The 105,103-nt window shown below is 18.2% G+C and overlaps 3 protein-coding genes across 9 annotated transcripts; 2 read left to right on the top strand and 1 right to left on the bottom strand.

The window, feature by feature from the left end:
• Window positions 1-4,230: 4,230 nt before the first annotated feature.
• Window positions 4,231-43,117, bottom strand: LOC727378 (peptidyl-prolyl cis-trans isomerase-like 1). 3 transcript variants are annotated; one of them, XM_026444926.1, is made up of 6 exons: window positions 42,807-42,999; window positions 39,085-39,195; window positions 34,354-34,487; window positions 32,846-32,935; window positions 4,688-4,795; window positions 4,231-4,375 (listed from the first exon to the last, which is right to left on the bottom strand). In XM_026444926.1, the coding sequence occupies exons 2-6, from the start codon at window positions 39,153-39,155 to the stop codon at window positions 4,260-4,262; spliced, it is 519 nt and encodes a 172-aa protein (XP_026300711.1). In that variant the 5' UTR covers window positions 39,156-39,195; window positions 42,807-42,999; the 3' UTR covers window positions 4,231-4,259. The 3 variants fall into 3 exon arrangements, with proteins under 3 accessions (XP_026300711.1, XP_026300710.1, XP_026300712.1); XM_026444925.1 differs by having other exon boundaries at window positions 4,241-4,375; window positions 42,932-43,117; XM_026444927.1 differs by lacking the exon at window positions 39,085-39,195 and having other exon boundaries at window positions 4,241-4,375; window positions 42,807-42,854.
• Window positions 43,118-43,170: 53 nt separating this feature from the next.
• LOC102654783 lies at window positions 43,171-87,892 on the top strand. 2 transcript variants are annotated; one of them, XM_026444923.1, is made up of 2 exons: window positions 43,171-43,429; window positions 87,255-87,892. In XM_026444923.1, exons 1-2 carry the CDS (start codon window positions 43,383-43,385, stop codon window positions 87,829-87,831), a joined length of 624 nt encoding a protein of 207 aa, XP_026300708.1. In that variant the 5' UTR covers window positions 43,171-43,382; the 3' UTR covers window positions 87,832-87,892. The 2 variants fall into 2 exon arrangements, with proteins under 2 accessions (XP_026300708.1, XP_026300709.1); XM_026444924.1 differs by lacking the exon at window positions 43,171-43,429 and adding an exon at window positions 85,267-85,438.
• A 5,294-nt stretch (window positions 87,893-93,186) lies between these two features.
• LOC725711 (activin receptor type-1) lies at window positions 93,187-99,738 on the top strand. 4 transcript variants are annotated; one of them, XM_026445093.1, is made up of 8 exons: window positions 93,187-93,249; window positions 93,354-93,441; window positions 93,743-93,921; window positions 94,005-94,245; window positions 94,344-94,615; window positions 96,559-97,199; window positions 98,657-98,888; window positions 99,479-99,738. In XM_026445093.1, exons 2-8 carry the CDS (start codon window positions 93,375-93,377, stop codon window positions 99,614-99,616), a joined length of 1,770 nt encoding a protein of 589 aa, XP_026300878.1. In that variant the 5' UTR covers window positions 93,187-93,249; window positions 93,354-93,374; the 3' UTR covers window positions 99,617-99,738. The 4 variants fall into 4 exon arrangements, with proteins under 4 accessions (XP_026300878.1, XP_026300880.1, XP_026300881.1 ...); XM_026445095.1 differs by lacking the exon at window positions 93,354-93,441 and having other exon boundaries at window positions 93,231-93,249; window positions 93,730-93,921; XM_026445096.1 differs by lacking the exon at window positions 93,354-93,441 and having other exon boundaries at window positions 93,232-93,249.
• The last annotated feature ends 5,365 nt before the right edge of the window (window positions 99,739-105,103 follow it).

Here is a 105,103-nt window from a genome sequence, read left to right as displayed (position 1 = left end):
GCAATTTTTTTCCTTTGTAAAAATTTTCATTTTAGTTTTGTAATTTTGTAATTTTATTAATATTGTCTAATTATAAAATATAGTAACTTATTAATATTAATGTAATTATTAATGCAATAGTACCTTTGGAGTACTACCCACGTAGTGTTAGTTAGTGTTAGTGTTAAACAAATCTAAGTAATATGTATTAAAGCAAATTATTGGACAAAATTATATTGAATTGTACCTATTTACAAACAATGTATAATTAATTATTATTTACATACAATAAATAAATAAATTTTTTATTTGATTCAAAATGAATAATGCAAAATTGTACAAAATAATAAGTCTCTATATTGAAAAAATTAAAAAAAGTTAATCAATTAGATTAAATTCACTTATTTATCTAGAAATTCAATTTGAGTTTTAAAATATCATTCATCAATAAATTAATGAACTAATTTATGATAAATTATATAATATTTTATATATAATTATATAATATATATTTATATATAATTATATAATATATATTTATATATAATTATATAATACAAAATATACAAATCTGATTAGAGATAATCACCAAACGACAATCAATTATATTGTTCACTTCATACAGTCATCTGATTAGCTAATGATTTATAATCCAATTAAATAAAAAAATTGATCATTTGTAATCTTCCAAATACAAATTTATGTAAAATAAGACAAGATTATTTTCCATATGCACGTTTCTGCTAAAGAAACATCTTATCATTTCCCTCTATTCATGCGGTGATATTTATTATTACATGAATTTTGATAATTTCCTCTATTAATATCAATGGATAACGATATTTCTTATTCTGAAATAAAAAAAGAATTATTTCTAAAAATAAAAATAAAAAATATTTAAAATAAATAATGTGAAAAACAGTATTAATAATAAAATTACCTTTAAGTAATTTTAGAAAAAAAAATCCAATAAATTTATATCCAATGTTCACAGAGCATAAAATCATCGTGTTATTTGTATTCAAAAGATTTAAATAAGTTTGGATTTAAAATAATAGGAATTATAACGTTATCATGCTCTTAAGGATCTCCAATGGAATTTCTTTCAGGAGCTTCAGAACATTTTCTAAAAATGTTTTATATGGAATACTTTATAAAGTGATGAAACATTGGACATTAGGGATTATTGGCCCATAAAGTGATTGACCTGCGGACTTGAGCATGGAGACGAAATCCAAAAGTATTTTTTTTTTTGTTTCATAATATTATTTTTATATTCTTCTCTTGTAAAAAAGGCTTCATCTGTTCACAATACGAATTAAATTTCATTCCATTTTCTTTAATAACTATCTTGAATTAAATGTTGCAGACAATTATATGTACTTGGAGTACAATCTATTTCATCAGAATGCAAATATGATCCAATTGACATTAAAAGGAAAATATCCAATATTAAAAAAATATTTCAAATATTAAACAAATATTTTTCATTATTTATTTTTTCAATAATAATTAATCAATTATTTTACTCGTACTCAACATATCGAAATTCATTTTAGATGACAACTTATGTTGATGTCGTCTTCTTGCACTGTCGATAATATATCGTCGACATAACATACAAATGATTCATTTCTATATCTGTGGAAATTAATCTATCATTTATTATCACCTGAATTGTATCATATGCACAAATAGCTAATAATTAGAAGTCATTACGACTTTGATTATTAGGATAAAATTCTAACAACAATGAACAATCTTAATCAATATTCACAACTTCTTATAACTCGTGTTATAATAATTTTTATATAATAATTTAATATTATATATAACTTATTTATAGTGTTCTTTAATCGCTAGCGACAAAAAAATTATTGTAACGCTAATTATGTAGCAAATTTTAACATAATAACGTTATGCGTCAGTAAACTTTTCATATTTAAAAATATTAAAAATTAAAAGTCAAAGAAAACAGAAAAGAAAAAGGAAAAAAATATTGAAGAAAAAATAAAAAGAAAAAATAATCAGTAGCAGAAGAAAATTATAAAAAGAAGTTATTTGGATTTGATTAATAATTAATATCAGCTTCAAGTGAAACATTGCAAACAACTGAAATAGAAATAGAAATAAAATAATAAAATAGAAATAGAAATAAAAAATAGTAACAACGTACGCTAGTTGATCATCAAATAATTAAAATGATTTATTCTAATATTTATTGAACAAATTTGTTTATTATTTTTTTTATTGCAACTATTATTTGTTGATAATCGATTACAATTAATTACATTTGCGGCGGCAAAAATTTTTTTCTATAACTTTTACAATAATAGCTAGTAACAGCTAATTATTTTTAATAAATAAAAGATAAAACTTCATTTAAGATACGATCAAAACGAAGAGTATATTATATTCAAGTGAAAAAATAAAATGAAAATTAAAATTTAATTAGATATAATTCAAAAATTTAAAAATATAAAAATATAATTCTATTGCTCATCATTTAATTTTAAAAAGAAATAAATTTTTATTTTAGAGAATGATGAGGGTGATTTTAAAATTATAGTTAAAAATATATTTCTCTATTAATTGATAAATAAATTTTTTATTAAAGGAATTTTTAAAAAATGTTTATTTATGATTTAACGCGTTGTGTAATGGACAGAAATGAATGATAAATTGCATTAGAATTTTTTATTTAATACAAAAAATTAATTCAAATTAAAACATTTTTTATATTTTAGTTCCAAAAAGATGTTATACAATCTTTATAAAAATCTTTTTTCTTTAAAAACATTTATATCAGATTATATTAATTCATAATTTATAATTCAATAACCATAAGGATTCAAATAATATTTTTCAAAAATAATTTTTTAAAATAAAAAGTTTTATATGTTCAAATATGTAACAAAAACATTTTTAATGCCAATTCATATTGGAAATACATTTGATGATTTAATAACGATTTATTTTAAAGAAATTGAAAACAATTATTTTAATGAAGTACAACACTATTTATGAAATAAAAGATAATTTAGAATTAAAAAACACATAAATAATTTTAAATCCAATAAAATTACAATAAAATACAAAATTTAATTATAAGAATAAAAAATAAAAAAATTAGGATATATATCTACAATTAGAAATTTTTTGATCAAAAAACGAAACATGCATATCTCTAAAATCACTACTTCACAATTTTGAAAAGGATGCAATTATCATTCAAATATAGAATTAATCAATTCAAATCAATTCAAATATCATTCAAATATAGAATAATCAATGTCAATTAATTGACCAAGATTGTATTTTTAAATACGTAATAAATAATACATATAAGAAGACAAAAATAACTTCCAGATATTTAATGAATGTAAATTTTGAATAATAATAAATAAAGTAATATTTATATTATTATTTATTATTTATATTTTTAAAAATATATTTAAAAATATTTAAAATAATATGTATTTAAAATAATTTTTAAAAGTAATCATATTATAGATTAATGAATTCGTTTTGAAATAAGTTATATGCCTAAATCTAAATAAAAATGTAATTCCGTTCAAAATTAAAGTTAAAATGAAATCTTGATATCCTTCTTGATAAAATTTATAATCATTCGTGTTCATATAATTATAAGATCGTCCTTAAAATAATATTTCAAACATTTTTTACGATACTTTAGGAGATAATTAAAAAATTGTATATATAAAAAACAAAGTATATTAATATTTTTAATAAATTTCCTTTGAAAAATCAATTCTAGAAATTATTGATATATAAAAATATCGATTTCTTGTTTTATTTAACACGAAATTCATTATAACGTAATAAATAATTAATAATAAATAAATAATCTTAATTGATATTTTTATATATGAATTTATGTCATCTCTAAAATTGATTAATGAAATTTTATGAATATATTAATAGCCTATATATGAATTATAAATAAAATTCATATGAAAGTAAACATAATTTTTAAAAAGATAAATTTTTATCTTTATTTTAATATTTAATATCGATTCTAAAAATGTTTTAATATATATATATATATATATACATATTATATATTTTTAATGATATTTATTTTTTTTTAAAGTAAATGTATTATTATTAATACGAAAAATGAATTTTTAAATTTTTATCAAAAAAAATTATATTTTAATTTATATTTTATACTTTTTTTGCATATGTTATGTTTTAATTTTTTTTATATAAAATTTAAAGGATAGTAAATATAAATTACCAAGAAGATATTTATTTCGTTATGCATTCCTTATGGAACCTTTAACAATTTTTATATCATCAACAGGTCTGTCATTTTTGTCAGTTTCTACCAATCCAATTCTTTTTACTATTGCCATACCAGAATGAACTCTACCTGTATAAAAAAGAAGATGCAAGTTTATAAAAAAAAATTTTTGATAAATTTATTTATTATCATTATCATTGTTTAAATTAAGTTTTAATTTATATTAGGAATCAGAAATAATTATTCTAAAAATTTATATAAAAAAATATGTAAAAAATTATTTGTTATTTAAATTGAAGATGATTTGAACAAGATTGTGTATTTTCAATTACTAAAATGTAATAAATATATTAAATTGAAATTAGTGATTTTTATTAATTAATATTGTAATATACATGTAAAATATATAATGTACTTCTGAATAAGTAAAATTTAACTTACCAAAAATTGTATGTTTTCCATCAAGCCATTGTGTAGGTGCTAATGTAATGAAAAATTGTGATCCATTACTATTTGGTCCTGAATTGGCCATAGAAATAACACCAGCACCTAAATCCATATTTCTTTTAAGAATTTAAGAAATTTAATAATAAATTATATTTACAAAAATTCAGAAATCTTATACTTCAGCGTACACATACATACATATACATATATATATATATAAATTGTAATAATTGTAAAGATACTATAGTAAAATAAAAAAATACTAATTGTAAAGATCTATTTAAAATATCTATCTTTGTACATTCGCGTGTTGTAATTTTACCGAAACCATTGCAAATAAAGTATTTGAAAAATTATCATTCGATCTTGGCAATATCGAAATTCATGTTTATCTACTGACTATATTTGTTATTACATTAGATATAATATTATATATTAATATTCAATTATTAAATTTGCTGGATAGATACATCGGACATGCTAGTCTCTTATTAATTAAAAATGATAGCATTAATTCTTCTTCAATGAATTTCCGCATGAAAAGAATCTTGACATTATAACTATCATTGCTAAATTTAAATAGAAGTATGTCACGAGACACGATTGATAGTTTTAGCTAGTCTGATGCATCATTTTTGTCAAGATTTTTATATAAAGTTTATATCGAATGTTTTTTCAATTTTACTTTTTATTTTATCTATGAATTTGTAATTTTAAATAAAAATAAAACAAAAAAATAGGAATTCAAATAAAACAAATTTACTTTTATTATATTTATTTTTGCATTAATATAATTTAAAAAATTATTTAAAATTTATGTATATATAAATTTTTATATATTATAATAATGGAATTTTATATGTAAATAATAGCAAAAGCTATATGTTTTCTTCTTTTTTTCGAGAAAACAATAATTTCGCAATGCATAGTTTGAGAATTTAAAAGAATTTGGCTTAAACAATGCAATGATGATTCGTAAATTTTGCAATGAAATTTTATATTAAAAATGATAGAAAAAAATTTTAAAAGAATATAATATAAGAATATAAAATTAATTATAATATAAATATAAAAAATACAGAAAAACAATCAATTTTTAATAAAAAAAATTAATATTAACGAAAAGTATGAAAAAAATTGAATTAAGGATTTGTCCGAATATTATTAAATATTATTGAAAAGCTTTCACTCATTTTAATTTTATTGAAATGTAAAAAATAGTATAGTCTGATTCAAATATAGTTGACATGATATGTAATAGTGCACATATATTGAGAAAATAGAATTCATTGATTTCTCGTTTAATACAAGCTAATTATTATTTTTACATGAATTTATATTTTTTTTATATCTAATTACACATTATAAAGTGTAATCATCACGACATTAAAAAGTTATTACATATATAATTTATAGACATTTCTCACGAAATCCAAAAAGATAAAGAATTTAAAATATTCAAAAATCTATGCAAAAAGAACAAAACAAAAAAAAATGCTATCCATAATTAGTGTCTAAAAAATGATACAATAATGGATAGTTTTCTATAATATTTAGTTTATAATCTTATATATATTATATAATATATATAATATTTAGCTTATTAAAGCAAGCATTGACGATAAATCTAAGATGCATACATAATATCTGTTTCAGTTGTCAAAAATACATTTAGAATTTTTAAAATTACAAATATTTAATATTATTTCAAAGTAATAAAATTTTTATACATTCTATGTCTAATTTAGATTTTTAAGATTAGAGAACAAATTTATAAAGAAATTCTGCATAAACAGATGATTTATAACTAATGTCAATAATGAAAATTTAATTCCTTTAAAAAGTCCATTATTATTAATAACAAAACTTTAAAAATAATAAAAGAAATTAAAAATTTTAATTCAATTAAAAATAATGAAAAAATAATAGAATTTGTATTAATATTCAAATATTTTTTTAAACTGCTTTTAAAAAAGTATTAAAAAATAAGAGGTTTTTATATTTATAGTTTTTATTTATAATCAAATATAAATAAATATTACAAATTTTAATAGAGAAATATTTTTAAATATAAATAAATGAGAGATTTATAAGAATAAATAATAATTTGAAGAATATTATTTATTAACAGCATGAAGATAATTGATATTGTATGTCTATTTCATTCATAAATATTTTATAAAATATTTACATATAAATCAGATATTATTAAGAAAATTTCTATAAAAATTATATTTTATAAAATTATATAATAATAATTTTTATAAAAAAATTTTCTAAAAAAGCTCAAAAGATTAAATATGATTATTGATAATCATATAATATATGATTATTAATATTAAATGAAGATATCAGATTTTTTAAAGAATATATGTAAGATACCGGATCAAAAATACAAATTTATTTAATTAATTTTAAGATCTATATTTAAGTTCATTTAATTATAAATAAAAAAAGAAAGAAATGAATGTATGTTAAATTTAATCGATCACTAAAAAAAAATCTGAATTGAGATATAATCAATCATTGAAATATAAAAAAATAGCATAGTGACTTTTATTTAATTCTGATAATAATTTTTATTTAAAATCTCTTATTTAAAGGATAAAATTTAAGTTTTTTTGCAATTTTAAAGAAGCTTTATTCATTTAAAATTCATTTAATATCAAAATCTAACAAAAATTTTAACTTTTTATTAATTACAATTCTTTAAGTATCAAATTCCAAAGGCATATCTATATGACATTATTTGTTTAAAATCAAAGTTTTATTTTCATGATCTGAAAAATTTCCTATAAGAATAGTTTTTTGAAATATAAAAACTAGAATCGTATTTTATGATTTCAAAAACTTAGTCCAGATTTTGGATAATTATGCGATTATATGTAAAACATTCGATATCTAGATGGACATGGAATAAAAAGTAGGCAAGTCTCAATAGATTCTATTCAAATTTATGAATGTTTTGAATCTATTCGAATCATAAACCTGTTTGAATCTTTTCTTCAAACTGCAACGAGAAGATAAAGATAAATCGGTCCCCTACATTTTACTTGTTATTACTTGTTAATTAAAGAAGAGATGATTGTTTTTGATTCCCTTTCCGTTTTGAAATAGCGATTAGCACATATGTGTAAATAAAAGGTGTCCTAAAATTAACGCAAGATTTGAATTGAATATAAAAGAGAGTTTTTAGTTTTTAGATATTTATTTTTTAAGTGAATCATAAAGTGCATAGGATAAGGTTATTTATGGAATAACACATCCGGCAAATGGCCTCCACGGCTTTGCTGGTACATACGCCCTTTCGTCAAAATTTTTCATCTTTCTGCATAATTGTAGCTGAATTTCGTTGATGCAGCGTTTAATTTCCTCTTGTAATGCACGTGTGGTTGTGGGATTGTTAACCTTTGACTTCAAATAACCCCATAAAGAAATCTAATGGTGTTAAATCACATGATCTAGGGGTCCAATTCTGATCATCGAAACGAGAGAGTACACGATCAGGAAATGTCTCGTGCAATAATTGAATTTCATTGACTGTATGGCATGTGGCATCGTCTTATTGAAACCACATATTAGCCATATCAATATCATCCAATTTCGGCAGAAAGAACTGTATTATCATGTCGCGATATCGAGCACAGCATTAACAGTTACTGCTTGACAGTCTCATTCTCAAAAAAGTATGATCCGATGATGCCTCCTGCTCAAAATCCACACTAAACAATGACACGTTGTCGGTACATTTGTTTTTCGCTAATCACACGTGGGTTCTCCGAACCCCAAACACGGCAATTTTGACGATTAACAAAGCCATCGAGGTGAAAATGTGCTTCATCGCTTAGGATTATTTTGCTCGAAAAACCAGCATTTATTTTTTGATGATTAATAATCCATTCCACGTTGTTGTATCGTATAACGCTCCATTTTTACTAACACTAAACTCTCAGCTGTCAAACTGTTCTTTTTTCAGGGCCAACAACTTAATGCAAAAATGACAGCAAATTCAAATCTTGCGTTAATTTTGGCACACTCTTTATATTGTAACTTTAGACATGATCCTGGTCATCAATGAAACAAAATATTATATATAAAATATATATAAAAGTAACAGCAAAATAAAAAAAAAAGAATAAGATTAATAATTACATCAGATCAGATCAGTGAAATTTCATTCTTACATCAAATATCAATTGAAGAGAATTAAAATATGTAAATAAATTAAAATAAAATGTAAAATCCTTGATGACCCAAAATCCACACTAAACAGTGACACGTTGTGGGTGCATTTGTTTTTCATTAATCACACGTGGGTTCTTCGAACCTCAAACATGGCAATTTTGGCGATTAACAAAGCCATCGAGACTTCGAAATGAAAATGTGCTTCATCGCTTAGGATTATTTTCGAAAAGCTCGAAAAATCAGCATCCACTTTTTCATTATTAATAATCTATTCCACGAACTCTCTTCGTTGTTCATGGTCATTAGGCTTCAGTTGTTGTGTTAATTGAATTTTGTAAACATGAAGACACAGATCTTTTGTGAGTATACGCTGTAGAGAAAATTTCTTCTTGAAATTTGCAATTCTTATCCACGATGCTGAATTAATGTTTCTGGGTTTTTACTAACACTCTCACACACTGCTTCAATATTGACATTTGACATTGCCTTGTTTTTAAACGACCGGTGTGTTTAGCGTCTCCAACTGATCCAGTCTCCATGAATTTTTCAATTAATCTTTTCACAGTTGATGAGTAAAACACTATTTTTACCACATTTTGTATAAAATTTTCGAATTGCGGCCGCTAAACTTTCATTATATTTAAAATATTATTCAATAATGAATACGTTGTATCGTATAACGCTCCATTTTTACTAACCCTAAACTCTCAACTGTCAAATTGTTCTTTTTTCAGTTGCCAACAACTTAATGCAAAATGGCGACAAATTCAAATCTTGCGTTAATTTTGGGACATCCTTTATATCATACATGTAATTCCACAGATCATAATTCATAGTTAGTAAGCGTTGTTATCAAAGCATTGTTATCACAGCGTTATCAAATCATTCTCATCATGATATATTTCCTACAATATTATATAACTTTCATTTGAATTGTATTTTTTGCATTTTTTGTTACTTAAAAAATAATTATATGAATATATTTAAAAGGGACATACTGTATAAAAATTACATATAAAAACATAAAGAAGTAAAGTTAGTTTTTTGATGAAAATAAAGTTATTATTAGATTATGATTGTGAATTAAAATTATAATTCCTGTTTTTGTTCCTATAATCCTTCGAATCCTGCTAAGCCAATCTCTTAGTAAACAAATGCAAGTCTCCAATAAATTGTATCACAATTTATTATATTATATAAAATATAAAATAATAATTTAATAAAGAAATATGGAACAGATAAAGAATTTAATTTATTAATTAGACAAATTCTTAGTTTTTTATCTATTCTGAAATTGCAAATTTAATAATTAAAAATTAAAAATTGAAACATTAGTCAATTCTGAAAAATATTATATAGTATCATTTAGCATAAATTAAATAGCTTGTTTTTCGCGGTTTTCGATAGATATATCCTTTGTAACCACAAAAGCCAAATATAAATCGAATCATTCATTAATATAAAAAATGAAAAAAACGTCTATTGTTTGCTAAAGCACACAATATATAAAAAATTTTAATTTTTTTTTAGAAAAGATTATATAGTTCGATAATTAAAATAATAAACAGGAAAACGAAAAAAAAGTATAATATAATAATGTAAGATCAGAATGTAAACAAAAAAAAAAACATGCAAGTTAAATCGTTAAAAATGATGGCGATATAATAATGCTTTAAGGTAATTTTTTCAAAAATAATAAAAAATGACAATAAAGTAATATCAATTATATTAATATTTTACATAATAATTTATTAATCAATAGAAAATTTGGTATTTTATTTGGTATAGTATTTTATTTTTTCTATATTTTGAAAGTAGCAACCAAATTTTTTAATGAAAATAACGCAGAAAAACTCGATTTTAATCCAATATTCAATCCAATTAAGAATGTATAGACAATTTGAATATATAATGATTAGATTCCTTTTGTTCATACAAAAAATTTTTTTGAAATATTGCAAAAAAAAAAAATATTTTTTTCACAAATATATAAATTCAATCAATACGAATTTATATCACACCCACGTTTGAAGTTTGGACAACAATTATGACAATGTTTTTAATTCTGAATAATATAAGTAATGACTTTGTGCTATTTGTATACTGTTATATTTAAGCTTACATGCTTGAAATTAAATTTTTTAATTGTATATTTGTACATTGGATAGAATTTGATGTATTAATAAAAAAGACTTAATATAAATAGAAGAAAAGAAAATATAATATAAGTGAAATTACAAAAAATAATGGGCATTTTGATTGACATTTTAAAATCTGGATATGAAATAATAATAAAAAGTTTTCTTTCGCCTGAATATTATCAAAAATTGCGTAACAATAAAATTTATAGTTTTTCTATTATTTTGAACGCAACATCAAATAATTATATATAATGAATAGAGCAATTATTAATATAATTAAAATTATATAGAATATAAGATATTATATTTCATGTCATAAACAATATATAAAATATTAATTTATTGAAATAAAATAAAATAAAATAAATTAAAATACAATTGAAATTGAAATAAAATTTTTAATTTTTATTGAATAATTTATTGGAAAAACTTTGGAACAAAGTAACAAAATAAATATTAAAATATTTTAGAAAACAATCTCAGAACATTTTTATTTTTGGAATGCCAATATAGAAAACTTATTTCAAATATTATATATTATGTCAGATATTGTAATAATAATTTTGTAACGAAAATAAAATTCAAAAAATCAAGATACAATTAAAATGCAATGATGATATACAAATATGTATTCTTGGCTTTTTTATTTACTTATCTTATTTTCTTATTTTATTTTTACTTATTTATTTAATCTTATTTGTTAATCATCTTATCTATCGGATTCATATTATTTATCAGTAATTTATAAGTTTTGCATATTACTTTCGCATATTATTATTACTGGTTTCATGGAATGTTTTTTTTTTTATTAAAAAAAGATATTATGTTTAATAATGATGTTAAATCATTATGTAATAAGAATTATATATTAACTATACTTATTTATGAAGATAAAAGATACATTTAATTTTATTATTTATTAAGAAAGTAAATTTTCAAATAATACTGAATTTTGATTCACTTTTTAGAATAATCGACCACTGTGCGACCATTCTCTTACTACGAATTATTGTATATATATATGAGTTATATATATATGACATGAATTATATACAATCAATGAGTTCATTATCATTAGTATGTTTATACAAAATGTTCTCTATAGAGAATATAAGATCATTAAAGTTACATATAAAGTGTCCACAATCAAACTATTCAAAAAAAAAAAAACGAAAAACAATCTAATTACTTTATAAAAAAATAATAACAATAAAAAAAATTAAAAATAAAATTAAAGTTAAATTATACAACATAATAATGAAATTAATAATAAAATTATAAATGGGAATAATTCTAAAACATTTAATATATTTAATATAATATATTTAATATAAAAATTTAATATATAAACATTTAATATATTTTAATATATATTGTGATAATTTTTATTAGAAATAATAAAAAAATGTTTAAATTAGTTTTAAATTTAACATTCTTGATCATATTTTTGTATTTTTAAGCTTAAATTGATATTAGAGATTAAAATTTTATCATATTATTATATTGTTTCAGCGAAATTAATATTTCACTGGAAAAAAAATCAAAATTATAAACTTGAATGATTTCTATTATGTTTTATATATGTCACTACAATGTTTCTTCTTTCATTTTTATAAAATCGAATCCAGATTAATTACGAATTAATTATTGATTTTGACAGTGATTTTTCGTCCTTTGGAATGAGGATATCTTCAAACTATTTAATAAATTATTTTTTATTATTTCTTATTTTAAATTATTTTTCAGATGAAAAATTAAATCATTTTAAATAGATGTCTTTCTGTAATTTTTTCTTTTAAATTATTAGAAAAATTTCCATTATATTCTTGTAGATAGATGAAAGTGAATAAAATACAGTTCCATCATATGAATCATTGATTGCGCTTGCTCTCTTATATTGAACAAATAATATAAATTTTTAAATTTCTTTCTATTATAATTTTGGACACTTCAATTGATTTATTAACGATTATTAACTCTGAGTTGAAATATTGGAAATTTTAAAGTTATCAGGTTTAAAAATTTCATTTTATAAATTCAATTATGTACAATTTGTAATTATTTTTGGCTTCTTAAAATTTTCACAATGTAATTATGAATTATTTTATTATTTTCCAAATGAAATCTTCATGTATATATTTTTGAAAATGTTTAGTTTATTTAAAACATTTCTTTTTATCAAACAGTCTTTGAAGATAATTCAAAATCTTAATTCAACAATCTTCCAAAGTTTGTCAATATCTTTATAATAGTCAATGACTATTTATATTACTTTTAATATTTTTGATTTTTATCTCAAAATATCTTTTTGTTTGCTACATATTCTGATTTTTGTTAAAAGAAATATAATTTTTATTATTAGATTTTATTAAATTATGAAATTTTTTTATGAAATAATAAATAATTTCATCTTCATAAATCGAAATCTTCCTCTGATTCTTCGCAAGAATAATGTATATTGTAAATAATTCCTCGAGATGGTTGAAGAATTCTTGTTAAATATTATTCTTCTATTTTTGTTCAATAACATTGCTATTTCGAAAACGTCAAAAATAATAATTTAAAACATCCTTGGAATTCATAATGAAATATTCAAAGGAAATAAAAAGTGATTAATAATTAACAATTAAAATTTCTTTTATAATCAAATTTGTAATACATAATCGAGAAAATATATTTCAAAATCAGCTTCTTGCAAAATATCAATTGTTTATAATATTCAAAATTGTGCTTTGATATGCGTTATCTATGTTGATTATTCTTTACAATGATATTTTGGAGATCGATTTGTGTATTATCTTTATAACTTAAATATTTATTGTTTTAGAAAGTTTGCAAGGAATAAATGATAATTCGAAGATGTCAAGTCAATCAAGGAAATATGCTGAGATATATTTTTTGAATTATATCAATTTTTATCTAATGATCAAAAATATGATCTTGCATTATCTTGATAGAAAATCTGATTAATCAATTTCAAACGCTTTTCTTTTCAATCTTAATTGCAAATAATTATATATTCAAATTTATTTGATTTCTTAAAAGGAATTTATATTGCAGGATTTCCTTATAATCTTACTATAACATTATGTACAACATAATGTTTGGAGATCCGTGATGTTTTAAAGATGTTAATGGTTTCTTAGCTTTATTTATTCTATAACTTTCATTATTAAATCCAATATTCGTTCAATAATAATCCATCTCAAAATGAATCATTTTTATTTTATTTAATTAAAAAATTGCTCATGGAAATTTCATTATATATATATTCATTATGTATTTTTTTTTTTCAATAGATACAAGACAGTTTATATATTCAAATTGATATAAATGATCTATGATAGATCTTTGTGATATTGATTTATAATGTTTGCTCATGTTATCCAGTATGCGTTTTGTTTAATTAAAGCTTCAATATTATAATTAATGTTATTATTTTTTATTATTTAATTATTTGAATGTGAATTGTCAAAATTGAAATTTTCTGTAATTTTAATTTTTTCTGTAATTTTCTGGAATTTGATAAATCATTTATGCAGTTTTTATATTATATCTTTTCCTACATAGCAAACATTTTTATTCTAGAGATATTTTAATAGAGATTATTCTAGAGATTGAATTTCAGCTCTTTTCAATTTTTTAATAAAAAGCGGAACGAATAATATGAAATCTATTCAACAATATGAAATTAAAAAAGATGATATTATTTTCAAAACAGTTATATTTTGAAAATATTGTTTCTAGATACTATCAAATTATGAATATTTATTCTTATATCAAATATAAAAGAAATAGATTCGCTTATAGAGTTATTGAAAAAATTATTATTTTAATCATTTTTTTATATTTTTTATATTCTAATCATCAAATTATTTAATTTCTTTTTAATTGTAATAGTTAACTATTTTCATTTACAATTTTATTATTATTATTTAATTTTTTTTAAATATTAATTTTTTAATTTTAAAGTTGAGGTTTTTTAATTATATTTTCAATTATATTTAAATTATATTTTTGTAACTTTTGTATATATATTTATATAATTTAAATAAAAAAATAGATTAAAAAAGAAGATCAAATTGAAATTTATTATAATCTTATAAGTTTGAAGTTTATAATTTTAAATTTATATTAAAATAAAAATCAGAATATTATTCAATTGATGTCAATAAAATAAGAAAGATACGTAAATCTTCATCAATCAAAATCGCACAGTAGTCAATTTTTTCAAATTTTGAACCATCTTTTGATTTATACGAAATCAAAATATTATATTATACATATATACCAAAATATTAAAATATCTTTTAATTTATACGAAAATTTTTGGAATTTTTGAAATAATTGATTATGAATTTAAAATCAAAATTACAAAATAGAATGATAAATGAATGTTATTTTTGTCTTAGATTAAAAAATTTTAAAAATAGGGAAACAATTATTATATTAATTAAAATGCATATAGAAGATAAAGCTTCTTCAATATTTTCAAAAGTCATCATTGTTATTGTAACTTCAAATTTCATTAAAAATAAATTAGAAAAAAAAAAAAAGCCAAATAAAAATTTTCGATATAATCGCATTCATCTGATTAATCAAATAGATTTGAATAACTTGGTATATTGGTATTTAATTATTAATTGATTAATTTACCAAAAACTAAATTACAACAATGAAATTTTCTCACATCAAGAATTATTATTTCTGAAAAGAATGTATTTATAGGAATTTATATAAAAGGAATATTTTCATGTAAATATATATTACTATCATGACATTAAAATTCTATTTATCAAATTAACTAATGAATCTCATTTATCATCCAAATATATAAATGTTTACAGATATAAATTCTTCGAAAATAAATTTAAAAGCAATATTAGTACATAACAAGAATTTATATTTCTCAATGCTAAATTACATATGATGATATATAAACAAAAGTTAGAAAAAAATATATTATAAAAATAATTTTATATAAAATTAATCATAAAAAACATAAAAAATGAAATTCCTTATAAATTTTTACTTGTACTATCATTAAAAATCATTAAATATCGTTATTTCTGCCATCCAAATTCCATAAAATTTTTTTAAATAGATGATTTCCATAATTTTTATGAATTTTATTTATTATATTTAAGTTCTATTTTATAGATAATATAATAGTTCATTGTTTTCTAAATTATAATGTAATAGGATTTTTATATTGAATATAAAAAACAAAATCTATGTATATGAATAACTATAAATGACATATACATATATTATTCTTTAGTCTGTATAATCTTCAAATTTTCTTTGATTTGGTTCATGATTATTCTTATATCAATAATTCCTTTTTAGAATATATTTTGCTTTAATTTATATAATTGAATTGATTTAAATAAAATAAGCAATACTTATAACCATACTTATATTATATTATTGATATTAACTTAATATTAATTATTATATTACTTATATTAACTAATACTTATATTATAACAGCCGTAATGCCAAACTTATTTAAATGAAATCTTCTGCAAAAAAAGGAATTGTTTCTATAGCGTAGCTCTCATAAATATGAATATATATTAGATTTTGATTTTTGATATGGATATGAATGGATTGAATTTTGTTCTTTTGAGGAATGAAATGTATCCGTTAATATTATTGAAGACATGTGAATGAAAATATATGACAAATATCACAATGCTCAATGTGATATGTGTCCATAATATATACAACATTTATATCAGATACTGAAAGAATTGTAAAAGAATATTGAATGTCATTTATAAATAAAGACAGTATTTTTCAAGTACTTATAAATTTACATTAATTTAGTTTTCTTCTGGATTTATAAATTATAATTAATGGTATATTTCAAAGTTCGAGTTGAATTTTTAATGAATAATTGACTTTACTGATCTAAGTTTATTTATTTATTTGATAAATAATAAATAAAAAATTTGATAAAAATTATTTATTTATTATAAATTTTCTAATTTAATATACATTGTAATTTATCATTATTTTTTTTTAATTTTTCTTTTTTATTTTAAATACATAATATATATCATTCATTTATTAATAAAGTTTTATATTTGGCTTATGTTATAATTTTATATTATTCAGTTTGAATGATGAATTAATTTGATTTATTCATCCTATATATATATATATATATATATATATATATATATATATATATATATATATATTTGCTAATAGCAAATAATTAACTTATTCATTATTCGTCAATGAAATATAATTTGATATAATTATTTTTTTTTTATGAAAAAATATTTATTATATTCAATATATACATATAATATAATTTTCTTTGATACGCTCTTGGATTTATTTGTTTGAATTCAGCAATTATATCCATGTTAGCGATGCACAATGATTAAAAATTATGAAATGTAGAAAAAGTTTATGGATTATTTATTATGAAAGAAACTATTTTATAGATTATTTAAGTAGATTTCTAATAATTATTTTTTATATAGAACAATATAATAATTAATTGATTTATTATAAAACAAATTATCTAATTAATTGAAATTATTATATTTATTTTTATTATTATAATTATTTGATTGATTATAATTATAATTAATATATATTTAATATATTAATATATATATAATATATATTTAATTATGATTAAAAATATTATAATTAATTATATTAATAACTGTTAATTATATATAATAATTGTTAATATATAATAACTGTTAATTATTAACTGTCAAACGATATATATAAAAAAAGGAAAAATTGTTTAGAATAATTTGACAATATATTTCAAGAAGATTTTTAAATAATTATCAATTTTTTATAATTTTATTTTTCAATTTTCTCAATTCTTGTAAAAAAAGCAGATTTATTTTATTTTTTCTTTTTTTCTTTAACTTTTAAATAAATTTTTTTCAAAGAATTTATTTGTTCACTAATTAAAAATTATCCATTTAATTCTTATTTCTAATTCTTAGAAATTATAATTACAATTACAATTACAATAATAATGAACACTCAAAATATATTTTTAAAAAATAAAGGGTTAAATAAAAATATGTTAAATAAAATCATCTTAATACATAAATAAAGATAAAAAACATAAAAACTAAAAAAAATATAAAAAAAGGAAATTTTACTTTAATTTTAAATTATTTTCATTTTAATTTATAAAACATATATGTATAAAAATAAGAATAGCCAATTTTACAGATGATAAAAATCATGTTATATCAAATCAGCATTAATTAGAATTAGAATTAATAAGAAATGAGATCTTATTATATTGATTTTTTATATATTCATAATGAATACATATAAAATTTCACGTACTTTTGAAAATAATTTATGGTCTATTATATTTTTTATCGAAATTAAAGGATAATCATATATGTTTTTTTTATTTTAGTTATTATTATGTGTCACTATTTTGTACATTATATAATACATTTAATTAAAATTTTACATAATTATAAATTATATAAATTTTAATTTTTCCTATATGATTTCATATTGAGTTTCACGCAAACTTAAGAGATTGAAAAAATATGGAAGATTTTATAAAATCTTATCTTTAACCATGAATAGATAATTATTGATTGTTTTATTTGCTATTTTCTATTATTATCTTTTTTATTCATTTTTTCTTTAGTAGAAAGTTTATAATACAGAAAATTTTTATTAAAATGGATTTTTTTGATATATCAATATAGATATTATTAAAATATATATATAGAATATATTTTTTAACATTCAAGAAATCGAGGCCTTATTTATTTTATTATTGATTAAATATATTAAAAGAACAATTTCTTAAATTCTTCTTGAGCTTGAGAATTTTTTAATCACATTTAATTGAATTTATACACGTACCAACAATTTATATCATAAAATTATATTAATTATATGGAAAAAGTAAGTCTTCATTATTTAGATTATCACGTCGAACATTAAAGAAACATGTCAAAAGCACAAAAATATCTCTTAAAGGCACTATTAAAAGAGTGCATTTCACTAAATTTGAATTTGTAATAGTTGATAAAAAATGAAATTATAGAAAAAATTTTTTTAATTCCAAACAAACATTTTAAAATTTTACAACAAAATTCAGTTGTGACGGAACTTATAACAGAAATATAAAGTAGATTAAAAAGCGAATTCAGAGACAAAACGAAACAATATTCACGATATTTTTATGTTGAGGACGTTTTTATTTTACACAATGGTTTTAAAGATATTTTTCTTTTAGAAGAACAATAATTAATATTGAATTAATATAATTATTTGTATCAGTAAGAGAAGAAAAAATGTTATCATATTATCATATAATTATCAATATTAATGTCAATGAGTCATTAAATATGTTAACAGTTCAATCAAGTACTATTAGAAATGTTAAACTAATGCTTTGCGAAATAGTTCTTTCGCTTGTAGCTCTTTCTCCTTTTTATAGAATCCTAGGAGAAATTCCTCGATATCTTTAAGAAATTCCTTCTTTGAATGTCGTATAAATTATCATCAAAGATTATACAGACATCAATCGACGAGGTTTAACTAATGATTTTTGAAATAATTTGACAATAGTATTGGATATAACAAACTTCATTTATTTGTTTAAATAAATAATTAAAGTAAATAAGAAAACTGCGATAATTCACTAATACAAATCTATTGTGACAACAGTTTTGTAATTGATCAATGAATCGTATTATATTATTTTTTCAAGAAATGTGAAAAATGAAAAAATATGTAAATAAATTATAATTTATGTATAATAAAATAATTAAAAATAAAATAGATATTTTTAAAAATCTGCATAATATATAAAAATCTTTATTATATATCAATGACATTAATCATAAATTTATTATGATAATTATGATTATATCAATAGAAAGATGTATAAACTATTTGATTTTGATGCATTATACATATTATAATTATTAATATTTTGTAGTTTCATATCTGCTTTTAACCATTGAAATAAACTTGTTACTTAAAACAAATACAAAATCGTAAAAGATTTATTTTAATTTAATATTAATTTATTCTCATATCTCAATTTATTTTAATGTATTGATAATACTATTGATAATATAAAGTCCAATTGTATTTATTGCGAAAAATAAACTGAATTTTTCCATCTTTTTACAACTTTATGTATGGCTATTGTGCATAATTTGGAAAATGGAAATTAATTCTAAATATATTTAATCTTCCAATTTTATGTTTATATTTACAATCTCTAACTAAAAAAATAAAATTCAAAATTTTTAATATTTTTCGTATTTTTAATAAAATATTGGCTTTTAATTATGATTCAATAATTAAAATTTCTGGTTATGCATAAAAACTCGTGAAAGTCATTTTGATAGACTAAATCTTTATTCGCATATGATTTACAAATATTACACATTTGCATACATTTTCGCAAAAAAAAAAGGGGGGGGGGGTTCTATTAAATAATATCTTCGACGATGATTTAGTAAATTGATTAGAGTAGAATTTTAGAATTCCAGCAATGATTAAATGCAAATTTTAACTTTGGAAATCAAGTTTCAATTCAAAAAGCAAGTTTTTATCATATTTTTTGTTTTTTGTTTTTCTATTATTTCATATTTTTTTTTATAATTATTTTATAATTTTATAATTTTTTTTAGAATTTGTAATTCATTTGCATTTGTATTTCCCGAGTATAGTTACTTTTTTTATTTTTATTTTACTTTTTTTAATTTATTTTTTTTGGGGAGAAATATTTTGTTTTTTTTTTTTTATATTTTACTTTATTTGAAACAATAGAACTTGAAATGGAATTTGTGCAATTTATCTATTCAAAAAAAGCGATAATTATTGAAATATGAACAAATTTTTACATACAAATCAAATCTAATTTGTTTATATTAAATCGATAAAATTACAAGAAAAAACGGAATATATAGTTGATTTCGATATTGAGTTTGTGTTAATCTGTATAATATTACTAGACTAATATTATTAGACTAAATTTATGACACTATTTTTAAGAAAACACGTTTTTTAGAGTTTTCACTCATCTAAATTTTAGATGATAAATTTTAATTAGCTGATCGAACATGCAGTTTTTAGTTTTTACAAATAACGAAGAATTGTGTAAATTTTATCTCAGTAAAAAATGTTCTGATGATTTATTAAATTGGATCTAATAGTGAATGCTTGTCAAAAACTTTCATTCTCTAAAAAATAGATAAAGTTAATACTCTCGCACATTGGATTTCTATTCTTTTTATTCTATTTTTTTTAAATATAGTATACAAAAGTTGGTAAGCAGAAATTAGAATATTATTAATATTAATATTTTCTTTTTTGATTTTTTGGTATAACAATCGCGAAACATTATCTAGTATTCATATCATATATTAGAATGTTAATGAAATATTAGAATGTCCCATAAGTTTCTTTTTTTTTGATACGAAATGAATACATGATATTTGTTGTTTAAGGATAATTTATTGCATTATATATGAACCGTTCTGCTCTATCATCTTTTTCCATCTCTCAGAAAATCTCATTATTCTTTTTTTTCAAAATTGTTGGAATTTATTTGCAAAAGAATTGCTCGAGATACCTTTTATTTCGCTTACGGATTAGAATCATTTATATCATATGGAGAGAATTTTTTTAATAAGAGGAATAAGTAATAATCGGATAGAGCAAGATCTGAAGATGCGATAGGAAATATCCCAATAAAACTGTAACAGCTTTTCTTTTACAGCCAATGCAACATGTGGTTTTGTATTATATAATATTTTGTGATGATCTTATCGGTTCATATTTTGATACAAAATCCAAGTTTCAAGTCCAGTGACAAGTTTCTTTAAAAAAGGATCTCTTTCACGTCGCTGGAAAAGAAAATCGCACGTAGAGACGCGGTTCATAAAATCGATTTGTCAATAGTGGAATCAACTATGGAATCCAAACTTCACATCGATTGATATATCCTATCTTGATCGCCACTGCGACCTTCATCTTTCAAGTCAAAATTGCCAGTTTTAAATCTCTTAAATCAATTGCGAATGATTGTAATATTGATTGTAGCACCACTCCCGTAAAAATCCTTCTTTTAGTTATTCATATTAAACAGTATACAAAAAAACAGTATACAAAAAAACAATATTCAAAAAATGTTTTAAAAAAGAATGTATCATTAACGAAACGTACTTTAAAAAAATTCCGGGATGACTGAAACCGATAACGGCTAATAGATAAATCTGCATATTTATATAAAAATAATCAGTTAAAGTCATTCCTAGTATGCGAAAGAAATTTATGGGACACCTTAATATACCAATTGTTTAAAGAAATAAATAATTACCAGAAAATACTATTTTAAGTTATTAGCATAGTTATATGACAACTTTCAATCAATATATAAAAATATCAATCAACTGATTCGAAATGATTGTCGTCCTATAATAATATGTTCATATCACAATAAATGTAAGCAATTTACATTCGGTATAGATTCATTTTTTGAAGAAATATATTTTCTCTTACATAAAACCATCAAATTTTAAAATGATTTGCATAATTCATTGACATATACCTTAAATTACTCAAAAAATTATTCAATTTAAAATTGATTTATGATTTTTTATTTTCATATAAGAATAACTCATACAAATTGTACAATTTTATATTGGAGAGCGATTCTATGATAAATCGTTTTTCATAATTGCGACAAAATTTTATTATTATCAAAAGATAATGGATCATTTTTTAAAGTAACAAATCAAAAATATTTAAAATTTCGAAATTTAGTTTGTTGAAATTTTCCGCTTTTCCAATATCTTAGCAATTATTTTAACAATTTAATTTTTTTCTATTCTTGTATTATTTTTTATTTTTGTTTCAATTCAATTATTTCAATATTATTTAAAATTGAGAAAATTAATCACAGCAAAATAATTAAACGATATTGAATTCTAGATATTCGATATAAATAATGATTTAATAGAGCATTATGAAATTATAATATGAGGAAAAAAAATTGGCAAATATATTCGTTGTAGTTGAAAAATATTATTCTACATATATTTAACATAAAAATTAATGCTAGATATGATGGTATAAAATCGTAACATAATTTCTTTTATTATATATTTTTAATAAATGTTGTTGCTAATATATATGCCGATAGTTTTAGAAGATAGATTTGTCATAGAACAGTAAAATTCACGAAATTATAATTTCATAATAGAAATCTAAATGAAATCTAGAGTAAGTAAATTTAAGTTTTGTTTGAATTAGGTTTGTATTTTTGTTGAATTTGAGTTAAATTTAACTTAGATTAGTTTTGTGAAAAAAAGGGAAAGCTCATGCACTTATTTTTCAATTTTATAAATAATTCAATTATAGATAAGATTTATATTTAAAAAATACAATTCAATTGATAAAAAAATCGAATGAGAGATTCCATCATAATTTGCTGACTATCTATATGAAGTTTTATAACGTCAATTTTATGCTACCACAAAATTGATTTATTGATTTATTAATGATTTATTAATGATACAAGCGATTCAAAATCAAAATAATATATGGATCAATTAAATTACAGATAAAAATAATATAGCATCATATTAATTAAAATACAATATGCATAATTTTTTAACATTTTTAATTTTATAACATTTGCACTTTTAAATTCATACATTGAAAAATATTAAATAGAAAAAAAAGATCAATAATTTTATTTCTTAAGTAATATTTAAATGAATAGCATATGAATTTACAAAATGTGTATGATATAAACGAAACTTGTTTGGAAATCCCTGCACAATTCAAACAAAAATATTTATAGAAGAAAAAGAAAAAAATATATTTGGATATAAAATCTGCAAAAATAGAATCATTGTTAAATTTTATGCCAATATAACAGGAACAAACAACATAAAATTTTTAATTATATAATTAGGATAATAAAAACAAAATAAGTACGATATTTATATTAAAGTTAATATATTCTAAAAAACTTACAACACTTATCGAGAAAAATAAAAAAATTTATTACAATATAAAAGCAACTCTAGTTCTATAAAATTAACTTTTGTTTCATATTAATTATATAAACAATTTCAGCAATGATTCATATTATAATCGATTCTTTTCATAATATATTGAATTGAATTTACATATTTATTCATCATTTCCACAATAGAATAATGAATGAAAATTGTTAATAATATAAAGATAATATTTTTTGAAATCAATAAATATTGAACATATTTATTAAATTTGCGATGAAGTAATTTTTGTAGATATTAATACATAATAATTTTATCAACTAATATTTTTTTGTATAATATGGAATAATATGGAAATATATTTTGGAAAATATATAATTATAATTTGGAATTAAATAATAGATTGATTTTAACAGGAAAAAATTATTTTTGATCTATGATTAAACATTATTGTTTTTTTGTAAATATTTAAAGAAATGTTATATATAATATTTAAATATTTTTTGTAAATATTTAAACAATCAATTTTTTTTGTCATTTTGTATAGATATAATTTTAAAACATTGAAAATTTTTCAAATTATTAAAATCATAAAGAAATATCTGAATAATTAAGAAAATGTTCGAATATTATAAATATTTTTTTTTAAAAATCAGTACAAAATTTTATAATTCGTAATAATTTATATAAAATTTGTAATTTATATAATATTTTTAAATTTATTGATCAATAAGTGATTCTTTTACACAATTACATTACAAATACAATAATTAATAAAATATATAATTTTTATCAATATGGATATATATTATAAATCTTTATTAGAAAATTTGAAACTCACAAGCAACATAAATTTATTTAATATTTTTTATTATATAATTTAAAAATATATCATAAGAATAGAATAAAGAAAATTCAATATTTAATTAGTCTTCCTTTTTTTAATTATCTCAAATTAATTATCTCTTTTATAATATTAAATCTATTAATTATACAATAATTTATAATAATTGTAATAATTTGATTCGAAATTATATCTTTCTGATATCATTTTTTTATTGATTAACATTAAAATATTATTTGATATACATTTACTATATGCTTTTTATATTAAAATGATTAAGATTTTCAATATAATTTTTTATAAAAAAAATTTTGACGTTTACTAATTAAAATCATGTCTTAATTATTTTTGAGATTGTTTTGATTATTATGCAGAAAGATCAATATATAGTTTATTAATTTTGTCATTATATTTAAATAATTTTTTATATTTTTCAGCATTACATTAACTAATTGTAAAAAATAGCAATATATAAAATATGATCTTAAGGAAAATTGTAAAATGATTTAATTATAACAAAGAATACGCAATAAGAAAGAATATATTTAATAAAAAGAAAAAATAATAAAAATAAACTGCCTTATACATATATATATGGATAATGCTAATTTATATTATCTTAAGCTTGTTACGGCAATTTAAAAAACGAAGATAATAAAATAAAAACGAAACAGCAATGTTCAATAACATTCAATCTATAAAAAAAATTTTTATACATATAAATTTAACAGATGAATTTTTCCTGTAATTTTTCTGTTTAAAATATATCTTTAAAAATAACGATTAATCTCTTTTCATAATAATGATTTTTCATATCTCATTATATTTAAAAGCATTAAATAGATATAATTTATTTTGAAATATTTAAATATAAAAGAAATTATAAAGTATTTATTTTACAAAGTTTCTTCTATGAACTTAAAATTATTTCGCTTTCAATATGATTTTTCAATAAATTTCTTAATAAATTATATTTGAATACTGATGCTGTTAAGTAACTTCTGATAATTATATTTATTCAAAATAATAATAAATACTACTAGATATTTTAAATATGCAGACATAAACCATGAAAAACAAGTAAGTTCGATAAGTATCATTATTTCGATCATGTAAATTTTAAATTAGATAATTTATAAATAATTATAATATTTTAAGATAGAAAAAACCTAAGAAGTTATTAATGGCATTGATAAAAATTATCTCCTATATATTTGACGATCTCGAATGCAACTTGTATGAATAAATTAAAAATAAATATTATTGTTATTGTTTTCATCTATTTTTGTTATATTTTTGTTATATTTTTGTTATAACTTTTTAATAAAACTTGAACACTATATTTAATAACACTATATTTATAGAACATTTTTTTCTTATTTATATCTATAGAATTGATAACATGGCTATAAAAATCTGAGATTGTATAATATAACATATTTTCTATATAACGAAAAATCCAAGAAAAGTTTCGGACAGAAATTAAATTAATGTTTTACAAATTAGCATATTAATAAATATTATATAGCAGGTTAATTCCATACGTAAATGTGTAAGAACTATTGTTTTTTATGTTTCAATTCTATAATAGATACATATAATTGTATCATATTATAGACATATTACAATATGTTGTACACTTTATACTTTAGAAAATCTTCAATTCTATCGAATCAACGAGTTCATTTTGAAATAATGTGTTATCACATTGAAATTGATATACTTGATTATTATCAGCATTCATCAGCATTCTTTATAGATTTTAACGTTAAAAAAATAACATTAAATATGATTTTTTTATTTTTGTATTATGTTTTATTAACATCTGATTGATCGTACTTACTATTAATAAATAATAAAATAATAATTACTAATTACTAAATTTAATTCAAATATAAATATTTAAAAAATAAACTTAATAATAGAATTTTTTTATAATATTTTAAGAAATAAATATAGAAAGATATTAGATATATTATTATATAAGATATAAAAATATATTAATAAAAATGTATATAGAATAGATTAGAGCGAGCGTTAAATACAAAAATCATAAAACCAACAGCGTATTATATATATTATATATATTATATATCGTATTATATATAAATCAATATAACTAAATCAATTCTAACTTACAAACAATGAACCTATAAATAAAAAAATATTTTATCGCAAGAAACCATGGATTTTTTTCTTAATCTTTTCTTTTTTTTTTTTTTAGCAAAAACTTTAAACAAGTAGCAATATTTTCAAGATCTTGCATACAGAAATATTCTCACTTTCAATTTGTATAATATGATTGATTTATATTCAATTTTATATTCTATGTATTATAATATATTATTATATATATAATATATATATAATATATTATTATATATTTATAATAAATTCTATAAGAATTTGCAAACATATTTTATTTTGAAAAAACATTTTAAAATTCTAAAAAAGTATTTCATTTGCTTATGCAAAAAAAAAAAATCATCTTAAATTTACCAATTTTCCACGTTTAAATTTTAAATTTATAAGTAGTGAATTACAAACTTATTTTGTTGTAATATTGGTGTCCAACTAATACTAACCGAATAGAACATGAATTAAAAATAGCAAATAAAAAAATTCATCATAATCTGCGATGGTAATTCAAATAATAGATAATAAATTAAACAATTTTTAATTTGAAACAAATACATTCTTATTATAAAAGTATATATAATTTATTTATAATTATTTATTTAAATTCAACATAAACTATTACTATTAATTTTGATATATGTTGACAATTTACGCATAATATTTATTGCAATATAATTCATAATATATTTTTCTTTCTGCTATATTTATAAGTTCGATTGTATTTATAACATGTTTTTATAAATAATTATTTTTTGATTTTCAAATATCACAAAGGTATATTTACATGAAATTCTCAAAGAATTTTTGATCGATCATGAAATAATAAACACATTATATATTGCAATATTAATAAAATCCATAAATAGTGACAATGACCAATATCTTGTACATTTTCGGCATGAATATTTGCGAATTATTTTGTCTAATATATCTATAATATTTTTTATTATATTATTTTATTTTATTGCATAAAATGAATTAATTTTTAATGGTTTATAATAATTTCTTTTAAATATAATAACTTTTTTAAAAATATTTAAAAATATACAATTTTTAAAAATATTGTAATCATTACATAATTTGAAAAAAAGAAGACACATTTTCTAGATTTAGCAATATATGATACAAATATCATTCTGTATAAATAGAAATTTAAAAATTGCTGTATTGAATATGTGCAAATAATTTTGATAGATTGTCATATTGTACCAATAAAATAAATTTTTTTTCATAATAATTCTGCTATAATTTTTATGAAGAAATTGTCGTTTGTAATTGATGATTCTAATTGTTTCCAGAAATCGGACAACTATCTGACAAATTATTCTTGATTCTTTTTTACGGAGTTTCCAATTTTTCCTAAATGCACATTCAAATTACATAAATAAAATATTTTCGTGTTATATAATGTTGCATTATCAATTTTATTCTATATTTTTCAGGTTTATTAAATATTTTTTTTTATATTTATTAAATATACTTTTATATTTATTAATTATTTATTAAATATACTTTGAATAAGCATCTTTCATAAAAGTTTATTAATTGTGTATCCCTATTTGTTGTGTCATTATCACAAAAATCTGTTATGATTGTAAATGATTTTTTTCTCTTTTCAAGTATTTATATTATATTCAAATCATTAAAATTCATATCACATAAAGCATAAAATTTCTTTGAAATTATAACTTGCAACCGTGTAAATTTGATGATAATCTGATCATATGAAAATCTCATATTTTTTCTTTTTAAATAATGTATATTTTATGATTCTGTGAATTCGCTATAATCAATAAAAGTCTAAAAATAAATTAATTTTGAAAAAATTTTAATTTAAATAATTTTTGATTAAATGAACTTTTATAAATTTCTATTTCTTATTTGATTCGTATTAATAATTTATAAATTTTTGTTTTTTGATTTATATTATTATTTGATAAAAAAAATTTTATCAAATAATATTTTTGATAATCAAATTATCGTTATACAGTGCAATTTGTACTTTATTTGGAGTAATATATATTGATGCGTATAATACATCGATTTGATTTTTTTCATAAATTTTCATCATTTCATTTTCTTCATCTGATTTTTAGATAAAAAATACATTATCTCCTAATTAGCCTGTTACATATTGTTACGATATAATCTTGATATAATCGATCAATATTTTCATTTGATAAAAACAGAATATCAAAATGATCATTTGTAAGATTATCGAAAATTTTGATTTTATTGGCTATTCTTTTTCTTAACACATCGCGAATATTTTTTTCCGTACTCAAAAATTTTTTCTATCATTAATTCAATAAATATTGAAGGATATGCACAGAATTTTTTTTCTCCAAAAATAAAATATTCTCATCATAAAAAATATTAATAAGAGAAGAAGAATGAGTATGCAATTTATATTAGATCAATACTTTTTCAGATTTTAAATTTGATGATTCTCTATTTTAAGGAATAGGGTGTAATTCAAAATTAATGTGATTTTGATAATCTATTATTAATAAAAGTTATACAATTGGATTATATATCATTTTAATACAGATTCCAACAACTAATATTATTGAAATATATTTATATCTCATAAATATTTCAATTTCATTGGAATTTATCTCTACGTTCAACTCTATTGAGTATATTTATGTACATATTTTGAAATTTTCAATTTTATCAAATTTCATAAAATATAAATATTTCCATTATTTTTGATTTTCATAAGATTATATATGATGTAATCAATAAAATGAACTGATGAATAAATATATTCTAGTGATATTACTTCTAGATATTATCAAAAATATTATCAAAATTATGCAATTTATATTAGATCAATACTATTATTAAACAATATTATATCTATAATATTGCTAAAGTATTCTATAATGTATTTTAGATTATTATATTATTTATAAATGAAATTATATACAATATTTTTTGTATTGATTTATTTTTTTGTTCAATATAAATGTATTTTCTTCTTTGATTCATAAAATAAAAATTAATTAATATAAAATTAATAATTAATTAATTAATATAAAATATTCGTTATCTAATTAATAAAAAAATAAAAATTTATATAATATCTTTTAATTACATTATAATAATTATCAAAAAGTAAAAATTAATCACTTGTATAAAAAATACTATGTTAAAGAATTAAGTTCATCTATTTAATATAGATTTCAATAATAAACAAATATTTTTTAATATTGTATATAATATTTTTATTTTTTTATATTTTAAATGTATATATATATACATTTCGATATAAAAAGATGATTTTAAAATTATCTTTTTTACAAATAATATTAATTTATTTATTATTAAAAAATGATATTACATTTCCTTAGCAATCTTGTATGATTATGCACTAAATAAGTATATTTTTATAAAATAATTTAAAATTTTTTTCTCCTTTATTTTTTTCAATATTTATATTTTTAAATTTTTTGCAAATATATTATTACAATATATATATATATATATATATATATATATATATATATATATATTACAAATTAATTACAAATAAGCATTTTAATAAATTATAAATTAATTAATAATATATAATTAAAAATAGATTAATTATGAATAAATGAATAATCCATAAATTATTGATACCAATGAAGATAGATATGTAAGATTGGAAATAAGAATATTTTATAAGAAATAATATAAAACATGCAAATAGTATGAAAAAATATGAATTAATAAAACCAAATAAAAAAAAGCATAAAATAAATCAAATTTTAAAATCACGTGAATCTCAACTTATTAAGATTGCTTTATATATGTTCAATCCAATGGAATTTTTCTAAATCATAATAAAAATGAAAAAAATCTTATAATCTGTGTGAGATAAATATTGTAAATTGATATATTGATATATTGAAGATATTGAAATGATGAACTAAATTTTATATGGGTTTATATTATTAATATAATATAAAATATAAAATATTCTTTTCTTAATAATGCAGAAGAAGATCAATAGTAATTATAATATATTAGTAGTATATTTTTATCTATAAATTTAGTTTATGTACGATAAAATGATAGTATATGTATAAAGAAATCAAAAGTCAAAGAGATTTTTTTCATTTAAGAATACAATAATTTTTTTATGTACTCTTGTGATTGATATTTTTTAATTGATATTTTTGTGAATCTGAATTTGGCCGCAAAAATTGCCTATTATATTAAGTTTAAGAAATAAAAAATAAATATAAAAATTTAAAAACAAAAAATATCGATTTCTATTATATTTACGCATATATTTATGAGAATATTAAAAAAAAATAATATTTTTGCTAACTACATCATATAATTATCTTTCTTTTCTAAAGTCGAATTTGATAGTATTTTTTAGATAGCATTTTTTTTACTGAGATTTGAAGTTTAAAATTCTTTTATTTTTAACATTAACTCATAAAAGGAAAATTTTTCAAAGATTTAAATTTATTTTTTTCAAGTAAAGGAGTTAATAGAATAAAAAGATAGTTTTTCGAAAATCAGGATTAAAATACATTTTAATAAAATTTTATTCATAAAAGAATCAATTTGTAATATATTCTTATAATTATATTTTTATCTTCAAATAGTATAAGATAATAGTATCAGATAAATATTAATATTTTACTTAAATATCAACATACTATATCCTAACATTTTCATTCTAAAAAAATTTAATAAATATCTATCGATTTTTTTGCTAAATTCGTTCAAAATTTATAATATATATTTTGTACATATAAATTTAACAAAATATAAGAAAATTTTCTGATTGTCAACATCTATTTTTTACGTATATAATCTTAATACATAATAATAATAATATAATATAGAATTTTAATTATATCATTATGATGAATTTGCAAATCATTTGGATTTTTCTCAAAATCCACAGTTATTGAAAAATCAATTTTAAAAAAAATTTTAATTTTTTAACTTTCAAAATGTTTTGTGCTACTACATTAATAATTATTCAATTGTTCTTGGCACGAAATAATTAGATATATGTGAACTTTCTCAAATAAAATGATATAAAAAATTATAAATATATAAATATGTTTATATAATGATTAAAATAAAAAGAAAATTTATTTTTGTTAATATCTTTTAATTTATTTAAAAAATTAAAGATCTAAGAGAAAATCTAATCACATATAATAGAGCAAATTTCTTTACTAAAGCTATAAAATTATTTTTATTTTTAATTTAAATAGTTAAAATAAAGGTGATAATACTCAATGATATTGGATTTGCAATGTAAAGAACAATTGAATAATTATTATTTTAAAAGAATAAAACATTTTCTATTCCTAAAAATTGAAAAATAGCAATTGCATGAAGATATGATTACAATTATAAATTATGCGTTATTTATGATTTGTGATTTGAAATTACAAATAGAAGATTTATAAAAATCGCAAGATTCAGTATCATTAATTGCGCTATTCTTATTCAAAAAATTCTATTCCTATATGAATATATATAAATGCGAATTTTTTAGAGAATTTTTAATCTAAAACAATGAAATAAATTCTTAAAAGTTTCAATTTCTTTTTTATTTCTTAAAATATAATTTTATAATGTATGAAATAAAACAAAACTATATAACTTTCAGATTTTATATTATATTATAATTATATATATATAATCTATTTTATAGATAAACTTTTATTAAGATTAAAACTTTCGATGTATTTCTCTAAAAAATTTTTGAATACTTTCATAAGCTATTATATATTTAAACATTCCTTATTTAAACATATATTAAATTATATGTTATAGTAAATAAAATTATATAATTTATAATTAAACATACCAGTATGTTTTAAGTCATCATGAATTTCATCATCAAAACATTCTCCATAAATAGATACACCACCTTTCCCAGTTCCAGTAGGATCACCACCTAAAATAAAGTAAATAAATATATCTATTTTTAGATTTTTAATTTTTACACTGATATAGTAGAAGATATAATAAAAGATTATTTATTAATAAACTAAAGATTTTTTAACTAATTAAACATAAATTATAATATAACTAATAAGTTTAAATAGAACATAAAAATTTTTTTACTGACAACAAATAATAATTTATAAAAATAATAAAAACTTAAAATAAAATATATAATAAAAATAAAATAAAATAATAAATATATATATAATGTTTAATAATAAATTATGTGAGATTATTTGTTATTACATTATATTGAATTATATTTATATTATATTAAAATATATTGTTATTAATGTTTCATATTTAACTTTTATATTTTATTAGTCATAGATTATGTCAGTTGTCTGAAATAATGTATGAATATATGTATATACACATGATTTGATTTATAGACATAAATTTATTATGTTAAATATGTTAAATATATATTGAATTGACATACACAATATAAATAATGAATATAATATAAATAATAAATAATGAATTTATAATAAAAACAAAACTATGCTAATTTTACATTTTAAAACGTATCTGAGAAAATGTATTAATATAATAAAAAGTTATATTTCTTTCAAATTTTCTAATATTATAATAAAGAAGATCGGACTTGAAGATCAATTTGTCAATTTTTAATCTTTAATAAATTATATTTCGACTAAATCTAATTAAATAATTAAAGATAATTTAATAATAATTAATTATAATTTTAATATTTTAATATTTAACATTTTCCATGTTAACCTCAAGAATATGATTAATTGTAAATATAATGAATTAAAAAAATATTATTAGCAATTTATTTTAGTAATAATAAAATAATAAAATCCGGAAAATCGTATTGATAAAATATTAATTATCTAATTTTTATATTTTACTAATAAACTAAAGATTTTTTAACTAATTAAACATAAATTATAATATAACTAATAAGTTTAAACAGAACATAAAAATTTTTTTGCTGACAACAAACAATAATTTATAAAAATAATAAAAACTTAAAATAAAATATATAATAAAAATAAAATAAAAAAAATAATAAATATATATATAATGTTTAATTATGTTTAATACTTACATAAACTATGTAAAATATAAAAATATAAAATGCAAAAAAAAAAATATTTACTTAAATAATGAATTTTCAATAAACATTAATAATTCACCAATAATTTATAATCACAGCAAAAATAAATAAGTGGTATAATAAAAGTTACTTTTTTCTATTATAATATACATACATAGTCTAATATACATTTTTGCGATAATACAGATTATCGCAAAAATATTATTAATGATTAATTTATTTTTATAAATTCTCTATCTTCATTATTTTATATTTTTATTGAAATAATTTAAAAAAAATGATACCTTGTATCATGAAATCTCGAATAACTCTATGAAACTTCGTTCCATTGTAATATCCACGCCGTGTAAGTTCAGCAAAATTTCTACATGTAATGGGCACATGCTTCCAGTAGAGTTCAATTACTATTTCACCCATACTATAATAATAATAGAGAAATATATTCATATAAAAAAATTAATAAGAAAATAAGAAACTATTATAGTAGTTGAATTTGTAACAAATGATTATGATATGATAATATGAATTATAATTTCAAGTGTATTTAAATTAGTATTTAATTTTAAAATGTTAAAAAATTTAACATTTTTTTGATAAATTACATAAATCATTAAAAATATATGAATAATATATTCAAATAAAAATATTCAAAAATTATCTTGCTGAGTATATCTTATGTATTTTAATGCAAAAATTTTATAAAAATATTATTATAATAAGTTTCATTGTTTTATTTTATTTTATTATGTTATTGTATTATTTTATTATATTTTTTTTAAAGAACTTTTTAAATAATTAATTTTCTTAATTAAAAAAAAAACAATTTCTATGCATTAATTTCTATGCATCTAAATTATTTTTTAATCAAAGCAGAAAATTTTAATTCTATAAATTAAAATATTTGAATGTTTATTAAAATTTTAAACAATTGTTAATAATTTTAAAAAATATATAAAACTTAATTCAAAAATAATAACATAATTACTACAAAAAAGATATCAAAATTATGCATATAAAATCTAAAAAAATCTAAAGAAAATTGGATAAATTTATAACAATTGCAAAACATTAACTGTTGAGTTTTAGATGAATTTGAAGAAATACAAAAGTATTTAACTGTATTGTTTGTATGTATTATTATTTATTATTTTTGTGAACTTACATTAATATTTATTTTCTTCCTTTTAATAATATCTTTAAGATAATATTAACTAAAATATAAACTATTTTATTAATTTATTTTTGTATAAAATTTATATAAAATTTACATAAAATTTTACGTTTTTATTTTAAGTTTAATATTAATAATATTTTATTATTTATATTATAATTATTTAATCTTTTTTAGTTATTTAATTTATTTCAAACAATAAATAATAAAATTAATAGGATTAATATATACATTTTTCGATAAAATATATACTGCTATATATGCTATAAAACAAAAAATTTATTTTTTTCAAAATATTGAAATCTTTTCATCAAAATTTGGAAAAAATTAAAAAATTTTTTTTTTCTATTAAAAAAACTATCTATTTAAAAAAACTAAATTGTCCGTAGCGATATGAATTTAATTCAATAATAAAACAAAGATTTGAACATATTGAATATATTCCTTTAAATCTTATAAACTTTGATTAAAAAATTTTTTTCTTCATAAAGTCTACTTTCTGAAATATTCGTTATCTTAAAGTCTGTGAATTTGATACATATATATTTATTGAAAATTTATATATATTCATAAATATTATTTTAAAATTATAAATTATTTTCATATTATATTATATGTTGAATTCTTTTCTATATTAAATTATGTTCATCAAAATTAAAAATATTACATTTATTTTCACTAGAGAATATTAAATATATTTAATGTTTTTTACACAATTTAATATATTTCATCGATTAATAAAATTAATCGGTGAATTTTATTAATATATAATTTATTGCAACTTTATCGTAAAAATTATATTCTCGCTAGAATTCAAAAGTTTTAGATTTTTTTCGAGATGTTTATGTCTACATGTTTTAAAGTTATCAAATTATTTATATTTTTTCATATTAAATCGTTAACTTACTTTTACCAAATCAACAATTTTTTTATAAGATTTTTCTTCTTCATTAAATTTTAATATCAATTCCATTTCACTTTTGTATTTCTAATTTGTTGATATTATTCACCTTAATAATTGCGTGCAATGATAAGTTGAAATTCACTGAATAATATCCTACCATCAACTGGGTTTGTTAATCATAATACTAAAAAAACTTAGTATAAACATCGTTCACCTCTAGGTTCGAATACTTTTGAAATCCAACGCATACAGTTATAATAATATTTATATACTATACTTAATTTTAAAAATCCATATCTTTATTAATTATAGAAAAAATAAAATTAAATTTTTTCGTTATTGAGTATTTATTGTAGTTTATCTATATGTACAATTTATTTAATTTAACTTGATATAATTAAATATTAAAAACTAAATCAACAACTATTTTATGTCAAAATATTCGGACAATTTAAAAATTTGTAGAAAAATAATAAAATAAAACTAATAATAAAATAATAATAATAAATAATAAAATAAAACTAAAAATATCAATTTTTTATAAAAATCAAGTTAATCTTGATTTTTTAATTCTATGATTTAAAATATAAAAATATTATATTATATAAAATATAAAAAATATAAAAAAAATATTAAAAAAATATAAATATAAAAAATATTATATTGTTAATAAAAAATAATTTTTAATACGTTAAATTGCTCTAAATGTATAAACCAAAAAAATAACAAAACTTACGCTTAATTTTTATTAAAAAATTGCTTTTTACTATAAATTTTTTAAATGTTCAAATATTTTTGTGATGTAAAAAATAATTGTGATTTCATTTAATTTTTAATATCATTTTATTATCAATTTAAATAAGTTACATATGTATAAAATATAATTTTAACCAAAATTTCTATATTCTATAATATTCTACCAAAACATTTGAATTCATTTTTTTTATAATTAATAAAGATAGATCATTAAATATATATTAACATCCGATTATTTTTGTGAGTAAATTTGTATTCAACATATTACACATATTTTGTTTATTTCAGTCAAAATATATATACACATATATGTATATTAAATATTATAATATTTAATATACATATATTAAAATATATTTACAAATATTGCAAGATATAATAAAGAGATTAGAAAATATTGATTTGTGTTGATAGATTTCATCTAAATATTCATATTAATATTCATAACTATATTATTTATTTACCATTTACTTGCTTATAGAAAATGTATCTGATAGTTATAATGAACAAATTCCAAAAAGAAACGCATTTTTAAAAACGAATTCAAATATATCTGAACAATATAAAATCGCAAATGTATTAATTAATAATACTAAATTATAATATATCAGAAAAATATGCAAATATGCATTACATTTCAATTAATAAACTGAAACATTTAAGCTTTACAAATATTAAAAAATTATTTATTATAATATCAATTACATTAAAATTAAAATTATGAAAATTCATGATAAATAAATTATTAATTAAAATAAAATTATAAATATCTATTATATCAATTTAAGTTATATAATATATCTGAACATTGAAAATATCCATGATATTGTTGTATAAAGGTATTTTTTCTATATAAATTTTATATATTATATATTTTATTATTATTAACAATTTTATTTATGATAAATGTTCAAATATTTTTGTGAGTATATATCATTTTAAAATTATATAAAATTATCTTAAAATATAAAATTATCTTGAAAGTATAAGTTCAATACATAATATTTAATATATACATTTTTAATATTGAATATTTTTATAGCTGAAAATCAAATATATTTTTGTGTAAAAAAATAATTCATTAATTCACATATATATACTTATAATATAATCTAATTTTGCAATTTTCAATAAGTATTTCTTTTCATAAATTTTTATGTGTTAAATATTAATTTGTAAACTATAGTTTTTGAAAGAATTTAAAAAAAAAATTTCAATTTTAAAAGTATTAGTTTTGAGACAAAATAATTTTGTGAATTCTTCCAAATAAAATGATATAAATAGCTTTTTATAATCAAAGTTAAATAGATATCTAAGATGTATTCTCTTTTATTGATTTTCAATTTAAAAACTTTTTAAAAACTTATAATCTAAGACATATAGAACAAAAGTTTTTATTGAAAAAAACATTAAAGAAAGTTACAAAATTATTTTTATTTTCAATATAGAAAAAAAATAATTTGCTAAAACATGCTATTCAATAATAGTAATTGCCTTATTAACGTATTGAAATTATGATGTGTATTAAGAGAAACTTAATAACTATTATTAAAAAAATATAAAATTGAAACTTTGCATTTTTTTTTTTTAATTGGATTTTTTTTCAGATTAGTATTTAGTTATGCATATTAAAATGGATTAGGTTAGAATTTAAAATGATTATAAAATCACAAGAAAATTAAAATTTATTAGATAGTATTATTAATTTCAAATATATATTTGCTAATTGTTTATTTATTTCTATTATTAATTTTTATGGATTATGGAAAAGTTATAATACATATTTAATATCAAAATATAATTAAAAAAAATAATTTATAGCTTACAAAAAACATATCATCTATTTTTAATTATTAGTCATAATTTATAAAAAAATTTAACATTTTGAAATTTTAACAAAAATTTAAGAGCAAAAAATTTTAGCATTAAAAGTTTACTAGCATTAGATGCCTGGAAAAATTCTTGCTAATATTTCTTTAATTCTTTATTTGAAAAATGGCAAAAACTTTTCTAAATACTTAATATAAAGATTAATTTTATCAACATTTCAAATATTTTGTCTTATAAATAATAATAATATTTTGTAAAAATATTAAAAATTATTATTAAGAAAAAAATATTCTTAAGATAAAAATTTATTATTATAAAATTTATTAATAAGAAAAAATAGCAATATATACTTACGTCGTTTCAAATGCTACAAATGGCGGTTGCCAATGTTTATCAGGAATACCAGATATATTTGTAAGAGCCATATTTATATAATGTTTTTAATGATGGTTATTTCACGTTATCCTATAAAGATAAATGATATGAAAAATACTTGTAGATTATTTTTCAAATACTTATAGAAATAATTTCTTTAATTAATTCAATATAATAAATATATTTTTTGATTTTCTTTTTAAATTTTCTTTCCATATCTTTTATTTTATTATAAAATATATAATATAAAAGCAAAATAGACGTATATAATATAATATATAAAATAAGATTTTCAATAAATAATATCATCGATGATTCAATTAAACGATGACGATCATTACAAAAAATATTACAAAATAAGTTATGTTAATAATTAATAGACAGCATTGTAATATCTATATACACTGTCTTCAATGTGTTATATTGAAAGTTTTTCATTAATATTTTGGAAATCAATAAAATTCCCAAACTAAAATTTTATATTTCCTATTATTTTATATTACAATATATTATTTATATTATTTATATTATTATATATTATATTATTATTATATTTATATTATTTATATTAATTTTATATTATATTATAATATAATTTAAATTAATTTTATATCATATTTTATATTCCTTTTTTCTCTCCCCTCTCCATTGTTTTGATTTATAATCAGTGCCATATAAAACTTTATCCACATCTTTAAACAAAAAATTTCAAACTTAATGTTCAATATTATATCATTTATTATAAAAATATTATTACAAACATTATTATTATTGCATTAATATTATTACATTTTAAAAATTAAAAAAAAAAAAATTAAAAAAAAAAAAAGATATTTCATATTTCTTATAATAAATAATAATAATATTTATAATAATAAATATATAAATGCGCAATATATTATATAAATATATATTTTTAAAATATATATATTCAATAAAAATATATAGTTTATGCTTTGAAATAAAAAATCTATATGATAAAAAGATAAAATTATAATTTATAATTATTATACATAAAATATAACAAAATTTTTTCATTTAATTTCTTATTAATTTAGATTACAAATTATAAAATATATATGTATAACATATTTTAAAATATGTAATTCTGATTTTCTATGTTTCTATCTTACTTTATAAATTCAATATATTGTATTATACAATTCATATACAGTTAAATATTTATAATTGGTAATTAGTTAAATGATAACAAAAAGAAACATAAGATATATAATTAGTCTAAAAAGCAAAACAATATAAAATACATTACAAATATATTATAATTTAGTTACAGTTTATATACTTCTCTTCCATTCTACTCTAAACTATGCTTAAACGCTGCTCACAAAAAAATTTTATCATAAATTTTTCTCATTACATATTCAATTTCTATTAAATTTCCATTATTTCAATTTAAAATCTTAAAATCTTAAAATTGATTAAAATCAAAGCTTAAAATGCACAAAAGAAAAAAAAAGTAATATAATTAATAACTGAAGAAGTGATTAACTATACATACTATCTTGTTTTCTTTTTGCGAACGAATTATACTATTAAAATAATGAATGTAAAAAATGTAAATATTTTTCACGCAAAATAGAACATCTTATGAGGAAAATAAAAACATTATATATACAATTATTCACAAAAATATTTGGATATTTAACATATACTTAACTTTAACAACTTATATTTTTGTTAATTATAGAAGAAATGAATTCAAATTTATTTTCATAGAATATTTATTGTAATTTATAAATATAAATATATTATATAATATAATATTTATAATAATTATAATAACTTGTTTAACTAAATTAATATAATAAATAATATTATATATATTATATATAATATATAATAATATAATACATAATATTATATTATAAAATGAAATTATAATTATTTTTTGCATAATAAAAATATTCGAACGTTTTATAATAAAAAAATTTATAATAAAATAATTAAAATAGTAGCTTTTTATAAAAATTATAAAAAAAATAGATATTAATAAAAATAGATATTATTTTTGATATTTTTCTGATTTTCAAATACATTTCAATTCTAAGATATAAATATTTTTTTACTAACAATATATTCTATAAATATATATTTTAAAAATAATAATTAATGTAATTAATATTCTTATATTTTAAATTATAAGAAAGGATAAAAAAAAATATCAAAATTAATATTTAATTTCTTTTTATGAAATTGCTATTTTAATTTTACTATAAGTTTTTACAATCAATATAACACAAAATAATTATAATATTAATTTTTAATATTATTGTATTATATCAATAAGTTGCTCATATTTATAAAATACAATAAATATCTATTTAATGAAACAAGAATGAATTATTTGAAATTCTTCTATAATTAATAAAAATAAGTTGTTGAACTTAAACATTAATAGTGTTCAAATATTATTATAAATAACTGTATAAAAATTACATAATGATAAAATGTCATTAAAAAATATAAAATAACATCAACAATATAATTTAAATACAAGAGTAATGGTATAACTACATATATATATATATATATATATATATATATAAAATTATATATATAATTATTAATTTATATATATATATATATATATATATATATATATATATATATATATAATTTGAATGTAAAATAAGAAAATTCTATTTTTAAAGTTATAAATAAAATAAAGTATTTAACTATTTTATAATAAGAAAATATTTAAATAGAAATAGTAAAATAATAATATTCTTAATATTCTTCATTTATATGAAGATAATAAATTAAAGCATTAATATCGTCTATTATATAATTATAAATATACATTTTCAATTTCTTATTAAATAAAAAAAATTCACAATACTGTATATAAATTTCTTGTATTTCAATATGAAAATGTTTCTTTTTGATAAAAAAAAATATATGTAAAGAAATATTGAAAAAAAAAATTATTTACAAGAAATAACAGATTTGATATAAAAAATTATGATATTTGATATTTGAGATTTATGAGATTTTTGTTCCAATTTATATATTATATATTGTATTTAAAAAAATATTTGTTTCTATGAAATTTTTATAGAAATTAAATAAGGACTTTTTTAAAAAGTTTTTATTAGAATATTTACATATTTTAGAATTTGTATAATTATAATTTCACGGAAATAAGTTATTTTAACACATTTATTCTAATTAACGATTCCATAAAATAAATAAAATAATCAAATTATTTAAATACTATCAATTTTACTTAACAATATAATATTATATTATTGTTTTACAAAAATTTAACAAAAAATTTTAATATTATATTATTATTAATTATTATAATATTTAATATTTTATATTATATATTATATTATAATATTTAATTATATTATAATATTGTTTATTACATTGTCATTTTTAATATTATTCATTGAATAATATTCAATATTTATTACAATAATAGAAATTTTTAATTTTTTAATATTGATATTTAAAATATTTTTAATAAAAAGAATTTTATATATGAAATTATTTATTGTAAATATAATAATATCATATTGAAAAAGTAAAACTATAAGTAACAATTTATTAAAATGTTAAAAAAAAGATTAAATTAAATTCAATAAATCATTGAATTATTCATTCTATTATGTTTTCTCAATAATTTTATTCGTTTTCTTGCAACAATATAATACAATTAAAATTATTTGATTTACCTTGCTTTTTATAGTTAATTCAATTATATTTTTTTAGTAATGTCTTATAATGTCTTTCTGATTTAATTTTAATATCTATCACTTATTATAAGAATTTGAATTAAATGAAAACATCAAAATCTAACCTCACATGCACCGTGTAACTTTTATCACGTGTATAAATGTAAGAGCACCTTGGCACAAGGATAAAAACAATATTTAGTATTCCTCTCTATTCTCACCGATACGATGTTATTACTTGTATATGTAATTTTTAACCAATTGTAAGCCTAGTTTTATAAATGTATTGAAGTTGTTAAAATCAACCAGCCTCAATTTAAACTTGAATTTCTTATGAACGCAAATGTATCAGCTCTACAAAACCCGAAATTTAAATCGATCATTATTTTTTGTATAAATACATTAAAATTCGAAATATTCTTCTTATAAATAAATATGTTACTTAAGATTATTAATAATAATTTCATTGATTTAATCAATGATTTATATTTATTAATTCGATGAAATATCGTTTAACGATATTTTTCATTGATTTTTATTTAATAGTAAGATTTGCATTTTTGATACATTGAAATTATGAAGAATATTTTTCATTTTGTCTACACTTCTCTCACTGATATCAGGTTATGTATATTATTATTTACGTAAGTTTTTCTCGTCAAATTTATTTATTTTTTTTTACAAAATACATAATACAGAAAATATTATAAAAATGATGAATGAAATCATATTTTTTATATTTATTCTAGTATTATATCTTGATAATTAAATTCTTTTATCTTTTAAATTAATAAATAAAAAAAAAAATAAATTTAAATTATTAACTAATAATACAATTTTATATATTGTTATAATTAATGAAATTATTTATTTCTGTTTCATTCTATTTCTATAATATTTATTCATAATTTTTGATTAAGTAATTTGTATATATATAAATTAATATTTTTTGGATGATAGGAAAATTTTGAAAGTCATAGTAAACACATAATTTTGTTCATTTTTATGTATTCAGTTACTATAAAAGTGTATAATATTCTTTTGCTTTTTGAATGTAGAGTTATATTTTTAAATATCTTTATGTGTATAGTTTTCATATTTATAATAAAAGTTAAATGTCTCTTAAATGAATTTAATAGATTTGAACATTGTTTCTTCTTATCAAACTAAAATAATTTTAGTAATATTGAAGAGAATATTATATATTTTTCTATTCAAAAAGGATTATATTATTTTTAGCTAATTAATTTTAAATAATTTTAATAATATATGATATTTATTATATAATAAGATAATAAAGATAAAAAAATAAAAAGATAATAAAATAAGATAATAAAAGAGTTTATAATTAAGTTTCTATTAAGATATGGTTCTATATAAGATATTATATTGGATAATTATATTCAAATTTGGAATTGATTCTTTTTTTTTTTTTCTATATATATAATTATTATATTTAGTATAATTTGATTTTATTTTGAATTTAATATAATTTATTTGTCTTTTTAACTCAGATTTGTGTAATTATGATTTTAATTTAAATACTTTCCTAATGATTAGAATATTTCCTGTTTTTATATTATATATTTTATAAACTTTTATTCATATAGTTTTTAATCTATTATATTTAAATTCTTGTAGTTCTCTCAATTCTACTTTAAAGAAATTATATTTAAGTTATGATGTTAAATCTTTTTTATAAAAATATTCAGAACTAGAAATTCCATTTTCATATTTGATGTTTTATTTTCTATAATTTTACAATTGTTAAAGTTATATAAAATTAAAATATTTAATGATGAATTTATTATCAAATAAATCATTTTTTATTAATATAAAGTATACAAAAAATAAACATAACAAAAATATTTGGTATATATTTTAAATAATTTTTTTAAAGTTATAGTAAGAAAAAATTTAAAAAAATATATAATATAGTTTTGTATAATTTTTAATGTTTATTTTATGTTTGTCATGATACAAATTTAACAATTAAATAAGATTTTCTTCTCATTTTTTATTTTTATTTTAATCTTGTTGGTTAAGCTTATTGAAAAAAAAAATAATAATAAAAGATAAAAATAATAATAGAATGACTAAAAAAATAATAACAAACAACAAAAAAAATCAATAATCTATTTTTTTTGTATTATTTCTATCATTATTCATTATTTTTTTTTGTTTGATTTTTAAAAGTTTTAATCAATTTATTATTCTTGATTGTATTTATATTGTAATTGTTTTACTTTACACTATTATGTATTTATTGTAAATCATTATATATATATACTTATCTGTTTGAAAGGAAAATATAAAACATTTTCTTTTTTAAATCTTATCATTTTAATATTAATTTTATTATTTTGTTTTTCTGTTCTTGGAATATGAAGACAATATTAGAACTTTCTTTGTTCACTATTTTATTTGTTTAATATTAATAATTTTTAATATCAAGTAATTATATAATAATGATCTGTAAAAATAATCAAATTTATTTGTATATTATTCATTACAAAAATAATAATTTTTAGATTTTCTCATATAATTTAATTCCAATGTTACTTTTTTAATATAAAAAATTCCAAATACATCAAATTTTAATAAAATCAAATAAATAATAATGAGAATATGATCATCTATAAGAATAATATATTGATGTTTACGATTATTTTTGATTTATTTTTGATTACGATATGCAAAATAGTGTATTACGTTAAATCATTTATTGATTCTTTTTAGATCTCTTAATAATTAAAATAGTTGAATCGAAGCAAACAGAAAATCTAATTTTCAAAGGAAATCCAATAAGTTATGTTTTATATTATAGGATGAGTTATTTACATAATTATTTTTATTTTTCTCTTATTTTTTAAAATATATATTATAATTTATAATATATATTATAAATTTTTTTAAAATAAATATTATTTTTTAAAATAAATATTTGAAATAAAAATTGTTTGTTTTAATGAGAACTATTATATTATAGAAAATATTTTTTCTTAAATGCACATGTTCACAAATTTTGAAATTATTTTAATCTTTTCAACTATATAACTTTTTAGAACTATATATTTATAAATTTGAATATATTATATATTGTATACTTAATATATTAATTGATTTATTTCTATAAAAAAATAATTTAATTTATTTATGTTGAAAAGTTATTGGTTTAGCAGATTATTTCAATTTAAATTGAATTTATTATTAAATTGAATTTATTATTTATTGTTATTATATATTATATATTATATTATTAAAAATCGGAAGATGATAATATGATTGACTTTACAGTTCATGTAAAGTAAAAAACAAACATATATGTATGATGGATAAATTTTAATATAATATTTTACTTTATTTTAATTTTAATTTTATAAATATATCATTAATTTAAAAATTTTTTTTTATTTTTTCTTTTATATTTTTCTACATATTTAAGAAATGTAAACTTTTTTATATTCTTATTATATTGAATTCTTTTTATATTAATTAATTAATCTTATATTAACTAATAAATTTTTTCTTTATATATTCTATTTAATTGTATTTATTCAATTCTTCTAATTACATCTTTTATTATATCTATTTTATTTTTGTTATATCTTTTCATTGTCTTTGTCGAACTCATCAAGTTTTTTCTTCAATTTAAATATTTTAAAAAGATCAAATTTCTAAGTTACCTTATATCGAATATATTATTATAAGTTACAATATTATAGGTAAAATATATTAAAAAAAATTAATTATTTATTAATTAAATATATTAAATAATTGATTTATTTATTCATTTTTTATTGCTAATAATTTTTTTTTTATTATTATTAATAGTCTAATATTTTTCAATTACCATGTTTCTATATTTATTTTATAATATGTAATATTACTATTTTAAGTTTTATTTTTAATTATTTTCTAGAATATTTTAACATAATATATGTTTTAAAAATTCTTAGTTCATTAATAATTATTATTTCCAAAGAATTTACTATAAAATATTCAAATTATTTATTATATTCGATATAATGAATTGTTCAATAATATTATTGAATATTATTATACGCACGAAAAATGTATGATTTACGTAAAGCTATTATTTTAAGCTAAATAAATATTCAAGCATGCTGTCAATGTATTATTTTCTTAATTTCTTTGAAACTATTTCTTTGATTGTTATATTTCATAATAAATCTAATTTTTTAATATTTAAATAATTTTTTTTTATTTTTCAATATTTGTTGAAAGCTAATATATTATTTATTCGCTTCAAATTTAACGCTTCAAAATTGAATATACTTATGAATACATTTATTTGAAATTTGATCAATGATGGAATTAAAATTTATGAATAATGATTCTCATAATAATATTTAATATTTTATATTTAATATAATTGTATTTATATAGAATAGCAATAATATATAATATGTATATTTAATTTTAATAAATAATAGCAAATTAATATGCAATTATCTCTATTTATGTATACGAATCAAGTTTCAGTTTTAATGATCTGTTTTGTAAAAGTGTATACTAAATTATATATTAAACAGTAAAATATTTTTTTTAAATTTCAGTATTTAGATTCCGCTTATTTCTATAATATATTCGTTTAAAATATTACAAGAGAAGGTATAATGCAATTGGTAAATGATTAACAGTAAATAAACGATTATTTCATATGACAATATCAAGATCTCAATGTTTAAAATGATGAAATGAAGTAATTGAAATATCTTTTGAATTATGAATAATTCTCGAAAAAATGAACTAAAAAAAATCAACGAAAAAGGCAAATTTTTTAAACGAAAAGAAACATCAACATACATAAATATATATAATATGATATAGATTTGTCAACGCAATCAATAGATTAAAAGTAATGCAAAACTAAGTATGATTTATTAACAATTTTAATCTTTTTCTATCATTTTTTTGTAAATAATTTTCAATATATTATTGAATCGCATAATGATTTATCATTGTCAGAATCATTATATATTAAAATAGTTAAGAAAAATGAAAAAAAGAAAAAATAAAATTTCATTTTTAACATTATGTTCCAATATTGGATTATTTAAACACAAAAAAAAGAAAACGATTTATCACAACATACCATCATAATTTGTTAAAATAATTCGGTAATTAATTAAATAATAACAAAAAATCGATCAAATATCAATATTATTTGATACTATATAAGTTAAAATAAGGTCTTATAAGATTAGTAATGATTATATAATGACCACAGAAATGAATTTAATTAAAAAGAAACAATTGGAATATTATAGATTGCTCGATAATACAATTTTAGAAGAATACAATTGATTGAAATTATTAATTTCATCCTGAAAAATAAACACATAATATAAATAAATACAAAAAATAAAATAAAAATACATAAAAATATACTTAAAAATAAATTAAAATATGTAATAAATATATAATAAATATAAATAATCTGGACGAAAATATATCAAAATTGCTTTTAATATATATTTAATATAATATGAAATCAATTTTTAATAGATTTTTGCTCTTTTAGTATGTATATTCTGATTGCTTATTGATAATTCAACTAAGAATAAAATTCTATTAATTTAGATATCATTATAGTATTTTTATATGATACATGGAAGAATCAATTTAAAATATTTCAGTGACTAAACTTTGAAAGAAATCGATTAAAATAATTCTCTTTATATATATATATATATATATATATATATATATATATATATATATATATATAAGGAGTTTATAATTTTATAATTATAGTTAATTAGAGTTTATAATTATAAATTTTTGGAATATTCGACAAGAGAAAAATATTTGTTATTATTATTACTATAATTTCATTTATTCAATGAAATTTTAATTACATATAAAGAAGAAAGTAAAATTAAAAAATTGTTTGAAACGATATTTCTAAATCAAGAATATGAAATTCTGTTTGGAAATTAAATTTCAATAAGAACAAAGATATATATATTCATCAAAGAATTTAATTCATCTTGTATAACAACTAACGATTAAAAATATTTAATAATTTTGTTTAATAAATTAAATATGATATTGCATAAAATAGATAAAAATTACAAATAAAAATTGTAATCGCTTATCATTGAAATAATCTCACATTTGACTATTGCTATCAAATCTGATATTGAATATATATTAGATAATGAATAATAATTAATATAATTTTTAATAAATTATAATGAATATAACATTGGAAATATTTCGATATTTAAAAAAAAATTAGGACACATATATTCTGCCGGATTTTGAGCTATTAAATCCAAATAATCGAAAATTTTGATAGATATATTTTTATTTACAAAAGAAACAATCGTATAGATTTCCAGAAAACAATATAGTTGCATTATTATCAAAAGAAATGGAATACATAGAATTAACAGAAACATCTAAAAAAATACTTTAAATTACTTTAATTAATCATCTACTGATTTATTTGTAAAACTTCCTAAAGAAATTTAAATATTTCAATTTTGAAAAGATTATTTTTTTTTTTTCATTGATAACATTAATATTATTAGAATTTATTGAGAATTCTATGTTCTATAAAAAAATTAATATTTAAGCACTTAATATTTTAATTAAATCATTAACAATCTATGAAATAAAGAGAAAGCGATATATATGTTTTTTCCTTAATAAAAACAACTTAATAGCAATTGTTTAATATTAATATACAATTAGTTTTGTTGTATTTATTGTGAATTGACCAGTTAATTTATAATCATTGCATAAATAAATAAATAAAAGTTATATGTTAAAATTTAAATTTAAAAAAATATTTTATTAGTTATTTTATTGTGATTATACTTCTTCTCGTAACAATCTATTGTAAAAATTATTATTTATATTACATAATAATGAATTATTTATATTACATAATATTACACAATAATGATCTAAATTAAAAATTAATAAAGAAAGTAAAAAATTAATAAATATGAAGTGGAATCTATTTTATATTTTCATATATTTATTTTATTGTTTTACTTTATTGTTATATTTTATCAGAATATTTAAAATTCAATTATACAATTAATATTTAAAATTCAATCTTTAAAAAATCTTCTTAATCACTTTTTTATATTTATCATATTACATTTACACTTAATTTAAACTTAAAAATATTAATTTTTTCTATAATTTCGGATAAATTTGTTTTAAAATTACACAAAAATCAAATATTGATATATGTTTTTGTAAATTATAAAAATTTTATAATCATTATAATATGTATTATATATGTATTATATATAAAATATAAAAATATATTTTATAATAAAGAAATTTAGAAATTTAGAAATCATTTAGAATATACATATTTTGAATTCTGATTTTGATAAATTTCATATAACAATTTCAAAGTATTCATAATGATCGCTCTATATGTTTTTTTTTTTAGATATATTTCTAGATAACAGTTAAAAAATTTTTTTATAGTCCATTTTCAATCAATATTAGATTTTTAATTAAATTTCTTTGAATGTTGATGAATTTTATTTGAAAGTTATATTATTTATAGAGGCCATAAATGATCATGATTTTAATTATAAAAAATTTATTTTTTGTCAAATAATCATTAATAATTTTGAACAAATATAATAAATTTTTTTTTCTATTTTATATGTCCAGAAATCATTACAATAATTTAAATTGGAAATAAATTTGTTGATAAGAATGGAAAAATTTTTTTCAATATGTTGTTGAAATAAAATATTTAATGCGATATGTTGAAATAATAAAAAATATGTTGAAATAATAAATTTAAAATGATTCATTATATGCTGGAAGGTATCTCATATTGTATATAAAATACATAAAATACAATACATAAAATAGGTTCTTTTTAATACTTCCATAATATTCGATTAAGCAATTATAAATTGAAAATTCGATTGAGATATATAGAAATTAAAGAATATATAGAATAGATAGAGTATATAGAATATATATAGAAATTAAAGAGTAGCATAATTTTACATATTTGAATTAATGAAAATTTGTCCAAAAATGATTTTATTTTTAAATTCACTTTTTTTTTATTGCATATTTATTCTAATCATCATAAGAATAAAAAATTTCAAAAAAGTTATTCAACTTAATCATTCTCTGGGAAAAAATATTAAAATTCGATTAATTTTCAATTGATTTATATTAAGTTGACACAATCAGTTTTATTGTAGTTTTATCAATTATTATTTTAAATCTATCATTTGAATCGATGCATATAATTACATGTTTTAACGTATATGAGGATCTTTAGAAAATTACAATTGATGATATAAATAGCCAGAAAAAAAAAAAAAAAAGAAAAATCTCGGATATCTATATGCTACAATAAATGTTATTTCTCTTACTCGAAGAAAAAAAAAATATAAATTCGAAAATCTCATGGAATTTTAATATTTTTTTGCAAAGTTAATAAGATCTGGTTTTCTTGAAACTTTTTATTTTTGTGATAAATAGAATATAATGCAATAAAAAAAATTTCAAAATTTTTGCATGAATTTTTATTTAGAAATTTTTATCGATCCAATAAAATATTTTTTTGTTAAATAATAAAATTGTATTTAACATTTTCTTTTACCAATTTAAAGAAAGATCAACAAGTTTTTTATTTCAAAATAAAAGATTTTTTATATATTTTTATTTGTTAAATTTAGTAAAAATGTTTACTTTAGATTTATTCAATAAATGAATACAAAATATCAATTTTTATGAATATTAGTTATATTTATATGATATAACCAAAGAAAGTAAATTTTTTTCAATTTTTTTTGTCAATTATAATATAATATTATAATTCATAATATTATATTAAATTTAATATACAATACAATAATTTTAATTATTATATAATACAATAATTTTAATTATTCTACATATATATAATATAATATATTGTGATCTTGAAAATTATCAAATGAGTTTTATTTTGAAAAATAAAATTAAAATAGAAAAAGAGAAATATACCATATTATTAAAAATAATATATCATATTATTTTAATAGATGTTTAAAATGCCATATCAAGATATATCTGTACATTATATGTGCAAAGATTCAATGACATCATGTGATTTTTTAGTATTTTTTAGTAAGGAATTTTTTATAATTTTTACTATCATTGTAAATAAAATATTTTCTTAATAAATATAGATTAATTTTCTTTTTCAGCATATTATAAAAGATATTGATATTTTAAGAACATTATAATTTTGAGCTAGTGAAAATTCTTAATATATTATTATATTATATTTTACGTTTTATATATATTATATTTTACTCTTGTGATTAGTAAAAGTTAATATATTAAAATCCATTCATAAAAATGAATTCGATTTTGAAAATTATGAATATGAAATTATGAATATGATAAAAAGACATGATATAGATAAAATCTTTTGTTTTTTATTATCTTCGTGACATTTCGATTTTTCAATTTGATGACAATTAATTTCTGGATATTTTTGAATATTTTATATAACTCTATTTTTAATATTTGGTTTTAATATATAAAAAAAATATAATAACTTAATTTTTCATGTTATATGTCTATTATTATACTTCTTTTTTTTTACGAGATTAATACTGTTTATTTATTTATAATATAATGATTAAATATTATTCTTAATATAAAAATATATTTAAATATAACATTTAGTTGTTCAATTATTCTATATATATTTCTTGATATAGCCAAATTTTTAAACATTTATTAGTATTATTAGTATTTATTAGTATTAAAATAATATGATATTATTTTTCTCTTTTATTATTTTACATTCTTCAAAATGAAATTTATTCGTTTTCGTCTTAATATTGATTAAATTTGATATGATATTATAAAAAATAGATATTAATTTGCAAAAAAAAAAAAAAATAGGACAATCTTAAAAGAATAAAATGATTTTTAAAATATTTTTTGTCACTATTTGATATACATCTCGAAATTATTTAAATCCTATTAAATACTCAATTTAAAATTAATATCTTATATATAAATATAAATTCTGTACAAAAAATTTTTATGTATTTTATGAAATTTCATATATATTTTAGAATTATAAAATTTAAATTAATTTAAATTAAAATTAAAATTTAATAATCTATAAGAATTCAAAACATTTTTATACTTATATTTTTAAATATATTTATATATTTAAAATACATATTTGTTTCAAATAATTTAACAAAAAAGTAAAAAATCACATAAAATAAAATATAAATATAAAAAAAATAAAATAATAAAATAAAAATAAAATAAAAAATAATATAAAAATAAATAAAATATAAAATAAAAATAAAATAAAATGCTCTTTTAACAAGTTATTTAAGGTTTAATAAATGACAATGTTTATTATCTTTTCGATAAATATTTGTTTATTTTGTTTCTAATTATGAAATCTGCGATCTTTGAATCAGATTTTTAATTTTTGAACCGTTAATCATATTTTGCGCTACTCGACAATGTAGAAATTTTATTTTAAGATTTGGAATGGGATTATTCGAACTTATATTTTAATGTATATACATATTTGAATCTATAATGATATTTACAGACATTTAAAATAAATCATCTGAATAATTCATTTATTTTTGATGATAAAAAAAATACTCAAATATGTTTGGTTCCTACAAGCAAATAATCTGATCATCAATTGATGAAGATATAAAAAAAATATAAAGATCAACCTTATTTTTTTAAATAAAATTAATCTTTTATTTACATTTTGATTAAACAATTCAAGACGAATAATTAATCATAATAAAAGTCTTTCAGGATCACTTGAGAACAATAATAAAAAATTTAATATTATTTAAAGATATTATTATATAATATTATTTAAAGTTATTCTGAATATTATTTATAATATAATAATATAAATAAATATTTATGTACTCATTGTTATCATAGCAAGTTTTTTTTATAAATTTTTGCATGTTATCTTTGATTGTTAATATTTTCTCTAATGTACTTGTTCATTTAATTTTTTATATAAATAGAAATCTGAAGATATTAAGTCTGAAAAATGTGCTAATTAATTGATATTTCTGATCAAACAATTCAGCAATCTTCAAATTTCTCAGAAGTTGCTATCGAACTAGAATAAGTTGCCTCTTTAAATTTAGTCATTTAATGTGATCATTTGCTTAAGATAGCAATTTTTTTTTTAAGTCAATAATAGGTTACGCCTGTCATCTTTATTTCATTTTATGTTCATTGTGTATTTCATTTGATGATAGATAGATAGATTTTGCAATTATTCTTTAGTTACCAGTACTTTCATCATTTTATATTTCACTATTACTATTAATAATAGTTTTCTTGCTTTTCTTTTATCAGTTCTTTTTTTGACAGGTCGAATTCTTTTTTGATTTTTCATTTAATTGATGGTCTCTTGACGAAATTAGCTCGAAATCATTATTCGCTCTAATTTCAAAATTTCTTCGAAGAAATTCCTAAAGAGCTTGTTTTCGTTAAATTACAATCGGAATATTAAGTTGAAATTCAGTTATATTTGATTATTTTAGATAAAAACCTGATTCGTGAATTTATATATGTATTGAATATCTCTATTATTTAAATGGCGTCATTTGTCTTTTGTTTAAATAATTCTTAGTGGTTGCAGATGATGATTATCTTTTTCTTCATATATATGCTTTATATATATTTATTTTGTGTACACAGGACCATTCTGCGTATCTCAGTGCGAGCTATTATATTTTGAGTATTATATTTGAATATTATTGAGTATTGAGTTTAATTAATGATGCCCAATTGGTAATGTCCACGTTTCATCACGAAATTTACAATCATTGTGTGTCGTGGTGTCTGAGATTATAAAATTTTTACTGCTACAGTCATTCCAAAAACTGTATAGTTTCATAACTGTCATATATAAGCTTTTTACAGATCCATGGATCTGAGATATCATTTAAAGATTCGCTTTAATTCGCTTTATAGTGATGGTTTTCATAGTAATTGAGACACATATCTGATAATTTATGATATTATATATGAATTCTATTGTATATAAACACTGTCTTGATTGACATTCCATTTCTTTATAATTAGTTTCAGTTCCATAAAGTTGTGAGGTATATAGTAATGGTATTTTTTAATGTCTTATTCTTTAAATTTGGAAAATTTAAGATATGAAATTTTTCTAGTTTAATAAATTGACGATTATTCTCGCTAATTATTCCTTGGATGGATCTTATTTTTTGGTTGTTTTATTAGTATGGCTTATTAAACAACTTTATTCACTTAGTGAATTTACTTTGAAATATTAGAAAAAAAATTTTTTCTCTCAAGATTTGTTGAAATAATTATTTATAATTTATATCCAATATTGAATACATGAATATATTGGAAGGACATTTGGGATATTTTGTATTCTGTCGACATAGTTCTGTACATAACTACGCAAATTCCCAGGATTTATTAATAAATGATATTTGTCTAATATTATAATTAATTTCCGCTAAAATAAGCAATATGAAGGGGAGGAATTGTTGCAGTCAGATTGGTCGTTTTCTCATGGACATCGCCATTAAATATATCCTTCTTGTATTGTTGAAAATATATATTACTGGAAATATTTAGAAATATAATATAAATAAATAAAAATATAATATTATCGAAAGAATAAAGAATTTATTAATTGAAATAATTCGTTTTTAATAACAATTTTGAAAATGTAAGAGACAATTTTAATTTTTGATATCTGAATCTTAATTTTTGAATTTTTATTTTTTTGTTACATCAAAGAGAAACACGACAATGTGAATTTCGAATTTTATATTGCAAATAGAATAAATTCTTAAATTTATAATTTCGTGAATTTAAAATTATAATTAAGTACAAAATAAAAACTAAAATAAGAATAATATAAATTAAAACGAAATAAATAAGTCAAATATATTTTGACATATATTTATACATAAAATATTGTAATTGGCTAATTGATGGAAGTATTTATTAATATATAAAAAAATTACTATTAATATTACTTATTATTATTAATGTATTATATTCTATGCATATAAAATATATATTATATTTAAAAAAATATATAAAAAATAAATGTAAAGAGCATTATATTATGATTTTACGTATTTAAATCGATAAAAATGCATGCAAAAATAATCTTGTAATTGAAAATTAAATTTTTTTAATGCACTATATTTTATGCATTATATCATAAAAATAAAAATAAATCTTAAAAGAATTATGAATCAATTCACAGTCGCTTCTGCTCTTGAAAATATTAAATTTCTATTAGTTTTCGATGCTTGTAATTATGATATATATGTACATGAATTTTAATAATATTAGATATATTGCAATCGATAACGAATTTATAATGGTTTTAAAATTCTGCTATAGTTTTTTATCTGTCTCTAGAAATATATATTATAAGATTGCCAAACAACCTTGTATAAACAATGTTTATTTTGATGAAATGATTTTTTTTGTGAATATTAGTTTTATTAATGAATATTTGTCATATATTGTTTGTTTAATCTTTTTAAGAATCAATAATCATCAAAAATTTCCTATTATTAATTATATATGAATGAATTATGATTTAAACACAATTTATATATATCTTTTCATTTTACTAATTTTTGTGGCATTATATGAATATTATTAAATTTTATTTGTTTGGATAATTGATGAATTTTCGACAATTTATGATTCAAAATTTCTGTTTTTTTCTTGAAAATATTTTTGCATAAAAATATTTTTTCTGGTTGTTACATATATTGTATAATATGATGAATATATGATTTTAAATATATTTTTAATATATATTTCTATTGATTTTTTTCTTTGATAGAATTCAATATATTTAATATTATTAATATTATGTATATATATATATATATATATATATATATATATATATATATATAATATAATTATAATATTTAAACGATATTCGCAACTGATTTAATTTATATTAATCACAAAACATAAATTATAATTTTTAATAATGTTTATTATTTATTTTTGGGAAAATAATAAATATCGAAGCAAAAATATTTTTTAAAGTATTACATTTCCTGTTTCTTACGTATTAGAGTATCCCATAAATTTTTTTTACATTACGCTAGAAATGACTGATTATTTTTATATGAACATGCAGGCTTATCTATTAGCCATTTATGGCATTGATTTCTCAGTCATCTCAGTCATCTCAGAGCTTTTTTAAAATACGTTTCGTTGGTAACATAATCTCTTTTAAAACTTTTTTCTATACTGTTCAATATAAATAGCCAAAGGAAGCATTTGCGACGTATTATGTTTCATTGCTTTAAAAAAGGAAATAAGTATAAATGATATTGCAGACGAGATTTATATTGTTTACGGGAGTGGTGCTATGAATATTACGACCATCCGCAATTGGAGAGATTTTCTTTAAGAAATTTAGCAATTTTGACTCAAAAGTCAGTGCAACGATATGGAACTAATACGGACTTTATCAAGGCTATGTTCGTTGAAAATTCGCGATATAGCATGCAAGAAATAAATAGATGCCACTAACATTTCCAGGAAAACGATAGATAATCACCTAACCAAAATGAGAATATAATCGATATGAATTTTGAGTTCTACAGTTATTGATGGAAACCGGGTTTTATGAATTGCGTCTTTATATGCGATTTCTTTCTCCAGCGACATGATCCTTTTTTAAAGAGGCTTGTCACTGAAGACAAGACTTAGATTTTGTATCAAAAAGCATCGAAAATGCATTTGATTTAAGGACAATAGACCTTCAACTGTCGCAAAGCTTGGACTTCATCCAAAGAAAGTTCTTTTATGTATTTAGTGAGATTGAAAAGATATAGTCTACTATGAGCTTTTTTCTCAATGTGAAACTATCAATTTTGGAAAATATTGTAATCAATTTGATAAATTGAAAGATGTCGTAGCAGAAAAACGGCAAAAATTGGTGAATCGATGAGGCCATCACGATGCGCAAAACCGCATGTTGCATTGACTAAGAAAAAAGCTGTTACACTTTGATTGAGAGATTTTATCGCATCTTCTGTATTCCCCAAATCTTGTTCTATCCGGTTATTATTTGTTTCTGTTATTAAAAAAATTCTATCTATGATAAATCCGAAATAAAAACGTACCTCGAGAAATATTTTGTAAAATCTCAACAATTTTGAAAAAAAAGGAATAATGAGGCTTTCTAAGAGATGGAAGAAGGTGATAGAGCAGAATGATTTATATATAACGCAATAAATTAATTTTAAACAACAAATATTATGTATTCATTTCGTATCAAAAAAAAGAAAGAAACTTATGAGACACTCTAATATAAGAAAACAATCATTATAAATATACAATACTATTCAATTTTTTTCCTCTTTTTTTATTTCTTAACGAGTTATAAGTACGTAACGCATCCTATATAAAAAATCATAGCATATAAAAATACATTCTATGTAAAAAATAATAGCATAAAATCATATAAAAACTATAATAAAAAATAAATGAAGATGTAATATATAGTAAAAACTAATACATTACATGATATTTAATTTGAAAATATATACACAATTCGATATATTTATTAATATACATTGCATATTAACATAATAATGTTTTGACAGATTTTCCAACAGGCATTTCTAATGCAAGAATTAGACATTCCTGCAGGTAGCAATTGATTAAGAAAGTGCAAGAAGATTTACCAATGTTTGAAGAAATATAATATTATAACAAATAATTTTTGTTTGACTTATTGAGAATATTAGACAAAAGTTACAAAATATTACTTGCTTAATATATATATATATGCATATATTCTATTTGCAATACGATCATTTTGTTTTAAATTGCGTTATATTTTAAAGTCAATCTATCAATTAAGTTTCTCATTGAATAAATATTCATTGAAATATGTTGTACACATTAAACGATATAACAAATTTTACAGTTGCCTAAAATTTTTTTAATAATATTATTAATAATGTTGTTAATTATATACTGAATGATTTTAACATTTTTATCTAAATTTATGAAATTATTACAAATACGACAATATCGCTTTGAATTAATCTGCTAGAAATAATACAATATATAGTTAGGAATATTACAAGAATTTCAGTTCATATTTGATATTCGATTTAAAATAAAAGCATAAAATATAAAATTGAATTTTATACAGTATTTTTCAAATTCTAAATTCAAGTTTTGTTATCTGTGAGAATATGTTTGTGCATATGTGTATTTTCTGTGCGATTAATAGTATGTAAAATTTTTTCATTGGATCACAATTAATCGCAATTGATCATGAAAATTAACATCATTGATTACTTAGCACAAAACTTAAGGTTATTTCATTAAAATGTCGAAATTTAATCAAAGAACTGATTATAACAGTATCGTCGATGATGAAGAAAATAACAAAAAAGAAAAAAGAAATATTGCATGTATACTAGTTCGAAATTAGAAAAAAATAAAAATAAATTTCATATAAACAATATAAACAACTAAAAATCGTAAAGTATCAATGAATCAGATTAATTACATTGCTTTGAGTCATATTTTCATTAGCTGAATCCATTATATCTATAAATGAATCGTGTGATAAAAAATGTCGAAAAGAAATATTAAAATAAAATGATATAAATCAATAGAAAATGATGATTTGAATGTATTGGCATAGATTCAGAATTAATACAATATATGTTATATTAAATCTATAATCAACAAACTTTCTGAAAAGCTATTTTCATTATGTTTCTTCATTATGTTCTCTCTGTTCATCATGTATTTTTGAATTAATTTTGTATTTTTAGACTTAAATTATCTTTTTCCCAATAATCTTTTTACATATTTACAAAAATTTTTTCATTCATTTGCTTATATTTCTATCATTATTTGAATAAGAAATTTAATTTGTTAAATGATAAAATAAAAGTATTTTTTTTGTATTTTTTTTTTTTTTTTTTTATTTGTCTATGCTAATTCCACAGAATTTAAATTATATATGGAGATAATCTTATAACGTTATTCGTGTATTTTTATAATTTGCTCTATTTTATAAATTTTTTCGGTAGATTTGTAATGTTCTATCTAGTTGAAAAAGTTCATTATATTTATATTTAAATATTGTTATGAGAAAATTATTTTATCATTATCGTTTTTTTAAATATATTTTGATAATAATTTATTTATTTATATGAAATGGTATGGAGTATTGTCTATTATTACTATTTTAAATTTAAATGTAATTTTTTAAAAAGGATTCATTTATTTGTGATTATCATCATTACTTTTTCATATTTTAAAAATTAATCCAGCACCTGTTACCAATTCATTCTTGTCATATGAATAATTATAAATGTGGAAAATAATGAAAAAAAAAATTTATATTTTTTAATATATGGACTATATCATCTCTATCAATATTATGAAAAACATAGAGTATTATCGATTTATGTATCTGTCATGTCTATATAAATAATATTTCTTATTTTCATTCTATGGTATGCAATTACTTTTTTCTTTATGCTATGATATTAAGTTTTTCAACAAGAACTTTTCTAATTTTATTTATATCTCATATTTTTTAATAATTTGTTCAATGTATGGAATTTCCAAAGAAAAACAATTTTTTTATGGATTATAAACAATAATCTTGAATCACATGACAATTTTTTTTAATATAAAATTTACATTTTTTTATTGTAATTTTATTTTTTTCAGAGTACTAAAATTTATTCTTTCTTTGTTTTTGTTTGACAAAAATAATTTTTTATCTATCATTTATTATTTTTATGTAATCCACTTGAATATCGATTTATTTGAAAAAAAATTTATATATAATATATAATTATATTGTATCTTAATTTTTTGGTACTTGTGCAGATTTTATGTAAAACTTCATTTGAAAAATCAATAATATACATAGTATTGAGTTGGTTTCATAGAATTCCAAAACAAAAATAAAAATTAATTTATAAAAATAAATAAAAAATAATAAATTCAAAGAATAACAAAAAGCAAATTACTAATAATTATGAAGAATATGAAAGTAGATAAATATAGCAATATTGCTTGCATTATTAAAAAATAATTTCTTTTCTAATTTAAATTTATAACAAAACAGCATTTTTTTTGTAAAATGTTGTTCAATCGATGGAATATTCTCTTTTATTAAAACATTCATTATCATTTTTAAAGTATGTTCTTTATTTTTGATATACTATGGAATAATATATTACAAATAACCGAAATAGCGTAATTATTTCTTCTATTGCAATTGATGCAAACTATTTTAAAATAAACAAGAATGTATATGTGAAATATTATCTCAATGCCAATGACGAATTAAATTTATTATCTTATATTTTTTTTTTTTTTTTTTTTTTTAATATTCACTTTAAAATCAAAATCTTATAAATATATTTATCATCTCCTTCTATGTGATCTCTTTTTTTTTATTTTTTTATTTTTTTTTATACTGTTAATTTAACTACTTCGCAATTGTGAATGAGATCTGTGATACAATCGTTTATGCATGCATGTAAGATTTTGCAAATTTATTTACTAGGAAAGTTGATTAATTTTATTCTTAATTCAATGAACGATATTTAAATCGAGATATCTCATCTTTAACATCATATTGTAAAATACAGTGAATATATAAAATATTTATAAATATATTCATAAATATATTAATCAATTTCAAATTATGATATATATATATATATATATGTTATATATATATATATATATATATATATATATATTATATATATATATATATATATATATATATATGATATAATATATGTTGGCGCATTATACAGTATCCATATTGTATGCAATGTACTTTAGATTATTTTGCATAAAAACGAAATTATTTCTAATATTCCTTTTTTTCTTTGCATTAAAAAAAAAATTGCATTTTAAAATATCAATATAATTTATGTGATTCATTATTCCATCGATAAATTATAATTTTTCAATTAGCGACGCTCATATAGTTCCAAACTTTATTATGGAATTTTCATTAAACTTTCGTTATAAATTGCAAATTTTTTAGTTTTAGTTCTTCATTTTTTTTTTTTTTAAATAATGCATATCCATCAAATGTAAAATATTAAATTTATTTTCATTCATGAAGATCACTTTATTCCAATATTCCATATCCAAAATTGATATTATTTATTATTTATTAAAAAAGTTTCTTTTTATTTTTATTTTTATTTTATATATTATTATTTATATAATAAAAATTTTTCTTTTTATTCACTTATAAGATATGATTATCAATTGATTGTAATATCCTTCATTTCGAATAAAACTAATGAATCAATATTTAAATTATTTAATTAATGCTTTATTGCATTTATTTTTAAATTTTGTTTTGTAATCATTCACTATTTGAATTATTTTGCATTCTTTTTTATATATATCCATCTTTCTGATATATATATCTATATATCCATATCTCAATTATACTTTATATTAATAATTTACTTTAATAAATCTGTTTACAATCTATGAAATTTCACACTGATTGTAAATATAAATTAATAATAATTTTTTTTATTGTATTTATATCTTTTTGCTTATTTTTATTCCATTTTTGAAAAACAATATCGAACATGAGAATTTCTCCTATTGTAATACTACTTGCCTGATTTCCAACAGCGCTTTTCTACAATTCATCCAAATGTGAAGCATGTGACGAAATGAATTTCTAGTCGATATTTTCATGATCGCAAAGTCATAAATTCCTTGTAATTTTTCTCAAAAAATTCATAATAGATTCTAGTCATCGATTTATTCTGAATTTCCACAAAATTTATCTCATCATGCGAGATGATTTCCTTACTCTTAAATCATTTAAAAAGAAGTTTATTGTGAGATTTGCCTTTGTCATCACATCATTATACGATGGTTTCTTAATGAAGAACAGTTCAGCATAATTTACGCCTGAAATAAAACAGGATTTAAAAGCAATTGATCCATCAAATAAATCATATTGTTGGATTTTATTTAATTACGTATGTCTTATATGATGCTTTTAACAATAATAACTAATAACTAATAAAATTTATGAATATATAATGTCGTTTCATAACCGTCTGTTCCTACTTGTGACACAGAATTTGGTAATAAACTTTTCCTTTAAAAGTATAATAAGATATATGCTGTTTGTACGGCATATTTGTTCAACTGTTGAATCTGTTATCCATTTTCAGAGGTTTAGAGTGTTCAGAGACTATTACATTAATCCATAAAATTTCTCTTTTTACGAATATACAAAATTGTAATCATTATAAACGTTTTTTATAATCAAATGCGCTGAGGGTATGATTCTTTTCTTTTTTTGTCTGAATCAATTGTAAAAATTTGTAGATTTTGTTGAGTGCGAACTAATCGATAAAAGCGATTACCCATATTAATCATATATAATTCAAATGCTTATTGAAGCTATGAATTTTTCTTTTACTATCATGTTAATTATGATTCGTTTCTTGGATAATCTACAAAGTAGAACCAATAATTGTATGTAATAGGCCAATTATTGTAGCAATCTATATGTCCTTGTAATCAATTTTGCTATGTCTCTGTCTTAAGGAGAATGATTTGCGACTTATTATATAATAACTGTTATAATTGTTATAATCGTCTTCTCAAATCATTAAAAACATCGCAAAACTCATGCAAATTTCATCATATTTCCGCTATTTATTGAATAGCAATATGTTGCATAAACTTCAAAATTCAATTGATATTTCTTAAATTCATAGATATTTTGAAGTATATTCATTTTATGAAATTTCAAAGAATTGCTAAAGAATTTAAATTCGTGTGGACAATAACGGAATCTACTAATTGAGATATAAACGGAATATTTACTTCGTCTGTTCACTTTCATAATTGCAAATTAATCGATCTATTTTCTCTCTAATTATAATAGCTTATACGATATCTGTATCTATTAATAGATCGTCGATGTAAAAGTCATGTAATATTGATGGACTTGTGATGCAATCATTATGCCATCTATCATATAAAAGAAAGAATGAACAAATAATGATTATCTGGATCTTTTTTGATTATTTGAAATAATTTTCTATTTTATTTACAAGTGACATGTTTTTTAGTTCCCAGAACTATATTATTTGAACATTGAGGTGATTATTTTGTGATCATATTGTAAACTTGCAAATTCAAATCTAACTTTTAATCAGCCTTCATCTGTCCTATCTCAGTTGAAAAGTAGAAATTTTTTTTTCCTCAACTTGTGTTATCCCATGATATCAAAATATAAAAATAGTTGTTAATTATCAAATTATCAAATTATCAAATTACGAGAAATTGTGGATATTATTATATAATATAATATAAAGAGGAATCTGTATATTCTAAAATGATATTCTATTGTAAAATCTTTAGGAATATTAGCAATAATTCTATCTATTAATAGACATGAAAAGAAAGAATTTTACAAAAGCTTTATACTGAAATCAATATGGATTTTATAGGACCGTTCGCCTCAGCAATACTTGAAATTAGTTAACAAGAAAAGAACTTAACTTCTTCGCAAAAGAGATTTTTTTAATATTTATCTGAAACTCTTGATCTAGCAATGTTTTATATTCATATTTGCTCATATTGAAGATATTATACACCAATAACTGTGAAAAAAACAACGCAATTCTTAATAAATAATATAATACGAGGATTGCAGATAGATAAATTTTTGCTTCATAATTTTCTCCAGTGGTTTGACCAAATATTTGTAATATATAATCTAAAATTGCAAATTATGATATATTAATATATGATATATTTAATATATATTGATAACATATTGACATAAATCATTACTCTATATCTTAATTTCCATTGAAAGACAATTAAAATAAATTTTTAATTTCTTACACAAATTATTATTATTGATTGCGTAAATCTTAAACTCCTTGCATTATAACAATACATAGTTCGAAGAACACAATGGACATGCTGATTTTTCGACCATTATTATACCATTATTAGTGCGATAACTCGCGATTATTTTATAAATGATTTCATTATCATTATTGCGATAATAATGGACGATTTTAGATAAGAACGTTACTTGAAAATCTGAAGATCGCTCAAAATTTTTTTGTATCTTAATTCGGATATGCGTCTTTCTCATGTCGGTCTTTTGTTTCCAAGAAATGTGTCAAGAAAATTGTATTGACATTTCTGTAACTTCAAGAATCAAATGTTGTTCTATATTATTCAATCTATCAATTACCGCAATTCAATTACCAAATCTAATAATATCGGAAATAGCCTACGAATACCAGAATAACCGTATGCATGATAATTAATGAATTCATTAATATCATCATAACTTTTATGCGCTAAAATAATTGTTATCTAATTAATATTGAAACAATTTTAAAACAGTTTTTTCTTTCAGTGCAAATATCAGCTAATAGAATCTCTCTCTGTTTGTAAGAGATTTATTATATTTTAAACTCGAAACTGTCATGGAAAAAGATCCATTCTTCAAATTCATAAAAACTTGGTAGACGAAGATAAAACTATGAACAATAATTGAAAACATCTGAAATTTGTGAATCTCAGGAATAAATTCGAGACTAATTGTGAAGATATTCATAAATTTTATCGATAACATCAAAATATGTTTTCTACTGATGATACGCTTTCTTATGGCAAAGCTTTACTATGAATGATTCAATGATTATATACAGACTGTTAAATTTATCAATCTATATCACATTTTCACAGTTCAATTTTTGAAGGAAATCGATTAATCAATTCTCTCATGCGTAAAACAGAAATTTTTAAATTTTGTTAAGTTAACATTTAGGCAGCCATCAATTTTAAACTTATCATTCGAGTTTGCCATTTCTAATATGAGTTAAAATTCAATAAAAACTTAGTTTATTGGAAGAATTGGGATCAAAATTAGATATCATTTAGTTGGTTCTCATTGTCTAGAACTCGATAATTATTAACTTTGAATCAATTGATAGATTCATAGTCAGGAGAGATTGTATTTAGATCTATTTCCGTTAGAAAGAATAAAATTATTTTTTTTACGTGGAATATATGCTGGAATGTATTCGCTGCAAGCTGAATTATGCCAATAGCTATCTTCTTAGAAACTTATGCACTTTCAAATCTATCAAATATTCATTAATGATTGAATAAAATTGATGATGGATGGAAGATAAATGTGTATGTGAATAATAATCCTTAGATTCAGTTGGATGTTTGTAAAAGATGCTGTATTTTTTTCATAATTATTATAATAATTTACAATAATCTATATCTGGATTTCTCACAATAAGTCATAGTAAATCATGTCAGAACTCAATCATTTATAGAAAAATTATTTATTATATCTGGTTAAAATATATCTTGTTTACTATAAAATGTTAATTAATGTATTTAATTTTTTTCTATTTTTTTAACAAGGATTTGTGCAAAAATCTTTTTCATAATTCATCTAGAAATCATAAGGAGGGGAAAAATTCTTAATTGGTATCGCATAAAAATATTGTTATATTCAATTTATTGATGTGTGTTTGTTATAAATTTTTTCAATATTAATCATTGTTAAAGTTGCTATCACTATATCCTCGAGATCACTCCAACCAAGTTGAAGTATTTTAAATTATATATAATTTAATTTTATATATATATAAAATTTTTTAAAATATACAAATTTAAATATTATCTAAATATTTTTCTCAAAAATAACATTGCCCCAAACAATATCATTTCAGATCTTTTATTTAATAATCCATTAGCATCTGAAAATAATGGGAAAAAATGTTCGAAGAAATTTTCCTTGGATAAATAGATTTAATAAATCTCATGAATATAAAAAATTATTTTGCAAATTGAGTTTTTGATTTATAGTTATAAAAATTATTTTATTCAACATAGCTTATGTATCATATGAATTTTGAATGGTTATGTATATATTGTTACCAATATTATCATCATAGCGACATAGAAAATATAAAATATATATAAAATGATAAGATCGATTCTCATTGATATCAATGATATTGATTAAACGGAAATCATTTTTTTGATATATTTTCTTTCTCTTTAAATAATGATTATTTTATTATATAAACAAATGAAATTATTATATATATGGAATAAATTAAAATGGAAATAATTATAAACAAATAAATCAAATAATAGTATCAAATGTTCATCGCATGTAACATTGGTATCAGAAATAGGATTTCGGGAGATTTTTTTTCTAGAAATAGAGGAGAATCATGAGCTTCCTCAGAAGTACTCTATCAAGGCTCAGTTTATTCAGAGTAATGTTAATTAGAATCATAGCAGCAATGTATTCTACAAAATAATATTATTATGAAAAAGCTAAAATTCGACGAATATTAATTAGAATTACTCAAATTCTTAAAGAAAAACTTCAAAAACTTAATGATTTATTATTTTCAATTAATAGTAATTTTAGAATTATAGAACAACGAGAGCGGATAGGCAATCTCTGTAATATTATAAAGAATATGTAATATATATTTATATAAATAGAGAAATTTATTCGGTTGAATTCAAGCGTATGGTCTTTTTATTTAAACTCTATTTTTCTTTTTGTCCGCGCTCTCTAATATTAACTGCATATCGCTCAATGTTTTTTCTTATAAGGAATTTTGTATACAATTTGAAATAATTGCAAACATTCGGAATAAACAATTAATTAATTTATTAATTATATATTTTTGATTTTATTCAAAAAGTCAACATGAAATGTGACTTCGAAAAAAAAAGACACAAATTTACAAATTTGACTTTTCTCTTCGTTAATCACATATTCAAAATTGATTTCAGATATATAGATTTTCGTTTCAATGTAATAATCTTTTAATTTAAATTGTGTTTTGTTCTAAAATTACAATGGAAAGGAGAGCCAATCTCAATATTTACCATTGAGAAGTTGGCTTTTGTTGATTGTTCCCAAAAATAATCGATCCAAATTAATAATTTTTCAATTCGTTATAGTTTTAGCTAATGAAAAATTTAAGAAATCTTGATAAATTTTTATGTTTTTAAAAATTCTCATCACTACAGATGGAACTTGTCAAGATTTTGATTAATGGGCATAAAAATACAAATCAATTTTTATTTCGGTATATAAATAATAAAAAATCAAAAATAAAGAAAAAAATAACAAACATTTGTGGAAATAAAATCATTTTCAAAAGAATTACCATAAAAAAAAAATAAGAGATCGGCATAAACGGAGAATTGCTAACTTCCATTTCTGCTCCTACTAAAATCATGGATTTAAAGATAAAAATAAGTCCATCTTTGAATTTGATTGTGAATAATTTGTGAAGATTTTTGATCATCGAGATCAACGATAGAAAAATTAAATTATGAATACAGATTCATAATTTTTTCAATTTTGAAAACAAATTATGTTCTTAAGATAAATTTTATTGAGGTAGCTTTTCGTTAAAGATAAGAAACTTAAAGAATGAAAAATATTTTCTACTGAATAAAAATTGTTTTTTAGATATTAATTATAATATTAGTTATAATAGATTTTTAAATATTATTTTTCTTGAGAAATATCGATTAGATTTTTCAATTGGAAAAATACTTGATAAAACAAAAATTATTTTCAAAAAAAAAAAAAGAAAGAAGAAACGAAGAAAAAATAAGAATAAAATAAAAATTCCTGAACATTTACAGAAATTTTATAAGCATTATGCACAAAGATTATAACAGAACGGCAAACTGTTGAATTTTAAAAATTATTTATTGATTTACGAAATTTGCGCAAAGAAAAAGTTGGCAAATGTGATATTGTTTAGCATAAAATTAATTATTTTTTTTAAATTTTTAATTTAATTATAATATTTAATATAATGTATATATATAATTATAATTTAATATAATATATATATATATATATATATATATTAAATACTTGATAAAACAAAAATTATTTTCAAAAAAAAAAAAAAGAAAGAAGAAACGAAGAAAAAATAAGAATAAAATAAAAATTCCTGAACATTTACAGAAATTTTATAAGCATTATGCACAAAGATTATAACAGAACGGCAAACTGTTGAATTTTAAAAATTATTTATTGATTTACGAAATTTGCGCAAAGAAAAAGTTGGCAAATGTGATATTGTTTAGCATAAAATTAATTATTTTTTTTAAATTTTTAATTTAATTATAATATTTAATATAATGTATATATATAATTATAATTTAATATAATATATATATATATATATATATATATATATATATATATATATATATTGGGTTGGCAACTAAGTAATTGCGGATTTTTTTTAGAAAATCAAAGACAATTTTTTCATGGAACTAAATAACTTTATTCTGTAATGTGTTGCCCATTTTGATCAATGACCTTTTGCCATCTTTCAGGCAGCATCATAATTCCACATTCATAAAACTTCTGGTTTTTATTAGCAAAAAACTGAATCAGGTACGATTTGATATCATCATCATTATTGAAATTTTTACCATTCAAGGAGTTTTGTAAAGATCGAAACAAAAAGTAATCAGATGGTGCAAGGTCAGGACTATATGGTGGATATGGCAAAACATCCCAACCAAGCTCCAATAATTTTTGCCGAGTGACCAAAGATGTGTGTGGCCTTGCATTGTCATGATGGAATACAACACCTTTCTGATTTGTCAATTCGGGCCGCTTTTCTTCAACTGCATTGTTTAATTTCGTTAGTTGTTCAATGTAGACAACAGAATTGATCGTTCGGTTGGGTGGTAAGAGTTCAAAATAGACAATTCCTTTGTAATCCCACTAAACTGATAATAAAACCTTCTTTTGATGAATACCAGCTTTTGATGTTGTTTGAGCTGGTTCACGTGGCCTGCTCCACGATCTTTTCCGCTTGATATTGTTGTAAACAACTCATTTTTCATCGCCAGTTATCAGTCGTTTTAAAAATGGATCATTTTCATTACATTTCTTTAGCAAATCGCAGCTGTTAATGCGTTGCGTTAAATGCTTTCCTTTCAGTTCGTGAGGAACCCATGTATCGAGTTTTTGAACATAGCCAAGTTGTTTTAAGTGGTTTGCATGTATGTGATATATGAAGCTTCTCTGCAATCTCACGAGTTGTATTGTGACGATCCGAATCGATTATTGCTTTGATTAGGTCGTCATCAATTTCAACTGAAATCCGCAATTACTTAGTTGCCAACCCAATATATATATATATAATATAATATTATATATAATATAATTTAATAATTTAATAAATTAATTTTTTTTAAATATTTTTCCAAATATTATTATATCGTCCAGATATAGTATTATATCGTAGATATCCATTAAATATTCAAATGTAGCATTATAGAATTCAAATATTATTCTAATAATTATTCTAATATATTATTTTAAAATATTGTAATCCAATTTCCATACAAAAATAATTTTTTTTTATCTTTTTTGTCCATTCAAATCTACTACTTTGGAAATCAATAGCAATCAGGAGTCAAATAAAATATTGGGAATATGTAATATTTCTTCTTGACAATAAAAGTAATAATTTCGTTTAATCAGTTATAGTTAATATAAAATTTTATAATCGTCTTTCTTTTTAACAAGTACAAACGGAAAACTATTCGACTTTTTTATTAATTCTTATTTCATTATTTTCTTCGCGATGATTAAAAACTGTCTATGAACCACAGATTAATAGATCTGTGTTCTTCAATCTTCAATCTTTTTCTATTTGCATTAAATGAATTTATTTAAGACTTTGAAGAATACTTTCTTTGAAAATAATACTTATTGCAACGATTAGATTAGAATAGATTTGGATAAAATTAAAGGTATATTTAAAAATAACCAATTTTAAAAAATGTTTATCGATTTAAAAATTTTCTGAGATTTTGTACTTTGTACTTATTACAAAAAATTTGTCAAGAATTTTTAATTTGTTTACAATATTTGCATCGCTTATATTGCATCGTTGAAAATAAAATACAGTTGAATCAATAAATGTCAAAATTTAAAAATAAAATTGATGCTATTTCCCGTTTTAGCATGTTTTTTAAAAGACGGTAAATTTATCCTAAATATAGATATGTCAAATTTTACAATTGGAGCAAGAAAAGCAAGAAAAATCATTTATTTTTTGAAAACATTGAAAAGATAAAAATTAATTATTATATAATTAAAAAATTGCTAACAATGATGAATTCGATAAAATATTTTCAGCGTTATCTTACAGATAGAAATTCTTGTTGAATCACATAGCTTTATTAGGTTAATGTTTAAAAATATGAATAACTAACCCAAAGAATAAAACATCTACAATAATATAATTGGAATTCAATATATGGAATTATAAAGAAAAAGCACATATATAATCAATGTTTTATTAATAATACATTGCATCGAAATAAATGGTAAGAATTGTTTATGCCAAGAAAAAAAAGACAAATATAAAGAAAAAGAAAATGAATGTTTTCTCTGGATTGTAAATGATTTGTGAAGTTTTAAAATTTAAAAGATTAGAAAATGACACAATTGAAAAATATAGAATCGGATTCATATTTAATAAGAAAAAGGAAAACAAAAACCAATTTAATAAGACATAGTTTTTATTAATTTTTTATTAATTTTTAATTTATCACAAAATATTATTGTATGTTAAATGTATGAAATTTCCTGAAATTAAAATTAAAGGAATTATTATTTCGAAAATGAAAATTGAAAAATTATAAAATGCTGACGCTACTGGTGGTATCTCAGAAAAAGATGAAATTTAAAAAGATGCTATTAATTATTAATTGAATTTTAGAAAATAAAATTTTAAAAAATATTATTGAAACATATACATCAGTAATTTTATTCGGTCTCTCTTGACAAAATAATAGAAGATTGATGTTTGCATGCAATACTTAAATTGAAAACACAATTGTTGAACAGAGAAAAAATCAAAAGCTCTAAAAATTTATAATTTTGAAATCATTTTAAAAGTATATATAGTATATACTTTATATCGATATATAGTAGCAGGTATATTCGCTCCCCTTTTGAAATTAAAATCAATATGATCAATTATTTTACAAAATAACTTAAACTAAAATCTAATCAAACTAACAAACAACCATAATCGCCAATGCTTTTGGAAATTTCTAAGATAAAATTTCGAATCAAGAGATTTTGGTTTGAGAGAATTCTGGTTTGAAGGATCAATATTCGCATCCGTATTGGATTAATGAAAAATGAATGTGTATTTGATTTAATTAAATATTTATAATAGATAATGTATTTTTTTAATAAGTAGGCTTTTTTTAAATAATTTATTTGTTTTTATTAGAATCTCTCATAAAAAATAGATGATTCGATTATCAGAATACAGCTAGTATTTATTAATAAAGTTTGAAAATATTTTTTTCGTGAAACATTTTTTAAAGATATAAAAATTATCAGGATAATGTTTTGAAGATAATAGACCTGATAATTATCATAAAATAAATATCTACAAAAAAATATACAAATTTATATAAAGATTTATCTTAATATAAACGATATAAAGGCTAAAATAGAAATAACTTGTATTAGCTGATATTTTAAGAATTACTGAATTGAATTTAATCATTAAATAAATAAAATAAATAAATATAAATACTTCTGCTTTTATCTTTATTATATTCATGAAAAATATCTAAAATGAAAAAAATGTAAATTCATTTTTATTATTGGAATACATTCGGATGAAATTGTTTTTACAATAACTATTTTTAATAATTATTTTTTCAATAATTCAATAATTTCAATAAAATTGTTTTTCATGCATACATTTTCATTTAATAATTCATGTTTTAAATATATATAAATTTAATCTACTAAATTATTCTTTAGATTCTTAATGAATTCTTATAAAATTATTTTCTGTTGAAAATTAGTTAAATTAAATAAATTAGTTAAATAGTTAAAGAATTGAATGACGATTTAATATAATTAATTTTTCTATAAATGGAATTTTTATAACTTCTCTGTATAAATCATATCAATATCATTGATTTTTTTAATGGAATTATAATTTATATTTTTAATTTAATTTATTAATTTATGTTAATGAATTTTTAATTTATTAATTGGTGTAGCTCTTTATTTTCTATAAAAAAAATGTTAAACTATTCATGTAAAAAAAAATTAATTTGGAGATTAATTTAGGACATATATTAATTTTGTAAAATTTAATATATAAAAGACAAAGAAATGTATAAAGATTTTATATATTTCTGTAATAAGTTAAATTTTAAATTTAAAAATAAAACTAAGCTTATTTCATTTAACTTTTATTTATAATTATAAAAATTAAATATATTTTTTATGCATAAAGGATTTATATTACATTAATATTATAAGATTCATTTTTTATTCTTTTGATATATAAAAATGATTTAACTGGACAAAGAAATTCCAATTTATTAATCAATTAATTATAAAATATTGACAATAAATCCAATATATTTAAAAAAATAGAGATTTATTGATTGAAAATTTCAGATTTACTTTTAAATCATATATCATAATGATACGCATTAGAGGAAAATAATTCTGTATTCCACTATATTTCAGACAATATATTTATAACATTCTTTGTATTGTATTTTATTTCTAATATTTGTAAAAGTCAAATATAAAACATAGATATAAAAGATAGATTAAAAGTCAAATAGATATTAAATTTTAGAGATTTTTATGAGAAAAAAATGTTATTTCCTTTTATCCAACAATGAAAAAATATGCTTTAGCATTGTAGATGAGCAATATTATTTCATGACATTCATGCAAATGCTTTCTAAAAAATTTTGCAGTTGATCAGAAAATTATTATAGCATTGTCTATAAAATAATAAAATAATAATTAAAAATGTGAAATTTATATTTAGGAATAAATCAATGTATTGAAAAAAAATAATTTTTAATTATTATTTTACTATTTTATAGGCAATTCTTAATCTCTAATGCTGAAATAATTTTCTGATCAACTGCAAAATTTTTTAGAAAATATTTGCAAAAAAACAATTTTTAAATATATAATGAAGATAAGCTATGAATGATAAATAATAATAAATGATTTTGCACTTTCTTGAAAGATTGAAATAAGTCAATAAATTCGTATCAGAATAAACATTAGTTTACAGCTAAATATATCAAATATACCATATAAACATGTAAGAAAAGAAAAATTATTTTGAAATCTTGAAAACCATCCATTTAGAAAATATTTGTAAGTATAATATGTTCTCAAAAAAGTAAATCTTATTTGAAACATTTTTTGAAACGAATTATATTTTGGAAAATAATTGCATGTGAAACTTCAAATCGAATATTCTATATCAGAACAACAAATTATTATTGAATTATTATTGAATTAACAAAATAATTATTATTGATATATATATATATATATATATATATATATATATATACACGTATATATCAATATATGTCCCAAAATTCACGCAAGATTTGAAGTTTGCACGATAAAGTATTGCCAACGAAAAAAAAAAGACATCGTAATAGCTGACAGTTTAGGATTATTAAAAATGAAGCGGTACACGAAAGAACAATATTTTCATTGTTAATATTTTAAAAATAATGAAGGTTTGATAGTTCGCAATTTTCATAAAAAATATGCTCGGAATAATGATTTAATTTCTGTGAAAAGATTAATTAAAAAATTTAGGGAGATTCAATTAGTAATTTTAAGCATTCTAATTGTCCTTCAAGTCGTTCAACATAAAACATCGAAGCAATTCGTAAAAGTATTGCTGAGAGTCTAGGGATTCGGCACTATGGTCAAGAATTGAATATTTCGAGAAGTTCTTTATAACATATTCTTACGAAAAATTTGTATCTTCATGCTTACAAAGTTCAATTGACTTAAGCTACTATTGACCACGCATGAATAGATTACGGAACAATAATAAGTGGATGCTGATTTTTTTAACAAAATCATCTTCAGATAAGGCTCATTTTTATCTTGATGGATTGCATTGACAAAATTGTCATATATTTGGGGTTCAGAAAATCCACGAGTGATTGTTGAGAAACAAATACATCCATAACGTTTCATTGTTTGATGCGGATTTTGGGCTGGAGACATTATCGGACTATACTTCTTTGAAAATGTGATTGATTAGGCAATAATAGTTAGATGTGAACGATATATCCAGTTTCAACAAGACAATGCCACATGTCCTCCCAATCAGTCCAAGAAACAATTCAATTACTGCATAAGTCATTTCCTGATAATTTCATTTTGATCATTAGAATTGATCTCCCAGATTATGCGATTTAACGCTCTTGGATTTATTTCTTTGGAATTTTTTTGAAGTCTAAGATTTGCCAACAATCCTATCCATGCCTTACAGGAGGAAATTAAGCACTGTATCAATGAAATTCAGCCACATATAAGATGGTTATGGAAAATTTCAATAAAAGAATATCAGCAAAGCCATAGAGGCTATTTACCATGGATATGCTATTCGATGCATAATCCTATATTGTATATTTTATGATCAATAAAAAATTTATAATTTTTAATTATAAACTTGTGTTTTCTATCAAAATTACTTCTTGCATGAATTTTGGAATATCCTTTATATATATTGTTATGCAGCACTTATTGCGTTCGTAAATTTGATATGCAATTGAAAGCAAGAAGTTTTAATTAAGATTTTATAAATCTTATATATTTTATATAATACATAGTATTAATATACAATTCTTATAATCTTAAATTATTATCTATAAAATTATAATTATCATAAATGTGTAGTATCTTTATTGTCTTATTAATTGTCAATATATTTAGTATTTGAAATTTATAATTATTCATCTCGACAATTTTAGAAAGTTGAATTTATAAATAATATTTAACTATTTTGATGTGAAGAAGATCGAATGGTGAAATTACAATAAAATCGAATGTTGCAATGTAATTAATCGTTGCAATTTAATAATAATATACAATGGCGTGAATATCAATAAAAATCGCTTGGCGTTCAAAATGACCTAATTGCGGAATCACTTAACCCGTTCATTCATTGTAACAATCATGATTGTGACCATCTAACAGCGGATATTATAATTGGCAGATCTATCAAAGATATATTGATAAAATATTATTATTACATCATAGACTTAATAGAACTTTTAATGGAATAACTTAAAAATATTTGTTAAATAGAATAATAGTAATACGAGAAAAGATTAATATTTCAGATTGAGAGCGAATTTTGATATAATTAAATAATAAAGAATGTGTAGATAAGAAAAGAGAGATTAAGAAAAAAATGTGTTTTGGAATAACATTAATAAGAATATGCGAGAAAGAGTTTTATAAAAACAAACGAAATAATAGAACAAAATATTGGGAAAAATTATTAAGAAACTTGTTTTATTCATTTATTTTTATTATTTTTATTATATATATTATTTTTATTGATTTCAGAAATCATGTAATAAAATTATAAATTATATTCTTTTTTCTTGATCTTCAACTGAAAATAAATTGAAAATAATATCTTTAATAAGATAACTGAAAAGATTTTGTATAGAAATCATTTTTATTGCAAAATGGTATCGAAATTCAATTTTTTATTATATATTAAATAATATAATTGTAAGATGTAAGATTTGCACAATATTATAGAGTGAATTTAAAAAAAAGATTTCAATGTGAAATGAAATTCTTAGAGAAATTGATAATTAATATATACGGATAACTTAATTTGGCACTATAATACACTTAATTCACAAGTTTTTAAAATATAAACAATAAACAATCTTGAACAATAATGAGATCTTAATTAATCGCATGTTGGTTATGCAAGTTTGTTTAAAGAAAATTAGCGAAGAAATTTATTGGAGTTAAATTATTTAAAGATATATTCAGAATAATGAATTTATAGAGCATAAGTTCATCCTATTATTTATTCTAACAATAATTTAAAAAAAAAATTTTTTGGGAAAAATGTTAATTATAATGTTTTTCGTACTCTAAGAAACTATTTCAATTTTTAGAAACATTTCGTTTTGAAAAGTTCATTGCGATTCGGTATCGAATTGTTTTTGAATAAAATGAACGAATAAATGAAAAAATATTATAAGTAATTTTATAAATAATAATCTTGAAGTTTAATGAAGTTTAATTAAATGAAACAATGACAGAGATAAAAATTATATGTACGCTATAATTTGATGATACAATTATCAAATTAATAAGATAGAGGGAAAAAAGAAGCAATTTATTTAATTACTTAAGATAAATTTTTTTCATCAAGGATAATAAAAATGACAAGTAAAGAAAAATATATTAAATTTATGTTATTAAAAAAAAAGAAAATTAAAAACAATTTTCTCTAATTATTTCAAATATTGGAAGTATAAAAATATAAACTAACACAATTTTTTTTAATAAAATATAGTAAATAGAATCAAAAGATTGTATTTTTGAAAAAGTTATACTATTTTTTATTATTTTTGAAAAAGTTATAATAATTTCTTGAATATCAAGAAGAGGATATTAAAAAGCTTTGAAAATTGTTTTGAAATAAAATAGAAAAAACAAAAGAACTTCAATATCTTTATTTTTTCACAGAAATTGTTTATGCAGCTTCTATAAAACTTAGAAAAAAAGGCAAGACAGTTACTATAAAATTATTAATAAAACACACATGTTCACCAGTCACATCTTCCGCGATTTTAAAATATGATAAATCTGAAATTTTACAATCACAAATGTCATCCGAAGAAGCATTATCTTTAATAATAACTTTGGATTTATTGAGAGAAACATAATAATTTGCGTTCGTCAACTAAAATGCACAACATTAAATGCATCCATTATATAAAATATTAATAAAATTAATGAAGCTTTATCAAAAAAGAAATTTTTATAAATAAACAAAAATGTAAATGACTTTATAAAATTATTTATTAAATAAAACATATAAAAATATAATAATAATAATTGACTCATTTTTATTAATTAATAAAGATGATTTCACTTTATTTTGTAAGTGGGATTTCGACGGAAATTCTAGTTTTACAAATTATAAACAAAAATTAGAAACAAATTTAATGATAATGGAAATTTTTTTATTATTTTTTATGTTTTAATTGATATATAAAAATAATTCAACATGAAAAAATTTTATTGTTTTTGCATATTTATTCAGATGCAGTAGATGAAAGAAATAAATCCATAAATTATCCAGAGAAAAAGAGTTGTACATGATCAAACAAATTCAAAATTTACAGTTATATTTTGTAAAAATAGAAAAAATAAACTTTCTTTTTAGTTAGAAAATAAATAAATGAAAAAATATATAATTAATATATAATTATTAATGCATCCATCCATATTTGTAATACTAAGATTTTTGAAACGAATTTAATTGATTTGTACAGAAAAAAACCTATTCAAATGTAAATTCAGTCAATTATCAATTCTATTGCTTATATTCGGTTTTTTTGAATGTTTACTCCACATTTCAACTAAAATCAATAAGAAAAAAATTTATATTATATTCTATAAAATAAAAAATCAATTTTTGAATAAAAAAAGATTAAAAACAGATTTCAACAAAATAGAATTATTATTATAATCGATATTTGAAAACAAATAATGGAAATACTGTCAGAAAATTTTTTGTAAATTTTATAATATAAATTAATTTCGAGAGATATAACCATAAGAAAATTTAATGTTATTACATGAATAACATAAAAGAATTAAAAAATTACTGCTTATTAACTGCAGAAAAATTATACTGGTATGATATTATGATTCATTTTTGTATATAAAATATTTATTCATGGAGAAAATATCATTGAAAATAATATTTTATTGAAAATTAAGAAATTTAGGAAGCCAATAATATATATAAACATAATAATGACATAGGGAACATTATACATGAAAAATATTATGACGAATAAAGATTTATTGCACAAATTAATTTTAATTTCAGATCCATATCTAAGTTTTTTTCATAATGAAAAACCAAAAAAAAAATAATAATATAAAATGAAAATATATTAAATTTGATATTTTTACCGGCAAATATGAATAAATCAAAAAATGAAACAGATTTTAATATTGAAGAGTTTGAGATATAATATAATGCATTTAATAATTATTTATTATTATTAAATATATTATAATTAATTATTTTTTTAAATTTTAATTTTAACGAATAATATACTATTATATATTATAATATATTATTATTATTATTATTATTATATATTTACAAGAATCACATTTTAAATCAAAAATCTTTCAAGAACTAATAAGATTCTTGCTTGGAATAAAGAAATAGAGAATAATCCTGCTACATTTCCAATCATATAAATTAATAAAACAAGATATAAAACAAAATATTATTCTAATATTTAATATTTATTACAGAAAATTAATATGATCAAAATGAATCGATTGTTTTTCGATATACCATTCACAGAATGAGTCAAAACAATCGTCAGCAATAATTTTGTGTGAACAGAAGCTGTGTTTGCTTACACAATATAAAAGATTTTTTTCTATTTAACAAGAAAATAGCATAAAATATACTGAAAGAATAAATAAGAAAAATATTAGATAAAATTCATTAATAAAATAAGAACATAAAATAAAAAAAAGATTGAAAATTTCCTCGACAAAATGAAGCGTGCTATAATAACCGTGTTCACTTAATGAATTTTCAGAAGAAAAAATATAATTTGAAAATATAGTATCAATCACATAAAATAAAAAAAAAATCCGAAATTATAATCAAATTAGAAAAGACCATACATAATTATACTACATTAAAAATGTAATTTATCGGATTCGACTTTCACTAAAATAAAAATAAAAAGATAAAATAGAAAATTGTATACATAAATCAATTGGTGAAATAAAGGTTGTAAACAAAATATTAATTGAAAAGAAATATAGTATTAATTCTTTGTTCAAAGAATATTTTTTCAAAATGAGGATGTAAAGATTCTTAATTTTTGGCATTACTTTATTTTCCATCTTGGAGAAAATGGTTTCGATAAGGAATGGATTCTTTTGCAGAAGTGTTCTTTCGAATCTAGATCGAAAAAATTGCAACAAGATCTCATAGAACATAAAAGTTTAATAATAATTTAAAACGATAGATGAAGAGCTATATTGAAACTTGGTTCATTTTAAGAGAAGTAATGATATTCATCTGATATAAGAGAAATGCTTTTGATAAGAAGTGAGAAGATTTCTCATTTTAGAGAGAGGATTTAATTGCTAATGTTTGGAATCCATCCGAGAAAATGTCAAGAAAGAAGGATGTAATTCAGAAATAGACGATAAAATTCAAATTTGAATTTGGGAAAGAATACAATATTTGAATATCTGTTTATGGTATGATTTTTTTGAGACGTATGCACGAATGTCGAAGTATTAATTATTAGGAAAAAATCACTCAGATATACAATAAACTTTTTCAGATAACAAATAAATCAAAGGCATATATTATTTGAAATTGAAGTGAGTATTCAACTGTTGCAAAATATGTTCATCTTTTTCTGAAAGAAAAATAATGTTAATATTGTTATAATGTAAATAAACTCATGATTACAATAGATCATAATCAACGTGAACTATGAATAAAAAGTAATAAGAAAATGTTATCATCAACGATATCAAATCATTTCCTATGTAAAAATGATCGCCATGTAAAATATTAAAATGTAAATAATAGTACATAAACTGATGAAGAGCAAGTTTTTGGGCTTTTATAACATATATAAAAAATCATAATTTCTTAATTAATCTTTTATAATTAAAATCTTTATGATTGCATTATTATTATAAATATTTATATATATATCTATATTTATAGTAGCAAACTTTATTTAAGATAAATGTTGAGATTGTTAAGAATTATAATACTAATATAATTATTTAGAAAAAATACATTACTATATTTTATATGTTATAATCTATTATGAAAAAAACAATTTTATTTTGTATTCTAGAATTTGATTTTTGATATTTTTATACAAGAGATCCATTTATAATTATTTTTGATTAAGATTTATAATATTTATAAATATAATTAATTATAATTATAAGCAATTAAATAATTATAATTATAGAAATAAGTATGATAATTTTAATTAATTAGTTTAATTTTCAAGACCTATTTTATAATTATAATTAATTATTTATTATATTAATATAATATTGCTTATTTATTTATATAATTTAACTTATTTTATTTTTATTTTGATATTGATATTATTTTATTTAAGCAAGATTAATTTTTAATTATAGTATATATTATATAATAAAATTATTATAATTTGAAATATATTTACTAATAATAAATATATGTAACTTTTATGCATGCTTATTTATTGGAGTTAGATTATTTTGTACTTTAAGAAAGTTTTGTTTAATTTCTTTTAATATTTGATTCTCTGAATTTTTTGTAATATAAAAATATCATTTTAGAAAAGATGTTTGGATGTTAATGGCATGTTTATTTTTAAAATTTCTTTTGTATCATTTTGTATAATATTCCATGTATTTATATTGAGAATTGGTCTTCTATCTGTTTCAATAAAATTATTTTTATTTGTTTATTTTAAATTCTTTATATTTTTGTTTAATTTTTTGATTTCGACTACAGACTACAATTTATAAATTGATTCAATATTTTTTTTATATCGTAATTTATTTGAAATCTTTTGAAAACTTCTTTTCGTACAGTATTTTGAGATCTTAAATTTTTTTTATTCCAGATGTTTATTTTGAATGAAAGCATTTCCTTGATCTCTGATTTTAATAATTTGATTCAATAATATCCTTTATTATAGAATCAATTCTTTCATAGTTGCTTTGAATTTAGTTATTTTTTTTAGCTATGACAAATAAAGTTTATCTAAAAATCTTGATCTTTGTTTTCTTCTCTTGTTTCAATCATAATATAAACAGGAAGTATTTGGATAAGTGTAAATATTATAAAAGGAAATTTTATCTTTGTCATTAATATTTATTCGTATATACAATAATTCAAGTATCTATCTTATCAAATCATTACTCTTTTTTCTTTTTAGAATTCTTTCAACTGCTTTCATATATTTATTCAAATGTTTTTGTTTTGAAGATTTTCTATTAGAATTTATTGTTAAGGCAATAATATGGTTATCCATGTTGTGGAATATATAATTACGGATTAAGAATTATCATTGGATTTTTTTGATTTTATTTTAATTGTTTCAATTTTTTAAAAAAAATGCTTATAAGAATGCTATTTATAATGCTATTTAATAGATGAATTAGTTTTATCAAATTTTGTATTATTAATTTATCTGATTTGTATATTAGAATAGAAAATATCACTGTGATTTTAATTTTTAATTCTTAATTCTAACTCTTGTATAACCGCCTTAGTTCTCTTAATTATTCTATTTAGCAATGATTTATATTTTTTTTATCATATTAAGATAAATTGTTTTACAATTATTTTACAATATAATTTTAATAACATATTATTATACTATCTTTCATTGTATATAATATGTTTTTTCTAACAATTTTCGATTATATTCATCATTGGATGATTAAGTAGATTATGAAAAAATAATATTTTTTCTATTATAAAATATATTTCTATAATTTTTCTATATGTATTACATAGTATTACCATATTGAAAAATAAATATTTACTTATTTATATGATTAATTTCAAATATTTTTTATTATTCATTCTCTCAAAAAAAAAATATAAATCTGTTTTATTCGATTTTATTCCAGATCATTGCTAATTACTTGTTATTTTTTCACAATTTTTGCTTTTATCTTTATTTTGCATATTTAAATCATGATAACAATATATAAATCAGAATCGTCCGCATTAAATTTTTTATTAGCAAATAAAGTTCTTTCTTCAATGAAATCTATCGTTTATCAATTATTCTTTCTTGTATTTGTTGTTAATGGAAATTTCATTTCCCAGAAATGAATAAACTTGCACTTCTAGAAAATATAATTTAATAAAAAATTTTGCATGATGTTAATTTGAAATTTGAGACAATTCATATATAATCAATAATCCATTTTTTCCATCTTGATAACGTTAGTAATCTTTTTTTTTTCATAATTTATTTATTTTAATAATTTTAATAAATTCAAAAATAATAATAATTTTGATTGTTTAATTTAATTTATTATTAATGAATTTGCTTATGTAAGACATCATACTTGTTGACAAATCACAAAAAGATATGAATAATATCGATACAAAAAGTGTTAAGTATGTTATTATTTTTCCAACTCTCTTTTTTCTTTGTAATATAAATATTAATGAAAATATCTTTGTTTAATAGAAAATTTTTTCTTTTTAGAATAAAAAATTTATGTTTTATTAATTATATTTACATTGTGTAATGCGTGTGTACACGCGTGTATCTGATTCACAATAAGCAGCAGTATTAAATGAATTTCAAAATAAAAATATATGCGTAATATATTACAAAAATTCTTGTTATTAAATTAATTGTAAATCATTTATATAGATTAAAATATTCTTAAAAATTTTTATTAAACAACAAGAATATTATGAATACAAATATTAAATACTTCTTAAATTTTAATGATCAATAATAAGATTATTAGAATTAAATAATAATTAAATATTGATGTCCATAAGTACACAATAAGTACAGAATTACAATTTTTAAAGTAGAAAATAAAAAAATTTAAATTTTGTTTAGATTAATAAAATTATTCAAATTTTATTTGAAGCAAATGTTTTGAATAATATAAATTGCCAGAAACTTGAAAAAATATTTCAAAATAGTGAAATGAAATAAATTCATGTTATTCAAATTATTATTGTAAATTATTCGAATTTAAACGAATTCATTTATCTGTGCCAGATTTTACGAAATGGCTCTGACGTTTTTTTCGATGTGAATGAGAAAACTTATAAAAATTTTATCATGAGCAAGAAACAAAAATAGAAAAATACAAATAATTTTAAAGAGTTAAAAATGTATTAAAATATCAATGAAATTATTAAACATGTTGTAAAAATTAGTTTATAAAATAGAACATTTAAATTCATTAAATGTAATAACGGAAATATTAGTTTTTAATATCATCAATATAGTTTTTCATTTTAATTTAGTTAATTTTCAACTTTTCTACTAAAAAATTTAATAAAGAGAAATTGTTTTTATTTTTATTATATAAATTTTATTATATTTCTGTACATTAAATTATTATATTTTATTTATAATAGAAATAAAATAGTTTTTTTAATTTTAAATATTATTTTTTTATTTTTTATTATTCCTTCTCTCTTACTTATTTCTGAATTTAATATTTAACCTAAAATATTTTATGAAAGATAACAATGTTTTTTTATTTTCATTCAATTACTATATTTGAAGTGATTAAAGTTATTAGGTCATATTAAGTTATAATCTATATATATATATATATATATATAAAATTTATATATATATATATATATATATATAAAATAATGTATATGTATTGTATAATATAGATACAATGGACTGAATTTCAAACAAAATCCATTCTAGAAAACAATTTCATTATCAAATTGTTTCAATTTCAAATTATCTTCATTATTTGAAATAATATAAATTAAATAAATTTATTTCAAATCTATAAAATTTATATAATATAAAATATTTTATTACAATTTTACAAAAATTAATAAAATTTTCTATTTTAAAAAAATATATTAATAAATAATAATAAAAGAAGTTTAAAAATAATTAAATATTTTTATTTATAATACTACAAAATAGATAAATATTTTATAATAATTAATTAATTAATAATTATTATTTGTAATAATTAATGAATTATTAATATTAATTAACATAATTATTAGTTTAGAATTTTGTTTTAAAATAAAATTTAATATATTCAAATAAAATATTATTTTATATATTTATATTTATATTGTCTTTCATAAAATAAAATTATTTTTCTTATGTTATTTGTAAAATAATAAAATATTTGAAATAATTATTTTAAATAATTATATATATAATTAATAAATAATTATTTATAATTAATTTTAAAAAAATTAAAAAATTATAATAATGAATTATTAATATTATTATGAATAATTAATATATATAAAATAGTAGAGTAAAATGTAAATTAACGAAAATATCGAAAATATGAATAAATAGAAAAATTATTATTATGAAAATATTGCTTAAGACAAAAATTCCACCAGAGGTGGAAAATTTTAATATTGATTATGACTTATGACCTTCATTCATTGTTTGTTAGGCTTAATGAATTCTTTAAAATTTAGTTTGTCACTCTACTTTCAATAGTATAGTTCATAATTTCATGTTATAATTACAATCTTTAAGTTCTTATTAAATATATCATCAGTTATCTTTTTATTGCAATTATTTTTTAATATTTTTTTAAATATATCTATTCAATTTATAATGTATTGTGAAATGTTATATAACGGGTATGTAATAATTTTTCTTATGTGGAGCATTGTATATAATGAAATACTAGAATATATAATATTATATATAATAATAGTATATATATATATTATATGTCGTTTTCATATTTAATAATTAATGTTCATACATTTCTATAATTATTGAAATGATTAAAATTGTTCTTATGTGTTCTCTATGTTGGATATTGAACTTCAATATATCTTTACATTAAATCATCTAACTCAAATTTAATTAATAATAATATAAATATTTTTCACATTTTCAAAATATAAAAAAATTAATATTACGATTTATTTCAATCAATTTAATAATTATTTAATAGATTGTATAGAAATATTTAATATAATTATATATAATTGATTCGTAACAATAATAAACATTATAAGACTATTTAATTGATTATGAAATAAAAAATTTTTTAGAAATATTTTACAAAAATATTGATAATAATATTATTTCAAAAAATATATAACTATATTATATATGTATATATATAATTATATATATAATATATTATATATATTAATTATTATTTATAATATACATTTTATATATATATTATAACATATTTGTTAACTTTTTTAAAAACATAAATTAACTTCTACATCTAATAAAATATAATCAAATATAATCAAAATATTATTTAAGAATTATTTTACTCTAGTTAAAGTAATTTCATTTAGAATCTGCAATTTAAAATTATAAAATTATAAGAAATATAAAATTATTTTGTCATTGTATCATAAATGTTGAAAATTATATAAAATTTTAATGACTATTAATTGTTTATAAATATTTGTAATATTTCAAATTTCAAAAACATTTCAATGAATATTAAAAATATTAAATTCTTCTGCAATAAAAAATTATAACTTATAATTTGTAATTTGTATTGTATTTTTTATTTTATTTCAAAGAATTAAAATATTACTTATTATTTAAATATATTGTAATTAATCTATGATTCTAGAAGAAGAAAAGAAAAATAATATGTCATGAAAATCAAATATTTAAAATAGTTGAAAAATTAGTTTTATATTTAGTTTTTTTATGAATGTTTTATTATAAATTTATTTTTATATAAAATTAATAATAAAAGATTTTAATTTTAATAATTTTCAAAACAATTATCATGTATCATAATATTTGCATATAAGAATATTTTTAATGAGAAAAAATAATATATTTACAATAATATAATTACAATAATATAATTACATACATAATTTTAATTATACAATTTGACAGAATTCATCTTAATTGAAATCTCCAATTCAATCATCATTTATTCAGATTATTATAATATTATAATATATATAAGTAATAACTTTTAGAATAAAATTAAAAATATTTTAAGGAATTATTAATAAAAAATATAAATTAGCTGCAATTTAATATTTTAAACAACATACATTTTTTTTAATGATTTAATAGTTTTTAATATTTGACAATTTATTAATATTATAATAATTAAATAATCATCTATATTTCAGATTATAATATGACTTATTTTATTAAATAATAACGATTTTATTATTATTTATTAATAATGATTTTATTATTATTATTTATAATAATTAAAAAATTTTTTATTATTATTTTGTTATAATAACATGATATAATTGATATTATTTATTTATAATTAAATGATTGATATTTATAATAAAAAAATGTTAATCATAGATCAAAATCATACAACAAATAATTTAAGAAAAAGAAGCTTGATATAATATTTTTAATTTTATTTATTTAAATAATATGTATAATAATAAATATAAAAGTATATATATTAAAATTCTTATATTTCTATTTTAGGACAAATCTACGAAAATTAGATAAGCATGTTTCTGGATTTGGCAACACTTCCATTTTCTATAGCATGCAACAATTTATTCGAACAGTGCGCGAAATGGAAGATACAATTTTAATTCCCAGACGGCTTCTAGATTTAACTGTAAACGATTTACAAGATACAATTTATTTGGAAGACAAATATAATTCTATCGTTAAAGCAATTTGGCCTAATACAGATTTGTATCATCTTTATAATATTATTAATCAAATGAAAGTTGAAATGTTATGGTCATATGATCATATGAACAATTATCATGATTCAGAAGAAGATTCCATTTTAATACAAAGATTTAAACATGCTAGGAGTTTAAATAACACATCAGTGTATAGTATAAAAAGTACTGGTACTTCTTTTAATTCAGAATCAGATGTAATCATTGAAAATTATTCTGAAATGATAAATCAAGACGGTGCTAATACTATTATACGATCTTTTAAAAAACATTTACGTGGATTACATTTTAATATTCAAAAAATGACATTAGCTGCTGAATATTTGATATTAACATATCAAAGAATGATCGATCATCAAACATAATTTTTTAAATAATTAAAAATACAACAACATATTAAAAAGTTATATTATATTACATCAAATTATAAATTTATTGAAATATATTGAACAAATTAATACGAACAAATAAATATATTATCACTTATAAATAAGCTATATTTACATTATTTTGATAGTATTTTCTAATTTATATTATATATCATATATAGAAATTATATATAATATATTACATATTAAAGAAAAAACTAAATAATATAACTTAATAATAATAATAATAAAACATAATAAAAAAATTTTTAAAAAATTAACAAAATGATATTTTTCTATTTCTTTTTGAAATCATATTATTTTCTTTTTGGAATCATATTAAATATTTATTTCTTAATACATTTATAAATATTACTTATTTTTAAAAAAAATATAATATATTTGAAAACAATAATAATTTTTAAAAAATAGGATATATTTATTGTAATATTAAAAAAACGAGAAAAAAACTATAAATTCTTATATGAAAAAGTTGCTATTTTTGACATTAATATAATAATTATTAGAAATTTAGATAATATATTTTATATAATGTATTTACAAAATTGAATTTCTTTACGATTTTTTTTTATATTACAAATTAAAAATTGAAATTATTGAAAAATCTTCAAAATTATCCTTCACATAATTATGTAATTATAAAAAATTTTGAATTTTGTCAATAGAGATGTTTAAATTAGTTTTTTCCTATTTAATCGATAATAAAATTATTATTAGATCTAGAAGTTGTTATTATTGTACATGTTAATTTTCAAAAATATATAAATTATTTAAAATTTAGATTTAATGTGCCGTTTATAAATTATATTTATACATATCAATTTTTTTTTAAAGTTTGAAATTTGCTGAATGTAATTATAAAATTGTTTAATAATTATAAATGTTTAATAATTAAATATTATAATATTATAAATTTATCAATTTATAATACTTGTTATATTCATATTACAATAAATTTCTTATGTTACAATTTTTAACATAATAAAATACTTGTCAAATTATAATAATTATATGCTATATAAGATATTTATTTTATGTTAATGGTTTATATTATTTTTTATCCATTTACAATTACAATCAATCAAAAATGTAAAATAATATAATAAATAATATATTTAAAAAAATTATCTAATTCGAAAATTTTGATTTTAATGAAAATTTGTGTATATAAACATATATACAAGTTACGAAATAATTTTTTTTGACAGAAAATCTTTTTGAGATGAAATCAATCAGCAAAGTTTCAATATTTTAAATATTATTTTGTATAAAAATAGAACATTTAATGGTATTATAAAATTTTTATAATTTAAAAATTTATTTTATTTCGTATTATTAATATTATAATATATTTAAAAATATTATAATATATTTAATATATTTAACTATAATATATTTAAAAATATATTAAGAATGTATATGAAATTTTGATTAATTATACAGAAGAAATTCATTTCATTTCTTTAATCAAATTAATATAAAATTTATTTAAAAAATAAAAAAATTGTCTTAATTTTTTTATAATTTTTATTTTTTTATAATTTTTATTTTTTTTTAAATAAATTATTCCATTAATACTAATTTTATAAAAAAATATGTCAGATTTGGATAATTTTGAATACAAGCAATTTTAATATATATATAATATATGTATAACTTTTATAAATATATATATATATATATGTATATACTTATTTTTTATAATTGAATTCATAGAGAATATATGTAGATTAAATATATATTAATATATGTAAATTAAATTTATATATATATTTTTTTAATGAAATTATTTTTTTTTATTGTATTATTTGATTCAATAATTTTCTATAAAAATATTAATCTATTCGTATGAAAAACTATTAGTTTACAATTTTTTAAAACTTATTATATGAAAAACAAGAAAAATATGAACAGAAGAGTATTTTGCATATTTCTTGTTTTTCTTATGATAAGTTCTAAAATTTAAATTAAAATTGATTTTATTAAATTGAAATTTAAAAAAAAAAATTTTTCTATTAGTCATTAAAGTAATTCTTAATATAATCTTAAAACAAATGTAAAGTATTATTTTAATTATTTCAATATATCGGTGAAAGGATAAAATTGATTATATGATTTATTCAAAATATAATAATCACGAAAATAATTGACTTAAATAAATTTTTTTTATTATTTATGATGAGAACGATAATTAATTTGTGATAAATAATAAGTTTGATTTGCAAAAGAAGAATATATGGATTATATGGGATTAAAAAAGAATTTGACTTTAAATTTCGATATCAAGATCGAAGCAAGAGAGATTTTTTAAAGAGATCTTCTAATTTGAAAATATTTAATTTATTTAAAGCCATGATAAAACATTTTTTATTCTCTATTTCTAAATCAAATCCAATATAAAAAATTTATGAAATGTTATTATTATGCATAAAAAATAATGTTTTATTTATACATATATATATAATATTGGAATTATAATATATTAAATTTATAGCACAATATTTAGAATTTTTAATATTTTTCATAAAATTTAAAAATTTGAATAAAGTTCTAAATTACAAATTTTATTAATTATATAATGTAGTTTGCACGTACATATTAATAATTTATATTTTATAATATATAATATTATTTTTCACTATCCTACTATATGATTAAGCAATTTTATCGTGAATCTAATTGAGAATTTACACTTACATACTAAAAATTTACATTTACATATTAATATTATATATAAATCAATCGTTAAGAATAAAACCAGGACTAATTTGGAATCATCCTAGCACGATTATTAGTTCTTTTTAACTCTTTTTAATTTATATTTTCACAGAAAATATGATATGATTGAAGAAAAAACTAAGATACGTGATAATTTTCCAGAATTAGATAGAATTCAACATAAATACAATTCAAATGAGAATTAGAAATAGGCAGAATTCAGTTGTCAATCAGTTAATAATTCTAAATAGTTAAAGTCAATTGCTATTTTAGTAATTATTATTATTAGTAAATATTATTATTATAATATATATATAATATATATATATATATATATATATATATATAATAAACTAATAGTTCACTCACAATACAAACAATTGTAGATATCTCATTGAGTAATATTCAAAATTATTATAAATCTTATTAAATTATAATATAATATTAAATTTTATTAAATTGGATTTTAACATCATCCAAAAATAAAAGATAAAATACATATAGAACAAATCAGAAAGAATATATAAATAATTATAAAAATATATAATAATAAATATTATTATTAAATGCTGTATTAAAAATATGAAAAAAATTGAAAATTGTAAGTAATCTTAATTTTTTGATTAGAAATTGTAAAACTCGAATATATATTATTTGTAAATAGTTTGACATTTAAAAAAATCGAATTTGATAAATTTGAAAAATTATAAATTTGAAATTTAAAAGATTATGATTTTATTTAAAATTTGATTAGGTTATTTTTTAAATTATAAATATAATAAAATTATTAATTAAAAGTATTTGTAAAATAATTGTTAAAAATAATATAATAATATAATTAATAATAAAAATAAAGATAATAATATAATTATAATATAGACTAACTTATAGAGATTATGTAATATTTAATGTATAATTGATTATTAATTTTTCGAATTAAAGTCACTTTTATAAAATATTGAACAAAAACATTGAATATTTTTACGTGACGATAGCGTTGATTACCAACAGTTTGAAAACAATCAGTATAACATGAATCAAACTGGTAACTCGCCAACACCATATATCTAATATTATATTTAATATTGCAACGCAATAGATTTATATTTAATGATTAGTTAATGTTTTTTATTCATAATTTGTTAAAATTATTCGATGAAATAAAGAAAAAAATTTTTCACAAATTGTTAGAGGCTTATATTATATAATTGATTTTTAGTCTTATATATTAATTCTTTTAATAATTTATAAAATACGAAAAAAAAATCTAAAAAATATATTTCAAAATATTTTTCAAAAATTTAATATATTTTTTTTACGGGATTTAATCATGTTGATTAATTTATAATAAATATAATTTTTTGAATATATATTATAATTTTATAAATTCTAAATAACATAATAAGTAAATTTTAAATAATATAATAAGATCTTTAAAAAAATTTTTTTAAAAAATTGCAAATTAAAAATTTATTTATAATTTTTAAATAATAAATTCTTATATTTAAAAAATAATTATTTAGAGAAATTAATAATATGAATAAATAAATTTTTATTTACTATTATATGATATCTTATATTTTACATTCTGATATAATTAATATTTTTATCAACTTTCTTTTATGTTATATATATTGTTTTGTATATTTTTTATTTCGAAATCAAAAACATTTGAAATAAATGATTTCTTATTTTTTATTATTTTTATAATCTGCATTTTCTATTTTATTTACTTTCTTTATAATGTTCACATTATGATAAATAAGTTCATAAATATAATATATATATATATATATATATATATATATATATATATATATATATATATATATGTATATATGTATATATATATATATATATGTATGTATATATATATAATTATGTAATGTATGTATATGTATATGTATGTATATATAATTATAAAATACTATGATATAATTTATTTTTTTTATTGTATTTTATTATATTTTACATATGTTTATATTTATTCTTATATTTTTTTTATACATGAAATGATTAAGAAAAAAAATAATATTATGATAATGATTTTTTAAATTAATTTTTATTAATTATTAATAAATGATTTAATAAATGATGTCATAATATTAATTGTATAATATAATATTAATTGTATAAACAATATGAAATTTTTTAAGAAAAAAATAATTTAAATTTGTGCATAATTAATATTTTTATTCTCTAAATAGATTGAATAAAAATTCAATATAACATAAATTTATAAAAATTCCTAAGAATATAGAATTTTGCATATAAATAATTTTTAAATCACTGAATTTTTAAAATTAAAATATTTTAATTTTATCAAAATCTGTTAAAAACAAAAAAAATTAAAAAATTATATTTTTTTTTAAATTTCAGCTATTTAGTTTTAAACATAATATTGTCATACCAATTACACTTACAATGAATAAATTTCATATATGTACAAATGATTTCCTATTTCATTCCCAATTTATACATTGATTTACTAAACCTAAATATACTAAAGCCAAGTTCACGTGATAACATACCAAGCATACATGCTATATTTTTGTACATACAATATATATGGTTAGATGCATCATATGAATGGAATAAAACGATGGTAGTGCCATCTGTAGATATTTCTTTTTTTAATATGAAAATAAAATACCGCCAATTCAATGTTGATCGCATGTATGTTAAATTTTTCATTGATGTTTTAGAATTAGAAGTTTTTATTTTATTATAGATAAACACATATAGAAAAAAATTTTGAAAAAGTGTCGAATTGATTTTAGTTTTTCAATGTTTTGACCTGCATGACAATGGCGGATTTTATGTTTATCACATATTTTATATTATCGTTGACACTAAAATTATGTCCAGGTGTGCAATATATTTTTCAACTAAATAAATATTTTATTTGGATAATAATATAATAATTTAAAAGTAAAATTTTAATTTTACCTCTATTTAATATTTCATAATAATATCTAACATCTATTTGTTATTCTTTAAATTGAATTTTTTCTGTTACTTTTTTTTTTATTAATTTAATATTAATATATTAATATTATTTAATATATTTTATATCTAAATAATATAAATACACATTTGCTTCATCAAAAAAACAATGCTTCATAATGTCTTGAAATATATTTCAATGGTTAACAGGAATCGTTTTTAGGAGAAGAAGAGAAGTTTACTTTATTAGAACATGATTTTTCTGTTGAAAGTGAAGAACCACAAAAATCTATAGATATTATGGCTTTTAATAGCAGTTCAATGGGACAACATCGTTTTAAATGTCATACTTGCGAGGGTCCAAATTGTTTACATTCTGATATCTGTTATAATGCAGTTACTGTAATGTTTCTTATATTATTGTAGATAAAATGATTGAATTAAAGAATATTAGAGAAAATAATATATTTTTTAATGTCTAATAGTGCTGGAAGTCTAGAGTAAGACAATCAGATGGCATAGAAAGTGTAAGTAGAGGATGTACGTCATCAATAGATCAAATGTTATTGATATGTAATAAACAATTACCACCACGTATAATTCAAAATGATAATAAAAAAAGACATGTTAGTGGATCCTTAAAAGGTGTACAATATTATGTTGAATGTTGTCAAACAGATTTCTGTAATGATGGGCCATTTCCAATATTACATGATTTTAATGGAGGTAAATATATATGTATAATTGCATCATATTCAAATTTTATTTATATATTTATTTTCTATAATATTTCCTTATTTTCTAATATTTTAATATTTTTTTAGATATTGTTGAAGAAAATTATGCAGTTAAATTAACATTGGCAATTTTGGGTCCTATGGTTGGATTCTGTATAATTGCTGGAATAATATTGTTTTATTTATTGGTATGTAGGACTCGTAAAAAAAGAACTTTGACTGCAAGACGTAATAAACTTGTTATAGATTCTGAAATGGAGTCATCTATCTTACATTTTTCATTTTCTTCTCCAACATCTACTAATATGTATCATTCTCATGAACTAAAAGCAACTGCAGCTGGTGACAGCACATTAAAGGTATGTTATATTGTCAATATTATTTATAGTAGTTATTTAAACTTGAAAATAAATTAGTAAAAAAAAGATATTTCAAAATGAATTATATGTAGATTAATTCTATATGTAAAATTCTGGAATTTTATATGTAATAATTGAAAAAGTAAGGAAAAAAATAAAATTCTTAAATAAAATCATCCTCTATTATATTTGATATTTGAAATAATCTATAATTTTATCATGGATAATGAAAATGTTACAATATATAGATATATATAGAAACTAAATATAGATATATAACTAAAATATGTATAAAATAAATAATCATATATAATCAATAAAAAATATTAGAGAGTTAATATATTTATTAACTTTTAATTTTAAAGATAAAAAAAAAAGTTAATATATAAAAATATCAAATGACTATCTTTTGTTCTTCGCTTTATTCCGTAAAAACTTCTAATGCCTATAATGATTAAAACTTCAATTGCTTATAATTTAATAAATAAGTTTTAAACAATATTTTTATATTTGTTTTGTTTTTGTATTTGTTTATATTTTGTTCTTCTAAAATTAATTCTATAATAAATATTTCACAAATATATTAATACTATATTTCTGATAAATTTTTTTTAGATATTGAAAAAAATTATACAGTTAAATTAATATTGATAATTTTGAGTCCCATGATTGGATTCTGTACTATTGCTGAAATATAGGATGATATAATATCTTGCAATTTATTTTTTGTTAATAAAAAATAGATCAATTATATAAATATTAAATATTTTAATAAATTTCATTAGAAGTAAATTTCATAAGAAATTTCACAAAAAATATACATTTAGATACTCATTTAATATATTTTTGTTAATATTTTTCATTGATCGATATGTTTAGATTTTAAATTACTTTTAAATTAGTAAAAAATAAATTATAAATTGTTTTTATTTTGTAAAAGATATAAAAGATTATTTCTTTTATATGAATACTTAAATATCAAGAAATTTTCTTTAATATTCAATTATTCAAATATAATGAAATATTAAATAATATATAATTACAGTTACATAATTATATAATTATATAATTAAATAGTATAAATAGTATATAAAATAATATATAATAGTATATAATTATATAAATATATAATTCAATTTAAATTTAATAATTTATATAGTATACTAATATTGTAATCAATATGAAACATATTAATTGTCAATAATAAAGCATCTAAACATAAAATAAATAAAAAATTTATTAGAAATAAGAAATTAATAAAAGTGTAATATTTATAAAAAATATTTTAAAAAAGCAGATTAATTAGGAATATTAAGTTTAAATTGTTTTTCCATTTAAAAATTTTTCTATTAGCTAAAACTGAAGTAAAATGTTATATATATTATATCTAAATATTTTTTGAAACATTTCAAACTTTCAAAAAAAGATAGATATGAAAAAATATAATATAATTTAAGTAATAAAAATATTGTGTAATTTAGATGTTTATTAAAGATTTGAGATCCAAAAATTTTAATATTATAAAATTTATTTTTTTATTAATACTATTAAATCATATTTAATTCTGTTATTGTTTAATTTTATTATTAATGCTATGTTTATTCTTTAAAATAAAATTTAAGCATATCCCAAAGTTTTTTTAATCAAAGTATGAATATATTTTATGAACAAAAATAAGAAAAAAATATTATATAAGTTTTTGAAACATTTTATTTAAAAATAAAAATATGAAGTTATAAGCAATTTATTCTTTGCTCAATATAACATAAAAATAAAATTTTTTAATTTTTTCCCTAGAAATAAATAATTAAATAATTAAAGTAAAAGTTTATAGTTATAATTGATAAATAAATTAATTTTCTTTTTTTTATTTTACATTATTTTTATTTTATTATTTTCTGTAAAATTTAAATATTATATAAATTGTATATTGAAATATATAGGAATATTTGGATGGAAGAAGTTTAACCAGTGGATCAGGATCTGGATTACCATTATTAGTACAACGAACATTAGCTAAACAAGTAGCATTAGTAGAATGTCTTGGTAGTGGTGGTAATGGTGGATTTGGTGGAGAAGTTTGGAGAGGAATATGGCATGGTGAAAATGTTGCTGTAAAAATATATTTTTCACGTGACGAAGCAGCTTGGGCTCGTGAAACAGAAGTTTATTCTCAATTATTACCATCAAGACATGATAACATTCTTGGATATGTTGGGAGTGATATGACAAGTAGAGCAAGTTGTACTCAACTTTGGCTAGTAACACATTATCATCCAATAGGCTCACTTTTCGATTATTTAAATCGAACACCTCATTCTTTAACACACCATCAAACACTTAATATCTGTTTGAGTATTGTGAATGGATTACTTTATTTACATACAGAAATTCATGGAACAAGAGGAAAACCTGCTATGGCACATCGTAATTTGAAATCTAAAAATATTCTTGTTAAAACTAATGGTAGTTGTGTAATTGCTGATTTCGCATTAGCAGTAACACAAGATCGATTAGCTACAGATAGAATTGATTTGAAACAAGGTACAAAACGATATATGAGTCCAGAAATTCTTGAACAAACGTATGTAATATTTTTTATTATATTATATTTTTCCCACTTATTTTATATTATTAGAAAAAGATAAACAATTTAATTTTTTTGAATAGAATTATATAATTTTTAAATTATAAAATTCATAAATAAATTCCTATAAAAAAATGTTAATATATTTTTAACAAAATTAAATTAATTATTAAATTTAATAAAATTGTTTTAAAAAATATTTATAAAGATATTTTAATTTGAATTTTTTAACAAACATATCGGATTTAAAAATAACAAATTCAAATATTAATTTCGATTTCAAGTTAAAATATTTTCTAAACTAATCATGTTGAAAATAGATTAATATTTCAATACATATCTCTTTTCTATATATATCAATGATAATATATAATATCATAATAATATTATAATAATATTAATTGATACATCAAATGTTCCATTTAAAAAAATTTAATTGACTTTTATAAATCATTTGTAGATATGATATCTAAAAAAAGAAATAACTTTAATCTATTTATATTATATCTATTTATAAATTTATCTTTATTATATATTAACTATTTAAAATAACTTTTGCATAAAATATTTGTTTTATACAAGTTATTATGAATTATTATGAATTATTTAAAATTTTCATATTAGGAGATTTACTTTTTATAATATTTCATTATTAATTAATAGTTAATAATTATATCCTATATAATGGTTTTTTTGAATATAGAACAAATATAAACTTGTTTATTTTTTTAATTACACAATGTAAAAGAAGATACATTTATAGCATATTATATTCATAAAACATTTAAAATATTTCTTTTCAGTTTTTACTATTATTGAACTTAATAATATTTATTTGAAACATTTTTTTTTATTCTATGTAATTAAAATATTTTGTAACAATTTTTCTTATCGATTTTTCTTATCAAAAAATAATAATATGAATATGTTCTAAATTAAGAATTATTTTATTAAAATATTCACTGTATGATTATGCAAAATTATGCAAAACAAAGAAAAATGTTTTAAATAAATATTAAATAGTAGATTTGTATGATAAGATAAATATCAGATAATTATAATAGATTTAAAAACAGCTATTTAAGATATTTATTAAGATATTAAGATTTATTTAAAACATTTTTCTAGATTTATTCGAGTTTATTAAAAATGTAAATGTAAATTCTATAAAAAATGTAAAAATTAAATAACTTCAAACCATTTAAATATTAGTAACAATCAAACTATAAAACTAGATATTTACTAATATGATTTATTGCTTATATATAATAATAATAATCAACATAAAAAAAATTTCTTATTTGATATAAAAGAAAAATGAGAAATATATATATATCAATATATATTTGATACAATTAATAATTTTAATTTATATTTATATTATATTATATTTATTTAATTTAAATAATAAATATTTAAGTTGAAAAATAAAATTTTATTTTAAATGTTTTTAGGATAAATATTGAGTGCCTGGAGAATTTTCGACGTGCAGATATATATAGTTTAGGACTGATATTATGGGAAGTTTGTAGAAGGTGTATAAGCAATGGTGTTGCATTAGAATATGTAGCACCATATTCCGAATGGCTTTCTAATAATCAAGAACCATCTATTGAAGAAATGAAAAAATTAGTATGTTTGGATCAACATAGACCACCTCTTCCTAATAGATGGCATTCTGATCCAGTAAATATCTACTTTATTAATTATTTAAATTTCAAGGAAAAATTTTATTTAAATATTTATAGTTTATAATGAAAATTGTTATAAAGTGCTTATTATTTTTTTTAATATTGCTATTTTTATTAATATTTGTTTGCAGAATATTTGAAGGAAATAGAAAATTTAAAGAATGAAACTAAAATAAATATGAAAATTAATATGTAAAAATATCTATTGAAGCTTATTTTTCAAGTCATAAACAACTTAAAATTGCATTAAGATAAAAATAGAATGTGACAAATCCTTTTATCTAATGCAAATTTAATTATTTGTAATTTGAAAAATAATTTTAAAGAAATTAATTACTCCTTAAATCTTTTACTTCTATCAAAACTTATTTTACTTTCATCAAAACATACTATATATATATATATATATATATATATAGTATGTTTGTATATATATATATATATGTATATATATTAATAAATAATTTATTTTTGTATTTTAATATTATCTTCTGTTTTAGCATCTTCTAATAGAAATTATATATAATAAATATTATTTATATAGTTTATATAAAAATATATTAAATAAAAATATATATTTTGCAGACATTGGCTGGTTTGGGAAAACTAATGAAAGAATGTTGGCATGGAAAACCTGCAGCACGTCTACCTGTTCTTAGAGTAAAAAAAACACTTGTTAAATTAGCAGCTAATGACACACGTGTTCATTTATCTCTTGATTAAATAGCATGTTTGAATACGTATTATTTTATGCAGATATTTATTAATATGAGTACAATAAGCTGTGTGGCTTCTTCTGTAAATTTATTTCTTTTTTGCGAAATATGAAAGACAATTATATAATGTTTGTGCTATCATTTATTTTATTATTCATATATTTATAATCATCTTAAGTTAAACAAAAAACATCAAATAAGAAATTAATTCTAGTTTAATATGATTTTAAGATTATAAGTTACAATTTTTATAGATTAATATTTGTGTACTATATTTTATAGTAGTTTTTATAATGTATTTAGTAATTAATATTGTGAAAATATTGTTTTTTTTATTAAACATAGTAAAATCATATTATTTTAGATAATTTAATTATATTAAATAAAATTGTTTATTTCTTGAAATTAATTAATATAATTGATTATATATATTTACATATTTGATATTTCAATTAGATGAATTAATATTCACATGATCAATGTTTTTTTAATTTAATTATTATAATATAACAATTCATAATTGAAAAATTCAAAAATATATTTTTATTAGAAAAATTTTATAATATTAATTATTGAAATTGGAATAGTTTTATAATTATTTATGTGTGTATACATATATATATATATATATATATAATTGATGACAATTGATAAAAATTTTATCAAAATAAATATAAAGTTTTTACATCATATAAGTATTAATTATTAAGAAATATTTTGCAGAAAAACAATCGTATTCAAAACATTAATAAAATGATAATTACTATTAATTATTACTACTAATTGATAATTAATATATTTCTTCGGCATACTATTATTTTTGTACATGTATAAACGTTAACAAAATGTGTAATAAAACTTATAATTAGTACTGTTATTTATTCTTAAAATTTATCAGTATTTTGGTTATATTCACATTTAGCATTCTATTTTTTATAAAATACTATCTATTCTTAAAGTTAATTTTTGTTAAATAAAATAAAGAATATTTTCATATTTTTGATATTCAAAGAAAAGATTCAAACTCCATTTAACTATAAATATAATATTTAAAAATTATATTTTTGTTGTTAATAATATAATATAAGAATTTTGAAACATAAAATACCTATATTATTTATAAATTAAAAATAAACTTTTTCGATGCTAAAATATTTTTTGAACGAATTCTTTATCTCTTTTTTACTTCTAATCTGATTTTTATTTTTCGATTTCTTAATTAATTCTTATTGAATTTATTAGTAACCTTAAAAGTATACGAAACCTTAGTAACCATTTTTTTTTTTTTTTTTTTTTTTTTTTTATTATAGAATTAGAATGATGGTTTTAGTCAAATTTATTAATTACCTATATAATAATACAGGAAAAAAAAATAATCAATTAAAGCAGCATTATAATATCATGGATAGCATAATTCACTAGATTTTATAACTTATATACTTTAATAAATATAATACAGTTCATGAATGATTATTAACATGAATGATTATTAAGATAGAAAAAAGTTTTCACATTAATAAAATATTTTATTTGGAAAAATTTTTTTCAGAAAAATCATGAAAATGATTTTTCAAAAAATTCTCTTACATTTTCAAATTAAATTTTATTATTAATATTTTTTAATTTGAAAATCTAATAAGCAAAAATATCTATGTTATTAAAATTGTACAATATACATGTTAAAAAAAAAATATTTTAAAGGATATTTCATAATATTATAAAATAATAATTCTACATTATATATAGAATATTAAATATATAAATAATAATAATAAAAAAATGTTCAATTACATAGATTTTACGATCAATTCTTTTAATCTAAAATCAAGTTTGTTATTTATAAATATTTAATATCGAGTTTTTTTTTATTAATTTTTTTATTAAATATAAAGATAAATATAAAAATTAATTTAAGAGCACAAAAATTAATTCAAAATTATCAATATAAGATTATTATTAATAGAGAATATTAACAGAGATTATTTAAATAAAATACGAATTTTTAGTATTGAATGCGAAAAATGTTATTGGATCAATAATGTTTATTTATTATTTGAACATGAAATATAATAAAAATATATAATTTTGTGAATGACTTTGTCAGTAGTTTTTTCTTCTTTTAGGTTTATGAAATAATTTCTGTGATGTTAATAATAATTTTAATAATTTTTGAATTAATATCTTTTTATTTATTTCTTCTTTAATAAAAAAACTCATGATGTCGAATCTTCATAAATAATAAAAGTCAATTTTATATTAAAAGAATATTCATAAATTATAAAAATTGATTTTTGATTGAAAAGATTGATTATAAGACTAATTTATTAAATATTTTTTATTCCTCTTAGTATTTTAATTTTAGTATTTCCTTTCAGTATTACAAGATCTTAAAATCTTGAAATTTTTTTTTAATATATTTCAAATTTCATTTCAAAATATTTACTCAAGATTTAAAATTTGTTATATTAACTTTTATTATATTTTTTTTTCATAGAAAACTTTAATGAGAATAAAAAAATAGTTTTTTTTTAATGTTTTCTAATCATCAATAATCATATATATATACATATACACATATACACATGATTTTTAATTTCAAAAATATAGAAAAATAGGAATATTCCTTAATTGGAAATTTCCGAGTAATTTCAAATAATATTTTTCTTTAAAAAATTTTCGTTATAGCTTTGTTAACGAATTATTATATTAATCATCATATTAAGAAAAAATATTCAAAAAAAAAATGATACATCTCGAATTAAATTTTCAATAAAAATATTAAAGTCCAATTAAATGTCATTTTGAATATAAAAAAAATATCTGAATTAAAAACTATCGCTTGAAAGACAACTTATAGGATTATACAATTATTTGAATTATAAACTTTGAGTGAACTATAATGGTAATTAACTCTAATTATTTATAATTGATTGAATTTTATCTGATTTTAACTGTGATTTGCACTAAATTTTAATTTGATCTGAACTCTATTTCGACTAAATTTTAACTATCGATATGATTCATGCTGTATCTAAGTTAAATTCTAATTGTGATTTTAGACAATTATTTTGGACAGATTTTGATTCTTCCTCTAATAATCATTATCTCTTGCGAAAATGCAAATTAAGAAAAAATTTAAAAAAAATTAATAATCACTTTAGAGGGCGGTTTTTAAGAATAAATTCTCCCGAAATCCCATCAGCTATGGAGATCAAAAACTTTGCGATCCTTTTTATAGTGATCCATCGCAAGACATTTGATGCAAATGTGATTTGAAATGGTTATCACTATTATATCTTAATATCGATTACTCTTAAAAGTTTGAAAAAAATATAAAAAAACTGTATCGGCTTATATATTACAACTAAAATTTAAATTGAAAATGCTGAAACTATTGAAAATGAAATTCAAAGTTTTAACTGCTTCACAAATTAAATTTATTCATCCTATAAATAACAATTAATTAGTTTCATTCATTCTTTATGATGTAATTCAATATAATTTTTTATTGATAAAATATTTGTTATATTTACTATACTTTTTTCAACTCGTATTGAATTTGTTTGAATTTATTCAATTGATAGGACATAATCAATATTATAGTATAATAAAGTGTAATCCATTAATAAAACCGTAATAAAAGATTTTGCAATTTTAAAATTATTTCAGAAATTTTTAATTAATATATTTGGAATATTTTGTACATTTAATTTTTATTTAAAAAAGATATTACTATTTAGACTATTATATGCAGTATCCATTTTAAATTTTGAATTTTCGATATCATATTCGTTACTAATGATTTCAAAAATACTTAATTAATAATTTTCAAAAAATTTCAATGAAATTTTGAATTTTTATTGTTTGCAATTTCTTAGTTATATAATGTAACATTCAATATATTAAACATTTATTGAAATATTATATAAAAAGAACTTTATTTTAATGATTTCAATAATTCTGAATTATATTCAAAAACAATTTTTTCATAGTTAACTATTGCTTGGATTTCGAAATATCAATTGATATATGAAATCATATATGATATATTTTTATTTTTGATGGCATAATTTTTGATGATAATACTGATTTATAATGTCTACGGTTATTAAATACAAAGAAATCTTAAATATAGAAACAGAAACATCTGGTTTATTGTTAAAAATCTTCTAAAAACTTTCAAAAATAATCTTATGCGCTCGTGTTATAAATTAACCTCACGTATTTCGTTAAGATTCCAAACTCGAGTGATCTAATATACTATTGCGATGCAACAATGATATATTTCGTTTTTTTAAATCATTTAAAAAAATCAATTTCTATATTATATTAGAAAATCTTAATAAAAAATTGATCATAACAAATATCGATAATGAATATAAAATTATATAAAATTTAAATTTAGTGAAACACTATTTAATAGATTTGAAATTATATATATATATATATGTATATGAAATTTTTAAAATGAAATTCATTGATTTAAGAAAATGAACTTTTCTATATGTAATAAGAATAGAAATCATAATAAATTTGAAATTTGTAATATTATGAGCATACCATAAAACTAATAACTTAAAATAACTATTATATAAAGATGATGAAAATTAACAATATATTTTATAAATATTAAATATTAATAATGTTATGTAAATAAATAAAAAGATATAAATTAATAATGTTATGAAAAAAATAATTGAAAATAATAATTTCATGTATTATATTATAAAATTTATACATTTTATTTTATTTATATTTTATATTGTATAAATAATTGTATTCTCTAAAGACAATCTATAATAAATAATTGATTTTTTAATATAAAATGTAACATAGTTTTAACTTCTGTTCAATAATTAACATGTACAATAATTCAGATGCTACATACTACATATATAAAATTTAACAATAAAATTTAAGGACTTTAAATCTAAAAATCTTTAATTCTAATTCTAATTCTAATAAATATTTTAATTAAAAATCTTACATACATATTATTATTATAATATAATGTATAAGTAATAGTATAAATAATAATTAAGTATAAATAATAATATTTATTGACATATATTTGATTTTCTTTATTAAAAAATATTATTAAAAAATGAATTCAAAATGAAGAAACTCAAATATGTTTAAAATTAACATAATAATGCAATAAACAATATCATTTGAAGATGTTTCAAAAATATAAAAGTTTGATATTATAAATGAAATGAATTAAAATAAATATTTGATCAATATAAAAAAAAAACAAAATAATAATAAAATAATAAAATAATATTTAAATAATATAAAATAAATACATAAAATATTTATAAAAAATATATAAAATTATATAAAATATATAAAAATATAAAATAACATAATAGATAACTTTAATATAAGTATATTAATGTAAGCATCATAAATTATAAATGAATATAAATGTTAATATATTAATGTTACAAATATTTATATATTATAAACAATTTTATTTTTGTAATAATTTCAT

Source organism: Apis mellifera, linkage group LG14 (assembly GCF_003254395.2).
Source record: "Apis mellifera strain DH4 linkage group LG14, Amel_HAv3.1, whole genome shotgun sequence".
Classification (NCBI taxonomy): Eukaryota; Metazoa; Arthropoda; class Insecta; order Hymenoptera; family Apidae; genus Apis; species Apis mellifera.
Note: the sequence above shows the minus strand (reverse complement) of the source record. Positions and strands in the feature narration are given on the sequence as shown.

Bases quoted from the DNA above. Each gene is read 5' to 3' on its own strand.
- LOC727378 (XM_026444925.1), bottom strand. From the start codon at position 39,155: ATGGCTCTTACAAATATATCTGGTATTCCTGATAAACATTGGCAACCG. The intron at 32,936-34,353 runs GTATCATTTTTT...ACTTTATTTTAG, and splicing joins TCGAGATTTCATGATACAAG to GTGGTGATCCTACTGGAACT. The intron at 4,376-4,687 runs GTAAGTTAAATT...TTTTTTATACAG, and splicing joins TGGAAAACATACAATTTTTG to GTAGAGTTCATTCTGGTATG.
- LOC102654783 (XM_026444923.1), top strand. From the start codon at position 43,383: ATGAAGAATATTTTTCATTTTGTCTACACTTCTCTCACTGATATCAG. The intron at 43,430-87,254 runs GTTATGTATATT...TTTCTATTTTAG, and splicing joins ACTTCTCTCACTGATATCAG to GACAAATCTACGAAAATTAG.
- LOC725711 (XM_026445093.1), top strand. From the start codon at position 93,375: ATGACAATGGCGGATTTTATGTTTATCACATATTTTATATTATCGTTG. The intron at 93,922-94,004 runs GTAATGTTTCTT...AATGTCTAATAG, and splicing joins TCTGTTATAATGCAGTTACT to TGCTGGAAGTCTAGAGTAAG. The intron at 97,200-98,656 runs GTATGTAATATT...AAATGTTTTTAG, and splicing joins CCAGAAATTCTTGAACAAAC to GATAAATATTGAGTGCCTGG.